The following is a 120,625-nucleotide window of genomic DNA, read 5'->3' as shown; positions in this document are numbered from 1 at the left end:
AGAGGAGCCTGGCGAGTTACAGCCCATGGGGTCACAAAGAGTGGGACACAATTGAGCACACAGGATAGGTCCTAGTGGTTGATTAGGCTGATGAGGGGAGACAGTGACGTGTGTTTGGTAGAGGTCACAGCTCTTAGCATCTAGTTGTGTTCGTTGTGTTGTTATAGAATGGTATGCGGATTCTGATATGTTATGCCAGTGGACACGCTTGTCCTTGTCAGACCTTGGATTTGGTGTGGAAGAAATAACTTACTCTTTGAGAAACAATTAAATTGGCCTCTGGTCTTCCATTTGCCTTTGAAATATAATAGTTAATATTTATATGCAAAGCATTAGTAAACATTTCCTTTTTACTGTTCAGTTGCTCAGTTGTGCTGACTCCTTGCAACCGCATGGACTGCAGCACACCAGGCTTTCCTGTCCTTCACTATCTCCTGGAATTTGCTCAAATTCCTGTCGATTGGGTAGGTGATGCCAACTCACTCTCTGTTGCCCCCTTCTCCTCCTGCCCTTAATCTTTCCCAGTATCAAGGTCTATTCCAGTGAGTCAGCTCTTCACATCAGGTGGCCATAGTATTGGAGCTTCAGCATCAGCTTCCAATGAATATTCAGGGTTGAGTTCCTTTAGGATTGACTAGTTTGATCTCCTTGCTGTCCAGGGAACTCTCAAAAGCATCAGTTCTTCACCGCTCAGTCTTCTTTATGGTCCAGCTCTCACATCGGTACAGGACTGCTGGAAAAACCAAAGCTTTGACTATATTTTGCTTAATTTTTCGACTGTGTATGAGGCAGATCAATTGGCATCCCATTTAGAGATGAGGTAACTGTTTTGCCTAGGTACACACTGAAAAAGTTAAAGAGCCAATATTCAAACCTGTGTGTGTGTAACTCCAAAACCCATGATCTTAACCTCTGAGACAGGAGGTAGATGCCTGCCCCCGCCACCCCCCCTCGCGGCCCCCCACCCCCGCCCCCACCAGCCCCAGGATAAAGCAATTGGAGATTCATTCCATAAGGACCGAAACTCCAAGACAAGCATAGTGGGACAATGAAGGGAGGAGGCTGGGTCCTACCCAGATACATACTTCTTATTTTCACAGTCAAGAGAACTCCCTGACCACTCATGTGCAAAAAAGGTTCCTTGGAAGTCAAAGAGGAATTATGTCAAGGGATGTTTTCTACCCATACGCCTTTTCTGTAAAGTCCATCTTGGCTAAGAGATGCATGAGCACACAGGGAAGGATCCTGAGATACACAAAATATGGATTGTGAATCAGACAAATCAAAATCACTGGCCAAAGGAAACCCAGAAAACCGGGAAGAAATGCCCCTTAAAAGTAATTCAAACTTCCCAAAGGGTGTGACTCAGTGACTCTCTCTCTCTCTCCCTCTCTCCCTCTCTCTCCCTCTCTCCCTCTCTCTCTCTCTCTCTCTCTCTCTCTCTCTCTCTCTCTCTCTCTCTCTCTCTCTCTCTCTCGCCCTGAGTCTCAGTCAGTTCAGTCACTCAGTCACGTCCAACTCTGTGACCCCATGGACTGCAGCATGCCAGGCTTCCCTGTCCCTCACCAACTCCTGGAGCTTGCTCAAACTCATGTCTCGAATCAGTGATGCCTTCCAACCATCTCATCATGCTCTGTCATCCCCTTCTCCTGCCTTCAGTCTTTCCCAGCGTCATCTCCAATATTAACCTACATCAGCTTGTATATCTAAATACAAGAGTATAAAATTGTGCTGGTCCTCCCTAAAGATAGGTTAGGAGAACACAAGTTTGCATGCCCACTGCACAGTGAGGCCAAACAACTCAAAACGTGGGAATCTAGAGCAGAGAAAGGTTAACTGCAGGGACAAGCAAGGAGAACAGGTAGATGGTGCTCAAAACCCCCAAACTCCCTGATGGTCTGGGGGAGTTTTTTATGACAAAATTTGGGGTGAGGGCTGCAGGGTGTGTGACTCCCTTCTGATCTGTTAGTGGTAACAGGGTGGTGTTCTAAGAATTTTATGCCCAGGCTGAAGTTGGGGGTGGGGGGCGGGCAGGGGAGGGACTTAGTTCCTGCCCGAGAATCAAAGATACTGTATGCATAGTCCTTGAGGAGGAACCAGGACCTTACCCAAAAACTGCACTATTGTTTCTAGACTGCTCTTCTCTTGTTTCCACAGTCCCTCCCTTCCCTGATTAGCAAATGTTTGAATCTACCCTTTGGAATTCAGAGGGGGTCAAGGAGACTAAATGAAGCCTAGTTCCTACAAAGGCTTGTGTGCCCAGGATGGCCCCACAGATTCCTGTTTGGTCTCAATATTACTGAAAAATTTTATCCTTTTTGTTAGGGGAAACATTGACTGAAACCACCCACCCTGGCCAGGCACTGTAGTAACCATTTGAGTGAGTATTTAATGACAAGAGGTCCTGATAAGGAACAGGGAACTAACAAGCCTCCACCAACTGGAAGAATTAGGGAAAGGTCAAAAGGAGACACCACGTGTCCTACCACCTCCCAGAATCCTTCTTGCTGGCATCCATCTTGTCTGAATAATGCCTGCACAATCCAGAAAGGACTCTAAGACAGAATTAGTGGCCAAAGACAAACAGGAAATTAATTCCCTCACCATAAAACCTGAGACTTGGCAGAGCAGTTCTTCTGGGTTTGCATCCCCTGCTCCCCACCCCGGCACCCCGTCCCAATAAAGTCTCTTACCTCGTAAGCACATAGGTCTCCTTGGACAATTCATTTCTGAGTGTTAGACAAGATCCCCCTTTCCAGCCCTAGAAGGAGTCCCTCTTCCTGTAACATTTTTGTGTAAAAGAGAATACTACTGGGGCTTCCTAGATGGCTCAGTGGTAAAGAATCCGCCTGTAATGCAGGAGACCCGTGTTCAATACCTGGGTCAGGAAGATCCCCTGGAGAAGAAAATGGCAACCACTCTAGAATTTTTGCCTGGGAAATCCCTTGGACAGAGGAGCCTGGTGGGCAGCAGTCCGAGGGGTTGCAGTAGAGCCAGTCAGTTGACTTAGCAACTAAACAACAAACACAGATAGAAGGTCAAGCTCAAAAGCTAGTAAAAAGTCACTTAACTTGACAGTAAAGTATTAATAACCATCATCACACCTAACATCTATTAAGCATTGAGCATGCAGTAGACACTGAATCTCACAACCCTTTACAAAGAGTTACTTTATTACCTGCCAGTAACAGCAGAGGTGGAAACAGTGTCAGCCTTTACTTTTGGGGCTCCCAAATCATTGCAGATGGTTACTGCAGCTATGAAATTAAAAGACGCTTACTCCTTGGAAGGAAAGTTATGACCAACCTAGATAGCATATTCAAAAGCAGAGACATTACTTTGCCAACAAAGGTCTGTCTGGTCAAGGCTATGGTTTTTCCAGTGGTCACGTATGGATGTGAAAGTTGGACTGTGAAGAAAGCTGAGCGCCGAAGAATTGATGCTTTTGAACTGTGGTGTTGGAGAAGACTCTTGAGAGTCCCTTGGACTGCAAGGAGATTCAACCAGTCCATTCTGAAGGAGATCAGCCCTGGGTGTTCTTTGGAAGGAATGATGCTAAAGCTGAAGCTCCAGTACTTTGGCCACCTCAATGCGAAGTGTTGACTCATTGGAAAAGACTGGTGCTGGGAGGGAATGGGGGCAGGAGGAGAAGGGGACGACAGAGGATGAGATGGCTGAATGGCATCACCGATTCGATGGGCGTGAGTTTGAGTGAACTCCGGGAGTTTGGTGATGGACAGGGAGGCCTGGCGTGCTGCAATTCATGGGGTCTCAAAGAGTCGGACACGACTGGGCGGCTGAACTGAACTGAACTGAACAGCAAAGGAAACTTAGGCACCCAGGTGCGCAGGCACAACGCTTGCTGCCCCCTCCTCTGATTGGCTGGTGGGACCGGCTTCCATGCATCAGCCAATGAGGCTCTGGCTGTGAGCGGCCGTTGGCCCGGTAACCGCCATGCTGAGTGGCGATGGCGGGGGCTGCTGGCCGGGTACGTGGCCGCGCCTTAGGGCGCTTTCGGCTTGCTCTGCCTGTGCGTGATGTGAGTATCTCTGAGCGTAGGTGTGAGAGCCTCTTTCCCGTACTTAGGTGTCTCCTTCTCCCGACCCCCCAACGGGGGCGGGGGGTGGGCGGTGGGGAATAGGAATAATAATAATAGCTGGTATTTAATCAAATGTTCGCCACAGACCAGGCACTGGGCAGAAGGCTCTTAACCTTGTGATGCTGAATCCTCGAACCGTGAGATGGGTGTTTACCATGATTTCAGAGGAGGCAGGATGCAGGCGATTGAATTTAAAATCCCTGGATTCCTCGCTCCGTGCCCTACTTTGGAAACTAGTTTCTTCTTAGCAGGAGTCTCACACTGTGTAGGTGTTGAAGGTGGACATAGGAAAGTCTGGAATCCTGAGGCTTGTTAAGTTTGTTTGTTTTTAAGAAAAATCTATACACACTAAAAGCGTTTATGGGGAAGATAAGCACTAAAATTCAGGAGAGTGTCTCTTGGGATGGCAATGCAGGGGCTTCATTTGAATCATAACTGTTGTCTGTTACAGAATTCCTTTTCCTGTTTGTCTGAAATACAATTTTAAAAGGAAAACATGCACATGAAAAATAACTTTCATAGGATGAACTGTACGCAGTTTCCTCCCAGTCCAGACTTTAGAGCCTCTCAGTAGAAGCAGCCACTGATACCACTTTTGTGTGTGTATTATACATTTTCTATAGTATGTACAAGCATATTTGTGTTTGTTTTGTTTGCACAAGTGAATTCTATTGTATACAGCCCTGCATCTTTGATGATTTATCTTTAAACTCATTAAACTTAAAGGTTAACCACTTTTACTCCTGTGATCAATATAATTTGGCAAAAGAGTCCCAGGGTTGCTTCTCACATAATGAGATGTAGGTCATGGCCTGCCATATGCATATTTAATTTTTTCTTCCAGCACATTCTCATCTGCAGGGTCCAAAAGAATCTTCTCCAAATTAACACTGTAAAAAGTGTTGGAGAAAAAGAATCCTGGCAAGAAGAGGACTGCAGGAACTGCTTTACCCTTTTCGAAACATTTTTACTTACACTTTACAAGTAAAATTCCACGTAGAGCCCACTATTTGAAATTAACTTGTTGTGGTGCATTAGTGGCATAGCGGGAGAAGTAGGGATTCATTTCTCAGGTTTCAGAGAAATTGCCCAGCTTCCTTCTAGTGAAGTAACAAGGAAAGAGATCTTGTTTGATCCCAGTTAAACTGTTAACACTTAATCCTTATTTTATCCTTTTTCCTTATTTTACCTCTTCTTAAAGCCCAATATATACATTTTTATTCCTTTTAAAAAATGCTCCCAATCATAGAATGCTTATGTGAGACAGCTGGGATTCTAGCCCAGACAAAGCTAACTCTAAAAGTCACACCAGAATGGGGTGTTCCCTCGAATGAACTCATTTGCTCATTAAGCTGCTCCACTCGGTCCTTTTTCATCAGCCTCCTACCAATTTCATCGCTGATTCTTGTCATCATTCCAGAAACTTTTCGTTCCACAAACCTACTTGCTCTTTGTCTCTGATATTCTACCTGGAACACATTTCCCCAGCACCCTCATTGAGTATTTTTCAGGGTTCAGTTCAGTTCAGTTCAGCCGCCCAGTCGTGTCTGACTCTTTGCGACCCCATGAATCGCAGCACGCCAGGCCTCCCTGTCCATCACCATCCCCCAGAGTTCACGCAGACTCACGTCCATCGAGTCGGTGATGCCATCCAGCCACCTCATCTTCTGTCGTCCCCTTCTCCTCCTGCCCCCAATCCATCCCAGCATCGGAGTCTTTTCTAATGAGTCAACTCTGCATGAGGTGGCCAAAGTACTGGAGTTTCAGCTTTAGCATCATTCCTTCCAAAGAACACCCAGGGCTGATCTCCTTTAGGATGGACTGGTTGGATCTTCTTGCAGTCCAAGGGACTCTCAAGAGTCTTCTGCAACACCACAGTTCAAAAGCATCAATTCTTCTCAGCTCAGTCCAACTCTCACATCCATACATGACCACTGGAAAAACTATAGCCTTGACCAGATGGACCTTTGTTGGCAAAGTAATGTCTCTGCTTTTGAATATGCTATTTAGGTTGGTCATAATTTTCTTCCAAGGAGTAAGTGTCTTTTAATTTCATGGCTGCAGTCACCATCTGAAGTGATTTTGGTTAGATTCCTGTAAGTGCTGTTGCCACATAAGTCTGTGGGACAAAATTTTAATCAAACGGTGTTTGAGACGGCTGATTCCCAATACTCTAGCTAACACCTGGGTATTAAAAATTTACCAACCCGAAAGGCGAAGGAAAAAGAAAATCTGCTTGCTTTAGATTCATTTTGCTCACTGTCCATGATGGTTTTGTGTATTGGTACATTCAGTGCATATGAAAGAGAAAGTGAAAGAAAGTGAAGTAGCACAGTCGTGTCCAACTCTTTGCAACCCGTGGACTGTTGCCCACCAGGCTCCTCCGTCCATGGGATTCTCCAGGCAAGAATACTGGAGTGGGTTGCCATTTCCTTCTCCAGGGGACCTTCCTGACCCAGGGATCGAACCCAGGTCTCCCACATTGCAGGCAGACGCTTTAACCTCTGCGCCACCAGGGAAGCAAAACTTCCTATAGAGACACAGAACATCAAAGATGTTGAAGAGAGGAAAAGAAGCCAGGTTGAAAGAAGGGGGAGGAGGCAGAAGAGGAGGGAGCAAAAGGGGTGGACTTACAGAAGTCTCCTGCCACCTACAGATACCCAGGCATTATGGGACTTTTCCCTGGGCCTCCAGAGAAGGGAGGACTGGAACTCGGCCCCACCAGAAATCAGAACCAGAATTCGAGTTCTCTTCCAAGAGGAGGTGATCAGTCTCCAATCCTCAGCTCAGGCTGAGGGCCTTTCGACCAGATTCCTGCGTCCAGGACAGGGGGACTAGAAAAACAGGGAAGGATAGGAAGGGTTAAGGAGAGGAAAGAGAGGGAAGGGGAGAGAGGTCAATAAAGTCTCTTGTTCTTTACCGGTCGGGGCACTCTGGCCAGTTGTCCGTGTCAGGAGGAGACCAGGGACAAAACGGTCCCAGTTGCGGCTGCTGGGTCTGGTCCATTGGCAGGCAAGCTGGTCTCTGAGTACCCCGAGTGGTCAGGATATCAGTCTCAGTGAGGAAGAGTCCCCACAAGAGTCGCCATTTATTGCAGGAAGGCAGACCCCTTCCAGGGCCGGAAACTGGGCTCTTGTTTAACACTCGGAAATGAGACACATGTGCTGACAAAGCAGGAGATTTCATTGGGAAAGGGCACCCGGGTGGAGAGCAAGTAGGGTAAGGAAATCCATAATGGTTTTGTGTATTGGTACATTCAATGTATATGAGCATGTTCTATGTCACTGTGCTGGAGGAAAATGTGGTTTTGCTCTTTGGTTGGAGAGCCAGTTGACAGGAGCTTAGGCACTTTAACATACTACCTTAGTCTACAGTTCTGGAAGTTGGATAAGAAACTTAAGAGCAATGAAGAGGTGGAGGTTTGAAGGCGACAAAAACGCCAGCCCAAAGAGGGAGAGGGTTCAGCAGGCCGGCGCGGGCTCTGACGTCACTGGGGCGCGCCGCTTCCGGTCCCCAGCTCCAGAGAGAGTGACTTCCCCCTCCCCGGGGCCGGAGTCTCAGGATTGCTGATCGCGCCGCACAAGCCGCCGCGTTCGCCAGCACCTGCGTCCCAGCCTGTGCCCGTGACCATGGCCACCGACTCATGGGCCCTGGCGGTGGACGAGCAGGAAGCGGCAGCCGAGTCGGTGAGTTGGTTTCAGCCTTGAAAGGGTCAGGGGGCCAGTTCTGGCCGGGGATCAGATCCTGGAAAAAGTCACTCTCTGGGTTGGTCCGAGCCGGGATGGGGTGCTTGTGGGGATGGAGCCTGGACCCTGAGCTGGCTTTGTTTCCCCACCCGCCAGCCTCCCCCAAGTTACGTAAGCACAGGTGAGCGCTCCCATCGGGAAAGAGCCAGCCGCCCGCCGGTCTTCCTGGAGTCAGGATTGCACTTACCGCCCTGAACTGTAATAATCACCTATTTAGGTGTCATTTTCCACTTCCCCATTCTGAGCTGCTTGTGTCCAGGAACCATGGCTTACTCATGTTTGTGTGCTTCCTCAGCTTGCCCATTGATGATGAATGATACACTCTGTGGGCCCGGCAGTCAGTAAATCCTCTCGTGATCCGCTTAACTTTGTTGTGGTCCTGACACACAGTAAGCAAGTTATATGTTAAACAGTACTGTGTAGAATTAATTTTTCCCGCCTAAACACTCGCATCATGATAGTGCTTTGAACCCGCTTTTTTGGTACCTCAGTTCAGTTCAGTCGCTCAGTCGTGTCCGACTCTTTGCGACCCCATGAATCGCAGCACGCCAGGCCTCCCTGTCCATCACCAACTCCCAGAGTTCACACAAACTCATGTCCATCGAGTCGGTGATGCCATCCAGCCATGTCATCCTCTGTCGTCCCCTTCTCCTCCTGCCCCCAATCCCTCCCAGGATCAGAGTCTTTTCCAATGAGTCAACTCTTCGCATGAGGTGGCCAAAGTACTGGAGTTTCAGCTTCAGCATCATTCCCTGCAAAGAAATCCCAGGGCTGATCTCCTTCAGAATGGACTGGTTGGATCTCCTTGCAGTCCAAGGGACTCTCAAGAGTCTTCTCCAACACCACAGTTCAAAAGCATCAATTCTTCGGAGCTCAGCTTTCTTCCCAGTCCAACTCTCACATCCATACATGACCACTGGAAAAACCATAGCCTTGACTAGAGGGAACTTTGTTGGCAAAGTAATATCTCTGCTTTTTAATATGCTATCTAGGTTGTCTGTGAATTTCTGGAGAACAGAAACTTAGTATTTTTTTTTTATAAGTGATAAAGTTTCATATGCACCTAAGGAGTCAGTTTTTTCCTCCCCGAAGAAAACTGCTGTTTCTCTTGACATTGATCTACGATATTGACCTCCTTGTTCCCTGAATTACATGCTTGCTTTGCTACTTCTTCAGTTTTCTGTTTTAGGTGTTTATTGATTTTGACACTTTGGTCCATCCTCCTTTTCCCACCATAGAAGCACACCTTCCTATTCCTCATCTTTCCACTGTGATTTTAGTTAGATCAGTTTTCTGTGTTTATATTAATAACTCAAATATTTTTCCTATACCATTTTTTCCTTGGAATTTATGTTTTTGTTTTGTGCTTATCACCAGTTCAACCTCAGGCTCTTTGCTAATCATCTAAGTTTATCTCAAGATGTCCCCACACACCAAGTATTCTGTTAGTTCTCTTTCTCCAAGGTCTTGTAGCCTGTTTTGAACTGTACGAATTGCCCCAATTTGTTTTAGGGGCTGGAGGGGAACAGGGCAAATTTCTCTTCGCCCTCATTCAGGGGACTTGCCCCTCTTCTCTTGTACTGGATGCTTTCATTTCTTCACCCCCCTCTACATCTTTCTGGATTTGGTGCAGTCATATATCTATCAGCTTTCTGAAGGTATATGGGAAGTCAGTTTTTTAAGATATTGCCTTTCTGAAATTAGCTTATTTTGCCCTACCATTTGAATAATAGTATTGCTGGGTGTAGCATTAATTGTAGGTTGGAAATTATCTTCCTGCCAATTAAAAAATTTTTTTTAAATTTCTGTCTGTGCTGGGTCTTCACTGCTGCTTAGGCTTTTCTCTAGCTGTGACCTGTGGGCTTCTCACCACGGTTTCTCTTATCGCAGAGCATGGGCTCTAGGGTGTGTGGGCTTCAGTATCTGCGGTTTGCGGGTTCAGGAGTCGCAGCTCCTGGGCTCAGGTTCTAGAGCACAAGCTCAGTACTTGTGGTCCCCGGGCTCAGTCGCTCCATGACATGTGGCATCTTCCCAGGTCAGGGATTCAACCTATGTCTCCTGCACTAGCAGAGAGATTCTCTACCGCTGAGCCACTAGAGAATCCCCACCTGCCAAATTTTAAAGACATTGTTCTACTGCCTGTTAGATTTCTGTATTTGTTGTTGAGATGTCGGAGACCATCCTGATTACTGATGTGACCCCTTTTCTCTTTCTAAGCTTGAAGAATCTTCTGTTTGTCTCCATTCATCAGAAATTTCATGATAATGTGTCTTGATATGGGTTTATTTTCATTCATTTTATTAGGCACGGGGTGGGAACTTCATTCTGAAAACTCTTGCCCTTGTGTTATGGGAAGTTTTCTTGAAATTTTTCATTGTTGATTTCTTCTTTGTTTTTATTTTCATTCCCTCATTTCAGACTCTTATTAGCTGAATGTTGAATCTCATTAATTTTAAAAAAAATTTAAGTCAAGTTTATTGTGATATAGTTTAAAGTAAAATTCACCTTGTGCTACAATTCTGTGAATTTTGACAGAGGCATACAGTCCTGTCACTACCACCACAATCAAGATATAGAACGTTCCCACCACTCTAAAAAGTTCCCCCAAATTTTTTTTGCATTCACTTTCTTGTCTCTACCCTTCTCTGGCAGCTGCTAATATGTTTTCTGTCATTTTACTTATACCTTTTCCAAAATATAGTATAAGTGGTATTATACAGTATTGCAAACCTTTTGAAAAATCTGGCTTTCAGTAGTTTGTCCTTTTTTTATTGCTGGGTAGTATTCCATGTATGGGTGTACCACAGCTTGCTTAACCTTCTGTCGATGAACATTTGGGTATTTTCTAGTTTGAGGGTATTTATGAATAAAGCTGTTATATGCATTAGCATATACAGATTTTGGTATGGACTTATGTCTGCATTTCTCTTTGGTAGATATCTAGTAGTGTGATTTGCTGGGTTATATGTTAGGTGTATGTTTAACTTTGTAAGTTATGTACCAAACTGTTTTCCAAAGGGCTATAGCATTTTGTATTACCACCAGCAACATGTGAGAGCTCTAGTTGCCTCCCATTCTCAGCAGCGCAGCATGGCCAGTTTGTTCCTCCATTCTAATAGGTGTATAGTGATATCTTACAAGGCTTTAAGTTACATTTCCCTAATGACTGCAAGGAGATCCAACCAGTCCATCCTAAAGGAAATCACTCCTGAATATTCACTGGAAGGAATGATGTTGAAGCTGAAACTCCAATACTTTGGCGACCTGATGTGAAGAGCTGACTCATTTGAAAAGACCCTGATGTTGGGAAAGATTGAAGGCTGGAGAAGGGGATGACAGATGATGAGATGGTTGGATGGCATCACCGACTCCATGGACATGAGTTTGAGTAAACTCTGGGAGTTGATGATGGACCGGGAAGCTGCAGTCTGTGGGGTCCCAAAGAGTCAGACACGACTGACTGACTGAACTGAACTGAATGACTAATGATGTTGAGCGTCTCTTTATGTGCTTTGCCACTGGTATGACTTCTTGTAGTGGCTTTTCAGATCTTTTGCCAATTTAAAAAAAACTGATTGACAATTTAAAAAAATGATTGTTTTCTTATTATTGAGTTGTGAGAATTCTTCATGTATTCTGGATACAAGTCCTTTATAAAATATGTCATTTGCATAAATATTCTCCCTGACTGAAACTTAACATTTAAATTTTCTTAACAGTACTTTTTGAAGAACAGATATTTTCAATGTTGGCTAGTTCTAATTTGTCAATTTTTTCATGATTAGTTCTTTCTGTGTTCTAAGAAATATACCTTACCCAAGTCCACAAAGTTTTTCACCTGTATTTTCTTCCAGAAGATTTATGGCTTTAAATGTCACATTTATGACTATGATCCATTTTGAGTTGATTTTTTATGTAGTAGGAAGATTGGATCAACATTACCACAGGCAATTTTAGAACATTTTCATCATCCCAAACCCCCTATTTCTCCTCGGCCCAGCCCTTTGTAGCCACTAATCTGTTTTCTGTCTCTTTAGATCTGCCTATTCAGGACGTCGCATGTAAATGGAATCCCATCATACGTGCTCTTCTGTGGCTGGCTTCTTTCACTGAGCACATTTTCAGGGTTCATCCAAGTTGCGGCATATATCAATACTTCCTTGATTTTTGTTGCCAAATGATGATATATAGATATGCCACATTTTATTTATCTATTCATCGGTGTCCACTGATGAGCATTTGAATTATTTCTACTTTTTAGCTATTATGAATAATGTTGGTACGATCATCAGGTACAAGTTTTTGTATGAACATACATTTTCAATCACTTGGGTATGTATCTAGAAGTGGCATTGCTGGATGATATAGTAACTCTGTGTTTAAGTTTTGAAGAACTGCTATACTGTTTTCCAAAGTGACTGCATCATTGTATCATCTTTATTATTTTTTTGAGATTAGTATCACCTATGAGAGGTTCTATTGTGTAGAAGTTAAGACCTAAGACTTTGTAACCAGACAGACTTGGATTCGTATTCTGGGTCCCTCCCTTATTAGCTGTATGACTTCTGGCGAATTACTGAACTTTCTGTGCTCCAGTTCCCACATCTGTTAAATGGGGATAAACAGAGTGTCCACCTCATTAATTTTCGGACATGCCTGAAGTAAGTGCTGTTTAAGTAGTGGCTGTTATTATGGTTGTAGTTTTCTATAATTCAGTTTCTTTGCAGGAATCTTTTAAATTACTGGTTCATGTTGTAGAGACTAGCTGAACCTGGATAAGTTTTATTCTGAAACTGAACAAATGAGTAAAGACACCTGTGTCCTTCTGTTCTGTGGAACTCCCCCTGAGAACCTCCACAGGGATGGCATGATGCGGGTGACTGTGACATGCACAGTGCAAGGTTGTTGTTTACGTGCTAAATCGTGTCCAACTCTGCAACCCCAGCACTGTAGCCCGCCAGGCTCCTTTGTCCATGGGATTTTTCCGGGCAAGAACACTGGAGAGGGTTGCCATTTCCTCCTCCGGGGGATCTTCCTGACCCAGGGACTGAACCAATGTCTCCTGCATTGGCAGGCAGATTCCTTACCACTGAGCCACAAAGGAAGCCCTTGTATTTTAAATATTCCTCTAGCTCCAGTTTTTACTCCTTTAAGAAAGTATTAGATCCTGTTTATGTCCCCTTCCTCGTCCCTATTTGCTCTTCTTGCTTCTTGGGAAATTCCAGTTCAGAGGAGGGCAGAGGGAGCGGCACTCTGGGCCGCGAGGCCTGCAGTTGCCTAACTCACTGCTGTGCGCAGGGCAGTCCTCGTTCAGCAGAGCTCCCTCACCATCAGATCTTCCTTCTGCTGTGGCAAGAGCCCTCTCTTGGGACTGCCCTGCTGGTCCAGTGGTTGGGACTCTGCACTCCAAATGAGCGGGGCACAGGTTCAATTCCTGGTTGGGGAACTAGGATCCCTCATGCTGCAAGGTATGGCTTAAGAAAAGCAAACAATCCTTTCTCAAGTAGCTTTTGAATAAAATACAGTGTATAACTTACAGTTTCCAATTATTTTTACATATCTTTAAAACTAATATATTAATTAAAGGCATTAAAAATGTAGATATTATAAGGTGGGTATTTTGGCTTTTGGTTAATCTTCTTAGATTGCAAAGTGGTGTTGAGTGAAGTTGCAAGAGAAACTGGTTTCTCCTTTTGGTCCAAGCAAAGCAAAGGAAGAAATCTGAAGTAACTGGACTTAATCAGAAGTTTCAGCATTCAGTTCACTGACACTGTAGTGGATGATGTAAACTTCATTGTCCTGGTGCTTTTGCTGTATAGGCTTTGAGATTGCTACAGCCAAGTGAGGGCCAGAGTATCTTTTCAGAATCTGCTGGAACCTCTCCAGAATTCTGATACACTGTAATCAGAACATCTCTTGATTTCATTTACATTGTTGCAATGTATAGAGAAAGTTGATGGCATTTTATTTAACTACTTTATTTACTCTGTTAGCTTCAGTTTTAACAATATACCAACAAAAGAATAGGTTGTCCTTTTATCATTGAATATGACAGTAAAGGATATTTCTAACTTATACATCAACCTGTCACTTATTTTAGGTAGCAGTTGTCACCCTAGGAGTACTAGTAACCCTGCTCTTGTAAATATTGCCAGTAAGTCTGTCTGGTTTTTTTTTAACAGCCTTAAATACTAGGCTTAAACTAGGTTCATCAGCAGGATGTGGAAGACTCCTTCAGTGATGACTAGAATATATTAAGCACCTACTACATATATGGGGCTTCCCAGGTGGCTCAGTGGTAAAGAATTTGCCTGCCAAGCATTCGATCTCTGAGTTGGGAAGATCCCCTGGAGAAGGGACCAGCTACCCACTCCAGTATTCTGGCCTGGACAATTCCATGGACAGTCCCTGGGGTCGCAGAGTCAGACACAACTGAGTGGCTTTCACTTTATATTTCATACACTGTGCTGGTTTCCTCATTATCTATCAGTGTGCTCTGTGTCCTTCAGAATTAATGAAGGATTGTTACTGTTTATAGTGGTTTCCTTATTTGCCAATTTCCCTTCTTGCCAGCCTCTCCAGTGTCTTTTCCCCCTTCCTCTTCCCTCCACCCCAACACCAAAGTAGACAGACACCAGAAAATCCCTTTACAGTTTCCATCAGTAGAAGTGAAGTTCCTCCATTCCCAGCTGACCACTCATTAAATGTTTTTTCATTCCTCTCTCCACTTAAAAAACAGAAATGAACCTCAAGACATAGAAAACCTGTGCAGGTGGTGCTTTAAGAAGCAGCCATTTGATAATGGTGATTTTCATTCTTTTTCCCTTCTCTCCACGATGTCTTCAGTTCAGTTCAGTTCAGTCGCTCAGTCGTGTCCGACTCTTTGTGACCGCATGAATCACAGCACACCAGGCCTCCCTGTCCATCACCAACTCCCAGAGTTCACTCAGATTCACGTCCATCGAGTCAGTGATGCCATCCAGCCATCTCATCCGCCATCTCATCCTCTGTCGTCCCCTTCTCCTCCTGCCTCCAATCCCTCCCAGCATCAGAGTCTTTTCCAATGAGTCAACTCTTCGCATGAGGTGGCCAAAGTACTGGAGTTTCAGCTTTAGCATCATTCCTTCCAAAGAAATCCCAGGGCTGATCTCCTTCAGAATGGACTGGTTGGATCTCCTTGCAGTCCAAGAGACTCTCAAGAGTCTTCTCCAACACCACAGTTCAAAAGCATCAATTCTTCGGCGCTCAGCTTTCTTCACAGTCCAACTTTCACATCCATACGTGACCACTGGAAAAACCATAGCCTTGACTAGACGGACCTTAGTTGGCAAAGTAAAGGCTTTTGAATATACTATCTAGGTTGGTCATAACTTTTCTTCCAAGGAGTAAGCATTTTTTAATTTCATGGCTGCAATCACCATCTGCAGTGATTTGGGAGCCCCAAAAAGTAAAGTCTGACACTGTTTCCACTGTTTTCCCATCTATTTCCCATGAAGTGATGGGACTGGATGCCATGATCTTCGTTTTCTGAATGTTGAGCTTTAAGCCAACTTTTTCACTCTCCTCTTTCACTTTCATCAAGAGGCTTTTAAGTTCCTCTTCACTTTCTGCCATAAGGGTGGTGTCATCTGCATATCTGAGGTTATTGATATTTCTCCCAGCAATCTTTATTCCAGCTTGGGTTTCTTCCAGTCCAGCATTTCTCATGATGTACTCTGCATAGAAGTTAAATAAGCAGGGTGACAATATACAGCCTTGACGTACTCCTTTTCCTATTTGGAACCAGTCTGTTGTTCCATGTCCAGTTTTAACTGTTGCTTCCTGACCTGCATATAGGTTTCTCAAGAGGCAGGTTAGGTGGTCTGGTATTCCCACCTCTTTCAGAATTTTCCACAGTTTCTTGTGATCCACACAAAGGCTTTGGCATAGTCAATAAAGCAGAAATAGATGTTTTTCTGGAAGCTTTTACCATGATCCAGCGGATGTTGGCAATTTGATCTCTGGTTCCTCTGCCTTTTCTAAAACCAGCTTGAACATCAGGGAGTTCACGGTTCACGTGTTGCTGAAGCCTGGCTTGGAGAATTTTGAGCATGACTTTACTAGCATGTGAGATGAGTATAATTGTGTGGTAGTTTGAGCATTCTTTCGCATTGCCTTTCTTTGGGATTAGAATGAAAACTGACCTTTTCCCAGTCCTGTGGCCACTGCTGAGTTTTCCAAATTTGCTAGCATATTGAGTGCAGCACTTTCACAGCATCATCTTTCAGGATTTGAAACAGCTCAACTGGAATTCCGTCACCTCCAGTAGCTTTGTTCGTAATGATGCTTTCTTTTTTTTTTTTTTTAAATGATTTTATTTATGGTTGTGCAGGGTCTTCATGCGACGGGAGCTTTTCTCTAGCTGTGGCAAGCAGGGGCTGCTCTTTAGGGGGGCGTGGGCTTCTCACAGCGGTGGCTCCTCTCGTTGGGGAGCACAGGCTCTGGTGCCCACAGACCTCAGTACTGCAGCTCCCAGGCGCGAGAGCCCCAGCCCAGTGGCTGTGATGCATGGGCTCAGCTGCTCTGCCACGTGCAGTCTTCCCAGACCAGGGGTGGAACCCGCGTCCCCTGCTTTGGCAGGAAAGCCCTCAGGAGAGGCCTGGGAGTCGGGAGTCCTCAGCCACAGTGCTGGCTCTGCCATCAAAAGCTCTGGGGCCTCTAGCGAGTGCCTGCCCCTCCCTCAGTCGTGTCTGACTCTTTGCCTGCCAGGCTCCTCTGTCCATAGGATTTCCCAGGCAAGATTACTGGAGTGAGTAGTGATGCTTTCTAAGGCCCACTTGACTTCACTTTCCAAGATTTCTGGTTCTAGATTAGTGATCACATCATCATGATTATCTGGGTCTTAAGCCCTACTTAATATTTTGACTAGAGCACCTGCTCTGTCCTTGATCCAAAGGTAAACTAAAAATAGAAATACCCCCTGACTTTATCTTCTGTTCTAGTCTTTCCTTTTTTTTTCCTTTTGGCTTTATTGAGGTATAATTGACAAATTTTTATAATAACAGGGGAGATGAGTCCTTCTAGGATATCCCTAACAGTGTCTGATCAAAGTCCTACTAAATCTTTCTTTAAAGCGTCTTTCTTCTGTCCGCTTCCTTTCTATTCCACTTCATCCTGTTCTGTACCTTGATTGCACAGTGTGCCATGGTGCTCTAGGCCGTTCCCAATTTAAATACCAGACTTCCAGCACAAGGCAGCCTGGACAAGAGGCTGCACCGTGGCGTGCTGTGGCCCTGGGGCCTGAACCAGCCTGAAGCATAACTGATCCGTGCCCACGGATGCTTTTCATCACAGACCTCCCACCTCAGTGTTCTGTTTGAAGAATGACTGCATTTTCCAGTACCTCTTTAAAGTTTCTTGTTTGAAAAATGAGAGGGACAACTCACATGGTATTCTGTTGAGAGACTGTGAGTAGGTGTGTAATCAGTGCATTAAGCAAACTCACAAATTATAATTATTTCTAGGGATTGCAGTTAGGAAGTGTGGATTTTGAGCTGTTGTGTAACCATTTTTTTCTACTGCTGTTGCTAACTCGTGTCCAACTCTGAAACCCCATGGACTGTAGCACACCAAGCTTCCCTGTCCTTTACTAACTCCCAGAGTTTGCTGAAATTCATGTCCATTGTATCGGTGATGCTATCCAACCATCTCATCCTCTGTCACCCACTTTTCCTCTTGCCCTCGATCTTTGCCAGCATCAGGGTCTTTTCCAGTGGCTCTCTGCATCAGGTGACCAAAATACAGGCGCTTCAGCTTCAGTACTGCTGTACTTGTGGGATGTTTTGTTTATTCTCAGTCTAACATTTAGTAAACAAAAGGAGCCCAGCAGAATAGGCTAATGAATAATAGGTCACCAGAGTGGTTCATTTCTTCCCAGCTTCACTGGGGGAGGCACTATTGATGCAAAATCTTTTAAGTGATTTTCCTGACACTTCTCCCCCCATATTCTCCATTTAGCTGAGCAACTTGCATCTTAAGGAAGAGAAAATAAAACCAGATGCCAATGGTGAGTAACTAAATGCTATTTTGAAAACAAAAAATGATTTCCTTTAGTATTTATTTTAATATAACAACTGGAAAAAAAAACTATATATATACCAGACAGGAGACAGGCAGATACTGGCAGTTATTTGATTTGAGAATCAACAAACTGGATTGTTTTGTTACGCTTCATATAAATATGAGGATAACTATTGGCTTATAAATTATTAAATATATCACTAACCATGAAAATATACTGCCAATGATTATTTACTTTTTAAAATATTCCTGAATTTGAGATGAGATAGACGAAGTATGAGCACCCTGAGGGCTAACCTGTTGTAATTATTCTGAAATCATATCTACAAAATCTAAGATGTCTATTGAATTTTTGTTCATGTATTTAAAGTTGTAAGGGAGAAATTGTAACGTTTACCTTACTCAGATCTTTTTCTGTATATCTTAATATAACTACAACACTGAATATCTTTCTATTAATCAACGGTTTATACGCATAGACTCTTAATGGCACTGTGGTGTTTATATATTGATGAAACATGATTTGCATAGGTATTCCTCTGTTGAGCATCAAGGTCATGTAATCATCTTTCTGTAACATTTGAGAAATGTTGATGCTGTGAGGGATTCAGTTTTTGAGGTTCAGTGTGAGGACTTGGAATAGGAAAGAACTAAAAAGTAAGCATCAGTTTTCATACCTTTGTTTATGTAGTAACAATAAAATGTTTTTATGTGTGGCTTGGTTTCCTCATTTATTTTTTTGCTCCCCAGGCCTTTACATTTCTAGTGTCTCATAGAATTTGAACTGTCTCAGCTCTTGGGTATGGGATGTGATTTTGAATGACGGCCACTTTGTGTCTGATAAAGGTGCTGTTGTCAAGACCAATGCTAATGCAGAGAAGGCTGATGAAGAAGAGAAAGGTAACCTAGCCTAGAGTTATGTATACGTGGAGTTCTACAGTCTAAGAGAATGGAGTGTTAGGAGGTTTCATTTTTGCGCCGTGACTTGGCTAGAGTTTAATGGACGTCACAGTGCTCGTGTTCTCTCCTAACTCAGTCGGTAAAGAATCTGTCTGTGATGCAGGGGACCCAGGTTCTATTCTTGGGTTGCAAAGATCCCCAGGAGAAGGAAATGGCAACCCACTCCCGTATTCTTGCCCGAGGAATTCCATGGGCGGAGGAGCCTGGCGTGCTACAGTCCATGGGGTCACAAAGTCAGACACGACTTAGCGACTAAACCACCACCACCACAGTGCTAGTAAAAATTCAATATAGTCATTGGTAAAAGGATCCTAGGAGGTTTATACCGACCTGCCAATGGACTTCCCGGGTGGCTCAGATGGTAAAGCGTCTGCCACATTTTAGCGGGAGCCCAGCCCAGGGTTCAGTGCCTGGGTTGGGAAGATCTGGAGAAGGAAATAGCAACCCATTCCAGTATTTATTCTTGCCTGGAGAATCCCATGGATGGAGGAACCTGGTAGGCTACAGTCCATGAGGTCGCGAAGAGTCAGACACAACTGAGCGACTTCACTTTCTTTCTTTCTTTCTTTCTAAAGGGATTCTAATTCTTTACATTTTAGAGAAATTTGACTTTGAACGGATGATAAACTTCAACAGCAGCAGGAAATATTCCCTGAATGATTACCTTGTACAGGTCTTTATAAAAGATATTTTAACCTGCATCTCCATCTTCTAATAAAATTATATTTGATGATATTTTGACAATTTAACATGAATAACAAGATGCAAACAGCTTATCCAATATCAAGATACAGACTTTGTCAATTTGGTTTTTTTTCCCCATTATTGTGATGGGGTTTTTAAACTCATCATTTTAAAATTTATATTGGGTACATATTGGAGAATAAATGTTTGGGTTTTGAGAGGAGGAACTTCAAGAAAGGATAGTTGTTAGGAATAGAGTTCTGGAGAAGAATATGAGGCCCCAACAGATGATATGAGCATCATAAATTTTGCTTTTAATAAACTTTTAATTATATTTATAAATCAGAACTAAACTCTACCTTGAATTAGGAGTCCCAGTACAAATACATGTTATTGCTTAAAATACTAATGGCAGCTGAATTCAGAGGAGATCATGCTAGATTTCATGGACTTCTAAAAACTTTCATGCTTTTTTCCTATAGAGGACAGAGCCGCCCAGTCCTTACTCAACAAGCTGATCAGAAGCAACCTTGTCGATAACACCAACCAAGTGGAAGTCCTGCAGCGGGATCCCAACTCCCCACTCTACTCAGTCAAGTCCTTCGAGGAGCTTCGGCTGTGAGTACCTTCTGACTCTCCCCTTTGTGTTTAACTAGAAATTTTAGGCCTGTTAACATGTATTTTTTCATCACTACAGAACATTTTTAGCTAATACAAGTTTAATAAAATAATTTAGCTGTTTTGGGTTAGTGAGTAAAATTTCCTGGTAATTTGTAAAAGCTTTAGCTACACACATACATCGAGCCCTATTCACAATTTTAGTATTGTTAGCTAGTACTTGGCTTCTGTCTTCAACCAGAGACTGTGATTTTCATTTTAAACTGTTTTTCTAGGAAACCACAGCTTCTCCAAGGAGTCTATGCCATGGGATTCAACCGTCCATCCAAGATACAAGAGAATGCATTGCCTTTAATGCTTGCTGAGCCGTATGTGTCCTGATGCACCTCTATCCCATGTTACTTTTTTTTCACTTTCATTATTAAAAAAATATATATATACATGTTCATTTTAGAAGTTAGAAAACAATGAAAAATGGGAAAGGAAAAAATTTGTTATCTCCCTCCCCCCACACTATTAATATTTGGAGTAGAGACTTCTAGATGTTTTTCTATGTGAACTTGGATTTGTATACTTTTTGCTTAAAGGAACCATATAAAATGGTTAAATACTTTTTTTGATATGATAATTATATGATAATATTTCTATGTTGGTAAATACATGTACATTTATACCATTTATATACACCATGATTTCATTATATGAGTAAGTAAATATATGTGTCAAATGTAGATGACAAAAACTAAACAGGGATTGAGGCGATCAGAACACTACCATTGCTAACATTGTTTTCTGGGGCAGTGCTGCTCACACTTTCAGAGGCAGGTGAAACTCATGGGACTTTATTAAAATGCAGATTCTGGCCTCAGTGGGTCTAGGGTGGGGACTGAGGCTCACCATTTCTAAGACGCTTCCCAGTGCTGCTGGTGCTGCTGGAGTCAGACCATACTTTGAGGAACAGGGTTCTAGAACAAAAGGAACTTTTTATATTTCACATGATTATATAAAATTGCATAAAACCCTAAACCCTGAAAACCCCTTTCCCTATTTGTCTGAAAACAGATATTGTAGGTCTGTATTCTCTCAAAGTTTCTTATGTCCTGTGTCACAATAGTGGTATTTTTTCAAGATGGTTAATGTCTTTTTTTTTAATGACATTTTGAGCATACTTAAAATGAATAAATGGAATATTTATTATATTGTTTCTAATTGCCACTTGTATTTATGGATCTTGATGCTTTCAAAGATGCTCACTGTTAGACTGTCAATGTTAGAAGAGCTCTGAGAATTTTCTAATACTTGTCCTTCATTAACTTATTTATTGAGGACTTGGTTTGTGACACATACTGTACTAGGCACTTAGATACATTCGTGAACTAGGAACTTAGATACTTAGTGAAGAAAGCAGATGAAAATTTTTGCCCACGAGGAGCTTACATTCTAGTTCGGAGTATAGATTTATTTTTATTAAAAATAAATACATAGTATGTTTAAAGGTGATAGATTGTAAATATAATTAATGCCACTGAATTGTATACTTTAAAATGGCAAATTTTATGTTATATATCTTACCACAATTTAAAAAAAATCATTAAAGTCATATACCAAAAAGATTGACTTATATACTTTAAATGGATGAACTGCATGGTACATGAATTACATCTCAATAAAGCTCTCTTTTAAAAAGGCGGTAAGTGCTAAGGAGAAAAATAAATAGAGCATGATAGGAGGGGGATTGGGAAGACCAAGATTGCAGTTTTACCCCCAATGTTTTATTATGGCAGTTTTCAGACATACAACAAAGCTGAAAGGGTTTTATAGTGAACACCTATATATGCACCTCCTAGATTCTTTCACTGACACTTTCCTGTACTTTATCATGTATCGGCCCACCAGTACCTCTTTCTTTTTAAGGCATTTCAAAGTAAGTTGCAACTTTAAATCACGTAGTTAGGGTGGAATCTCATTAAATAGGTGATATCTGAGCAGAGACTTGAAGGAGAAGAGAGAGTTGGCGTGCTGTCACAGGGACAGCTATCCCAGGCAGTGTCTAGCTGCTGCAGAAGCCCGAGGATGAAAGCATGGCTGGTATGTTCTGAGCAGCTCTGGGGCAGCTGCGGTGGTGGAGTGGAGTGAGGGAGCTGTAGCAGATGAGAACGGAGAACTAGCGGGGAGCCCCATCAGGTGGGACGTTATAGGGCATTATAAGAATTTTAACTTTTTCTCTGAATGAAATCTGGAGTGAATGGGAGGGTTTTGAGCAGAAAAGAAGAATCACTCACTGCCATGTCAAGAGTAGATAAAAGATAAGAAGTGGTTCAAATTCCACCATAAAATCCTCTATCTGTGAAGCTAGCATATGTACTCTACTATAGAAGCCAAAGCCGCCTCCTGTCAAGCAAGCTGAGATACTCATTTAATTAAGCTTTATTCTTCATTTTTATTCACTGAAAGAATACATGAGATTTAAACTCCTAAACAGTTTGTTTTCTTGTGCAGCCCACAGAACTTAATTGCCCAGTCACAGTCTGGTACTGGTAAAACAGCTGCCTTTGTGTTGGCCATGCTCAGCCAAGTAGAACCAGCCAACAGACACCCCCAGGTAAGGGCTTGAAGCTGAGTTTTCTAACTCATAACTAGAAGGGAAATGCCATTTGATGAATTAAAAGATGAGCTATGTATTACTTTTTACATCAACCAGAACCCCTTAAGTTGAGCACAAATAACATGGTTGATCTTCCAATATAAAAAATCCTTTTTCCTTTTCAATGACATGCCATTTCTAGGATAGTGCTTACAGGCTATGCTCCTTTAGCTGTAGGGAAAAGCTCCTTAATCTCTATCATCCATTAGGAAGTTCTGAGAACCTTCTGAGTGAGAGAAAAGGAAGGTAATCTCCAGCTGGAATTTCAGATCCCTGCTCACATGTGATTTCTGGTACTCCAGTGGCCAAATAGCTGTTCTCAAGTGTCTACCCAGCCAGAGTTCTGACCCCTGAGAACTGTACTTCCAACTTTGCAGCTTAAACAGTCAAATGGTGTGCACTCTGTATACTCTTCCCTCCAGCCTCAGCTGGAGGGATCATTAAGTCCTAATAGTAACTCCCCATTGCGTCACAGTGAGCGTCTTGAACTCTCTCTCTGCACTCTTTCCCTACCAGTGTCTGTGCCTCTCCCCGACATACGAGCTTGCCCTTCAAACAGGGAAAGTGATTGAGCAGATGGGCAAATTTTACCCGGAACTGAAGCTAGCTTATGCTGTTCGTGGCAATAAGTGTGAGTATGAATATGTGATCCTAGTTAATTAAGGTAATAACTTTTTATTTTGAAAAATCCAAAAACATATGCAGTAGTTGAAATTTACAATAAACACATGTGCCTTCTACCTGGATCCGAAAAGTGAACACTTTGCCATATTCGCTTTACGTGCATTATGTGTATCTTGGACGGAGGGTGCATCACTTGAAGGTAAATTGTAGGGGACTTCCCTGGCGATCCAGTGGCTAAGACTCTGAGCCCCCAAAACAGGAGGCCTAGGTTCAATCCCTGGTCAGGGAACTAGATCCCACAACCCGCATCTAAGTCTGCATGCCACAACTAAAGATCCCACATGCCACAGCTTAAAAAAGGTCCCGTGTGCCACAGCTAAGACCCAGTGCATGCAGCCAAATATTTTTAAAACGAAAGAAAACTGTACACATTGCGACTCTTTATTTCAAAGTAATTTAGTATGCATTTCATAGCAAGAGCATTCTTCACCAGACAGACAATACCCATATCACAACCAACAAAATTACAGATTCTCTGATCACTAGCATCTTTTCCATTTTAATTTCCCCCCTAATTGTTCCAGAAGTGTTTATGGTTTTTGTTGAGCCAAGACTGAGTCAGTATATGTGCATTACATTTGGCTGTGGTGTCTCTTTAGTTTCTTGCACTCTGGAATAGTCCCTTCACATCCCCACCCCCACCCCCGCAACTTTGTTACATCTATTTTGAGCAGACCAGTTGCTTAGAAAATGTTACAAATTCTGACACTCCTATTCACTGTTAGTACTGGAAGTCCTAGCCAGAGCAATTAGACAAAACAAAGGAAATAAAAGATATCCAAATAAGAAAAAAAAATGTTACGAATTCTGGATTTGTTTAATAGCCTAATTTTTAAAATGTCACTATTAAAAATGTTCTAGAATGTTCATGGCAATTAACTCTGGGAGATATTTTTATTATTTTCTTTATCCACTCTACTTTTGCTTGTTTCACAACAAACTAACTTTCAAAAAGTCTACTTGTGGGGAAATGCAGACCCAGGCTAGGCAGAATAATATTGACAAAGAAGAAATACAGGTATGAAATCCTTGAAAGAGGTTGATGATTATAGAGAATGTAAAAGAATACTACTGAAGAGGTTTTCATCTCATGGTTCATACCTTTACCAAATCTTATCAGCACTATTATCTGTTTTTTGTGTGTATGTTCATTAAATACTATAATGCTATCCTGACCTTACCTTAAAATATTAATGCAAACATCAAAACAATTGCTTTAAAATACATCATAGCTTTAAAATTGCTTGGAGGGTGAACCTGGCTTTTCATGGGAAATACCCATGAAACAGAACACATCTTGTCTCCACAGTGGAAAGAGGTCAGAAAATCAGTGAGCACATTGTCATTGGCACCCCGGGGACCGTTCTGGACTGGTGCTCCAAGCTCAAGTTCATCGACCCCAAGAAGATCAAGGTGTTTGTTCTGGACGAGGCTGACGTGATGATAGCCACGCAGGGCCACCAAGATCAGAGCATCCGCATCCAGAGGTAGGGCCTCGGGCCAGGAGGGACTTCTCGGCTCCTGGCCTGCAGTTCCTGCTCCTGCCACCTCACACTCCCCTTCTTGCCCCTGCCAGGCTCTTCACAGCTCTCAGGGGCATTTGTTTGATGGGCCATTTCCATGCCAGCGCTGAGCACGCCCCCCGCCCGGGTTAAGGAGGGAGACTCGGATTCTCAGCCTCCCATCCCTGCCCCATGTCTGCTCCCCCTTCCTCCCCACAGCCGCTCCCCGCTGCCCCTTCCTGGGGACGCAGGTCATCAGGCCTGGGGAGGCTGTGCCCTGGTCCTTCCAGGGAAAGCCTGGGTCAGGGTCATGCTGGACACCTGGGGCTCCCCTTGCAGGATGCTGCCCAGGAACTGCCAGATGCTGCTTTTCTCTGCCACCTTTGAAGACTCTGTCTGGAAATTTGCCCAGAAAGTAGTGCCCGACCCGAACATCATCAAACTGAAGCGAGAGGAGGAGACACTGGACACCATCAAGCAGTATTACGTCCTGTGCAACAGCAGAGACGAGAAGTTCCAGGCCTTGTGTAACATCTACGGGGCCATCACCATTGCTCAAGCCATGATCTTCTGCCATGTGAGTAGCAGCAGCAGCAGGGGGAGGCAGTGTCCTGTGGGGTGGGGGGGCCCCTGGAGGATGTGGCCCCGCCCCTCCCACTCAGACAGCTCCACTTATTGCCGGGGACTGTTAACTGCCTGTGGCTGGAAAGGAAATAAAATCAGTCCCAGGACCTAGTCTCTCAGGTTGTAATGAGTTGTAAGGGGAAGACTGAAGACCTAACCTTCTCTGGTCCCTACTTCTTAGAGACTACTTGGGGGTAAAAAATTCCAAATACCTTCCAATGAAATAATTTTAAAGTATTAAGAATGTAGACCCTTTCAGAATGAAGACCTTTGGCTCAAACCACAATAACACTAAGATTACTGATATACTTTATTCCCTCAAAATCATATTGCTAAAAAATATTCAGAAACTTTAAGCCCATCTTGCTGACTGAACTCAGTAGAGCGTTCATATATGTTAACAGCAAAAAAGCCACTTTTCTGCAGGTGTCTTCTTTTTTTTTTTTTGCAGGGATCTTCATTTAAAACAATTCTTTTCACTCCAGACCCGCAAAACAGCTAGCTGGCTGGCCGCGGAGCTCTCAAAAGAAGGCCACCAGGTGGCTCTGCTGAGCGGTGAAATGGTGGTGGAGCAGAGGGCCGCAGTGATTGAGCGCTTCCGAGAGGGCAAAGAGAAGGTTCTGGTCACCACCAACGTGTGCGCCCGCGGTGAGCAGAGACTGGGTCCTGGCCCGCCAGGCTCGGGGCCGCAGAGGGATCGTGTGTGGGAGGCTGCGGTGGTTTGGGGGAGATGCTGTTTTGTGGGCGAGCCTGTGGGGCTCCCTCAGCGGAGGAGAACGTCCACAGAAGCCGGGAGTCCTGGCTGGTGGCCGAGGACGGCGCCTGCTCTTGAGGCCCCAGTGCGGCGTCAGCTGCTTCTCCAGATCGTCAGATCCAGCGGAGGCTGTGCGACTGATGCCGGAATTTGGCCAGCAGCGGGACGGCCCCGTCCTCTCCCTCTGGGTCCTGCCACCTGCCCGTGTCCCAGCCCCAGAGCTGGCCTGTCGCAGACCCTGCCTTCCGCCTGAGCTTGGTGAGGGTGGGCCTGACCGGGCAGCGGCGATTTCTGTCTCCCGTCCTCACTCCCGTCCAACTCTTCGCTCACGCAGGGATCGACGTGGAGCAGGTGTCTGTCGTCATCAACTTTGACCTCCCGGTGGACAAGGACGGGAACCCGGACAACGAGACCTACCTGCACCGGATCGGGCGCACCGGCCGCTTTGGCAAGCGGGGCCTGGCGGTGAACATGGTGGACAGCAAGCACAGCATGAACATCCTGAACAGGATCCAGGCGCACTTCAGTGAGTCCCGGGAGAGCCCCCTGCCGGGGCCAGGTCGCGGGGGCAGGCGGGGAGGGCGTGTCGCCATGGCCCCGAGAGGCCCTTCCCCAGGACAGGAGGTGCTCCCGGCTCCCGCAGCGCTCGAGCCGGGCCGAGGGGCCGGGGGCCTGGCCGCCGCCAGCCGTGTGCCCGCCCAGTCCCGGGCGCCTCGGGGGCTCAGGGAGGCCTGCGGCGGGGGCGGGCACGTCCCGGGGAGCCCCGGGTCCTCCCCGCCTGCTGCCCCTCCCCTGCCTGCGTCCCCTGTGATCTGTGCGGGGCTCTCGCTGAACCCGCCTCTCTCCCCTCAGATAAGAAAATAGAAAGACTGGACACGGATGACTTGGACGAGATTGAGAAGATAGCCAACTGAGGAGCTCCTGCAGTCGCTGTGCCGCCCCCGCCCGGGACGCGAGTGCTTCCACGGCGCAGCCTGCCCGTCCCCGCGAGGATGACGGCACGAGCAGACAAACTGCCTACCTCATCTGAAATTACGTTTGGACTTGACAAAAATTGTGCAAATGATGGGGGAAGGTAGAAAAAAAAAATTGTTTACAGAACTTTTGAAGATTAGGCGTGAATACACAGAAATTTACCTTTTGGCAATTGTTTTTTGGCCAGTGTTTTCCCCATCATAACCATAATCCAGATGTTGTGGCTGGTCGTTTGCTGAGGAGTCTCAGTGGCAGCCCAGCCTGTTGTCTGCTTAGAAGTGTTGAGGCCAGCCTCTAGCCCTTACAGAAGTCACAGAGTTGAGGTGGAGAGAGACCAGAGGGAGACCAAGTAGGTTAGGCTGTAAGCCAGTCATCATGTTTGGTGTGTGGTGTGAGGCAGCTGAGGAGACGTGTGAGTTGCTGCTTTGAATTTGGGTTGGGACAGCTCATTTGAGTGTTTTAAGCCCCTACTGTCTGATGGCTACAGCAGGAAGGGATTTGCTAAGCATGACCCAAAACGCCAACCTGGCATCTTTGGTGTATACCAGTCTGTTGCAGACCATGGCCTAGTCTCAGCAGCTGCGATCTGTTATAGAATGCACATCTGATAACTGGCGGATCCCTTGCCTGTGCTTGAACAGTCCTTTGGAGAAGCCATCATGAAGAATTAGTGGTAGTCCTCGCTTGCCACACAGCCTGACCTTTCAGCATCTTTTTTTACATCCCTAATATCACCTTGACCTCTTAGCAGCTCTAAGCAAATAATAGGTAATCTGGTTTGGAGAAACAGTGAACACTGTGTTTCAAGTTGCTAATGGCCAGGCTTAAGGCAGGTCCAAAAGTGACCAGCAATAGTCACAAATGCTTTGCCTCTAGATTGCAGAAAGCAAGTTTGTTTGTTTAAATCAGAGCTGGGGAATGGTTTCAGAAAATTCGCCATCTTGATTATAAAGGAATTCTGAGTGTCTGCGTCTGTGGTGCTCAGGACACAAACAGGAGCAACTAAGAGACACAGTGGACTCAGCCATCTCTCTCTCTTAAGGCCTCTGCTCCATCCTCACTTGGTATCTCGTGCATAAGTCTGAGTAAAGAATAGGAATGGAAACCTCCTCATACCCAACCAAAGTTGTTGGTACCCAGAGTGACGAAGCACAGATGACATGAAACTGAGATGCAAGAGCATATGAAACCCCAGCCAAGAGGAGTCCTCTCCAGCTCTTTGACAGAAGGGCCACTTCGTCTAGAATCAGGCCTGTAAGAGGGATTTTCCGAGGTGAGAACTATTTGAATCCCAGGCCTTTCTTATAGGCATTTCTGTGTTTTAGAGCCAGATTTGTCTCCTGGGAAGGGAAGGGGCCAATGCCAGCCCCCAGGTGGTTTCCCTGACTACAGACACTGCAGAGAGAACCACAGACCACCAGTCTTGCCATGTTCCCCTACAGGCACCTGAGTGTGTTGAGTCTTTGTTCTTCTGGCCAACTTTGAGCCACCTTGGGAGTCTTGTAAGAGAAGAAATTTTACACAAAGTCCTGCAGACCAACCCTGAAATAACTTAAAGGCAATAATTAAAGGAGTACAGACTCCTCCTGAGGCTGCAGGCTGAGTACACCCCACGTTCTTGCAACACAGATGACCTATCTACTGAGTAGCCCCAAATCTAAGTAGGAAAAGGAAGGGATGTGCTTCAGACTCTCTAACAGCAGGAATACATGGGTATCTGAGAGAAATCTAAGTCAACAGTTCCTTATCTGGGGGCTTGGACCCCTAAGAACTCACTGGATGGGTTCCATGGAGTTTATGTAGTATTCTGAGTTTACATGTGTTTTCCTGGGGAAAAACTCCCAAAAGAGTATGTGTCTTTTTAAAAGGTAAGATTCACTTTATGGATGGCTCTAGAAGGTCCCCCCAGTGTCACTGCCATCCATACTCATTCCTGCCAGTGCCTGGCTTCAGGGGGGTAATGAGTCACAGCTGTCTCTGTGACCTTGTGCCATTTTGAGACACCAATGATGTAAAAATGTATTGAGCCCTTAATGAGCTTCAGTCCCCAGAGTGTCTTTCGCTGTTTTTATGAAGTTCCTATGTATGAAATGATAAACTGTGCCCTAGAACAGAGAAACTTGCTTGAAAAAGATTCTGGCCCAGTGGAAAATTCTGGATATGTTCATTATCCATAAACAATAGATTTTACTGATTTCTTGGAGTGTTCGTTGACTATATGCATAAAAACTAATGAATTGTTAATGTATTCTTTATTGATGCTTAATGGAACTTAATTATGATGTGTTCATGTTACTAAGACATCATTTCTGAGCACACACAAAAAAGCAGCATGTTTTCGTTGCTGGTACTGGTGAAGATTTATGTATTATTCCATAGACTAGTTACCACCTGATAGTACTATCCTGTTTCACAGTTGACACTGCTCCAACGTGAGCAGCTGGGATGTCCCCACAGGCCAAGAGCCCTACTCGGTTGCCAGGCTCCTTAACTTCATGTTTTTCTTGCTGGTAAACCAGAGGCTGCTGGCTAATCAGAAAGAAGGCCGATACCAGCAATACCTACTTACTGTTGTTATTCCAAAAAGAAATTTGTGGCTCTTAAAATTTAGACACACTAGGCAGAAATAATTTTGGGGAGAAACCCAAAGGGAAGGTTTGGAAAGAACAGATGACATCAGGGTTGAGTCAAACGAATGACTCATGAAGTCAGGCCTGTCACCTTCACCAGGAGGGACTGGCCCATCTTCTTCACCAAAACCCTCAAGCTACTGTAGATTTCAGGGACTCTCTTCAGGTTTCTCTTGTTCTTGAACACAGATAAAAGGTTCTCAGGAACCCCCTGCACTTTATCTGACTTTGCTTTTCCGCTTGAGAATAAATGTTCCTTATTCTGTTGACTGACTCAGGTTGCAGCATCTTCTAAAAATGACACAGTGGAGAGGGAACCTGAAGGGCTGATGCTAGGAGGCTCCAATACCCAGAAGAGCTGTTCTGCCACTAGTATTCAGCAAAGCAAGGGGCTTTTCCTTAGCCTTAATTGTAAAGTGGAGAACAGGAGTAGGTGGAAAAAAAGAATATTATATGAAGCCTGAGAGTGGTGGCTGTCTGGGATGTCAGCTGCTCAGATGAGACACTCAGTCCCTGCTTTATCCATCTCATAGGCTGTGGTGCTTGGGTGGCAGATCTTTTATGTAGCCCTATAGCCAGTTTCTTCCAGAGGAAGGAGGGTCAAAGAGGGGGGACTATTTAAATGGAACTCTCCTGGAAGTACTAGTACACATTTTGTGAGTCTTTACAACTGTTATATCCTCATCCATAGGCTTTCTGTATCGCTGGAATTCTGCAGTTGGAGAAATGCCAAATGGTCTTAAGTTAGCTTAGACCCTGGTCTAGATCACCACTGACATCTGGGTCTACACTGGTCCCGAACAGTGTTCCTGCTTCTACTTGGATTTTCCTCCAGTTCATTTGTCACACAGCAGCCAGGGTAATGTTTGTAACGTTTGAGTCTGATTATCCCACTCTCCTCCTTAAGTCCTCCAACCCTTACTTTCCATTTTCCTTAAGTGCAAACTGGGGAACGTATTGTGTGTGTGTGTGTGTGTGTGTGTGTGTGTGTGTGTGTGTGTGTGTGTGTGTGTGTGTGTGTGTGTGTCCCTAATACTTCATGTACTAGGCATTCCTCATTTGCTTTACGTGGGGAACGTATTGTGTGTGTGTGTGTGTGTGTGTGTGTGTGTGTGTGTCCCTAATACTTGATGTACTAGGCATTCCTCATTTGCTTTACGCGCCCCCCGTACTCGACGCCAATTCCGTCCTCACGGAAATTTCCTTTTGTGCTGGGATACGCCTTGGTGAAGCCAGTGATCCTGTGCATTTCCTTCTCCAATTTCTCATTTTGAGGCCATTACTTCCTCCCCTAGCCAGCCCACTTTGAAGCAAGAACAAAAATTCAAAGGAACTGTTGGCACTTATGGATGAGGCTAAGAATGTTTCACCTCCAGGATTCTAGCTAAGGTGGGCATGTGGAAAGAGCGAGTAACTCAGGCTGCAGGCACTCAGGGAGCAGACTGAAAGATCAGAGGATAATTTCTTCACGCCACCCCAGGGCGTCACCTGCGGCCAACCTGCTGTTCAACAGTGCTGAAAGCCCCTCGCCCTCGACAGCACACGAGAGCTGGGCACCCAGTGTGGGGAGAGGAGCCTGGACGGAGAACCTCTCCCCTCTGCCAGTGACCAGGCGCACCAACTGCTGTAGTTACTCCTCTGCTTGGAACTCTTCTCCCAGTTCCTCCCTCCTTCGGTCTCACTCCTGCTAGTCCTCCTCTTTCAATAGTAAAAACCGCTTCTTCAGCGTGCCTCAGTGCCCTGTCCTGATCTCTAGGGTGTCCCTTACTGACATTACTGTCAGGCAACATTCTACACAAGGACTTGCCTCATGGTCCAGCGGTAAAGAATCTGCCTGGCCATGCAGGGAACACAGGTTCGATCCCTGCTCTGGGAAGATCCCACATGGTGCAGAGCAACTAAACAGATGCACCACAAGTACTGAAGCCTGCGTGCCCTGGGGCCTGTGCTTCACAGGAGAAGCCACTGCAACGAGAAGCCCATGCAGTGCGACTAGGGTGGCCTCGCTGGGGCACAACTAGAGAAAGCCCGCACAGAGCAATGAAGACCCAGAGCAGTTACAGCAACTCGTTAGAAAAGTAAAGTCTTCATAGAGGCCTTCCCTGGCGGTCCAGTGGCTAAGACTCCACTCTCCCAATGCAAGGGGCCCAGGTTTGGTCCCTGGTCAGGGAACTAGATCCCAAACGCCACAATTAAAGAGTTCGCATGCTGCAACCAAAGATCCTGTGTACTGCAACTGAGAGACTTCACATGCTGCAGTGAAGACTGAAGATCTTGTGTGCTGCAACTGAAACCTGTCAATTTTTAAAAAAAACGTCTACACAGGGATGTCTTTGGCGGTCCAGTGGTTAACACTTCCCCCTCCAGGGCAGGAGGTGCACAGCTGATCCCTGGCAGGGGAGCTAAAATACAACATGCCATAAAAAAAAAAAAAAAAACATAAAGCAGGAGCAATATGGTACCAAGTTCAGTAAAGACTTTACTAAAAAAAAAAAAATTCTACATAGATTATTTACTCCTGACAACAGATGTATTAGGATTCCTATTCTACAGATCAGGACATAGGCACAGAGGTTAAGTCACGTGTCCTATAATACACAGGTCAGAAGTAGCAAAACAGGCTACACACCTGGGGAGTCAGGCTCCAGGGCCCACATTCTTAACCACTAGACTGCCCCTGCCTCATATACAAATAAGTACATGTTTGGGACTACTTGTTTAGCATCCATGTTCCCTTGAGATGAAGTTGAGTAAGGGTGGGAGGTGGGTAAAATCAGTCATTGCCGAACTTCTAGCTGTCAGCAGGCATGTTGCTGCTGTTAATGTGTTAATAGTAGAATATATTTTACATATTTTCTTTAAAAAAATTATCCCCACTTTTTCATATAATTTTTTTAAAACTGTTTGATATTTATAAATTAGTCATCAGGCCTTTGTAGGAGAAATACAAAATTGGTCTGGCTCCTGCCACTATTCCTAAATTATTTCCTGAATCTTACAACGTTCCACTTCCCCTTCCCCACCAGTACATACAGGCATCACAAGGAAAAAGGAGCAGTAACTCCAAGAACAGAGCCGCCATCCTGTCGTGCCTGACACAGAGTCAGACCATGGTGCTTTCTCCTAATAAACAATGTAGCCTCTAAGCAGTAACTCCACTAATGGTGAGGATGCTGGTTATTAGACCAGCCACTTGGGAAGACAATATGTGCATAATGTGTGCATGCCCTTAACCACTTGTTTTGATGAGTGGTTAAGAACCAAGAAAATATTCTTAGCCCTCCACTTTTTAAAGTAAATTTACTGCTACCTGTGTTTTTTATATTTTGTTTTCTCATTACACTGTTTTATTTTTAATTGACGTATTCACAGACTGTAATGCACAAATATTAGGTGTATGATTCTACTGAGTTTTGACAATTGTATACACGTTTAACCACCAATTAAGATCAAAACATTATTTAAAAAAACATTTTCATTGTTATCTAATCGGGGTGCAGCTGCTGACAAAATCAGTGCTCACAAATGGTAGATAGAAAAGGAGCCTTTAATCAGAATGCCAGCGATCTGGGGAGATAGTGGATTCAGTGTCCCCAAAAAATTATCTCCGAAGATTCTGCTTGGCAATGAAGCTTTTAAAGGGAAGTAATACCAGTTAAGGCTGTATATTGTCACCCTACTTATTTAACTTATATGCAGAGTACATCATGAGAAAAGCTGGGCTGGAAGAAGCACAAGCTGGAATCAAGATTGCCAGGAGAAATATCAATAACCCCAGATATGCAGATGACACCACCCTTATGGCAGAAAGTGAAGAGGAACGAAAAAGCCTCTTGAAAGTGAAAGTGGGGAGTGAAAAAGTTGGCTTAAAGCTCAACATTCAGAAAACGAAGATCATGGCATCTGGTCCCATCACTTCATGGGAAATAGATGGGGCAACAGTGGAAACAGTGTCAGACTTTATTTTTTTGGGCTCCAAAATCACTGCAGATGATGACTGCAGCCATGAAATTAAAAGATGCTTACTCCTTAGAAGAAAAGTTATGACCAACCTAGATAGCATATTGAAAATCAGAGACATCACTTTGCCAAAAAAGGTCTGTCTAGTCAAGGCTATGGTTTTTCCAGTGGTCATGTATGGATGTGAGAGTTGGACTGGGAAGAAAGCTGAGTGCTGAAGAATTGATGCTTTTGAACTGTGGTATTGGAGAAGACTCCTGAGAGTTCCTTGGACTGCAAGGAGATCCAACCAGTCCATCCTAAAGGAGATCAGCCCTGGGTGTTCTTTGGAAGGAATGATGCTAAAGCTGAAACTCCAGTACTTTGGCCACCTCATTCGAAGAGTTTACTCGTTGGAACTCTGACGCTGGGAGGGATTGGGGGCAGGAGGAAAAGGGGACGACAGAGGATGAGATGGCTGGATGGCATCACTGACTCGATGGACGTGAGTCTGAGTGAACTCCAGGAGTTGGTGATGGACAGGGAGGCCTGGCGTGCTGCGATTCATGGGGTCGCACAGAGTCGGACACGACTGAGCGACTGAACTGAACTGAATACCAGTTAATCACTGAGACACGGGGGGTCAGAGTTGTTGCCATTCCCCACTGTGTGCAGGCTCCTCAACTTTTTAAAAAAATACAAGAATCTTGTGGTTCCAGCTACTCTTATCAGGTAAGGATTCTTTTGCATTTCTTTTCTTTTTTTAAAATTTATTCATCTGGCTGTGCCAAGTCTTAGTTGTGGTATGTGGGATCTAGTTCCCTGACCATGGACACTGCTCTCCCACATTGGAAGAGTGGTTTTAACCACTGGCCCACCAGGGAAGTCTCCTCAACTTCTTTTCTTCTTCTAGCTGTAATCCTGTTCACACACTGATCACACAGTTTGGGAGATTACTGAAGGGGAAGCTAGGGAAGAGATCTGGTCATCAGTTACTTACTTATTCCTCACTTCTACTTCTTTGATCTACAGAAAGAACCAACAAGTTAGGCAAGATATTGTTTGATTACAAGATTTCAAAGGTGTGCTTGGCCTGGAGATGAGTAGAGCCTGGGGGTGCCTGGTTTAAAAGTTAAAGTATAGCTGTACTAAAGTGACAAAAGAGGCCTCCTGCTGCGGCGGGCTTCCTGCAAAGAGCTGCTTACACTGAATCTCATATAAATGGATTATACATTTATGCATCTTGTGTCTGGCCTCTTTCTTTCAACATAATGTCTGTAAGATTCTTCTGTTTCATCATGTATATCAGTAGTCTGTTCCGTTTCATTGCTGAGATGTATTCTATTTAATAAATATACTGAAATTTATTTATCCATCATCCTGTGATGAACATTTGAGTTGTTTTCAGCTTGGGATTATTATGAGTAAATCTCCAATGAACATCTGTGTGCAAGTCTTTATGTTTCATTTCTCTTGGATAGTAACAGGAGTAGAACTGCTGGATCACAGAGTAAGCATAGATTTAACTTCTTGAGAAACTGCAGAACAGTTATGTAAAACCACTGCATCATTTTATATTCTCTTGAGAGGCTGTGAGAGCTCCAGTTGCTCCTGACAGTTTCCTTGCTTGACCAACATTTAGTCAGGCTCCTGAACCTTCTCCTAGGCCCATCTGTGCACTTCTTTGTAAGATTCAGTTTTAGCGAGAACCACTCACCTTTAATATCTCATCACCCTCAATCTCTGGTCAGGTTCTTCATTCTCCACCATCTCCCAGGTGATGTCTGATCACCCTGGCCTGTCTTCAGCAAGAATCCCATTAAATTGGCTTAACAAAAATTCTCCTTATCCCCGATGTTTCCTTTTAGTAATTTTCCATCCACCCCCCTGCTCCTTGACTATAAATTTCCACTTGCCCATGCTATACTTGTAATTGAGCCCAATATTTCTCCTCTGCTGAAAATTCCATTGCAGTCATCCTTATGCTTATGGCAATGGTCCTGAATAAAGTTTGCCTTATCATCATTAACAAGCGTCACTGAATATTTTTTTTCTTTAACACTCCACAACTTTACCAACACATGGTGGGTGTTGGGAGCCACATTAGGCATTACTGACAAAATGGAGGCACAGCCCCAGACCCCTCTCCTCATTCCGCAGGCACGGACCTGGGATGAAAGAGTTAGGCCTTGTAATTCTGACTTGTTTTTTCCTCTTCTCGGCTGAGTTGACTGAAAAGGGATTTCTTTGGAAGGAATGATGCTAAAGCTGAAACTCCAGGACTTTGGCCACCTCATGCGAAGAGTTGACTCACTGGAAAAGACTCTGATGCTGGGAGGGATTGGGGGCAGGAGGAAAAGGGGACGACAGAGGATGAGATGGCTGGATGGCATCACTGACTCGATGGACGTGAGTCTGAGTGAACTCCAGGAGTTGGTGATGGACAGGGAGGCCTGGCGTGCTGCGATTCATGGGGTCGCACAGAGTCGGACACGACTGAGCGACTGAACTATTGTTCTTGAGAGGAGCAAGAGAAGGCACAAAGCCTTCTGCAGCTGTGCTCAGAGAATAATTCATAAAGTTAATCATTGACATTTGTTTAAGGACTTTTACAAAAGAGTGTTCCAGGATGAGCACATAGGCTGAAGCTTGAGGCCATAGGCGGGATTGCTATCTGAAGCCTATTTGTGAGGAAAATGTTTATGGCAAAGGAGTCTACTGAATTTAGGGCTTAGAAATAATTAAAATAGAAGTTAAAGATTTAAGGAATGTTGTAAAGTTAGCATATTTTACTATAGCTTATAGAAGTTAGGAATTTTTAGAGACACTATAGCTAGAAGCCTTTTTAAGAGATAGCTTAGCATACTAACACACATTTTGACATAAATGTTGCAATGATTAGAAATGTGCTCTACAGTAATATATTTTGAAGGCACCACACAGTTTTCTTCTGGGACGTTCCTTTGTGCAAAGCCTTACAGCTCAGAGACGCACACAGTACAGAATGTGTCAAACTTAAAAACGGACTGAGGTTTCTGCAATGTGACGTGAGGCAGAAAAATGAGGGCGTGGAGTTTCACTCCACAGAACTTACGGATTTTAAGGCATGACGAGGCCGCTCCTGAGGCAGTCAGCGGAAAGGGCAGGCGGGCGCAGGACGGGCGGGGCAAAGCCCCGCGCGGCGCGGAGTGGTGACGTAAGGGAACTGACGTCATTCGTGAACAGCCGCTTCCGGCCCGCGTGAGTGTGGGTCTGGCGCCTGCAGCCGGGCCGGGGCTGGTGCTTCTGCGCTAGCCGCTGTGTGTGTTTCCCGAGTCGGCCTTCCTCAGCCGGAACCATGGCCACCGACTCGTGGGCCCTGGCAGTGGACGAGCAGGAAGCGGCTGTCAAGTCGGTCAGTGGCTTCAGCTCCAGGCGGGGCGAGCGTAGTAGGAGGGCCCAAGCTGACACTGCTTGGGGTCCGCGGAGCTGTCTGGGTTGGGCAGACCCGGGGCCTGCGCACCCCGAAGGTTTGCTGCGGGGAGTCTCTTAGCCCTGATTTGCGGCTAAGGCGGAAGAGGCCAGTATGGAGCCTTTTCCTTTGATCCGAGCCAGTTAAAGGCTTTATCCTGTGCTTGCTGTGTATACTGTCTTTCCTACATTGCACCTCCTTCTCAGTGGGGATTTTAAGGAAAGGAACAGTGCTGATTCTGTTTTCTGAGTGATTCTATGTTACTCTTATTTTACCAATTTCTAGATGCCTGCTTAACATTGTTGGCAGTTTGTATCACTTTGAAGAATAACGGATACAGCTTTATATTTAGTGTTTCAATCTGTTGCAAACGTTGCGGGAGGCACTAAAAATTGTTTCATCGGTGTTTAAAGTGACATTTAATTTCATGCATTGGTTCTTTAATTAATGAAGATCCATTCAACGGGAAGGTAATCATAGTGTAAACTGTGACTCTCTGTTCTTACCTCTTTAAGGTATGTTGATTTGGTGGTAATGGACTATTGATTTTAAGAATATAGGGGTTCTTTCTTTGTGTTGCTTTGTGTAGTCTGAAGTCTTATGTAACCTTTTAATGCCTAAATTACAACTCTTTTCCAGTCACTATTTATTGCTTTGGGAAGATTGTCAGTTTCTCAGCAGGTAGTTGAAATGAACTACATCCAGAGAAGTATAGGAAAAAGCTTTATGGTCAAGTTAAGAAGGCTAACTGGTGGGAATTGTTGTGAAAATGATGAGAGTCATGTTAGAAGTGAATTCAGAGAGTGGAAAGACAATGTTTATGAGTAAGAAAGTCAGGGAAATTCCTTGTGAAGAAGTTTATATTTGTGCTGGATATTACAGTAATTAAGAGAGATGAAGGCAAACAGCATTTTAGAACAGAATGTCCCAAAGTGCTGGACTTGTACAGAGAACAGGAGTCAGAATAATTTTTGCTGCAACGTAAGGTTATTGGGTTGTAGTAGGAGCAGTGTTGAAAACAGAGAGTGTATTTTAGACCTTAACAAAGAACTTACAGAGGAGAGGCTTTATTTGAAAGGTTTGGGCAATTTTAAGGATACTGACAAGATTAGATCTAAGGACTAGCAAGAATTACTGGACTACAGAGAACAGAATATATTAGGAGTGGTGTCTAAAGAAAAGATCAGTGTGGAAATTACTCTAGTAGTCCAGAGATAGAGGGTCTGCATTGAATGGTGAAAGTGTAGGTGAAGGGTTGGATTTAAGAGATAATTGTGGAGGTATAAAGATTTAGATGGCTTCCATGGTGGCTTACTGGTAAAGAATCAGCCTCCCAATGCAGGAGGTGGGGGTTTGATCCCTGGGTTGGGAAGATCTCCTGGAGAAGGAAATGGCAACCCACTCCAGTATTCTTGTTGGAAATCCCATGGACAGAGGAGCCTGGCAGGCTGCAGTCCATGGGGGTCACGCTAGAGTTGAACATAACTTAGCAACTAAACAACAACAACAAAAGATTTAGGAAAAAGAAGAGAAGAGAGATAAAGCATAGATTACAGTTTTCAACCTGGATCCCACAAGGTGGTTTTAATAAAGTGCTAATAACAGGTTTAGGGGAGTGGGAGGAACAGCAGATTTGATGTGTAGGGTGATGAGTACAGGTTTGCCAGTTCTGAATTTGAAATAAGGAGACAACTTGGTAAGTACCTATGTTGCGAGTCACCAAGAGGTGTCCAAGTTCAGTGGTTTCCTCAGAGGACTCTTGACTCTGCATGTAACTGTACTCACAGCTGTGATTTATTGCAATGAAAAGCAAAATTAGCAAAAGGAAAAGGCCATGTTGAAAAGTCCAAAGGAAACCAGTCTCAAGCTTGCAACAATCCTCTCCTAGAGGAGTCAGAAGCTCCATTTTATTCCTGCTTAATTCCTCTAGCCACAGTTAGTAACAACACACAAGAAATGTTGTCAAAAAAGCTTCTTAGAGACTAAGTGCTCAGGGTTTTTATTGGGGGCCTGTCACATGGTCATTCTTTGCCTCGCAGGTACCAAAATTCCAGACTCCTGGAAGGAAAGCAGCTGTTACCATAAACCATCATATGTTTTTAGAAACATAGTGAACCCTTCAGCAGTTTTGGGAATGGTGGGAACCTTCTCATCATCCAGGCTCCCAGAAGCCGGCCAGGGTTCAGCTTTCCAAGCTGGGTTTCTGAAGGCTAGCAGTCAGACCTGCTGTGTTAAGTCCTGTGTATACAGTACCCATGAAGCATTTAGAGATTTGGCACTGGAGTTCAGGCAGAATCAGATCAGGGGTGTAAAACTGACAGTTACCACAAATAAATAAAAAAGTATTATAAAGGTTATGGTTTGTACTCTAGAGTTTAAAACTAGTTTTCAGCATCAGGTATTCCCTAAAGACAGTTACTGAGAATTGGTTTCAAATCTTTTTTAACCTACGACCCTATGAATAATACAAATATAGACCTAAACATACTCGTATCTGGTTTTATCTATTCTGTTTCTTGAGTGGCTGGTGTAAATAAATGTTTTAAAACACTGCTTCCTAATGGTTGGGTAAGTGAAAGTGAAGTGAAGTCACTCAGTCGTGTCTGACTCTTTGCGACCCCCATGGACTGCAGCCTACCAGGCTCCTCCGTCCATGGGATTTTCCAGGCAAGAATACTGGAGTGGGGTGCCATCTGGTTGGGTAAGACCCCTTTTATTTTACCATTTAGACTTAAGTGCATTAGCTTGATAAATGTAATTGACCAGTGAACAATTTGGGGGTTATGAGCCCCCAACCCACACTGCAGTTGAAAATCCCCAAATAACATTCCACCTCCATATATGTGGCCCCACATTCAACCAGCCTTGGGTTGAGTAATACTGTAGTTAGTATTTATCCTTGAATAAGTGAACCCTTGAAGCTCAAACCCGATGTTTAACAGTTGTAACTCATGGTATTCTGTTATCAGGTGTCTCTGCTCTTAAGTGTTTCTTTTCATTCCCATTCAGATGAGTAATTTGCAGATTAAGGAAGAAAAAGTCAAACCAGATACCAATGGTGAGTCACAAGGAGCTACAGTCTACGTGTGTGCTTCTGCTTTGCACTCTTGGCTGCAGTGTGGAAAGCAGCTTTCACTTAGCACCTTTGGCAGATGTCAGCAAATACACAAATTCAGCTTTGAGAGCCAGTAAATTCAGTTTTGTCAGGCGAGTGTATTCTCCTCGGTTCTGTCTCGTCTCAACAAAAATTTGAAACGACGGACGTTAGAGCCCTCGGCGTGTCATAGCTCTCGGGTCTTGGACAGACCATGTTACAGCTCTTAGACAGATCAGTGTTACAGCTCTGTGTTACAGCTTTATTTTATTTAGCAAATAGCAGGAAAATCCATCCTCGAGGCGTGAGGGCATGCGGACCCAAAGACGCGAAGAGGAGTGGGGGAAGGCAAGCACCCGGCGGGGGGCGGGGGAGACCCCTGGCCCTTTGGCTCCTCTTTTTATGTCTTTTCCTCCCCAGGGCCTGCCCCGTGTAAGTCGGGCTAGCCAGGAGTGCTGTCTGTTCTTCCTGAGGTCCTCACTCAGGTCCTCGGACCGTCCTTTGTTCTGTGTTCTCGGGCTTTCCCCGTTCTTGTCTTTTCGCCACCGCCATTCTGGACCCCTGTTTCCTGTTCTACCTGCCTAACAGTGTCATGACTGATAAGGATGCATTAGTTTTCCAGATTAAAAAAAAAAAAAACTTACCTAGCTAGCTGCGCTGAGTCTTTGTTGATAGTGCTGCTCAGATCTTCTGTGTCTTGGCTGCTTTTTGTTTGTTTGCTTTGTGGTCTAGTTCTTTCAGTTGTTGAAAGGGAGGTATTGAAAGTTCCAGCTGTAATTGTGGAATGGTCTGCTTCTCCCTTCAATCTTGTCAGTTTTGGCCTCCTGTGTTTTACAGGTCTGTTGCCAGGTACATTCACATTTATGTGTTCCTGATGAATGGATCCTTTAGAAATATTCTTATTTGGGCTTCCCAGGTGGCTCAATGATAAAGAATCCGCCTGCCAATGCAGGAGACCCAGGTTTGATCCCTGATCTGGGAAGAGTCCACATGGCGTGGAGCAGCTAAGCCCGTGTGCCGTAACTACTGAGCCTGGGACTCTAGATCCCAGGAGCCGAGACTGCTGAGCCCACACGCTGCAGCTGTGGAAGCCTGCATTCCCCAGAAGCTGTGCTCTGCACAGGAGAACCCACTGCAGTGAGAGACGCGCGGGCGCCACAGTTAGAGCAGCCCTGGCTTGCTGACACTGGAGCGAAGCCGGCACAGCGGCAGAGACCCAGCACAGGCCCCCCAGATAAATACACACACAAACAAATAAAATTATTTTTTTAATTAAAAAACAAAACAAACTATCCTCCTTTATTTTTGGTGATGATTTTCTTCTTGAAATCTGCATTACCTGAGCTAATCCAGCCCTCATATGCTTACTGGTTGCATCTCTTTCCATCCCCTGACTTTCAACTTATTTGTCTTTTTTTTTTTAAGAATTTGTTTATTTATTTTTTAATCTCAGTTTTATTTATTTATTTTTTTACTTTACAATATTGTATTGGTTTTGCCCTACATTGACATGAATCTGCCACGGGTGTACACGTGTTCCCCATCCTGAACCCCCCTCCCACCTCCCTCCCCATCCCCTGCCTCTGGGTCATCCCAGTGCACCAGCCCTGAGCACCGTGTCTCATGCATCGAGCCTGCACTGGCGATTCGTTTCACATGTGATAATTTACATGTTTCAATGCGATTCTCCCAAATCATCCCGCCCTCGCCCTCTCCCACAGAGTCCAAAAGACTGCTCTATGCATCTGTGTCTCTTTTGCTGTCTCGCATACAGGGTTATCATTACCATCTTTCTAAATTCCATATATATGTGTTAGTATACCATATTGGTGTTTTTCTCTCTGGCTTACTTCACTCTGTATAATCGGCTCCAGTTTCATCCACGTCATTAGAACTGTGTCTTTACATTTAAGTGGCTCTTGTAGGAGTATAATCTATAAAAATTTTGACTCATTACGTTGCATACCTGAATACAATACAATACAATACAATATTTACTAATACAATATTGTAAAATCAACTGTACCTCAATTAAAAACAAAAAATAAAGGGTGCCTCTTATAAACAGCTGACAGTTGGATCTTGCTTTTTTTTTAATCCGTTCTAATAATCACTGTCTTTTTTTTTTTCTCACTGTCATTTAATGGGAGTACTTTATCCATTTACATTTAAGGTAATTATTGATGCGGTTAGCTTTAGGTCAGCAATTTTACTATTTATTTTCTGTTTGTACCTTCATATTTTGTTTCTCTGCCTCTTTTCCTGCTTTTTTTTGGGTTAATTGAATATCTTAGAGTTACATTTTAATTTATTTATAGCCTTTTGAGCTTTATCTCTTTGCATCAGTTTATGAGTTTTATTAACATTTTTCTTCATATATTTTCTGCTAGCTTTATTTCTAGATACAGTATTTTATCTCTTAGTTGCTATTATAAATAGTATCTCTTCAGTAATACCTGCATTTATGAAAGCTACTGTTTTCTATTCATGTATTTTGTAGTCATTTTTAAGTTAACACTCTTAGTCCTGCAAGTTTACAATCACATATTCTACCAAAAGGGATGATTTTACTTCTTTTTAATTTTTAATACCTTTGTTTTCTTTCTTACGTCTCATTGTGTGTGCTAACATAATGGTATATTTTAAATTAGGTTAAGGAAGTCGGAGGTGACATCACTCTGAAGTCAACCAACATTTCTAGAAATTTGAATTTTCTTATGCACTAAACTTAGAATTAAAATCCATTAAACATAAAGAAACCCAACTATTTACATTTTGATCACTTAAATAAGATCTGATTATTTGTATCGTCCCACCTTTTGAATGGATTTGATATTTCCCTTTCTGATTACAATAACTGTTTTCTTGTATAGGTGTTATCAAAACCAATGCCACTCCAGAGAAAACAGATGAAGAAGAGAAAGGTAACTAATCTTTGAAACCCTGTCACCTAGGACTTGCCTCTCTGGAGCCAGAGGCACTGAGAGTTATAAGACTGAGGAGATGAAGGGGACTCAGCCAGGCAGACTGAGAACAGTCCGTGAGATAGAATCAGTAGAGGGTAGTGTCCCAGAGACCGGAAGAAGGAAGTGTTTCAAAGGTAGTCATGTGTAGGTGATAAGTTAACTAAAAATTGGCTACTCAGTTGATTTAGAATGTAGAAGTCATTGATGAGTTTGACAAGGGGCTGTTGAAGTCAAGTGGGGAGATTAAATGAGAAAACCTCTTAAGTGTGCACCCTGGGGAGAATAGGAAGTGGAGACCTAAGTATAGGCAGCCCTGTGAGGGAATCCTCCATAAAGGGGAGCAGAGAATTGGGGCAGTAAGTGGATGGGCATGTAGGATAGAGGAGGAAGATTTATGATGAGAGCTGGCAAAACGTGTACACATGCTGGGGGGAATGATCTCGTAGAGGGAGAAACGGAATGCAGGAGAGAAAGGCCCCTGCTGGGAGAAATGTCCTTGTCCACAAGACGGGATGGGCTCAGGAGCATAACTGTCCATCCATAGTTAACAGCAGCGAAGGCAGAGAGGACACCCACAGACACAGGTGGGTGTATGGGTGGTCACCACAGCGTGTGGAGGTGCTTCTGACTAGGTTTACTTCTCGGGGCGGTGAAAAAGCGGAGAGGTCAGAAACTGAAGAAGGGAGACGAGTGAATGGGTGGTGTATAGAGACATAAAGACTTGCCCAGCGACTCAGCCCACTTGGATCTAGGGATCAGGAGTTAAAGTGAGACTTGTTGGTGTGATTGTGCTTTTCTCCCACCTTTCTGGGCTATCCAGGGGTGGGTGCAGACGTGGGGTTTGCCTGATGAGTTGGTTTTTTCCTACAGAGGACAGAGCCGCCCAGTCCTTACTCAACAAGCTGATCAGAAGCAACCTTGTCGATAACACCAACCAAGTGGAAGTCCTGCAGCGGGATCCCAACTCCCCACTCTACTCAGTCAAGTCCTTCGAGGAGCTGCGGCTGTGAGTATCTGTTCCTTTGAACAACTGATCCTTGCTAGTTCTTCTTTTGTAAGACATAGTATCTCAGAGACCTTTAAAAAAAAATCTTAATATATATTTACTTTCTTTGACAAGTTAATAATTCACATGATTCAAAAGTTTAAAAGTATGAAAAAGTGATGGTCTCCCTCCACCCTTGTCTCTTGGCAACCCAGTTTTCCTCCTTAGGGAATTTAAAATGCCACAGATTTATTCATCATAGCTGAAAGTCTTTTTTCTTTTATGCTCTTAGAACTTTCAATAAAATATTGGCTGACAGGTGATTTCTGGATGTCAGGAACATTTCTTATTAGGTAAGCCCTTTTGTTAGACTATAGGGTTTACAGTGTTAAGAAAAGTTTATCTACTTTTATAAAATCTGTCCAAAGAGCCTGTGCCGGATTCTCTGTAACTATAGTGAAAATCAGCCTTCAGTGTTACAGAATTCTTTCAAAAAGTCCGGAACCCAGGATCAAGCCTTAAGTGTGTACATTTATGCACTGTGCTGAGAATGACTTCTAACGTGTCCTTCCTTGAAACGCAGAGAATTGCGTAACGTCATACCAAGTTTTCCATTCCCTTCAGTAAGTTAGTAAAGAGGCGTTTATGGGTCATTGGTTTATGTACATGACACTGCTGGGTGTTATGAGTAATACAAGGCTTAGCTGCCGTTCTTGCTGCTTGCCAGCACCCAAATCGTAGAGAGAATAGCTGGTGAATGAGAAAGTGGTGGAATGAATGGATTCTTTGTCTTGTTCATTGCCCACATGTACACACTTAAAGTCAGAGAACTAACTAGAAGCCAAATCAAGGTGTTAATGAAGCAATAGCTAAGAGTAAGATTTTTAAAGTGTGGCCTTTTTTTTCTCCCCAGGAAATTATACTTTTCAATGTGTGTTTTCTCTGTCAAGGGCTTTTTTCAGTAAATTTGTTATCTGCTTCTCTTCATAAATTCTGTCAGAGCAGCTCGACGTGCTCTGACAGCTTGCCTTTCCTAGTATCAGTGGTCTTTCATTTAAAGGACTGGAGCTCTCAGGTCAACCAGTGATGAACTGGCCTCTGAAAAGGCAAGTTCTTTTTTGATTTAATTGTTAGTAGCCAAACGAAACAAAGAATAAAACCTAGGCCACCTCTATACTTGGTCTATTTTGTACTGAAAAGATACGCAAAATAAAAGGAAAATAATGAACCACTGAAAGTTCCTGGATCACTTGAGTCCTCTTTCAGTAGTGACTTTGTTTCCTTGGCAACTAAATCAGAACCTGCCAAGCCTCACAGCCTTTTCTTCCAAATGGAAGTGTGTTAATTTTCAAAGTTCTTTGTGTCTGAGAACCACCAGAGGCCAGAAGAACTGCCTTTGAGAGAGCCAGCTGAACACTAAGGAAGGCTTAGAGAACATTCTTGCCTTGATTTGATGTTTCTTTAATAATAATCTGGTGTGATTTTTGTTAAACATCCTGTCAGTTTAGAAGTAGCAGAGAGCTTATTACAGATGTGCTATAAGAACAGCTTTAATTGATATTTGTTGTGTAGCTACTTATATAAGAAGTTGGTGCTTCTCTAGTCTTGATTTTGGAGAAGGCAGTGGCACCCCACTCCAGTCCTCTCGCCTGGCAAATCCCGTGGACAGAGGAGCCTGGTGGGCTGCAATCCATGGGGTCGCTAAGAGTCGGACACGACTGAGCGACTTCCTTTTCACTTTTCACTTTCGTGCATTGGAGAAGGAAATGGCACCCCACTCCAGTGTTCTTGCCTGGAGAATCCCAGGGACTGGGGAGCCTGGTGGGCTGCTGTCTATGGGGTCACACAGAGTCGGATACGACTGAAGTGACTTAGCAGCAGCAGTCTTGATTTTGACTAGACATAGTAAATCTGAGCAGTTGTAAAGTTCAGTATGATAACTTAACTTCCTTTACCTATCTACTAGAAACTGGCTGAATCAATTTTCTTACCTCTCAATTGTCCCAAGTCCTTGTGCAGCTGGCTTTTTTGGAAGGCCCGTGGAACACAACATCACTGTGGCTCAGTGGAGCACCCACACTGAGAAGTGAAAAACCGGAGTCTCATTCCCCAAAGGGATTTCTGTATCTTAGTGGTATAGTAAGAAGTGTTTGCTTTTAGATATCTTTCATAATTCATTTTATACTCTGAATTAATAGGAACCATTCTTACAGAATCCAGGCCAATCAAATTTGTGGGTCTACTGAAAGATGAATTTCTCTTAAGAAAGGAAACTAGCCTGGATTTTATAAATTGCATAATAGTTTCAGATCGAGATTTAGTAGGAAAAGATGTTGGTTTTGTTTTTAGTTAGTATTTTTTAAGGCACAGGAAGATATGTCTGACGGAGATAGAAAGTATCACTCTTTGCTAGATATAGGGAAAAATAAAATCTTAGGTCTTTAAAACAGTTGCGGCAACTAGGAACCATCCTCTCTCTCCCCGGCCTCCTAGGAAACCACAGCTTCTCCAGGGAGTCTATGCCATGGGCTTCAATCGGCCATCCAAGATACAAGAGAATGCGTTACCCATGATGCTTGCTGAGCCGTAAGTATACAGACCCTGGTACGCGTCTCCAGGATGGGATTTCACATCTCCCACCAAGAGTGTAGTGTTCCTGAGCGTAAGATGCGCCGTTGGGAGCAACAAGCTTCTTCAGGGAAACAGCTGGGACCGGTGGTGAGAGAGTCAGGTGCAATTCAACACAGTTTCTGCCTTTTCCACTTAATAAAAACTGCTAGAGAAAGTCAGTGCCATTTTAAACACTTTTTTAAATAATTTTGAAAATTTTGAGGCCTTCAAAAAAGTATCAGGAGCCATACCAGGAACATTTCTGTAACGCATCCTGACGAGAAATAAGGCATCATTAATGTAGTTGACGGATGCAGTCCCTGTGTGACTTTCTCCACTCACAGCCCCCTCCCCGACCCAAGAGCGCGTCACAGAAGTGGGGCGTCGTTTCTCCTTTTACTGCGTACGTATGTTTCCCTAAGGATCTAACGAGTAGTTGGCATATTTTTAAACCTTAGATAAATGGTATCATACTTTACATAGCAACTTTTTTCATTCAGTGAAGTCGCTCAGTCGTGTCCACCTCTTTGCGACCCCATGCTCCTCCGTCCATGGGATTTTCCAGGCAAGAGTACTGGAGTGGGTTGCCGTTTCCTTCTCCAGGGAAATTCCCGACCCAGGGATCGAACCCAGGTCTCCCACATTGTAGACAGATGCTTTCCGTCTGAGCCACCACTTGATCTTAGCCAAAAGGCCGAGAAGCCTTTTATTATTTTTCTTTTCTGATGATGAAAATGCCACCTGTTCCCATGACACTGAATTACATGAAGTGAAATATGAAAGTTTCCTCTGAAGCATCCGATTTAGTATCTTACGTTTTCCATGAAGGTGAGAAAAGGGAGCACACAGAAGGAGCCGAGTCCTGAAGACACGTCAGGCAGTAAGATTTGCCCAGATCTTACTCTGCAGTCTGAATTCCCATTGGCCTCTTGGGGTATAAAACTAGGGAACTCTAGCTGCACTAGAGTCTAGAATGAATATTTTTTAGTGTGAGCCCATCTAAAATAATCATCATTTCCCTTCATATTTAAGCAGGTTTTTTTTAACACCATATAAAAAATTTATCATTGTGCTCAAGGCAGAAAACCTGAATGAGGGAAAAATGCCTTTTCCTACCGCCCAGAAGGAACACTTGGACACTTGATTGTTTCTAACCAATGTTATCCTCATCTCTATTCCTCCTGGGTCCAGCCCGCAGAACCTGATTGCCCAGTCGCAGTCGGGTACTGGTAAAACGGCTGCCTTCGTCCTGGCCATGCTCAGCCGGGTGGAGCCAGCAGAGAGGTACCCACAGGTGAGGGGGTCCTGGGGGCCCTGGAAGGGCGTTGCCATGTCAGGGTGGTGGTTGACAAGGGCATCCCTGGTGGAATCTGAAAGCTTCTGATGCCTCAGACTGTTGCTCAGGCAAAGCCTAATGGCACAACAGGCCCTTCCATGGGTAGAGTTGATTCAAAGCAGCAGCCTTAAATGTGGCTTCTGACAGCATCTGCCAAGCCAGGCCTCGCTGCTGAAGGCTTCCGCCTACAGCTGACACGCAGGCCTGGTTGATGAGGACGGGGCTGCCCACACTGTTCAGGTGGTACTGATACCAGTGTCCCTGCTGCTCTAGAACCTGCTGTCAGCTGCCGCAAGGTTTTTCTAAACTCATCTCCTGTGATCTGCCCGTTAGTGTCTGTGCCTCTCCCCGACGTACGAGCTGGCGCTCCAGACAGGAAAAGTGATTGAACAAATGGGCAAATTTCATCCAGAACTAAAGCTTGCTTATGCTGTTCGAGGCAATAAATGTGAGTATAAAAGGGCAAGACCCAGGTCCTGAGCTCAGGCAGTGGGTGGGGTGTTTGAATTTTGAAGATGAGGTGATGATATTCAACTTTCCGGTTCAGTCTGACCTTGGAGCCCAGTATGGATTTCAGCAAATTTATTTAAATACTTGCCGATTTCTTAATAATTCTCTCCACTCTTAAAATAAGATTTTAAGTTGTTAAAAAAATCCCTGCCTGAGTCATGGGGTTCTTAAAGTGTGGAGTGTTTCCCTGAGGAGGCAAGGTTTGAATTCAGCATCCAGAGTTCTGAAAGCTGCCTACAAGAGAGTAAGCAGGGAGGATGGTAGGTTGGATCAGATCCCTTTCTTCAGTAAACAGCTTTAGTAAGAGTGATCTAAGAGCATGTACAGTTCTTATCAAATCAGAAATCCTTCCACCAATTCTTTTTTCTGCAGAATGTAGAGAATGTGGTTAAAATAGGAGGACAGGTAGGAAATTGGTAATGTGGAAGTTATCAGAATATATATAACTACAAATCAATTAGAAAAAAGTAGTCATTCTAATAGGAAAATGGACGAAAGAGGCCCAGGTGAACAGACTTCTCACTAAAGAAGGAATTCAGATGGCTGGTCAATGGGAAAAGACGAAAAGCTTCATTAGTCATCAGGGAAACATCGGTTGAAACCACTATATGCCTCTCAGATGGTAGAAATGAGGGAGTCTGACAAACCAAGTGTTGGCCGAGATGTAGAGCTGGGACGCTCACGTGCTCCAGCGGGGAGTATGCACAGGCACACTCACTTCAGGAGGCAGTGGGCATCACCTGGACAAGGAGAAGAGGGACGTCCCTTCAATTAGCCATTTATAGTCGCCTCGAGCACCGATTCTTAAACCTTTCGACTCCTACACTCTTAAACATTGTTGAGGACCCTAAGTACTTATTTTGGAAGAATATGAAGAAAATCTAGCCTTTCTTATAATTTCAGATACTGTTTTTAGGATGCCATACCAAAACCCAACAGGGGTAATTATGTAAAAGATAATTGCCGTGTGATATTTGAAATCATATTAATGACCTCTTCATACTGTTATATTAAAATTCCTTGGTCTCCCTTGTACTTTGAATGCATCTTTTTTGTGCAATAGTAATTTTCTAACATTATACCTTGGTCATTTGGAAAATACCAAATGTCTTACTGAGTTACGCTGAGAATGTTGACATATTTCATTATACAGAATTTTAAATCGCATTTAAAATGCATTAATATCACCACCAAACAACTCAGAGGAGTTTACATACAGAGAAACTCTCAAGTTTACAGCAACACTACAAGTTTTCCAAAATTCTAATTTTCTCTTACACTTTAAGTGTTATCATGACAGCAAATAACAGTCGATTGTTTTCACTGAAAAGTCAGGCTCTCCTTGTTCATTTTTAAGAAAGTGTATGTCAGATTCCCTACTTAATTTTCTATAGTTTGTCAGTCAACAAAAATGGCTAGTACAGTTCACACACAAATGATCACACAAGGACTTTTCTCGAGAAAACCATCATGTTTCAGCATGCAGCAACAGCGCTTTAACCAGAAATTATTAGGCTAGGTACTTCTGAATGTGTTTGATGCCTCAAACTGGCAGGTGCAACTGCGTGCGGTGTACCGGAGCCTTGTGACAACATGGATCTTCTCTAGATTGTTTTATAATGGCAGGGGACTTCATGTGTGTGAGGGATTAATATATTACTCTATATTAATTATATGTTAAATATATTAATAACTACTTAATGTACTGTTTTTAAAAAAATTCATTGTAGACTGATCAGCAGTGTGCAGCGAAAATCACAGTGTGTTGAGTTCATTTAAAACTTCCAGTGGAGTTGATGTATTCCTAACCAGAGTCCCCTTCTCAAATTTTAAATTTTGTTTTTAAAATTTAAGTTAAAAACTTTCACATGTTTCAAAATTAAAAGGGTATATGGTAGAAACTTTTCTTTCTCCCATACCCTTCAACCATTTGGTTCTCCTTCCTAGAGCACCCCTGGAGAAGGAAATGGCAACCCACTCCAGTATTCTTGCCTGGGGAATCCCATGGACAGAGGAGCCCAGCAGGCTCCAGTCTATGGGGTCGCAAGTCGGACACGACTGAGTGACTAAGCACGAGCACATATGCATGCAGGGTTGATTCCTGATGGTGGAAGTGCTGATCGAAGGCTACAGGCATTCGTCAATTTTTTTTTAATGTTGTAAATTTCTTTTTTGGGGGATGGGGGTGCAGTGGGCAACAGTTGACACATGGCATGCAGGTTCTTACTTCCCCAACCAGGGTCTTGAATCTCTGTCCCCTGTGGCGGAAGCATGGGGTCTTAACCGCTGGACCACCAGGGAAGTCCCATATATTAGTAATTTTGACAGATGAATAAAGCAGTTTCAACTCCTACCAACTGTAGTTGGAGAGTAACGTGCTGTTGTGGTTTTTTTTCCCTAATAGAATTTGTATTGAGGAAAACCGTCTACCCAGTTAGAATGTCTAACAAGGCAAAAAATCACTGGGCCAGAATCCTAGGACTCAAAACTACCAATTTATAAGGAAATCAGTGAAGCATGAATGAAGGGATGATATAAAAAGAATAAGAGTAATGCTAAAGAAAAAGAGCTGGATGGTGGGAAATTACAGGAGGAAGTAGGTAAAGGAAACTAACATGCATGAAAGATTCACTGTACAATTTATTCCCAACCACAGTGCAGTGAGACAGGTGTCGTCATGGCCGTTTTATAGCAGAGGAACCCAAAAGTTTTAGATAAAAGTGCCCACAGAACACATCTTGTCTCCACAGTGGAAAGAGGTCAGAAAATCAGTGAGCACATTGTCATTGGCACCCCGGGGACCGTTCTGGACTGGTGCTCCAAGCTCAAGTTCATCGACCCCAAGAAGATCAAGGTGTTTGTTCTGGACGAGGCTGACGTGATGATAGCCACTCAGGGCCACCAAGATCAGAGCATCCGCATCCAGAGGTAGGGCCTCGGGCCAGGAGGGACTTCTCGGCTCCTGGCCTGCAGTTCCTGCTCCTGTCACCGCACACTCCCCTTCTTGCCCCTGCCAGGCTCTTCACAGCTCTCAGGGGCATTTGTTTGATGGGCCATTTCCATGCCAGCGCTGAGCACGCCCCCCGCCCGGGTTAAGGAGGGAGACTCGGATTCTCAGCCACCCATCCCTGCCCCATGTCTGCTCCCCCTTCCTCCCCACAGCCGCTCCCCGCTGCCCCTTCCTGGGGACGCAGGTCATCAGGCCTGGGGAGGCTGTGCCCTGGTCCTTCCAGGGAAAGCCTGGGTCAGGGTCATGCTGGACACCTGGGGCTCCCCTTGCAGGATGCTGCCCAGGAACTGCCAGATGCTGCTTTTCTCTGCCACCTTTGAAGACTCTGTCTGGAAATTTGCCCAGAAAGTAGTGCCCGACCCGAACATCATCAAACTGAAGCGTGAGGAGGAAACACTGGACACCATCAAGCAGTATTACGTCCTGTGCAACAGCAGAGACGAGAAGTTCCAGGCCTTGTGTAACATCTACGGGGCCATCACCATTGCTCAAGCCATGATCTTCTGCCATGTGAGTAGCAGCAGCAGCAGCAGCAGCAGCAGGGCTCCAGGGTTGGGGGGCTGGGGAGGAACTCCAGTTAGGGGACCAGGCTCCTTCCCTGTGACTGGAAAAGAAATGGTTTGTGAAGATGGAAGGAACGATTTCTTCATAGTATCCTGAGGTATATCTATAGTCTAAGCATAGAGTCTTCTGAACTTAAATGCCATGTGTAGGTGATACATTAGAAAGCCCAAGTGAATAAAACTGATATTTGTAGGGAAAATAAGAAACTAAACAGGATGAAAGGCTAGAAAATTAAAAGAAAATAAGTAGTTTTCCAGTCTCAAAGTGAAAACACTTAGAAATTGGAAGGATAGACCCCGCTTATAGTGGCTAGTGTAATTTTTCAGGAATGTATAAGATCACCGAAGAAAGCATCAAAATGCTGTTATGGGATATAAGAATAAGACAGCTCTTATTCTATTATTGGGATACTTGTAAGTTTTTTTTTTAATTGTCAAGAGTGGCATCCTTCTCCCAAACTCAGACTGAAACTTTCAAGCCCACAGAAAAGATGAAAACAATATGAAATGAGGACTGTTATGCCCTTCCCCTGTTGTCAGCATTTAGCCACATTTGCCCTATCCATAAGCTTTTGTGTAGGGCTGTCTGTACTTTTTCTTTCTGCCGACTTTAAAGTCACTCGTAGATATCAGGACATTTCCCACCTAAACGCTTCCTGAGAATGAGGCGTGGTCCCGCACGAGCACAGCACCACTCACACCTTTCACGATGCCGTCCCCTGTGAAGTCCGTCCATGTGCCGCCTTCCCCATGTATACTGAAATGGCCTCTTCTGCTTTTAGTAGCTGCTGTGAAGCCTAAGGGCCAGTAGGGATTGCTGCATGTAGTGTTGCGTCTCTTGAGACTCCCTTAATACAGAGCAGTTTCTCCACCTTTCATGACGTGGACATCTTGAAGAGTCCAGCCAAGCTAGTAATTAGTCTTTAGATGTCTCTTGAGTTTTTCCCCCTTGTGGTTATATCAAGGTTAAATATTTTCTAAGACTTATCACCCAGGTGACTTCCTTTATACCACATCATGTTAACAATTTTAGGACATTAAACTGTTAACTGCTAAGGTTCAGTGGTCTTCCAGATCAAAAATATTCTCTTAAGGTACCTTCATTCCTCAAACATTTTCTTGCTTCCAGACCCGCAAAACAGCTAGCTGGCTGGCTGCGGAGCTCTCAAAAGAAGGCCACCAGGTGGCTCTGCTGAGCGGTGAAATGGTGGTGGAGCAGAGGGCCGCAGTGATTGAGCGCTTCCGAGAGGGCAAAGAGAAGGTTCTGGTCACCACCAACGTGTGCGCCCGCGGTGAGCAGAGCCTGGGTCCTGGCCCGCCAGGCTCGGGGCCGCAGAGGGATCGTGTGTGGGAGGCTGCGGTGGTTTGGGGGAGATGCTGTTTTGTGGGCGAGCCTGTGGGGCTCCCTCAGCGGAGGAGAATGTCCACAGAAGCCGGGAGTCCTGGCTGGTGGCCGAGGACGGCGCCTGCTCTTGCGGCCCCAGTGCGGCGTCAGCCGCTTCTCCAGATCGTCGGATCCAGCGGAGGCTGTGCGACTGATGCCGGAATTTGGCCAGCAGCGGGACGGCCCCGTCCTCTCCCTCTGGGTCCTGCCACCTGCCCGTGTCCCAGCCCCAGAGCTGGCCTGTCGCAGACCCTGCCTTCCGCCTGAGCTTGGTGAGGGTGGGCCTGACCGGGCAGCGGCGATTTCTGTCTCCCGTCCTCACTCCCGTCCAACTCTTCGCTCACGCAGGGATCGACGTGGAGCAGGTGTCTGTCGTCATCAACTTTGACCTCCCGGTGGACAAGGACGGGAACCCGGACAACGAGACCTACCTGCACCGGATCGGGCGCACCGGCCGCTTTGGCAAGCGGGGCCTGGCGGTGAACATGGTGGACAGCAAGCACAGCATGAACATCCTGAACAGGATCCAGGCGCACTTCAGTGAGTCCCGGGAGAGCCCCCTGCCGGGGCCAGGTCACGGGGGCAGGCGGGGAGGGCGTGTTGCCATAGCCCCGAGAGGCCCTTCCCCAGGACAGGAGGTGCTCCCCGCTCCGGCAGCGCTCGAGCCGGGCCGAGGGGCCGGGGGCCGTGTGCCCGCCCAGTCCCGGGCGCCTCGGGGGCTCAAGGAGGCCTGCGGTGGGGGCGGGCACGTCCCGGGGAGCCCCGGGTCCTCCCCGCCTGCTGCCCCTCCCCTGCCTGCGTCCCCTGTGATCTGTGCGGGGCTCTCGCTGAACCCGCCTCTCTCCCCTCAGATAAGAAAATAGCAAGACTGGACACGGATGACTTGGACGAGATTGAGAAGATAGCCAACTGAGGAGCTCCTGCAGTCGCTGTGCCGCCCCCGCCCGGGACGCGAGTGCTTCCACGGCGCAGCCTGCCCGTCCCCGCGAGGATGACGGCACGAGCAGACAAACTGCCTACCTCATCTGAAATTACTTTTGGACTTGACAAAAATTGCCCAAATTATTCAGGAAGGTAGAAGAAAAAAAATCTGAATTTTGGAAAATTGAGTCCTTTTCCTCCCATCCCTTTTCGAAGCCACAGTTTCCCCATCTTTGTAATAATGTGGTCACTATTGGTAACCGCCGGCTGCAGGAGCCACGGCCTGTTTTCTGGCCAGGGGTGTTCAGACCGCCGCCAGGCCCTGAAGCAACAGCAGAGGAAACTCCTGGGCCTCCCGGATCCACCAGTGTCCCTGCTGATTGCTTTCCCTCTGTTGTCTGCAGAGGAATCCCACCCTCTCCCGGGGTGAGCGTCGGCTCCCTTTGTACACCTCAGGTTTGGGGGGAACATGAAGTCAGTGAGCTGTCTTCACAGGCACTGGCCTGGCCTAGCTGGGTGACCCAGGGCTGCCTCCGCTTCCCACAGTCGCTCTGCTGCTCAGGCACCGGGTGTCCCAGCCGCCGAGGTGGTTTCTGACACACACCTGGCCGGGTGAGCTCTTAGCGCGGACGTCACGCTATTCCCGGACGTGAGCAGCAGGGTTTGGAGAGGAAGTTACAACCAAGTGAAAGCTCTTATGATGCTGTTCATCCGTAACAGGGGACCTGTTGCTTACTCTGATTCATACGCTGTCTGTATGAATAAGGACAGAATAATCAGCTATACCCATCATCCACTATGTTAAAAAATTTAAAAATAATTATGGAACGCTTTACTAATCATGATTTGTTGTTTTTACTTGTATTTTTCTGCTTATTAGACTAATATATGCTCATTAAAAAGGTGTGGGTGTGTAATTTATAAAGTGCAAGTGTTCTGGTCCCCACCCCTCTCTGTTCACCACTGCTAGCAGCATGATGAATATTCGGTATATTGCCTTCCGTTTGATTATGTCAGCCTACTTCTGTTTTGCAAAACCGTGAACATTTGCTCACGTTGTGCGGCCTGCCTCCTCACTCACCCATGTGTCTCGGACACGTGGCGTGGCTGTGCCTCACTCTCCATCGGCACCATTCCAGGATGTAGCCGCCCCTGCATTTGCTTCCTGGCTCCTAGTGACAAGCACTGGGTTGTCGCCCACGGCAAATGCTGGTGCCACTCCTCTCTGCCCCGCTGAGACCTACTCAGGATGTGTTCCTGGAAGTAGAGTTGTTGGGTCAGAGTGGAAATGCTTAACATGTTAACACATTGCTAATGTAGCCTGCTGAAACGTTCTTATCAATATGTCATTTCATTGACAACAAAAGTACCTACTACCTGCTTGCCAACCCCCCTCCATATTAATTTTTAAAATTGCAAGTCTGAGCAGCAAAAATATATTACATAATTGTTTTTTAATTTTAGCGATATTTGGGTTTATTGGTATTTATACCAGCACCTGATGCTTTTGAACTGTGATATTGGAGAATACTCTTGAGAGTCCCTTGGACTGCAAGGAGATCCAACCAGTCCATCTTAAAGGAGATCAGTCCTGGGTGTTCATTGGAAGGACTGATGTTGAAGTTGAAACTCCAATACTTTGGCCACCTGGTGCAAAGAGCTGACTCATTTGAAAAGACTCTGATGCTGGGAAAGATAGAGGGCAGGAGGAGAAGGGGACGACAGAGGATGAGATGGTTGGATGGCATCACCGACTCGATGGACATGGGTTTAGGTGATCTCTGGGAGTTGGTGATGGGAGGCCTGGTGTCCTGCGGTTCATGGGGTCGCAAAGAGTCGGACACGACTGAGCGACTGGACTGACACCAGCACCTGTTTTGGGGGTGCTGCCCATTCCTGTCTCACCATTTTGTTACTGGCTTGTCTGACCTCTGTGAGTTATAGCCACTTTTCTACTTTAGGGAAGTTACACTGTCTTGAGTGGTAGATGTTTTCCTAGTGTGTCTTTACAAAATCGTTTTTTCTTAATAATACACAAAAGTTTAACTTCGGTAGTCTTAACATTCATTTTTAAGAAATCTGGATTTGGTGTTGTGGCCAGAAAACCTTTCCTCATTTCAGTATTATAAATTACTCACTCATGTTTTTGTACGTCTTAACATGATTTGCCTGCCTGATTTTCTGTGAGCGATTACTATTACCTATGGGTGAGTGGATGGCAGAGCTGTGTGTGCGTGGGTCAGAGTTGAGACCGAGCGACAGGGTCCAAATGGGACCGAACGAAGGAGAAAGAGTCCTGGGAGTGAAGCAGGCAGACAGTGACCGCAGGTTATGAGGGGCGCACGCAAGCCACGGGTGCGGGAGGGGCTCTGAGAAGAGAAGTGGGGTGAGAAGGGCAGCAAGGGTCCAGAAAGGCCGGGGATGAGGCAGGGTAGGGTGGTGAGGAGGAGGTGTGCGGGTGCTCGGAGGGAGACGAGGAGGGGGAGAGGCCTGGTGTGGAGTCAGCACTCCAGTTAGGTGGCATCCACGTGGACCCAGAAACAGCAGTGATGCAGAAAAGAGCCAGAAAACATACCGCCTGCCCCCAAAACAAGGTGAATACTTCTGTGGATCAGCAGCCGGGAGAAATGCAGTGTGCTAAGCAGGGCTGAAGCCAGAGCTAGCTGTGCTCCCACCTGGGGGCAGAGCAGCTGCCGGCCAGCACGTCCCGGGGAGCCGAGGACCCGGGCAGCGCTGCACACGAGATCGGAGCCCAAGGAAGCATCACTGCTCGGATGGTGCTGGACAGGAGCTTCACCTGCCCACCCGCTGGGTGTAGACTTCCATCAAGACGCAGGCCCTGGAGGCAGGGAGGAAGACTTGGACCCTGTCCTGCAATAAGAACACAGGCAACTTCAACAGATTCACACAGTAAGACTATTCTTGGATGTTCCTGATTGGCTGACTCTTGCCCCTTTCCCCCGACTCCTTCCATTGAAAAAAACTAGTTTTTAAAAAATAGACTTGATGTGTTTTAGAATAGTTGTGAGTGTATGGAAAGAAAAGGCAAAGTTACCTTATAGCAAAGGAAGGACTGAACTCAGATCCCTCTGAATGTGGACACTCAGTGTATGTTCTTTTTACTTCAAGCCTTCTCCCTAGAGAGAAGCCGTGTTACCCGAAAGAGCCTGTATTCTTCTCAAACACAAAAACCAGTTGTTGGACGAAAGGTATTGTTTTATATTTTGGGGGAACAGGCTGGCCCTGATACACTCAGTTCACTGAATGCAAGGGGAAGGGGCATCTTTCTGCATTTTTGCATTAGTTATCACACAGACGTAGACTCACTGCAGAAGCTGTGATTTTTTCTGGAAGGGTAGTGAGAAGGAGCATTGATTCCTAACTCACGCTCAGAAAGGAAAAAATCTGATTTTTAAAATTGTTTTAGGGATTCACCCTTCCCCTTCACAAGCCAGGAATGATGTTTTCGTACCGTGCCAAGCATGTCACAGGAAAGAGTTCCTTGCCTGCCGAATGGTAGTGCCCAGTTGTGTGTTCCTGTGATAGATAAATAAAATACCTAATCATGTCCTGACCCTTCCCCTGGCATCCAGCAGAGTGCCAGCCAACTGTATCCACCTACCCCTGGCCAGGCCATAACTCCAAGTGTTTCTCTCCAAGGAGCCCTCTGATTCCAGACAGCATTACTGCTCACCCAAATGTGGCGCCTCTCTTTAGAGTACACATTCTTACTAGATTGAGGCATGGCCGTGGGACTTCTCTGGCATCAGGGAAATGTGAAATTCTTGACAGAAGCATTCAAAGACAGCCTGTGGCTCACCAGATTCTTTTTTTCTGCCCTTGAAACAACAGACCCACCCCCAGATAGTGCCACTGTCTGCCTGGGTCCTGAGTGGTCTGAGGAACAGAGCCCCTGATGGAAACACAGCTTGTGAGAAATAAACTTTGTCGTTTTAAGCCAGTGCCAGTTGGAAAGGTGTTTGCGTTGCAGCACAGCCTAGCTTATCCTTACCATCCCTCCCTGCCTTGGAAAAGCTGGTTCCCTGTCCAGGCACCCTAATGTCAACCCAGATAGCAGGTATGTTCCATCCAGGTACACAAAATTCCCAAGCACCTTCTTAATCCATTATTTTAGAAGAGAGAACAATTCCCAATTATTTAAAAAGCCTCCATCGTGACAGAGAGGGGTTAAAAAAAATTAGAAAAAATCAGCTCTGTGGAGACAGGAAAACAGAGGAAGAAAAGGGTATCTGCTAAGTATGCAATTAAACATCACACTTAGCTAACTTTCCTTTCCATGAGCTTGCTGAAATTATAGCGGAGGAAAAAGGTATAAACTCATATGGATAAATAAAATGGAAGCTGTTACATCAGAAGAGGAAATTTAACAAAATGTTTGGAACACACAAAAATGAATGAAAAAAGTCCAATTTTTAGCAATACGGGGAACTACATAGAGCATGAAAAAAAATCCCAGTCCAAAAATCAGCTACAAAGCTGATGTATTCTGTTTGACTACATCAATGAACAACTACTTTTATTGTTTCATTTTTTACATTTATCTCTCTTTTGGTATTCTGGTGGTTTAGGCTATGGACCTAATTTTATCTTTTTTCCAGATGGTTATCTAGTTATTTCAATAACATTTATTGCAACATCCATCTTTTCTTAAGTGACTTGAGAGGTCATCTCTGTTATAAACTGAATTTCCATACAGACTTGGGTCTAGGCAATCGGACGAATGAAAGAGAACTGAGCATCAGGGTTAGTCAGTCAGTTCAGTTGCTCAGTTGTGTCTGACTCTTTGTAGCCCCATGGACTGCAGTCCACCAGGGTTCCCTGTCCATCACCAACTCCCGGAGCTTGCTAAAACTCATGGCCATTGAGTTGGTGATGCCATCCAACCATCTCATCCTCTGTTGTCCCCTTCTCCTCCCACCTTCAATCTTTCCCAGCAACAGGGCCTTTCCTAAGAAATCAGTTTTTCACATCAGATAGTCAAAGTATTGGAGCTTCAGCTTCAGCAATAGTCCTTCCAATGAATACTCAGGACTGATTTCCTTTAGGATGGACTGGTTAGATCTCCTTGCAGTCCAAGGGACTCTCAAGAGTCTTCTCCAACACTACAGTTCAAAAGCATCAGTTCTTCAGTGCTCAGCTTTCTTTATAGTCCAACTCTCACATCCATACATGACTACTAGAAAAACCATAGCTTTAACTACACGGACCTTTGTTAGCAAAGTAATGTCTGCTTTTTAATAAGCTGTCTAGGTTGGTCATAGCTTTTCTTCCAAGGACCAATGTCTTTTAATTTCATGGCAGCAGTCACCATCTGCAGTGATTTGGGAGCCCCCCCAAATAAAGTCTCTCACTGTTTCCATTGCTGCCCCATCTATTTGCCATGAAGTGATGGGACCGGATGCCATGATCTTCGTTTTCTGAATGTTGAGTTTTAAGCCAACTTTTTCACTCTCCTCTTTCACTTTCATCAAAAAGATCTTTAGTTCTTCTTCACTTTCTGCCATAAGGGTAATGTCATCTTCATGTCTGAGGTTATTGATATTTCTCCCTGCTATCTTGATTCCAGCTTGTGCTTCATCCAGCCTGGCATTTCACATGATGTACTCTGCAGATAAGTTAAATAAGCAATAAGCAAGGTGACAATATACAGCCTTGACATACTCCTTTCCTAATTTGGAACCAGTCTGTTGTTTCATGTCCAGTTCTAACTGTTGCTTCTTGACCTGCATACAGATTTCTCAGGAGGCAAGTAAGTATCAGGGTAGTGGTCGCCTTTAGGGGAAGGATGGGAGTTGGCAAGGAAGATGGAGCAGAAAGGCCTCTGGGATGCTTGCACAACCTGAGAGTGACTACATGAGTGTCCATCTTAAGGAACCTCTATACTGTTTCCCATAGTGGCCGCACAATTGAATTCTCACCAATAGTGCACAAGGGTCTCTTTGTTGCACATCCTCACCAGTGATTGTTATCCCTTGTCTCTTTGACAAGTTGATCTAAACGTACTGTGGTGGTAGCTCATTATGGCTTTGATTTGCAATTCCCTGAGGATTAAGGATGTTGCTCATCTTTTCATGGACCTGTTAGCCATCCATATGTCTTCTTTGGAGAAATGTCTCTTCACATCTGCCCATTTTTTAAATCAGACTGTTTTGTGGTTTTTTTTGCTATTGTGTTATATGAGTTCTTTATATACTTTGGTTTCATGTTTTACATTTCAGTCAAATCTATTTGGAGTTAATTTCTGTGAGGGGTGTGAGATAGGGTCTAGCTTCACTCTTGCAAACAGAACTACCATATGATTCAGCAATTTCACTTCTGGGTACACATCCAAGGGAATATTACCATCTCAAAGAGACCTCTGCACTCCCATATTCACTGCAGCATTATTTACAATAGCAAAGACATGGAAACAACCGAAATGTCCATTGACAGATGAATGGGTAAAGAAAATGTGAATATATATACAACAGACTATTATTCAGCCATTAAAAAAAAAAGGAAATCCTGTCTTTTGTGACAACAGGGCGTTATGCTAGTGAAATAGGTTCGATGGAGAAAGACAAATATCATGTGATCTTACTTTCATGCAGAATCTAAAAACACTGCTCTCATAGAAACAGAGGGCAGATTGGTGCTTGCCAAATAGGAGGGGGGATGGGTAAAGGTGGTCAAAAGGTATAAACTTCCAGTTTAGGATAATTAAGCTCTAGGGATATAACGTACAGCATGGGAGCTATAGCTAACGGCACAACACTATAAATCAACTACACCTCAACAAAACTTACAAAAAAATGTATCAGCAAATTTGGAAAACTCAGCAATGGCCACACAGCTGGAAAAGGTCAGTTTTCCTTCCAATCCCAAAGAAAGGCAATGCCAAAGAATGCTCAAACTACCACACAATTGCACTCATCTCACATGCTAGTAAAGTAATGCTCAAAATTCTCCAAGCCAGGCTTCAGCAATACGTGAACTGTGAACTTCCAGATGTTGAAGCTGGTTTTAGAAAAGGCAGAGGAACCAGAAATCAAATTGCCAACATCTGTTGGATCATGGAAAAAGCAAGAGAGTTCCAGAAAAACATCTATTTCTGCTTTATTGACTGTGCCAAAGCCTTTGACTGTGTGGATCACAAGAAACTGTGGACAATTCTGAAAGAGATGGGAATACCAGAGCACCTGACCTGCCTCTTGAGAAATCTGTATGCAGGTCAGGAAGCAACAGTTAGAACTGGACATGGAACAACAGACTGGTTCCAAATAGGAAAAGGAGTACGTCAAGGCTATATATTGTCACCCTGCTTATTTAACTTCTATGCAGAGTACATCATGAGAAACGCTGGGCTGGAAGAAGCACAAGCTGGAATCAAGATTGCCAGGAGAAATATCAATAACCTCAGATATGCAGATGACACCACCCTTATGGCAGAAAGTGAAGAAGAACTAAAGAGCCTCTTGATGAAAGTGAGAGTGGAAAAGTTGGCTTAAAGCTCAACATTCAGAAAACGAAGATCATGGCATCTGGTCCCATCACTTCATGGGAAATAGATGGGGAAACAGTGGAAGCAGTGTCAGACTTTATTTTGGGGGGCTCCCAAATCACTGCAGATGGTGATTGCAGCCATGAAATTAAAAGACGCTTACTCCTTGGAAGGAAAGTTATGACCAACCTAGATAGCATATTGAAAAGCAGAGACATTACTTTGCCAACAAAGGTCCATCTAGTCAAGGCTATGGTTTTTCCAGTGGTCGTGTATGGATGTGAAAGTTGGACTGTGAGAAAAGCTGAGTGCTGAAGAATTGATGCTTTTGAACTGTGGTGTTGGAGAAAACTCTTGAGAGTCCCTTGGACGGCAAGGAGATCCAACCAGCCCATTCTAAAGGAGATCAGTCCTGGGTATTCTTTGGAAGGAATGATGCTAAAGCTGAAACTCCAATACTTTGGCCACCTCATGCGAAGAGTTGACTCATTGGAAAAGACTCTGATGCTGGGAGGGATTGGGGGGCAGGAGGAGAAGGGGACGACAGAGGATGAGATGGCTGGGTGGCATCACCGACTTGATGGACATGGGTTTGGGTGAACTCCGGGAGTTGGTGATGGACACGGAGGCCTGGCGTGCTGCAATTCATGGGGTCACAGAATCAGACACAACTGAGTGACTGATTAGTGATTGGGGCACCATCTTTAAAGAATTCTGGTGGCTGTCATTTGAGGGTCAGTGAATAATGGGATCCCAGCCTAACAAAGACTAGAAAGCCATGCCTCCTGACCTGAGACAGGGAGGCACGTTTACCACAACAATCCAGTTTGGCAACTAGAGTTCTCACCTCTAAAGATTTGGAACAATAGTTAATTGACCATTAAGTTCCCCAGAAATGAAACAGATGCTGGGGAGCCTACGAAAGTATTGCTTGATGTGTATAGGAGAGAAAATTCTAAGAGTGCTGGGAAAAAACCTGAGTCGCAGTGATGGGAATTTTCAGCTTTTTACTCAGTTCCCAGACCTAATCAGGCCACACACCTGGAGCTCTTTTCAAGCAGATCTCAGGGTCATTTGTGTAGCTGTTGCTTTTCCAGAAGAACCTACTTCTGGAGTGACAGTGCACTGGGAGAAGGGAAATACCCAGCCTTCCAGGAGTCACCATATGCTAGCTTTGAGACCAGAATGCCAAAGCAGTCCGCTTTATTATGAGAGTTGGAGCTTATTATGGCTGAAGACAGATGGAGCTCTGGTTCAAGTCCATTTAATGGTGGGTCCAATGAGACCACAGATTCATCTTTAGGTAATTTCCTTAGTTCCAAAAGGAAAGAGAGGTATTTACTACCTGGCAAAATCACTGTATTGGCAACCAGACCCATGGGGGCAGGGCCTAAGAGATGTCCCTGGAACTATCTCCAACATGGTAAGTCAAACTCAATACCACATTCCAGTAGGGTTTTCCGACTCTGGTGCTGCCATCCAACTTGAGTTATGGAAGGACTGGTGCCTTCTTCCTCATCCCATTCACTCGCCATCTGGATTATGGAGAATGGCAGTGGTTTATTGCAATAGTGCTAACTTGCGATTCCTGATATGGTATCTTTGCTGAATCAAAGCAATGGAGTCCACGGGCAACATTAAACAATAAAAGGACATAATTTGTGAGGCTCAGTCCTGGAGGCAACATGTACACCATCTGGAGCGCTGCTCCCACCAAGGCCAGTGACCCATAGACAGCGGCTTTGAGTGGGGCCCAGACAAGAAACAGTTCTTGGCAGTCCTGGCTATGCACATGTCATCTGGACACTGGGCCTTATGACTTGGGTACGTGCTCCTGGGGAGTGTCTGTGGCAGAGAACTGTCATATGGAGCCTCTGGGAACCCTAAATAGAACTACAGCCCGGAGACCTACAGTTTCGGAACAAACCCTCCAGCGCTTCCAAAAAGTGGTGCCCTCCTCCACCAAAAAGTATCTTCCGTTTGAAAAGTCACTCAGCTCGCTCTGGGCACTGGCAGAAACTGGACAGCAGGACACCAAGCTGAGTGCAGACTCTGAAGAGAGCCCGTGTGAGCTATCTCATCTACCAGACGGCAGAGCTGGGCATTCCGACGCATGACGGGAGTTACAGTCAAGTAGATCCAGACAGCCTAAGGAAACGGCACAGTTACCTCGGACGCCTGTGGCACCAGCTCCAACCATTTTGCCAACTCCCTGCCAACCCACACCTATGGCACCATGGGAAGTTGCACAGAACCCAGAAACAGAGCAGGGAAAGCCCCATCCTGGTGCCTGTGGGGTCTGCATGCTGCCCTGGGCCCACACAGCGGACGGTGGTGAAGGCCGCACTCCCAGAGGGCACAGCTGGTGGCTGGGAGGCTGTATAAGGGATGGGTGCCTGGGAGTCGTCCCTTCTCCACTTCACCACCCCCTCCCAGCAATGCCCCCAACAGTCTTCACCATTACTTGGTCACAGCTTCCCAGTGACAAATACACCTTCTTACCACCATCAAACACATTTCAAAATGAACAAGTGAATATACAGCTTTTTATTTTTAATTCAGAAAGAGAAAGGGAAGAAAATAAAAAACATTTGCTTAAATAACTATTGTAGAAAAGAAGATCTGGGCTGGGTGCTGGGACCTACCTCTTCCAGAACGGGGATTTATTAATGTTCTAAACAAAACAAAACCCAAACAAAAGGAACAACAATAAAAGAAATAAATTATTCTGCTCAATACTGTTTGGCATAATTGCATTTTTTCATCTCTTAAACACTCAAGAGCCTCTTTAGGAAGCACTGAGATGAGACTGGCAAGAACAGCTGGTCTTGACTTTCTAAAACGATGGGGAGGAGGTGGTGAAAGAGGTGTTCCACTAAAGGCCTCACTGGCCCACCCCCATTCTTCACTCCTACTTTTGGAATCGGGAAGGGACAGACTCACGCCAAGTTCTCAGTATATTAACTTTTAGCGGGGCCCACTGCCCCCCCACTAAGCCTCTGACATACTCCTCTGCTGGCTCCTGTTCCCTCAGCCAGCTGCAGGAACTATACCAAAGACCAGGAGGCTGCCAAGTGGTATCAACTCACTAAGAAAGGGTGATTTTTATGTTTGTTTGTTTACTGTTTTTTAAGTCACCGGGAAGGGGGATCCTTTTAGTGGTTTGGAAGCTTCACAGAAGCCCTTTTCCCCTCCTACACTCCCCCAACCTTCAAGCGTGAGAATACCCTCAGCAGCTTCCTCTAGGATTAAGCTGGGTTCAGTCATGCAAGTAGCTTCCAGCTGTAACCTGTGGTTGTTAGCGTTGCAGCCCTTCTAGAGCTGGAAATGGAAAGAGGGTCAGAGGGAAAAGGCGCAAGGTGAGCACAGGGAAGGGGATATGTGGGCAGAGGAGGAGGCATGCAAGGGGCAAGTCCACTCCTCCCCAGCTATTTGCATGGCCAGCTCAGTATCTGAAAAGCATCTTTGTTGGTCAGCCACCCATTACAATTTCAGGTTAGCTAAATCTTAAGCCTAAAGCAAATTCCAACCCGGAGCAAGAGGTTTCCTCCTCTTTTGGGGGGGTGACGGGTGAAGGACCAGACAGCTGGTCTCTTCTCCAGCCTTCTGTCCTACGTGCAGCTCCCTCTCCCTAGAAGCAGCCAAAGGGGGTAGGGCGGGGAGCTGCACCGCCCTAATCACAGGGCAATCCCCCCAGAGCAACAAGTGGCCTGACGAGGAGACCCAGGGCCTAGGGAGAGACACTGAAGAGACTGTGAGCAAATAATAGGGGCCGAGGGCACACGGAGTGAGAAGCACCTGACATCTGATACGACGGGGTTTCCTGTCTCCTGTCCTATTTCTTAACCTGTGTTTCAGAGTTGAGCCCCAGGCGAACTTCGCCCACATAGGAAGGGGTGCACACAATCCTAGTTTCCTGGTGAAACGCTAAATGCCACGATCAGAAAGGCCATCCCACAAGGTGGCCAAGGGTGGGAGGGGAGGAGGCAGGGGAGGACCCACGTGCCCTCCGGATTCTCACCGCATTTCTTTGGTGGGTTTGCACTAACCCACCTACGCCTGACCGATCAAAGAAATGTGGATCTAGTTCTCTAGGCGGTCCGGAAGGGCTCTAACTTTCCCCCTGGGGAAAAGAGCGCTCCTCGCCCACCCGAAAGGCGGCCCGCTCGCCCTCCCGCCCGCCCCGCCGTCACGGAGCACTCCTGGGAAGGAGAGAGCGAGCCACCGCTGTCCCTCGCCTTTCCCACCGTTTCCTTCTCGGCGCCCCCAGCGAGGTTAGGCCGGAAAGCGACTGAGACGCCTCCTGCCGAACCTGCGGAAAGCATACTTCTCAAAGCCGGAACGAACTCCTACTCCTTAGAAAGCGTGAAATAAAATCCTACCCAAAAGCATAGAGGAATGGGAAATTAATCGGCCGCCAGCGCGCCCCTGAAGGCCATCGATTGGCTGAGAAGGGGGAAGCCCGACGCCGGAAGTCTTCCTTGAGTTGCATGATTGGCTGGAGACCCCGCCCGCCGGCGGCGCTGATTGGTGCTGGGCCGGGGGAGTCTCCTCGCTGGCCGAGGACGCCGGCGCTCGCTGGGCTGCAACGTGATTGGTCCAGGCCGCGGCGGCGGCGCTCCGATTGCCTGCTGACGCCCGGGAGGGCGCCGCGCCACGCTTAGGTCGCCGCCCCCGGGCTGACCCCGAGTCCCGGCGGGGCCGCAGAGTCGCAGCGCGTCCGGGCTCAGTTCCCTCTGTAGACCTCGATCTTGCTGGCCTTAGCCAGCATGTCGATGATGTGCGCCTCGAAGTCGGCGTCGTGCACGCCCGTCTTCCGGAACTCGCCCGCGTACCGGTTATTCTCCCAGTAGTGGTGCCAGTTCCCCCGGCTGTCGGCCCCGAAGCCGTACACGTTCACCTGCGGGGGAGGGCGGCGCGGGTCACTCCACGGCAGGGACCCGGGAGCAGAGGCCGCGGCAGAGGCTTGGGTCGTGGGAGGGGACGAGAAGGGGGCCGCGGCGCCCCTACCGAGCAGGAGGTGGCTTATCCGCTACGGCGCGCTGCACGCGCCTGGCACACCCGGGACACCCAACCCTGCCGCTGAGGACACTTCCAGAGGGAGAGAGCTGCTCCCCTCCGGTTCTCCTTCCAGCCACCTTCTGATGACATCAAGAACGCCTGAGTATGGGGCCAGCCTGTCACAGATCACCAACCCTTGCTAACATTTTTTTCCCCCTTAATGGTGTGTTTTATTGAAAGCTGGTCAGGTACGCAATATCATACACTGAATAGTTTACTGGCAAAAGGGTGTTCTGGGCATGAGCACTGCTATCCATGGCAGAGTAGCAGACAGAGCCCAGAGATGGGCTCCTTGAATGACTAATCTCCAATTTTGACACAGAATAGGCCTGGGGCCCACGGCTGTGGGAGACCCCGTTCTGCTGAAACAACTGCAACACTGTTCCACTTCATTTATGGTTATTCTTTCTTTATGGCAAGTAATATCAATTATGGTATTCAATTTCCTTTTTAAATAAATTTAACCTTTCAGTGAACTGATACCAGATATGGTAAAATCATGAACACAGTAAGTTTGGGAAATGCAGATCTATACCCTGCAGCCTAGAAATAGGGGGAATGGAAGCCACTTAGTTCCTTCCTACAAAAACACATTCCTCGATGCCCTGCTAAGCCCCGACAAAGGCTGGTTCCCTCTGTCCCTTGGGTCCTACTATGTTATCCCCAGACCAGGCTACCCACCTCATCACACACATGCAGGGCAAAGAAGAGTACCAGCATCCCAGTGGAAGGGTACCGCCCGTGATGCTCTGTCCACCTGTCATGGATGTACTTGAAGAAGGCTGGGTTGTAGATCTGGACCTAGGAGGAGAAAATGTAATGAGCACACGAGGGCTTCTGGGGCCTGAAATCTCAGGCCAAGCTCTGACCAGTTCCTCCACACGTGCCAATAGCCAGAGGTCCTGCAGCCTGTGTGGGGGACGGGGGGAGGAGAGTCAGGTATACCAGCAGATGGGAACTGACGGTTCTGCAAGGGTACTGGGGGATACCTGAACCACAGGACCAGCACAGCATGACTCAGGTCTGCACTATTTCCATTGAAGTGGGGAGGTGGAAGCTTACCTTCTCTTTGTCCACTCGAAGGAAGGACTTCACTGGGGCATAGGTGCTGCAAGCAGAAAGAAAAATAACGCTGAGCTGGCTCCATGCACCCAGAGATGCCTTTCCTCCCGCTGAGGCCCAAGTAATGATGGCCTCATGACAGGCTGCCCTGCTTCCAGACTGCTCTCCCACTGCACATCACTGAAGCTCCTTGTCCAGAAACCTTCAATGGCTCCCTATGTTCTCCAAGATAAAGTAAGGATGGTTTAGACAAGCACCAGGGCGTTCCATAACCCAGCCCCAACTTTTCCTCCCATGACTCTCTGCTGTGAGTCTCCACTTGGGTTAGCCCATCTCTGCACGCCCAGCATGTCTGTGCTCAGAACCTCTGCCCACGGCAGCCCTGCCGCTACTGTCCTCACATTAGGCACACATCCCTGCTTCCCTATTAGTCATGGTGCCTGCAACCTATGCTCCCATTTCTGAGTATCCATGGAACTTAAACTCTACAGCACTTATTTTAGCCCTTTGGACTCCCAAACAAAAGTCAGAAAACTGCAACTGCTGTGTTTAAAAAAATATACGGTGAAAATAGGCAAAGGTGGAAGTAATCCAGCTGTCCAATGGACAGATGAATAGGTAAATATGATATATCCACACACCAGAATACTATGCAGCCTTTAAAGGGGATAAAACCCTGACACAGGCTATAACACAGATGAGCCCTGAAAACATGATGCTACTGAAATAAGCCTAGGCAAAAGGACAAACACTGTATGATTCCACGTGTATGAAGTACCTAGAACAGTCAAATCATAGAGACAGAAAGAACAGTGGTTATCAGGGGCTGGAGGGAGGAAGGAATGGGGAGTTGCCATTTAATGGGCAGAGTTTTCATCTGAGATGATGAAAAAGTTCTGGAGATGGGCTGTGGTGAGATTTGTACAGCCATGTGAATGCACTTAATGCTCTTGAACTGCGTGGTTAAAATAGTATTTTATGTTACACATACACATTTTTACACACACGTGCACACACAAAAACCACAGTGAGACGGAGTAGATTAGTGGTTGCCTAGGGCTAGGGGTGGAGGGAGTGGGGGTGACGAGTAAGGGGTACAGGGGTATCTTTAGATTATCTTCATCTTTGGAATATGCATGTGTTCTAAAATTACTTGTGATGGTTACATAACCCTAAACCCTGTGCATATACTAAAAGCCACTGAACTGCACTTTAAATGTGTGAACCGTATGGCATGTGAATCATATCTCAGTAAAGCTGTTAAAGCAGAGCTGACAGGAGCCACCTCCTGCAAAGGGGGCCTGGAAAGGTATCCTTCACCTCTCGAACACCAGTAGGCTGGCTGCCACCATGCAGGAAGTGGCCCCAAACCAGCTGTGGACTCAGCTAACCACCATTTGGCGCCATCCCTACTGCTGCTTCTGTCCTCACCAGCCTCTCTTGGCCAAAAGAGTCAATGAAAGGAATTCTAACATCTGGCCCCTAGACAGTTCCTCCCAAGGTGGGGCAGGCCCCGTGTCCCACTTGCAGCCGGCAGTGGCTCACAATCGGATCTGCCCGGTGGACAGGGCGCTGGCGATCCACAGGAGGTCCAGGGCCTTGAAGGGCACCAGCACGAAGCTGACGTTGGCGGGCAGGTTCTTGGCACTCTCGGGGTACATGAAATGGTGCGTGGTTCGGCTGCCGACATCCTGCTCAAAGCCCACGGTTGGTGCCTGATTCATCCTGCGGGGACAGGAGGGTGGTGAGAGAAGACATCGACACGGAAACTGGTACAACAATTCTAGAAGACAGTTCGGTGCTGCCTGTCACACCAGTAAACAAGTGTGCACTTACCCAGCAGTTCCATTTCCAAAAGTCTATCCTATAAAAATGGTTGTGTAAGTGTGCAAAAATGTGTGCAAGGATATTCACTGCAGTCTTATTTATAATAGTAAAAAGAAGAACCAATCAAACAGAGAACCAGTTAATATCAATACATTTTGGCACATTCATGGAACAGAACAGCATGTAGTCATCAGAATGAATGAATCAGATTTTTCATGTGCTGGTAAGAAACAAGTTTTCAAGAGCTATTCAGTTTGGAAAAAAAAAGTGGTGTGAGGAATCTCACTTCTTTCAACACATGCCTTTCGAATACCTGTGCAGTCAGAGGAAAATCACAATGCAGAAAAGGAAAACTGATGGAGAAGGCAATGGCAACCCACTCCAGTATTCTTGCCTGGGAAACCTCATGGACAGAGGAGCCTGGCAGGCTCCAGTTCACAGCATTGCAAAGAGTTGGATACAACTTCGCAACTGAACAACAACAACACACAATTAGGCAGATTGTGATTTGGGGAAATAGTTCTTGATGGAAACGTGGCATAAATTGGAGAGTGAGGTGACGTAGTGATATGGAATATAGAGCTTTGTAAGAAATTAAAATTTGTGTACAGAATAATGATTTCAAATATTCAAACAATAAAGTCTGGCTAAAGGAAAACTGAAAATTCAATAGTGTGATTCCATTTTTTGTAAAAGAGAAAAAAAAAAGGGAAGGATGGAAAGGGAGAGAGAAGGGAGAAAGGAAGTGAGGGAAAGAAGGGATGAGGGAGGGAAAAAGCTGACTTCTGTATATGAATAGAAAAAAACGGAGGAGTATTAAAATTTTAGGAATGTTTACTCTTGGAGAATGGGATAATCCACTTTTTAACGTGTACACTTCTGTTTTTTCCCCCAATAATGAGCACATATCATTTTTACAATTTTTAAAATAAAAAGACAGCCTTTCACAGCGTACAGCTCACTAGGCTGTACTGTGCTCTTTTCTAGAAGACAGTGAAGCAGGGTAAGAAGCTGGAGCTCCCTCAGCCCCCAGGCAGACGGCTCAGTTCCGCCAGCGCCCTGTCGCGCACTTTCCGTTCCTGTCCACCCTTCCACTCCAAGCCCAAGGGGGAAACCCGGGGCTCTGGCAGTGCCCACCTCAGCCGTCCCGGATACACGTGCAGTGAGGGGCTGTCTCTCCTCTGCAGTCTTAAAAGAACACGGAACCCCAGCATAGTCTCTTCCACCCAGCCTTCTCCTGCCCACCACGGTGTGACACACCGAGGCGGCTTCCAATTCCTCTCGAGCGGTGCAAAACATAGGACCAATAAAGTCGCAGCTTCCTTTTGTTGTGAGCATCTTAGAAACAAGCGATCCAGCTTTAAACGCAAACCTGTTGGTCTTTTCTGCTGTGAGAACAGTCTTGTGTGGATCACACTGCAGAATCACACCACCCAAGCGGGTGGCTGTAACCTGGGCCTCCACTGGGGACACAGGGATACGGGAGAGAGGCAGCAGAGTCTCCACTTGCTCTCCCAGCTCTTTAGCCAGTTCAAACATTTCCTGTCCGTAAAGGGGCCAGCAACCCCCAGGTCCTGGGCCTTGGGTCACAGGGGCTCCCCCGCCACCTCTATGGATGGCACAGTGTGGTGAGGGTGTGTCCAAGACGCCCCCTCTGCCAATCCCTTGCTGTGCCTTCTGCCTCCCTGGTTCCCTTCCCTTGAGGGACTGGAGAAACTTACGTTTGGGAAACTGAGAGTGGCTTGATTGGGAACTAGAAAGTAAGTCCTTATTCTTAGCCACGTTAGTCCCTGTCTGCGTCAAGGAGAAGCCTGGATTCTCTCCTGCAGGACCAGCTGTGCTCTAGCCCTAGAACAAAGATTAAGACCCTGTCCCCTCCCCCCAAACCCAGTTCTTCAAGTTAACTGCCCCTCTGATGTGCTGGCCTTTAGGGTTGAGAGGGCCCGTCTCCTAGAGCAGCTGAGAAGCCTTTCCTCATCCACTGTGGGCTGCAGCTCCACACGCGCCACTGGTCCTCATGTCAGCACAGCCCGTCTGGCTCTGGCTCTGCCACGGGAGCCCCAGGGCCCGTGAGGAACAGAGCAGGAGCAGAGCAGTTGCAGAGGACGCCTTCATCGGGATGGTGTTTCTCAGCTGCCTGGGGTATGGAAGTGGGGAGCAGACTTGGGCTGCTGGCACTTAGGCTGGCTGGGGTCTGGGCTGGGCAGGAGCTGGGGTCAAGGTTCACGCTTGTGAGGACCCAAGAAACATACCTCCTCTCATTGAAGATGGAGAGGCCCAAGCTGGCCCTGCAGATCAAAGGGCTGCAGCTGCCCCAGATGGGCCCTGAAGACCGCCCGTCTGCCTTTTCCAGGACTCAGCAGCCACAGCTGTCATGACACCCCTCCTGTCGCCCAGGATCGCTGCCTCCCAGCCTCAGGTCAGCCCTCCTGGAGAGTCTCCACCTCCCTCGGTTGCTCCCCATTTGCTGGGCAGGCAGCCGCTTCCAGAAGTCTGGAGATGAATGGAATAAGGGATCTAAAAAGATGTTTCAGAGCCTCCAAGGAAAGGGAAGGAAGCGGCATGCCTCTGGAGATAGCTGATTCATTCTGGAGAAGCCAGGTCCTGGAAAGGGACCAGGGCAGGATGAGAGGATGAGCTGGATTTCCGTGACTCCAGGGAGAAGCTTCTAGAGTTCTCTCTGTCTTCTGCCACTAGAGCACCCGGAGCAGGATGCACATATGGGCATGCTCAGGCTTCAGAGTGTGGGCGTTCAGTCCTTTCACTCTTTCACGTATTCACAGTGAGCCGACCATCTGCACGCGGCTGTTCGAGAAGCTGCGGATCCATCTGCTGGCCAGCTGAGGGGGACCAGCTCAGCTCCATCTAGTCAGGGGGGCTCTGGAGTCAGAGGGGAGGAGGCAGCAAGGGGAGGGCGTGGGGGCTGGGGGCTGGGCAGAGCCATCAGCTCACTTTAACTCAGCTCAGCCCTCCTGGTGGGGCTTTCATCCATCCTGTTTCCAGGAAGGGAGGCCTCCCCACTGGTTCCAAACCAAGACTTGCCTATAAGCAGTCACTCTCCATTGCCATCTGGCTGCTTCCACAAATCGGCTGAAAGCCACTCCTTCCACAAAGAGATGGGCATTTAACTAGTTTGGTGTGGGTGCCAGGCATATTTTTTAAAGCTTCCATGTAACACTAATAATGTGCAATCAGGGTTGACAAATACCTACAGAAAAACTCAAATCTTTATCTGCAATTTCATATAAGTAAGTTATTGATACTTACATATTTATCATAATATCTAACCATTTTACTCAACTGTGTTATTAATTCTACAAGCTTGTTGGCTTATTCATATCACCTATAAGTAATTTCTTTAATCCTGCGCACAATTGCCATTTTTGCTGTTCATTCCTTGCTTTACTCCCTTCCTAACTCTGAGAGTTATGGTAAAGAATGCTGCAGAAAATATCCTTCTTTTCCACTTGATTTTAATAAGAGTATCTTCAGACCTGTCACTATTGAGGGTTTTTTGGTCATTGATATGGAATATATGTTAAGAACCCCGGAGAAGGAAATGGCAACCCACTCCAGTACTCTTGCCTGGAAAATCCCATGGGTGGAGGAGCCTGGTAGGCTGCAGTCCATGGAGTCGCAAAGAGTGGGACACGACTGGGTGACCTGACATCATGACACCCACAAAGAAATCGTGGTGTCAGTCCGTAACACCTGTCTCCTAGCCTGGTTCCTGTGAGGGAACGTCTGTGAGTCTCTCTCTGCCTGACCAGGACCAGGTATCGCCCAGGTCTGTTGCAGCAGCCACCTGTTTCTGCCCACTGTGCTCCATTCCCTGGAGCTTCCCAGCCATCCCGAGTGGCATGGTAAAGCCCTGCAGGAGGTGGAGAGGCCCTGCAGGCAGCACCTACAGGCGCAAGAGAGCCCTTCCCGGGCTTCCCAAGGGTCCCACGGCTGCTCTGAGGCGCTGGCCGGCCACCTGTCCCCCATCTCAGCCACCGTCTAAGGGGGAGAGGTCCCCTCCGGCTCCCAGCCTGCCTCTCTTGCTATCTGGGTGTCAGCAGCTGGAAGATGGGGAGGATCTCAGGTGGCTCCGGGGGCCTGGATTTGAATTAGCAGCCCCCTCTCCCCTCCACTCTTAGCATCTGTCCCCGCCCTTAGCATTCCCCCTCTCCCCTCCACTCTTAGCATTCCCCCTCTCTCCCCACTCTTAGCATCCCCCCCTCTCCCCCATCTCTTAACACTCCCTTCTCTCCCCTACTCTTAGCATCCCCCCTTTTTCTCTCCCCCCTCTTAGCATCCCCCCTTTTCTCTCCCCACTCTTAGCATCCGCCTTTTTCTCTCCCCACTCTTAGCATCCGCCTTTTTCTCTCCCCCGTTAGTATCCCCCCTCTCTTCCCCATCTTAGCATCCCCTTTCCTCTCTCCCCCCACTCTTAACATCCCCCCTCCCCACTCTTAGAACCCCCCTCTTCCCCACCCTTAGCATCCCCCTCTCCCCCCCACTCTTAGCATCCCCCTTTATTCCCCCCCCCCCACTGTTAGCATCCCCTCTCTCTCTCCCCCTACTCTTAGCATCCCCCCTCTCTTCCACCCCCACCGCTCTTGGCATCCCTGTCTCCCCCTCTCTCTCCCACTTCTAGCATTCCCCTCTCTCCCCAGCCCCCAACGCTCTTAACATGAGCAAGGTTTTGCAAGGTCTGTGGAAAGCCTCAGAGACATATTGCTGCCTTGGTGTTGCTATGGAGACAGCAACAGTTTCTAAGACAAAGTCCTTCCTTCCGCCTCCTGTGAAACCTGGTGTTTCTCAATGCTCATCCTAAGAGATGCTTAATGAAAACTGGCATTTTCAGTATCTTTATTCTCAGGGTTCTCCCTCCACCCAGGAGTGAGAGGGCAGGATCCCCCACGTGGCATTTCCTTCCCCCCACGTCTCGGGGGGAAGGCGGAGAACACAGAAGTTCAGGGGCAGCACAGTAGCCTGTATCCGGGTCACAAGCCCGCCTCTAGGCCCTGCTCTCCTGCCCAGGCTCCCTGCTCTGTGTCTTTGTCTGGAATGCATGCCCGCCCACCCCTTCTCTTCTCCTCGAGGCTGAGCTCAGACGTCTGTGGAGGGAATGAGCCCTTGCACAGTCTAAATGCAAAAAGGCAAAGCGTCAGGGATGAGGGCCCAGAGCAGGCACCAACAGCTCCTTTTTCTGCCCAGGACACCCCTCTTCTGTCAGTCTGCCAGAGGGATCACCCACAGTCGTTTGGGGCCTACACTCCTGGCCCAGCAGCTAAGGGGACCAGACGGGTGAAAGGACCTCTGGTGGCAGTTTTCACAAGACCTGAGCCAGGAGTCTGATTTTAGCTCTCTCCAGAGGTATTCAGAGTTGGAAGCTGAGTACAGGCCTTAAGCAAAGTTTAGAATGGGAATTGTGTCTTTTCATCCACAGAGGACAAGATGGTTGGATGGCATCACCAACGCAATGGGCCTGAGTTTGAACAAGCTCCAGGAGATGGTGGAAGAGGGGGAAACCTGGCGTGCTGCAGTCCGTGGGGTCACAAGGAATCGAACATGACTGAGAGACTGAACAACAATTAATTCGCCTCAGAAACAAAAGTAAGAAACGTGAGCTTGTCATGGAAGATTCTGGGAATCAGGGTCCTCCAGGACCCCCAGCAGCTGGCAATTCCTCCCACAGCTGGGCAAGGCCAAGGAGGCCAGTGCCCCCTCCTGGAGGCTTGTCCCGTATCCAGCCGTGGGGTCCCTGGGACTCACCTCATGATGAAGTTGTGCCCGTCCACGTCTGGCCCATAGCCAGAGCCCCGCAGGTTGCCAGAGTTGCCCACCACGGCGCAGCGCCGGCACTGGCGGGGGTCCCGGAACCGGTAGGGATTCTCGCCTGGCACTATCTGGAACAGCTTCTCCAGCACCTCGTTGGTGTTGTGTGACTTGAACTGCGGCTGCAGCATCTGTGGAGGAGAGGGAGAAAACAGAAAGAGGGGCGCAGGGAGGGTGGAGTGAGCAGGAGGCAACTCCTGCTTGCTCCCCTCAGCCTCCAGGGTCCAAGCTGCGCAGGTCTCCTACTATCGTGGGGCGGGAATCCTCCCTGAGCAGTGAGGACCCTCCTGTCATTCAACAACACAGCGGTGTCCAGACCAGTGCCCTGCTCTCAGGAGCAGCTCTGCAATATTGGCCGGACTCAAGGGTCAAGGCGCTATTCAGCCTGTTCTTCAGGGGTCTGCAGGCCTGTGCCACAAAGTAGAGAGGCCCCTGCTCTGCGGTCCTCTCCAGGCAGCTGCTCTAGAGTCGTTCTGAATGCAGTTAATGAGGAAAGTCTCAGGGGAGCTTCAGGGACTCATTCACAGTCAGCCTGCAGGGGGCGCCCCTGGGACTCAGCCCGAAGCTCCAGGCGCGATCCAGGAGAGACCTGGAGTCCTCAGCCCTGGGGAAAAGGCTCTTAAGAGAGCACAGATATTCCTCCAGAATCAGAAGAGCTGGAAAGAAACTGGTCCCTCGCCCCTCTCGCCACCAGTGATTTTGAAGACTGTAAAATGAGGCCAGGGCAGCACTTAAACGCCACGGTGCCAGACAGGTAACACACAGCAGGGAAGAGGCAGGCGGGGCCTATAGCAAACAGGAACCGCCATCAAAAAGGGGTGACTTCAGCCAATTGTTGCCTTGTGGGACTGTGAGAGGGACCAGATTTTCTAGTTTTTCAAGAAAAGCTGAAAATACAGATCTCATGTGAAATAATCTGATTCCTAAACGATGGCAATTAAGGCAAACAGTTTTAGAACACTGAGCTGGACTCAGCCCCCGGGCCACCATCTCTAAGGGCTGTAACATGCTCTGTGGTCTGAGCCATAACGCTGCACGTTTGCGGCTGTGTAGGAGCTGATCGGGGGAAGAGAAAGCAGGAAGGGGATGGTGGGCCTGCTTCCCTGAGCACAGGAAGGGCCCCCAAGCACAAGAACAGGGACTCAGTGTGGAGAGGAAGCTTAGCTCTGAAATAAGAGTTTCTAAGTTCACAGCAGAAGGGGGGGTGACTGTGGGGAGCAGCAGAGAAGTGGCTTCTAGGGCTTAGACAGCTCTGAGTTTCATCCCTGTGGGCAGGGGGACCTGGTCAGCCTCTCCATTGCTGCCCAAGGACTGTTATGGCCCATCATGGCCACCTCTGAGATCAGTGCCCTTGGGCAAGCCCTGCACACTCTCTGAACCTGGATTTCCCCATAAAATAAAGGATGTGACTATGAGGAACAGGCAGGACCCTTCGAGGGCTCCAGGTTGCCACGGGAAGGGCCTGTGTGGCTCTTGGTAGATCCTGTCCTGTAGACTGCCCCTCCTCGGGGGCTCTGATAGGCTGGGCCAGGAGCAGGATCTGTGAGTGGCTCTGATAGGCCTGACTGCACGAGCTCATTCTCACAGTTGCCCTGAATGTGAGAAAGAGGGAGAGTTATCACCCTCCCCATTTGCCAGCTGGGGAGACCAGGGAGCACGCAGTGGCTCCCCAGTCCCTCAACAGGGAGCGCTGGCAGCCTGCGGGGCCCTGGGTAAGGACTGGCACGGAGCCACTGCTGACATGTGTGGCGACCAGATGGCCCTGGCGGAGCCTGCGGAGCAACGTGCCAGAGACGACGGGAGGAGGGGAGGGAGCCAAAGCAGCAAAGAGGTGGCAGGGTCCAGAAGAGTGGCTTCCTCTCCTCCCTTACGTCAGCCCCCAAAGGACCCGACGCCGCTTCCTTATCCTAACCCTGAAGAAAACCTTTTCTAGCAAGTGGAAAGAACCGACTGAATGGAATGGTGTTCCTAATTATCTGGGGCAAACATTTCCAAATGAGGACGCGGCCAGCGCGGCAACAAGCACTGGAGCTGAGCTGCCACCTGCTTTCTGAAGGGCAGGCCCTGCTGCTGCCACGGGCCTCAGGCCTCAGCATCTTCTCCCCGGGGGCCTGCCCCCTGTTTATTTCACCTCCTTGACCCAGCAGGCATGTCTGGTCTCTGTCTGGCCTCTACAGGCACGAGGAAATGTGAGCTCTCTCCCCTTGCCAGCCAAAGCTCGCTCTACCCTTTACACTCTGTGCTGGTCCAGTGAAGGGTACAAAGGGTGCCAGGAGACAGACGGCCCAAATCCCTGAGGGGGCTCTCAGGGGGTCTCCTAAACAGAGGGGACAGACCCCAGAGAGGGGCAGCAAAGGCCAGGGCTTTCTCACCATCCACCACCTCTGGACGTCGGGGGGCAGGTCCATGTTCTCCCGAGTCCAGACGGGGGATATGTTGCTGTTGAAGTGGCTGTCGAACCACTCGGAGGCACCGGTGTCGCCCATGCAGCGGCGACAGGCACAGCTCTTGCCGGCCAGCCCCTCCTTGCTGAGGCGCTGCAGGCCAGCGTAGCCCGGCACCAGCTTCACCCGGGGAGCCCCGTCCAGGGCGCCCGAGTCCAGGTAGGGCAGGGTGGCCGTGCTGTGGTGGGAGCAGGTGAAGAGCAGCGACATGACGAACGCCAGCAGGAAGGCCATGGAGAGGAACCACACCCGCAGCGAGCACTTCATGGTGTGCGCCCCGGGGAGCTGGGCTCTCAGGCCGGCGGCAGGCGGGCCTCACCACGGCCACTGCTTCCCCAGCCCGCCAACAGGCCAGCTACAGCGCAGCCCACGTGCTTTGGCACCACGTGCAAAGGGCATGCGGGCGGGTGCCGAGCAGGGACGGAGGCAGGGGCCCGCACATGCGCCCTCGGTGCCAGAAGAGTCTGGCGGCGGCAGTGGCTCCTGTCCCGGCCGCCAGCCCCGCTCACGGCTTCATCAGCTCCGTCTGCCACTAGCTGGGCCACAGAGGCTCTGCTGCTTCCGGAGCCCCGGCAAAGGGGAGGTCAGTCCATCCCAGCCCTCTAGTCCCTTGGGGTTGCTGGCTGCCAACTCTGGGGGTCCCCCTCTTTGGCGGCTTGAAACGATCCAGTCTGCAGCATTCGGGGTCCTTGTGGTTCATGAGCAGATGCCGAGGCGGCCCCTCGTCCCCTGCAGCAGGGAAGCCCTTGAACCCCAGTCACAGCAGAAAGCACGTGGGCTTCCAGCAGCCGGAACGTCATGAAGTCTTCCCCTCTCTGGGCCCAATGCCTCTGCCGGGGGAGAGAAAGGAACTGAGCCCAATCTGGAGAGAAGAGGCTCAGGAATCTCTGTGGGCGCCGGTAAACTCTTCAGGGACAAGGTCCTCCTGCCGTTCGGTTCTGCCTTCCTACTTCCCCCGAGGCGCCAGTCCCTTCTCCTGATAGTCCTAGTTGTGTAGGGGTGGCTGAGCTCCAGCTCCTGCTGTGTGGTCTTTGGGGCTGGTGATCACCCGTTTCTCAGAAGAGTGCTGCTTTGAGTGCCACCTGGGGCAACCAAGTGGGCACGTGTCGAGCTCCAGGCCGGGGCCAAGGCCTCCGTCTTGGTGCTGCTGGCCCAGGCTTGGAGGCTGCCCTGCCCATCCCCGCTCCCGAGGCCTCGGTCCTGCCCTGAGCGAGCAGTAATCCCCTGGCAGGTTCCCCTCACTTGTCAGGCACCAGGCTGCCGCAGCATGACTCTGAAATCAGAGAGGAAAAATAACATGCAGACAGATCCCACATGCACACAAGCTCTCCCCCGGCCCCACCCCTGAGGCTCAGAGGGGACAGAGCAGGTGGAAGGAGACGCCCCCTCAACCAAAGGGCGAACAAAGGAGGGCTCCTCCCTCCCCCTGCAGACAGACTAGAGCTGCCCGCCATCCTCACTATGAGCCAGAGGTGGCTCAGACAGTAAAGACTGCCCGCGATGCAGGAGAGCGGGGTTTGATCCCTGGGTCGGGAAGAGCCCCTGGAGAAGGAAATAGCAACCCACTCCCCTATTTTTGCCTGGAGAATCCAATGGACAGAAGAGGCGGGCAGGCTACAGTCCATAGGATCGTAAAAAAGTCAGACACGACTCAGCAACTAACACTTTGACACTTCAACAAGGATGGAAAGTGATCTCCCTAGAGCCACAAAATGAGCACCTGCAAAAGCCAGGTTTAGGAAGCTCCTATTCTAGACATTATATCCAAAAGCAGAGACACTACTTTGCCAACAAAGGTCCCTCTAGTCAAGGCTATGGTTTTTCCAGTGGTCATGTACGGATGTGAGAGTTGGACTGTGAAGAAAGCTGAGCACCAAAGAATTGATGCTTTTGAACTGTGGTGTTGGAGAAAACTCTTGAGAGTCCCTTGGACTGCAAGGAGATCCAACCAGTCCATTCTAAAGGAGATCAGTCCTGGGTGTTCACTGGAAGGACTGATGCTAAAGCTTAAACTCCAATATTTTGGCCACCTCATGCAAAGAGTTGACTCATTGGAAAAGACTCTGATGCTGGGAGGGATTGGAGGCAGGAGAAGGGGATGACAGAGGATGAAATGGCTGGATGGCATCACCGACTCAATGGACATGAGTTTGGGTGAACTCCTGGAGTTGGTGATGGACAGGGAGGCCTGGCGTGCTGCAGTTCATGGGGTCGCAAAGAGTCAGACACAACTGAGTGACTGAACTGAACTGATTCTAGCTATAGGGGGTTAATTTCAGGTGAAACTTAAGAGAATATGGCCCAGAGGAAAGAGCACAGGGGACTGCGGATATGACCCCCCTGCCCTGGGTGCTCTGGAACCCTGAGAAGAGATACAGCACCCTCCACAGTGGGGTACAGCCGGCCTGGGCCCTGGGATTGGCCCTCCTCTCTCCCCAGTGTGGGCTACAGATGAGGCGGCCGAGTTAGCCGGGTGAATCGTTAACACTCCTTCCAGCTCTGGTGTTAGAAAGAGAAGCTGACCGTGACAGGACGCTGGGGTCACTGCTCAGCCCTCTGGACAGCTGCCTTCATCTGCAGGTTATGGAATAAACGCCAGGGCCCCTGGGGGTACTGACAGCCTGAGGCCCCTGGCGAGCACAGTGAGAAAAGGCTGCAGGGTGGTGTGTGGATCTCCCCGAAGGAAAGGAGCCCGAATCCACGCCACGTGCTCAGGAGCCAGGGCGAGAGTGAGGATGAGGCTGGGAGTGGAGCCCCAGGCCTGACTCCATGCCATGGGGAGCACTTAATCCCCGTGGTCGGACTGTCTCCACCAGCTCCTCTCCAAATCCTGCCCGCCCTGGTTCTGACCTGGCCCCCGCCCTGGTTCTGACCTGGCCCCAGGCACAGCGCTCACTGGGAGCTCCACCCCAGACAGCCCTCCCAGGTCCTTTGCTGCACAGAAGGCCTCTCGGGCTGCACATTCAAGAACCTCTGCCACCCCCTCCATTCATGGCAGCTCAAATTTCTGGGGCAACGCCAAACCACAAAGCCATCAGGGAGCGGAACTAGCATGTTCCAACGAAGAGGCACTATTCTAGATGGGAAAACAATGCTCGCACACGTGAAGGAACTTGCCTAAGGTCATAGCCTCCTGAGCGGAACTGAGATTTAAGTTCAGTTCTACGTGGTTCCAAAGCCTGAGACTGGCCAGGGTGTAGAAAGAAGCCCACAAGTTCCTTCAACGGCCCAGAGGCTCAGGGGTAAGAGACAAGGAGACACGGAAGCTGGCTTCCCAGGGTCCAGGGTGAAGCTTCGCCCACAGGCCTTAGTGGGGCTCCCAGCTCTAAGCCCCAGGCCCAGCCACACTGGTCCAGCGCGCTCCTGCCCGAGGGTCTCCCGAGCCCTCTCCAGGCACAGCAGCTGGATGCGCAGTCTGTCAGTATCAACAGAAGACTCCTGTTTTCTCCTGAGGGCCTCCGTGTGCTCACACCCAACATCTAAGGAAAAGAACTTGGGTTTGCAGGGTCCCGCTCCCAGCACCCTGTGAGTGAGAGCCGGCCACAAGGCAACCAGCCTGGGAGGTGGTGACTTTCCAGACCGAGCAAGGGGTGGGGTGAGGGGTCAGGCTGGGAGACCTGGTTTCCGGAAGGTGGCCCACTGTGGCCGCTGCAGGTAGCCTCCAGCCAAAGCCTGCACAGGAGGCTCCAAAGAAACAGGCTGGGGCCACAGTGAGTCCCTGGAGTCCTAATAAAGCGGGCATCTGAGGTAACTGGCTGCTTGTCAGGGAGAGGAGAGGCCCCGGTTTTGTCACTGTGTTTAGGAAGAGCAGAGAAGCCGAGTCACCAGCAAGAGCCCTTGCTGTGCGAATCCTAAGGCTGGGCTGTGTGCGGGAGCATGTGCTGAGGGCAACTGGGGGCACAGGGCAGGACTGTTGCTAAAGCAGGAAGAAACTTGGAGTTCATCGACATGCACTCCAAGTCCAGAAGTTGCCTGGTTAAGCCCTTTTATGCACCCCCGTGACCTCCGGTTGCCACTGCCTAATTCTGATTTCTCCCCTTTCACAGCTGCTCTGGTCTTTCACGTTAAGCCCATGCCAACCCCAGTGTCAAAAAGTCAGGGGAAGGGCACACACTTGGGCACCATTCCCTGCCTCTGGGGCCCCCAGAAGGAAGAAGGCCAGTCTCCCAGGGCTGCCTGGATGGTGCTGGCTTGCCAGGGAGGGCTCGGGGACCAGTGTGGGACAGTCCGTACGCGTCCTGTCCTCATGGAGCTTCCAGTCCAAAGACAAAGGCACAGGGGTGACAAACTCCAGGATGGGAATTGCAGGTGCCGTGAGAGGGGGCAGAGGACAAAAGGGAGAAGCAGCCCGGCCATTAGGAGCACGGCGAGAGGGGCTTCCCTGCTGGCCCGGTGGCCGACTCCATGCGCCCAGCGCAGGAGGCCCAGCTTCAATCCCTGCTCAGAGAACTAAGATCCCACGTGCAGCAAGAAGCCTGAAGATCCTGTGTGCCACGCCACAACTCAGACCTGGCGCTCAGGCGTGTCCGACTCTTTGCCACCCCATGGACTGCAGCCCGCCAGGCCCATCTCCATGGGACTCTCCAGGCAAGAATACTGGAGTGGCTTGCCATGCCGTCCTCCAGGGGATCTTTCCAACCCAGGGATCGAATCTAGGTCTCCCGCATTGCAGGTGGATTCTTTACCGTCTGAGCCACCAGGGAAGTCCAAGACCCAGCACAGCCAAATAAATAAATATATATTAAATACACGAACACTGCAAGAAGAAATGGGGGAGAGTGTTGGAGAGGAAAGTACGAGGGGCCCAGTTACAATGGGCTTTGAAAGGATTAGGATTTATTATTAATCTAATGGGCAGCTTTAAGGGAGGGATGTGTCATGACCTGATTTATATTTTAAAACGGGCCCTTGGAGCAAATTTTTAAAAACCAACAGTACCAAGAGCTGACAGAGGATGCAGAGTGTCAAGAACACTCAGTCACCACTGGTGAGAAAATGAATTGGTACAATGCTTGGAAGGCTAATCTGGCATTACTTAAAAAACGTAGACATGAATAGTATTTTTTTTTGAAGAAAAATTTAAGAACATCCTTCTCACAGAAAATATGGCATGGGAACACAATGAGAGAGAAGAAAGTTCCCCCATTTGTCCTGGGCTAATTTATTTTGTGATGTCCCATGTGAGAAGACATTCGGAGCAACTGTAGTTTTCCTCTGGTTTGGGTGGAAATGAAGTTTCTCACCCAAAGACTGGATATTTGGAATCAATGAATTATAAAACTGGTGAGTCCCGCTGCTTGTCCTGTGAAGTTGATTTAGAAGTTTAAGCTCATGGGCCTCCCTGGCGGTCCAGTAGCTAAGACTTTGCCTTCTACTGCAGGCGGTGTGCGGATCCCTGCTTGGGGAGCTGAGATCCCATACGCTTCAAAGTCAAAAAAACCGAAACACAAAACAGACAAAATATTGTCATAAATTCAATAAAGACTTAAAAAATGGTCCACATCAAGAAATAAATAAATAAAGCTTAAGGTGAACCCTGACAACTGTTTCGTTTTCCCCTAAAATCCTGCCCCTACTTGGGGCAGTCTGTCTCTTCCAGTGAGGTTTAATTCACAAACAATAAGATGCAGACGCCTTTCAATGTGGAGCTTGATGCCTGCGTGTGCGTGTGTGTAAGTGCCCAGAATAAGACACGGAGTGTTTCTACAAACACCCATCCCCCTCCCCGCCCAGGGAGCTCTCCCGTGCCCTTCCTGGTCATCATCCGCCGCTCTCCCTTTCTGCCGAGTCCTGCCTAAGTGCCCAGAATAAGACACGGAGCGTTTCCACACACAGCCTTCCCCCCTCCCCGCCCAGGGAGCTCTCCCGTGCCCTTCCTGGTCATCATCCGCCGCTCTCCTTTTCTGCCGAGTCCTGCCTTCATACACTAGGTTGACTTGATTCTTGAACTTCATATAAACACTCCTGCCTGGCTGGCTTCTTTTGCTCAACACAGTGTTTTAGAGATTCATCCAGGTTGTATGTATCAGTAGTTTATTCTTATCCATGTTTGGACAGTGAGTTGTTTGCAATTTTTGGTTGCTATGAGTAAAACTGCCCTGACCTTTCTGTGTAAGTCATTTTGTGGACACATACTCTCACTTCTCTGGGGTAAATACCTGGGAGTGGAATTACAGGGTCATAGGGTACATACACCAGTATGTTTAACTTTACCAGAAATGATCAAATAGTTTTCCAGAGTGGCTGTAGCATAAGTTGCCACCAGTAATGAACGACAGTATCATTTGTTTCATGGCCTGAGTATCTTCTATCTTTTAAATTTTAGTTATCCTTTTGGGTATGTAGTAAACTCTGGTATTTCTACAACCAGATACACGTGAACATATGTACCAAGAGACATACATGAATGCTTAAGGCAGCACTGGCTAATAACTGGAAACTGCCCACAAACCAAATGCCCATCAGAATAGGATGGATAAACTGTGGTCCATCCATATGGTAAACATGAGTGAAATCCAGTTTCAGAAATAAACAGGGAAGAATATGACCAAAAGACTATTCTGCTGAGCAAAATGAATAAGTCAGGGATACTTATAGTGTGAATTCGTGAAAAGTTCAAATGTATGCAACACTAAGCAGTAAATTGTTTAAGCCTCTTGACAAAGATGATAAAACAACAGATAAAATCAGGGAAAGACTGTAAAATTCAGGGAGTTTCCCTGGAGAGGAAGAAGACAGGTAAGATAAGAAGGGCCTAAAAAGAAGAAAGAAGAAGGGCCTATTGGGACTTTAGAAGTACTGGGAAATGTATTACTCTTTAATCCAAGTAGGAAGAACAGACTATTTTAAATTTTTATTCTTTAAGGAATGTATACGATACATGCTATTCTGAATGTGTGATGCGTTTCGTTATAAAAGCTAATTTATTTTTTGTAGGTTAAAACATTTTTCACTAAGGGACTACTCTGGTTGCTGCAGAGGACTAGCAGGGGACCAGAGAGGAGCTATTCCAACATCCCAGGCAATGGAGGTGCTGAGTGGTTGGATGTATTCTGAAGCATTGAACTAATGGGATAGATGGAGGGTGGTGGGGGTGCCATTCATTCATACAGAAAAGTCAGGAAAGAAATGGATTTGGGTGAGAGAAAAGGGAAAAAACCAACAAGAGTTCTGTTTGCTGCTGCTGCTAAGCCGCTTCAGTTGTGCCCAACTCTGTGCAACCCCATAGACAGCAGCTCACCAGGCCCCCCTGTCCCTGGGATTCTCCAGGCAAGAACACTGGAGTGGGTTGCCATTTCCTTCTCTGATGCGTGAAAGTGAAAAGTGAAAGGGAAGTCGCTCAGTCGTGTCTGACTCTTCGAGACCCCATGGACTGCAGCCCACCAGGCTCCTCTGTCCGTGGGATTTTCCAGGCAAGAGTACTGGAGTGGGTTGCCATTGCCTTCTCCGAGAGTTGTGTTTACAACAGGTTAAATCCGAGATGCTCTTTAAATATCCGTGTGGAAATGGCAACAGGCAGCAGGACGCAGATGTCTGAAGCTCATGGATGAATGAGGCCAGAGCTGAAGTGATACAGCAAGAGTCATCAGGGCACAGTTCATTTTTAAAACTACAGGAGCAGAAGGCATCGTCGAGGGAAGGCCTGACACAGGTAAGAGAAAGCTGTTGGCAGTGACCTTCGCAACGGCTGACCCAGAGCATGGAGGGGTGAGCGCCTGACTAGGTGAGAGACGGCCAACACGCAGGGGAAGAGGTGCAGCATCTTTCGCTATCAGGGAAATACGTCTCGAAACCGCAGTCGGGTCTTCCCTGGCGGCTCAGCAGTGAAGGCTCCGGCTGCCATCGCAGGAGGCATGGGTTCGATCCCCGGGCCAGGAAGATTCGCCATGCCATGGAGCAGCTAAACCAGGTACCAGAACTGTGAAGCTTGTGCTTTGGAGCCTAGAACTGCAACTACTGAACCCGTGTGCCCCAACTACTGAAGCCTGGGAACCTAGAGCCCGCGCTCCGCAACAAGAGAAGCCTCGAAATGAGACGCCTGTGCACTGCAACTAGAGAGCAGACCCCGCTCCTTGCAATTAGAGAACAGCCCATGCAACAACAAAGACCCAGCACAGCCAATAAATAAAAGTTTAAAAAAATTTTTTAAGTAGAATAGTTTAAAAAAATCCCACCAGATACCACCCACTAGGGCGGCTATAATCAAAAAAGGCAGATAATAACAAGTATTAGTGAAGATATGGAGAAACTGTAACTTTCATACATTGCTGGCGAGAATGTGAAATGGTGCAGCCAGTTTGGAAAACAGTCTGGCAGTCAAAAGGTTGAACTCAGAGTTACCATATGACTCAGCAATTCCAATCTTAGGTCTATAATTCAAGAGAAATGAAAATATATAGCCACATAAAAACACATATACAAATGATTATGGAAAGAACTCAAGGCTCCATCAACTGATGAATAAACTGTCCAATATCCGTACAATGGAATCTTAGCCATACAAAGCACTGATACAGGCTACATGCAGGAACCTTGAAAAGACGGTGCTAAGTGAAAGCAGCCCAACACAGAAGCCCACCTATGATGCGATTCCATTTACGGGAAACGTCCAGAATAAAGTCGATCAGTGATTGCCCAGGGTCAGGGGTTAGAGGAGGTGCAGAGTGACTGCGAACGGGATGATGAAATGTTCTACAATGGTTTGTGGCCTAAGCTTGCACAACCATGTGACTAGACTAAAACCAACTCACTTGTACACTTGAAATGGGTGAACTTGATGTGAGTTACATCTCAATAAAGATTGTTACCAAAAACTGGGCATGGGGTAAAGCGGAATGCGAGATACAGAATGCTTGTATACTGATGGGGATGGTTCAGTAGGGGGAGAAGCTAATGCTGCAGGAAAAAGAGGTTAACGGAGAAGCAAAGTCCTGAGCAGCAGGAAAGGGGCAGCCAGTCCCACATGGACAGGGCTTACCAGCCTAGCAGGAGGCGAAGCGGGCCCGGGCTCAGGCACGGGGAGTGACGCACCTTTACAGCTGGGGTCGGAGATTTACAGAGATAGATGAGAAGCAATCCTCTGAGAGAGGAGAGGAACGGGGATTTGGTGGGAGGCAAGGCAATGCTAGGGTCATCCAAGAGGGCTGTGGTCGCAAAGTTAGCAAATCTGGTGATACAGTTTAATGATAAATGCCCCCTGAAAGGCTCAAGATGCTGAGGCTGAACAGAGGAACTGGTGACCAGAAACCAGGTCAGGGGCAACCTTGAGGAACGGTTGGTCTCCCCTAGAGCCTTCTACCCAGCAGGGGAGGCAAGCCTGAACAACTGCACCAATACAAAGAACCAAGGGAAGCCAAGGGAGGCCCTGGCCAGCTTGCAGGTGGAAGAAAGGAAAAGCAGGCATACGGAACTGAGCAGCAAAGCCAGCCCCAAAGGAGAACAGTGGGAACCGGGTTTTGGAGGCGAGTGCGGTTTTAGAGCCAGTCTCTGGTCCGTTCCCAGGAGACGAGCCATCGAATTAACCTAATGAAGCACAGGATAGCACAGCCTCAAACCAGCGCAGCTGAACACAATCTTCTTGGCAGGCAGAGAAAAGAAACGTCAAAATAAGGAGCAGAGGCTGGGGGGAGGGAGGCTGCTTGAAGCTGGAGGGGGTGGAGAGAAGGAAAGAAAATCCCAGCCCAACACTCTGATAAAGCTCGCTCTTTCCACCCAGACACACGGCCTAAGGATGTGTCCCAGAGCCTCAAAGGAAAGACATCAAGCCACATATTAGTACTCACATGTGTGATGCTTTCTGAACATTCACAGGCACAGCCTCTCATTCGGTATTCATAGAAGTCCCAAGACAGCCGAACGAGGTCAGCCAGGCGGCGAGGGACGGAGCTTTAACGCCATCCCAGGGCTGACGGCTCCAAGGCCAGAGCTCCCTCCACAGGCTCTCACTGCCTTCCTCACAGAGAGGCTTTTCCCACTTACTGGGGTACAATCATCAAAGCGCTCCCTGTGTCCCAGAACCTGGCCACCGAGCAATCCAGCACACTGCCTGCCTCCTGGGTGTGGCAACAGCAGATGCCCAGGGGTGGGGGTGGGGGATCAGTCAAGATGCGGAGGGAGGGACCCGACAGCCCACCTTCACACGGAACTGGAGCCCACGTCCTTGATCTGAGAACTGCTGGCTTGACCTCTGCATGCCGGACTGCCTGAACTCATCCATTGCAACACACTGGCACCAGCCTCTGGCACACACCCCTCAGTTATCCTAGTGACTCAGGCCCCCTCGCTCCCCAGTTACAACCCCTCCGGCAGCGTCTGCTTCAGGAGCCCGTCTTACTGCAGGACACCTCACTCTGACTGGATGTCCAGTCTGAGATCTCAGCTCCAGGACTGCTGATGCTGTCCAGAGTTGGCAGCCAGGAAACCAGAAAGCAAGAGCTAACACAGCTCTTCCAGCCTGGCTAACTTTCCAATAAGCTCGGGAGAAATAAACCATCAGTCTTCATTGCTAGAGGATCGACGGTGCACCCTAAGAAACAGGCTCCAAGGGAGGGATGCTGAGCCCTGGGGTCTCGGCACTGCACCCCACCTGCCCTTAAATAAGTCCCTCCGTGGTGTGTTGGTCCTGTGGCAGGACAGGGTCCAGGGTTTTGTTATACGGATATACAGTAGGCAGGAAGCGGTCTGGAAAAACAATAGTATCTCGATAGCAAGGCAAAGCTGGACAGAAACAATTGAGGAGAGGCCAGAATATAGCACAAGGAATAAACAAGGTATTTAAAGAACAGAACCACTTGTACGGCCAAGGCCAGGGTGGTTCCTGTGAAGCCCCTGTGCCCACTGACCAGTCTCTCCAGGCTTCAGACGACTCCTATTTGCATTTTGTCTGGTAGTTGTTTAACACACCAGTATAACCCTTTACCGTGAAGCATCTGGGCTCGTGTTACTGTTTTCTCTTTACTAGTTTTCCTTCAGTTCTTCTTCCTTTTCCTGCCTGTTGGATTGACACATTATCCCTACTCCCACCACTTCTTTCCCTCTTGGGTTGGAAATTATATCCCTCTTCCTTCCTCTTTTAGTGGCTATCTTAAATTGCTGGCATAATACACTTTCCAAACGAGGTCTAAGGTTTTCAGTAGTACTGTTCCATTTAACAAGGCAGAAACCTGATGTGATTTAAGAATGGTATTCCGTTTCTTACTCTACCTTGCTAATGTGATCAACAATTTTAGTTTTCCTTCTTTAAAATTAAAAAAACAAACTAGACACAGAATCCCTGTTTGTGTGTTTTGCCATCTGTGGCCGACACTGTTGGTTGCCTACCAGCAGCCACTCCCACTTCTTTCCTGCCAATAGAGTCCTGATTTGGCTCAGGCGGCAAAGAACCCAGTCCCAGAAGACGAGGCAAGCCTGGACAGGCAACCACAGTAAGCCTGTTCCCTTTTACCAGGAACTGGTGTAGGGATGAACCAGCTCAGGCCAATCAGACATAAGGAGGTATCTGCTGGGGCCTTCTTGGAAAGATTCTTCCCAAAAAGGAGGCACATTAGAAAGCTTCCTTTTTCTTAGCATCCCCCTGCTTGGGAAGTTATAGGGTGACAATATGCTACCCGGAGCTGTAGCAGCCATCTCTCAGCCACGAGGAGAAAGATCTTAAACCCCTAAGATGGCAGAGTAGAACAATGGAATGACCCAGGGTTTTTCTTATCAGTATTAGACCACTGCCCCAACCCTGGAACTCCCTAACTCCACACTTCTCATCATAAGCTTATTCAGTATTTTCTGGAGTCACTGTGGGTGACTGAATTATCTAAACATACATTGCATAGTTAAATTTATCAACATACTATGTCAATTTCTGCACTCACTGTTAGTGCTAGCGATCTTCTCCTTCCTCGAGTTTTCTTCTTACCAAAGTATACCTTTGGTAGTTCTTCTAGGCACGATCTACAACTGATAAAACTGTCTTAGCTGCGGAGGGAGGTGGGAGGGAGGTTCAAAAGGGAGGGGATATATGTACACCTATGGCTGATTCATGTCGAGGTTTGACAGAAAACGACAAAATTCTGTAAAGCAATTATCCTTCAATTAAAAAATAAATTCTTAAAAACTGTCTCAGCAGGTCCAGAAATATCTTTATTTCACCTCGCTCTTGAACGAGAGCTGAGTATAGAATTTGAGCTTCCTAAGACAGTCTCCTGCCACCTCTGGCATTTACTGTTGATGAAATGTTGTCTGTATGTCTAATCGTCATCTCTTTGAATTCATTTCTCTGGTAGTCCCCCCACCTCGTGGCTTTCAATATCTTCCCTGTGTTCTTTTGGCTGCACCACGTGGCTTGGAGGGTCTTAAGTTGCCCAAGCAGGGAGTGAACCTGTGTCACCCACAGTGGACGTGCAGATCCTAACACAGGACTGCCAGTGAGTTCCCATGTTTCCCTTTTACTCTTTTTTTGGGGAAGGGTAATAAGTTACTCCCTTTATTCTTATCTGCAGTTTCACTGTATTATATCTAGGTATTTATTCTGTTTGGTTGGAGAAGGAAATGGCAACCCACTCCAGTGTTCTTGCCTGGAGAGTCCCGTGGACAGGGGAGCCTGGTGGGCTGCTGTCCATGGGGTTGCACAGAGTCAGACACGACTGAAGCGAGTTAGCATGCCTGCATGCCTTGGAGAAGGAAATGGCAACCCACTCCAGTGTTCTTGCCTGGAGAGTCCTGTGGACAGGGGAGCCTGGTGGGCTGCCGTCTATGTGGTCGCACAGAGTCGGACACGACTGAAGCAACTTAGGAGCAGCAGCATTCTGTTTGGTATTCGTGCAGTTACTTCAGTTTTGGAATTCTCAGTCATGATCCCTTCAAATGTTTTTCTGCCATTTCCTTGATTCGTATCTGGAATTCCTACTAGACTTGTACTAAAGCCTGTCACTCTGTTCTCCATGTCTATCCTGCATTCCAAATTAATTCCTCAGCATGAGTGTCCAATTCATGATTTCTATGTGTCCAGGCTATAGTTATCCATCGTCTCAAGTTCTAATTACACTATTTTTCAATGCTAGAATTTTTAAAATTTTCACATTCACCTATTGTTTTATGACTCCCCTTTCTTTTCTTTAATGAGTTTCTTGTTGCCCTAATCTCTTTGATGATCCTTAACCTATTTCTATTGAAGATATTTTCTGATTACTGTTATTTTCATTTCTAGGGTAAATTTTTCTTTGTTTCTGTTCTTTTTTCATATTAGTTTTCCTCACTTTTCTTTTAGAGGCTGACCCAAACATGGCCACCATCTTTGTGATGTTTTAAAGTTTTTATTTATTTAATTATTTTGGCTGCACCGCATGCAGGATCTTAATCCCTGAACAGGGACTGAAACTGTCTCCTACAGTGGAAGCGTAGACTCCTAACCACTGGACCACCACGGAATTCCCTCCTCACATGTTCCTGAGTATACAAGCTCATCCCTCCACCATCTAGGGGTTTTCACCTTTGCCTCCCCAGGTCCTTTGGATCTCCTCGTCTAGAATTACATCTTGCAGCACTAGCTTAGCTTGGATCTGGCTGACCCTGGGTGTGCCTAGGTAAGCATCTTCATGATAAGCCACAGCCCCAGGGAATGGGCGGCACCACCAGTCTCCCAGCCCCCGGGTTCCAGCAGTGCGCCCAGCTCTAATTCCATGCTTTGTGTTGAGCACTTCAGAGCTGTGACCCCAGATTTCCAGTCGCTTCTGCCTACATCCAGACTCAGAGACCAGCAGGGCTGCAGCTTCTGCCCTGCTCTCCCCTGTGTGTTCTCACTCCACTTCTCATTACAGGGATGTTTATCATTTTATGTGGGAGGGAGGGGGAGTACATGGCTATGTTTTCAGCATTTTGTCTTTTTTACGTATCACTGCTGTGTGTTTAGAGTATACATTTACAGTGCCATCTTGACTGGATGAGCTGGATTAAATTGTTCGTACCAAGGAACTAGGACTCCCTGCCGATACCAGTCTCCCAAGAAGGCATATCAAACCATCTCCAATGGGATTCACAGAACTCCAGCCAGGACACTGAGGGAAGTTGACTGAGACAGCCTGGGGTAAGTTGACCAAAAGTTCCAGTTAAAACTGCTCTCCCATCCCCGCCCCATCTTCTTTCCAGTCCACCGTGGGCTGGCTGCAGGGGTGGGCAGACACGCAGTCCCATGCCTTCAGCCCCTCTTCCACACCACTTCAGCATCTCCCAGTCTTTTACCTGGCCAGGGAAACTTGCATACTGGCCACATGGATACTCTTGATGAAAGGCCCATCTGACTCCCTTCAAGACCCCAACCCCCTGCAGCAGGCCCAGCCTTTAGTCTCAATTACATCAGGACAGCGGTGAATTAGGGAGCCAAATTCTAGTCCAGGCTATCATCAGGCAGCTAGACACTTTTTCTTTCCAGGTCAAGGTTCTTGAACAATCAGAGGAAGGCTCTCCCACACCCCCCTCTCCTTCCTCTGTGATTATTTCCTGTTTGTTTCCTGCTACCATCGCTCTGACTTCCAAGCCACTGTGACCTACCTTCTTCACTCAGACCCTTCAACTGCTTGTTTTTTTCCAGCAGCTAATGGATTCTGAAGGTCTGCCCTCAGCTCTTTTCCTCCTTTGCCTCTCTATGCGCCCCTTCCAAATAGGAGCCTGCCCTCCTACCCTAGACTCCAGACCTACGTTCTCAATCGCCTCTTTAGCCATGTGGCATTTCAGACTTAAACACATCACCTTCCTGCATTCAAAAGCATATGACATGGAGACACAGCACTCTCATTCACACGGCCAAGGTCAGGCTCACAGAGCATCCAGAGACTCCCTAAACCAGGCCACCGTCCCAAGCCTCCTCTCTCATCATGCCCATTCCTCTAGGGTTATGAGCTAATTTGGACCATAGGCCAAATCTAGCCCACATTTATTAAGATCCTACACAAAACCTAAAAAGACACAGACATGTTATTTAATTCATTACTTAGCATTGGCCTTTGAATGGCAGGCATCAAAAAATATTTGTCCATAGAGGGGAGAGATAATTTCGAAGTTTGGGATTAATATATACACACTACTGTGTATAAAACGGAGAATCAACAAGGATCTACCATATAGCACAGGGATCTCTACTCAATATTCTATAATAATCTGTACAGGAAAAGAGTTCCTGAAAAAGAAGGGATATATGTATAACAAAAACACTCTGCCCTATACCTGAAACTAACACAACATTTTAAATCAACTAGACTCCAATATAAAATAAACATTTTAAAAAATTTCTTCAACTGAATATCATCTCTCTATACGACCCCAGGGTTGTAAGAAGCAGAAGAAATAGGGTAATAAAAAACGTTTTGAAACCACTTTCATAAATCATTGTGTAAATGTGCAAAGGGAAATGATAGTCAGCCCCCACTCTTTCAGCTGTGACATTCTAGAAATGAAAGCTTTCTCTGACTTCTCTTGCAGACCCCCAGGAAACATGAGACCTCAGGTACAAACCAGATTCCACAAGTCAGAGGCAAGGAGAAGGTGAGTGTATAAAAGCTAAGGGAGCTGCCTGGGTGGTAGGAACGGTGGAGGCAGCCCGCTCCTCAGTTTCTGCCAGCAGAGACACCAGGGCTGCTAGGACGCGCCTCTCTCTGGTCCGCCCTCAAGCACCACAGGCTGCTGGCTAAGTTCTCTCAAGCTGGGACTTGTCAGATCTCACGACTGCCCACCCCAGCTCACAGTCCTTCCCAGTCAAGCCTTCCAAAATGAAAAAAAAAAAAAAAGCACCTAAAAAACTTGGCTTCAGATTCTGGTTTTGCCACCTGTCAGCTATGAACCATTTAACCTTTCTGATCTGTGCCCTTTTCTGTAACATGGCGATACCGCGTATCTTGCAGGGTTTCTGTGAGGATGAGAGCCAGAAAACCTCCAGCTCAGTGCCTGCGCTCCCAGGCTGGGCAGGTGGGGGGCCACGGTTCGGCCGGCCCCAGGCCCAGCGTGGCCCTGGGGAGGCATCGCGGGTCCCTCAGGGCCCTCAGCCCCACCCCAGCCCCCGCCTCCCAGGCCAGGTCTTGCTCCAGAGCTCCCTTCTGTGCCGAAGCAAAGGCACTGCCTGCCCAACCTCCGACCCCCACAGTGGCAGCTTCTGGCGGGGGCGGGGTGGGCAGCAGAGGCCTGAGGTCTCAGAGCCAGTCTGCCCCGCGGACCTTCGCCCCCAGGCCGCGCAGTAAGGAGCGCTGTGTCCATCCTGCGGCAGAGCCTGTGGGTCATGGAGCCTGACTTCATCACGCGTTCAGAACACAAGCCTGCCCTGAGCTGGTCCCTTTTTTTTCCAGCCGTGCTGTGTGGAATGTGGGATCTTAGTTTCCCCAACCAGGGATCAAATTCGTACCCACTGCATTGGAAGCTTGGGGTCTTAACCACTAGACCGCCAGGGAAGTCTCTCAGCTGGTTCTGAACAGCTCACTGAGGTCCGTCCCAAACTTGGCCACCTCTGTGACTCTCTAGACACACGCTGGCAGCAAGATTCTACAAAAGACAAAGTTAATAAGAGGGTTTCTTCACAGGGCTGAAAGCCTCTGACATTAAGAGGGGCAGGAGGTGGACTTCCTGGACAGCTCAGCGTCAAGACAGAGCTGCCAGCGCAGGAGGCATGGGCTTCATCCCTGGCTGGGGAAGACCCTGAATGCTGTGTGGCAGTCTCCCCACCAGAGAGAGAGGGGCAGGAGGCAGGCGGGGGCCCGGAAGGTAAGGGAGGGGAGAGAGGGGCAGGAGACGGGAGGAGACCCTGAAGGTAAGGGAGGAGAGAGAGGGGCAGGAGGAGACCCTGAAGGTAAGGGAGGGGAGAGAGGGGCAGGAGACGGGAGGAGACCCTGAAGGTAAGGGAGGGGAGAGAGGGGCAGGAGACGGGAGGAGACCCTGAAGGTAAGGGAGGAGAGAGAGGGGCAGGAGACGGGAGGAGACCCTGAAGGTAAGGGAGGGGAGAGAGGGGCAGGAGACGGGAGGAGACCCTGAAGGTAAGGGAGGGGAGAGAGGGGCAGGAGACGGGAGACCCTGAAGGTAAGGGAGGGGAGAGAGGGGCAGGAAGCGGGAGACCCTGAAGGTAAGGGAGGGGAGAGAGGGGCAGGAGGAGACCCTGAAGGTAAGGGAGGGGAGAGAGGGGCAGGAGACGGGAGGAGACCCTGAAGGTAAGGGAGGGGGGAGAGGGGCAGGAGACGGGAGGAGACCCTGAAGGTAAGGGAGGGGAGAGAGGGGCAGGAGACGGGAGACCCTGAAGGTAAGGGAGGAGAGAGAGGGGCAGGAGACGGGAGGAGACCCTGAAGGTAAGGGAGGGGAGAGAGGGGCAGGGGGCAAGCGGGGGCCCAGAAGGTAAGGGAGGGGAGAGGTCTCTGAGGAGTTCAGGAGGCAGAGGGAGTGGGGTGAGTAAATGGATAAACGGTGGCCTGGGCCAAGTCAGAGGAGTCTGGAGAACCTGTGGTCTAGACCTTATTGCTCAACTCTGCCTCCCAAGGGCAATTAAACGTGACCGCACCGCCTACAGGGCCAGCGGACAAGGGCGCTTCGAGTCTGCTCTGATTGCCTTTAAAGATAATGTTCAAAGCACCAGGTGGCTCGGCTATTCATCACAGTTTACGATTCAGGCCTCAATCATACCACAGATGTAATGAAGAGCCGCAGAGAAGCTGCCGGGCCCTCCTTTTCCTTCTGCACCTTGTCTGGGTGTCCAGGGGACATTTCAGATCTCAAGAGCAAAGCAGAGGATGTATTCGTTCAACAGGCATCTCTTGCACTTGGAGCGGCAGGCGGCACAGAGAGCCCAGCCCTCGCTCTCCTGAGCAGCCGCGCCACTGACCCTGTAGCAGAGCTCCTTCTCTGGCCTCGCAGCTCCTGCTCCTTCAAGGAGCAGAGCAATGGGAATCCCGTTCTGAGGAGGCTCCACCTCCACCCAGGGCTCCCTGCTTTTGCCGGCCAGGCTCCCCCTAGGAGAGCTGCCCTTCCAAGGGTACGCCAAGGGCAGCCAACCCTAGAGACCAGCTGCTGGCCGCTAAAGAGGATGCAGCTAGGGGCGGCCTACCCTAGAGGACCTAGGGGGCATAACTGGAGCAATGCCCACAGGTGTGGTGGGCGGAGCCAAGGGCTTCCAGAAGGAAGGGGTGAGCCAGATCCTCAGCTCCCAGACCCTGGGGAGAAGGACAATGCTTCTCATCCAGCTCATGCTCATGAAAGACAGCACTCTGCTCTTCTCAGGAACATGGGTTAATCCAATCCTTCTCAACGCCGGTTCCCCCAAACACACACACCCTCTGCCCTGGGGTGGGCGGGCAGGTGTAGGTTTGATAGACAGTTTAGGAGAGAGGCTCATGGCATTCCATTGCCCCTGCCAGAACTGAGTGAACAGGAAGAGGAGCAGACAGTTTCCCTAGGTAACCAACCTCCATCTCCTGTGTGTGTGCACCCACAGGGCAGGGGTCCAGCCAGGGAACGCCTGGCCCGCTACACCTGGGCAGCTTCCTGGAGCACTCCCGGCAAGAGTGTGCAGACTGAGAAGGAGGCTCCAGAGGCTGGGTGCAAAGGGCAAACATTCTCTCCCTGATTTCCAACCAGCCCTCTGAGATGGCACCCCAGGAATCCTGCATCTGATCACTGCCGCCCTCACCACTGGGGAAGGGACAGGACTGGTGCTTTTGTTTCCCCGACCACCCTGGTCTGCCCCCTCCCCAGCCTGCACCGGGAACAGTGCTCCGGACAGGGCTCTCCGCCCGGCACTGGAAGCCTGGGGAGGCTGGCCACCCGAAGACACTGATGGAGAAGGCCTGAACTAGGGTCTACCCAAGTCCTGCCAGTGCACACCCAGTGAAGGGAGAAGCTGTGTTTCTAGAAGCTTCCAGGCCACCATCTCCATGACTCCCAATTCCAGCCAGGCCTTGGCCCATGCTCAAGAGTTGAAGGATTCAACTTAAAATTCTAGCGTCTACCCCTGTATCCTTTGTGGGGTGGTGGGGGAGGAGAGAATGCTGGAAAAGAGGTCCTAACCTAAAGGACCAGCACCGTGACCCTGCAGGAGGAGCCCAGGAGGCAGGGCAACTGATGCTTTGCAGGCAAGGCAGGCCGCAGGACTGGGGTCTGTGTCATCACGGCACACGCACGATTCAGCAAGACTGCAGCCCCTCAGCAGCCAGAGGGCAGACGCCAGCTCCTCCTTGGGTCACACTGGCACAGACCTGGCCCACAGCTCTGATCCGTGGGACCAGCTCCAGCCCCCAGGAACGCTCACAGAGCTCCTGGGATGTGACGGTCCAGAAAAAATGCTTCCGGGAAAATAGCAGCCCCAGCTCCGGGGTTCTCCAGCCCTTCAGCCCAGGGGGCAGGTAAGGAACGTACTCTCTGCTCGGGCCAGTATCATACTTGAAGGTGTGAATGACAACAGGGCTGTGTCCTCTGCCCCAGGACTGTGCCAACCTCCTCCCCTTGGTCGGGAATACCCTTGGGATACCCTGGTTGGAATCTTTCAATCCTCACAGCCCAGCCAAGCCACCCAGGTGGGAAGTCTGCCGAGCCGCTGGAACCAGGCAACATCATGAAGGGGACGGCCAGGGCTGCAGGACAGAGGCCTACTTTGTTGGCTACAAATTTCTCTGAACGGCTCCAGCTTTGGCAGGGGAGGGCCAGTGGGCTGTAGACAACCTCCCATATTCTATCCATCCTGCCCCCACATTTCCTTATCAGGTGGCGGTTTCTTTTGATTTTTTTGTGGCTTCATCTCAACACCGGGCATGAAATGGGACCACGTCGCATACCAGTGGGCAGCAGTGTGGGGTGCGGAGGCCCGTCTGGGCACCACTCACATTCCAGGCAGGAGGCAGGCCAGCAACGCTGATCTCCTTTATCAAGACTAGATGACTTCCAAGTGTTCTCTGTTGTTTTTTAAACCAGAACAATCTTTCGCCCAACTCACCCGGAAACTTTCACCAACCAGGCCAACTTATCAGTTTCTGTTCTTACTGCCCAGTGGGAAGAAGGAGCCAGGTGGTGAGACATGTGTAACTCTTGCCAAGACCAGATGCTGGAGGAGCCACCAGCCCTCTGCAGCGGCTCATGGGCTAAGCTGGGGCCTAAGCGCTGTGTCAAGAGAATGCCTTCCTGTTACAAGGCTTATTTAGGATAAATGAGGCGGCACTGTTACAGGTACAGCCCTGTCTGTGCCAATTCCCTGGGGGACCTTGGGAAGGCGCCACATTCCCTCACAGTCAACCCTAAAGGAAATCAACCCTGAATATTCACTGGAAAGGACTGATGCTGAAGTTAAAGCTCCAATGCTTTGGCCAGCTGATGCGAAGAGCCGACTCACTGGAAAAGACTCTGGTGCTGGGAAAGACTGAAGGCAAAAGGAGAAGGCAGAAGGTGAAACGGTTAGGTAGCATCACCACTCAATGGACAGGATTTTGAGCAAACTCTGGGAGACAGTGAAGGACAGGGGAGACTGGGATGCTCTAGTCTCTAGGGTTGCAAAGAGTCAAACACAACGTAGCAACTGAATAACAACGAGAACAGATGACCCACCTGGTCTGGGGAGGACTCAAGGCAGGACAAGCACCAGGGCTCCTCAGACAGGGAGACAGGTCAGCGCTAGACCAGAGAGTCTGGAAGAAAGGCATGCAGCGGTGCGCTCCATGCTAGGGGAGCTTATCTCCAGTGGGGGAGTACCCCGAGAACCCAGGCAACAAACCAGGAGCCTGTCCCTTGTGAGCCAGACTGCTTTTATTCTTCATGCACCTTATCTTCAGCTTTCTTTTATTCTCCTTTTATATTTATTAATGTCTTTGGAAAGGTCAGCCTGTGACAGCTATGTTAATGAAAACCCAAAGGAGATGTCTGCACCCACGCCTGGACCAGGAGATTAAAGGGAGTGATGTGTCTCTCTCCCCCGGGACTGGAGGTGCAGAGGAGCCCGGGGTGGGCCCCTCGCTCAGCCTGCGTCCTCCGGAGTCACCTTTCTAGCAGAAGGGAGAGCAGTGCGATCCAGTCAGAGGCCCTGAACTCGCACCCTGCCCAGGGCCACAGAGGCGCTCCCAGCGCCAACACCCCCGGACGCACGCCTGCCCTGTGCCTGGACTAACCCTGTGCTCACTAACAGTCAGCTCCAGGGGGCAGAGAGCAGGTGGCTGGTAAACTTTTGAGACCAGCGCACACCTGCTTCCGTTCCTCCCTGGCTCCAGCTAAGCCACCGTCCTTGTCACTGAGGAGCTGATAATACGCTGTGAGTGACTCAGGCAGGACCCCTGCGGGGAAAGAGCCCCAAGGTTGCTAGGCAGGTAATCCGCTTTACCACTTCAGCCAAGTGGCAATGTCAGCTGCCTGAGGACTACAAAGGCAGCCGTCCCCTCGCCCTGCCTCAGCCTCTTGCCCTGGGGTGAGGGGAGCCTGGCTGGGGAGCAAGGAGCCCTCTGTAGTCCCATCTGCAGAGTGGCTGACCCACCCGGACTTGGCCTGAGTTATACACTCCCTGCTAAGACAATAACTGTCATGACATCCTGATGTTGCTGGTCAGGATGTCCAGTAATCATGGACATCATGACATTGCTGGTGTCAACTCTGGGGAACATGGAGAGGAGGAATAGGGAGACCAGGGTCCACCATGAGAGTCCCAAGGGAGGGATACCTCTTGACTGGCTTAATTACCTGCCCGGGGGTTACGAGGGGCTGGTCAACACGATGGTGCCTGTCTGGAGCTTGGGTTGTAGGGGTGACAGGGGTTGTGAAGAGGGAGGGCCCAGGGCTTCCTCCCAAGCCTCTTGCCTGGTGAGACGAGGCAGCCCCACTTCAACACGTTTGTGAGTTTAGTCCAGTGGACTCTGGACTTCAGTTCCAGGACTGGCTCTATCTGAAAGTTGGCGAGTCTGAGCAATCACACCTTTCTGGTACTCAGGTCCTCCATCTGTAAAACAGGCGACGATGCCTGCTGCCCTGCTTACCTCACAATCACTGTCAAGACGCAGTGAGTGATGACTGTAAGCTGCGAGGTACTACCCACCCGAGGTACCGCTGGGTTCCAGCATCAGAGAGGGGAGGAGGCAGGGATGAGTGCAGACACCGTGGCTCTGCCTGCGGGAGCAGGAGGCCTGGCCCAGGCTGGCCTATCTCTGAGAACAGGACCCCAGGCAGAAACAGGTGGGCCAGAGCGCCTGTGGGAGCCAGGCACTTGGGGCAGATGGAGCGCTCTGGCCAGGCTGGGTCGGCAGACAGCCCAGGAGAGTAGCCATTCTGCTAGGTTTGTGGTGGGCTCACCCTGTGGGATTTTGTCTGCTTTGTTTTTGACCGTAGCACACGGCTTGCAGGATCTCAGTTCCCCATCAGGGATTGCACTGGGCCCCCAGCACTGAAAGGGTGGCATCCTAACCACTGGAGCGCCAGGGAATCCCCACAGAGCTCCTTTCACAACATGCCACTCTTGGCTCTGCCAGGCTGAGTCAAACCTCTGTAGCCCCACAAATTGGAAGTGGCGGGCAAACTGAGGCCAAAATTGTCTCTGTTCCTGAAACCGGCACCGCTGTCCTGAGCATCGTCTTCTAAGGGGGAAGACAGGGTGGGCACGACCCTGTCCAGCGGGAAGTACCCCACTCACCCCAGGAAGCGCAGCGGCCCTGGAGCTACGCCCTCACCAGGGTCTCAGCAGGAAGCGTACAGGAGGGTGGGCACTTCAGAAGCCAAGATGACAGGGCGGGCGGGAGAGGGTGGGGGCAGCTCCGGGGCACGGGCAGGCCTAGTCGGGCCAAGGGAGCTGGCTGAACACGCAGAGTGAACGACCCCTGCAGCCCAGACAGAGGCCTGCGTAACACCATCCACCACACGGATGTCCCTGGGCCACCACGAGGAAGGGACTACTTGCCATGAGCCGCCTGTGTCTGCTCTTTATCTTGCAGTCCAGGGGATGCAGGGCCTCCGTGGATGGGCAGCCAGGGCACGGGGGTTATGGCGGGGAGCTCCTCCCATAAAGACGCCATTCCTGTTGGAAAAAGCCTCCATCTGCAAGTCAGACAGACAGCCTGGGTTCCTGGACTCTGCTTCTACCTAGTGGTTTGAGATCTTAGGCAAATTTCTCAACTCCCACTTCCCAATCTATAAATGGAGTGACTGTGGCTCTGAAGTCCCATTCTACATTCCAGCGTTCAGTTTTTAACAAGGTGAGTGAATAAATGGCAACAAATCCTTGTCAGTTTGCCTGCGGTGTGAGTCTGACACGCACACTTAGCTCTGCTCATCGCCTCGATACATGATGCCCTTAGAATGGACGACAACCCCACCTTCCTTTGGAGAATCATCTCTCCACAAACTTCCATCTCTGTGCCCAATCAGAGCACCAAACGCAGCCAGCCAGCTTCCCTGGTGGCTCTGATGGAGAATCTGCCTGCAGCGTGGGAGACCTGGGTTCAGTCCCTGGGTCGGGAAGATCCCCTGGAGGAGGGCATGGCAACCCACTCCAGTATTCTTGCCTGGAGAATCCCACGGACAGATGGGCCCGGCGGGCTACAATCCATGGGGTTGCAAAGAGTCGGACACAACTCAGGGACTAAGCACAGCACAGTTCTTGATCCAGGGCTGGGTGAGGGCCCCAATTCCAAGTGAACCCAGGAGTCCCGCGGCAGTCCTGGGATGGGACGCTGAGAAGGCGGAGGCCTGCACTGCTGGCAGGCACCTCCTACCACGTGGGGGGCGAGGAAGGTGTCAAGACGGAGAAGGGCAGGGTGAGGCGGCTGTTGTTTGAGCTCTTCCCTTCCCTGCATGTGGCCAGCCATTCCCTCAGGTATGAGTCAACCGGCTCCCTTTTATCAAAGCACCTTTAGAGCTGGCTTTCGGCTGCTGTGATTGAAGAAGTCCAACTGATACAATCTTGCACACGTGTACAACTATTTTCCACTTCATTTAAAAGAACTTTTAAAAATCACTACACGGAGAAGGCAATGGCAACCCACTCTAGTACTCTTGCCTGGGAAATCTGATGGACAGAGCAGGCTGGTGGGCTGCAGTCCATGGGGTCGCGAAGAGTCGGACACGACTGAGCAACTGCACTTTTACTTTTCACTTTCATGCACTGGAGAAGGAAATGGCAACCCACTCCAGTGTTCTTGCCTGGAGAATCCCATGGACAGAGGAGCCTGGTGGGCTGCCGTCTATGGGGTCGTACAGAGTCGGACATGACTGAGTGACTTTGCTTTCACTTTTCACTTTCATGCACTGGAGAAGGAAATGGCAACCCACTCCAGTGTTCTTGCCTGGAGAATCCCATGGACAGAGGAGCCTGGTGGGCTGCAGTCCATGGGGTCGCTAAGAGTCAGACATGACTGAGTGACTTTGCTTTCACTTTTCACTTTCATGCATTGGAGAAGGAAATGGCAACCCACTCCAGTGTTCTTGCCTGGAGAATCCCAGGGATGGGAGCCTGGTGGGCTGCCGTCTATGGGGTCGTACAGAGTTGGACAGGACTGACGTGACTTAGCAGCAGCAGCATATAACTTTAATTATCTAAATCTCACAACACAAATGTTATCACACATATTTTTACTTAATTCTCATGATTATTTGAGGAATTTTTATTAATTGCTTTATTTTTTAGATGAAAATATGGAAACATAGAAGTCGTTTAGTAGTAGGGTTGTCTCAAATGTCAGTTTCTGGTGCTTTTCTTACTCTACCATGTATAACCATATCTGTATTTTACTTAAGAATTATCTCATAAGTGAAAGATGCCTTATGTTAAGGACTTTTTAATATAACTACATATTCTTAGATATTTTTCAAGACTTGTCTGTTTCATATTGGATTCCTGAACAACTAACTTGAATGCTATATTTTCAGAAAAAAGAGTTGCTGTGCTTTTTCTTAAGTAATATCATTGTCAAAGGTTTACTTAAATACTCATTACATTTCTGTTTCAAATGACAAATATCCATGCCTAGTATCTCAATAAAAAGGAAAGTTATAAAATGATTAAAAACAAGAGCATTTTATATATCGTGTTGTGTGTGTATTACTTTGAATTGCTTTCAAAAAGTAATAAATTATACATCTAAAGCTTTATGTACTACATTTATTACATAAATAAACTTCAAAATATTTTAAGAAAAAAACAAAACATAAAAATCACTACAGTATCGAGGGCAGGGTTTCAGGCCCAGCTCAGGGGCCCTCAGGCATAGAGTGATTCTGGGCTTCCCAGCGGTGGCTCTGAGAACTCCCTGGCCAGGAGCCACACCGTTCTCCGGCCAGGGGCACTGCCCAGATGCACAGACGGTGGGAGAGCCACGGATGTATGAAGTCTTTCTGGGTGGCCTGGGGTCAGGACTGCTCACAGCCAGAGTCCCCCAACCACGAGCAAGACTCTGGAGGGGAGGGTGCTGCCCGCTGGGCCCTGAACCGGCTGAAGTGGTCAGGGCAAGAGAAGACCACCCTGGACATGGACTGCAATGGGGAGTCGGGACCGTAGGCTCCATTCTTTGTCTGGCAATGGATTTAGGGGAAGAAACCCTTTCCAAATCTGTTTCTCAACCTGTTAAAGAGTCATGTCTGACTTTTCTAAATGCGGCCAGACACTGCCCTGAATTCTACCCATCTATCCCACTCATTTCTAGCAGCCACCCCTCTGATGAGATACCTTACATGTACCCAACAGTACCTCAAACTCACCCTACTCACAATGCCAAACTCACCCACCCTCTAAGCCCCCCAAACCTGAACTTCTCTCTGTATTCCCAGTGTCAGCAAAGGGACAACATCCATCCGACCCTGAAACCTGGGAGTCATTTATGCCCCTTACTTCCTTTAACCTCCTTCAGCCAACCTATTACAAAGTCCATCGGAGGTTTCCCACCCAAATCTCTCCCTTTTCTACTTTTCTCCACGTCTGCCACTCTTTCTCTATCCAAGAACTGCCATCTTCCACCTACAGTAGCCCCTGAACTGCTAAAGCTCCAGATCTACTCAAGAGACCTCCCTCCCACCAATTCATTCTCCACAGACAGGCCAAATGATCTTCCCAAATGCAAGTTCCATCAGATCCCCATTTCTATTCCTCTCAGAGAAAGAACCAGACCTCCCAAAGCTCTGGGGTAAAGGTGGGGCTCCCTCAAGACCCCACGGCCTAGCTGGTAGAGCCAGGGGTAACCCTGAGGCCAACATCAATCAGGCAGGTCTAGGAGCGGCTGCTCAGTCCAGAGCCCTGGCCGCCTCCCGGGTTCTCCCACCCCCAGGCTGACTCGGAACTGGCTCAGCCTTCTAGGACTGACCCCTCCCCCAGAGCAGGCTTCATCTGACCCCAGATGGGAACGGGAGCTGGAGGCCAGGCAGGGGAAGCCCAGCTGGGCTGCAGCCAGGGGTGGTATGTGTCAGGAAGGGAAGAGAGCAGGGCCACAATAGCCTGTCAGTATCTGGGGCCAGCGGAAAGGAGGCAGCTGGCGGGAGGATAAACCTCGAGCAGTCTATCTCTTCCCTCTTATCGGACTGACCCTTGGCAGCCTTGCAGCCAGTGGAGAACAAACAGTCATTAACAACCCTGCCCACACTTGCGCACAACACGGTACGACCAGCCCAGCCTGGAGAGCCAGGGCCTCCCTTCCTGCCACGGCAGTCTCAGGGGTCGTGTCGGCCAGCCCCCGCATCCTGCCCCTCCTTCCTGGGCAATGAAACTCGGCCCACCCTGGCCTCCCCCGGCCTGTGATCCCCTGGCCTTTTGGGTCAGGCCTCCGCGTCACGCTATGCGTGGCTTCGCCTCACCGCCGTCCCCCACTCTCCTAAAAACCTCTGCTCCACCCCCCCTTTCCAGGTGAGTTCTCAACCCTCAGTAGGCCCACCCAGAGTCTGTGCTACTGACCCAGCACCTCCAGTCTTCAGCCTGTGATCCAACCCCCAAGCTGGCTTTGGGGGGAAATTCTCACTAAAGGAGAGCCCAAGGCAGAAGGAGGTGAGGGGATTGGGAGCAGAAACAGAAAGCCTCTACACAGTCATTCCAAAGCCTAACCAGTGGCCAGTATAGGGAGAGATGGATGTGAGGAGAGACCGGAGGGGTTTTTCTCTGCCTGAACCCAGCAGAGAGGCAGAGCGACGCTCGGGAAGGGGGATGAGAACAATGGGAGGCAGGGGGCAGCTCCCTCGGCTGCAGGAGCCCAAGTGCTCCAGAGAGAGGCCAGAGCAGGCTGGCTGCTGTTCAGTACGTCCAACTGGTCAGCAGAAAGGCTGGACCAATTCTCAGCAACTCCTGGACCCCGTGGTGGTATCCTGGGGCCCGAGCACTATCTCCCCTCTCAGGATATGGCGTTCCTCTGTTCGGCCTACTGGACGATTTGACAGCAAATCCATGAACAGATCTTTAAATTCTGTATTTACAGATGAGGGGCCTCTGGGGCCCAGAGAGGGGCAGCAACTTGCCCTAGGTCACACAGCACCCATTTCCCAGCATCTTCCTAAGGAAGTACCAACACTGGCTTCCCTGCACTGAAGAGCTTGCATGGGGTATCCCGCTGCTGTTTAGTTTCTAAGCTGAGTCCGACTCTGCGACTCCATGGACTACATACAGCCCACCAGGCTCCTCTGTCCATGACATTTCCCACCCAAGAACACCAGAGTGGGCTGCCATTTCCTTCCCCAGGGAATCTTCCTGATTCAGAGATCAAACCGGCAACTTCTGCATTGGCAGGCAGATTCTTCACCGCTGAGCCACCTGGGAAGCCCGCAACAGGGGTCCCCATGACTCTCCTAACCCCTTTCAAGCTTTCCTGTCTCCCCCTACCTGTGACACTTGGGGTTTCCTCCTGAGCCATGCTAGAGGACCCAGGAACCGGCCAGAAGCTACACAGGTGTGGCCCGGGTAGATACCAAGCCCTCTGGGACAGGACAGAACAGAGAGAAGGCCAACTGCTGGAAAGCCCCTTGCAGCTGCCTGGGCCTCAGACGACTCCCGAGAAAGCCCAAGAGAGACAGGCCGGGCCCCCGGCCCCTCCTCTGCCTTGCGGCACAGCCTCGGTCCCCCTGGCTGCTGCCTGCTCGCTTGCTTGGGCAGAGGACACAGCTCAGGGGCCAGAGACTTTCATTTCCTCCCGACTCTGGTTCCACCAGCATCAAACGACAAGTATTTTGTTTTCAACTGAACTTGAGGTTGGGGGGAATTCTACTCAAAGGTCAGGGAGAGTCCCTTGCAAACCCAAAGGGATCCTCCCCGCAAAGAAGGAAGGAGGTAGTAACTGCGTGGTAACAGATTGTTAACTAATTTGCAGTCGTTTCGCAGAGTATACAAGTGTGGAATCGTTATGTTGTACACCTGAAGCTAATATAACGTTGTATGTCAGTTATACGTCAACAAAAAAAGGAGGAAGGAGGGAGAGGGAGTGGAGGAGCAGGGTGGGGCTGCGGGGTGACACGGGCAGGGAGGGGGGAGCCCCACGCCAGCCCTCAATTCCCTCCCTTGTTCCTCTTCCTATACCATCCACCTCTCAACTTCCCCTTTCACTACCCCCTCCAAATTCCTCTAAACCACACAGAAAACTTGTTGACTTTTTCCTCATCAGAGCAGTCCCCTCTAGACCAATTAGCGATTTGCGCGTTTGTTGCTGATTTTCTCCCTCAGAAGGCTACAGACCTGCCAGGCGCGGGGAGCGCTGCCAGCCCTCTGTGCCGGGACTCCACAGCTGGAGGGCTCAGGAGCAAGGGCAGGACTGCTCTCTGGGGTCCCTGGGTCATGCCCCGACCCCTCAGGGTCTCCTCTGTCCCCCAAGCCCCCTCTCGGGAGCAGGATGGGCCTCGCGCCTCAACTGCACACAGGCAGAGCTGCTTTCTGCGTCCCCCTCCTGTTCCCCACCCTGAGCCTAGGGAGGAAGAGAAGGGGAGACAAGGAAAAAGGATGCACACGGGCAAGCATGATCAAACCAGGAGAGACGCCCTCCAGACAGGAGCCGCCTGGGCTACCCGCTCCCGACCTCTGCAGCCGGGGGGCGGGGGCGGGGATGTCAGTCAACCCCCTTCCCTCTCTGAGCGTCCTCATTTGCAGTCACATCCTCCTTAAGGAAGAAGCCATTTGAGGATGTTTTTCAACATCTGATAGCAGAACTGTTGTTTTGTTTTAATATGATTATTTCACAATACAAATTGAGCACTGACAGCAAAATAAGTCTCTAGAGTTGTCTCTAGATTTCTCTTGTTCCTAGTTCACCTTATTGTACATGAGTAGCAGGCACTGCGTTCATATCACGCGTGGCAAAATACTACATCTACTATGGCTGACTCATGTTGAGGTTTGACAGAAAACAGCAAAATTCTGTAAAGTAATTATATAAATTCAATAAAAAATAAACAACTTTTTAAAAAAAGCACACTCATTTGAATGCTAACAGCTATAACTGAGGGGGACATCCTCTTCACCCCAGGAAGATGATCCTCTCTGAAAACCTGCAGGGATAAGTGCCCTTCAGCATCACTTCTGCCCCACGTCACAGAGAACCCTGCTCCCTTCCTCACTTTATGTATTTATTGAATTTTTTGGCTGAGTGGCATGTGGGAATCTTAGTTCCTCAACCAGGGATCGAACCTGAGCCCCCTGCAGTGGAAGCATGGAATCTTAACCACTGAACCACCGGGGAAGTCCTCCCATTCCTGCAGCAGGAAACCTCTCCAGTCCTGAGCTAGAAAGCTGGGGTGCCCCAAAGCCCAGCCTATGCCCTGGAGCCTTAGGAGTTGTCAGCAATGGCAACGTGAAAGTGTGACTGACAATACGCTGTAATTACAATCATGATTTATAAATAAGCACCAAGAGGTGCCCCAGAATGGCTGCTTAAGGACACACACAGGCTTCCCTGGTGAGCCCAGCATAACAGAAGGAAATGCCTGTTTTCCTCAGATAGCAGGCAAAGTTCACATCCTCTCCGTGCAAAATGTCATTTGCAGGTATCTGCCCTAATAGTTAGTGAGAACTTGTAGCTCAAGAAAAGAGGGGAAAATCTAAAACCCAGGTGTCCAGAGAGCTGGGCCAGCTCCTTTAGTTGGTAAGGGCTCAGTTATTGGGACAACACGGTGGGGGAAAAGTTGGGGCACAGAAACTGAGAGCGAGGAATGGGGAAGAAGGCGAAGGCCACCCTTGGCGGAAATGGAGAGACAAGAAGAGATGCAGGCACGCTGAGCATGGACCACAAAGCCCCAGTTGCTTTCAGAATGAACTGGGCCCCTGAGGCTGTGGGGCCCCACCCGCTCAGGGCTGAGGCCCCAAACCTCAGGCAGGCAGCCTGGAGTCCAGAGTCACAAGCTAACCAGGCTTCCTGGCACGCTGTCAGCACCCTGCACACAGCTCCTCCAAAGCAAGGATGCTTCATCTCCTGCAAACTCCTCCTCCTCCTGACTGCCCCACGTCAGCTAAAGGACCTGACCTCATCACCCAGGCAAGGAAGTGTCTGCTGCTGCGAAGCCGCTTCAGTCATGTCTGACTCTGTGCGACCCCATAGACGGCAGCCCACCAGGCTCCTCCATCCATGGGATTTTCCAGGCAAGAGTATTGGAGTGGGGTGCCACTGCCTTCTCAAGGAAGTTGTCTAACCCCAGTCAACTGACTGTCTGTTCCAGAAGATATCTACCTTCACAGTTCTCTAGAATCAGTCCCTTCTTTCCATTTTTACTGCCAGCTTCCAGTCTTCACTACTTCTTACCTGGACCCTAACTAGTTCTCCATTTCCTCCCTCCCTTCTTTCCTCGTCCCCTTATGACCCAGCCATACCCTGCTACCTGCCTGCCCTCTGCCTGCTCAGAAACTTGTCGCAACCAAGCCCTCTCTCTGCCGTCTGCCGAGTCAAGTCCTCACTGAACACTGTGCTGGGATTGATCTCTTGCAATCTCTACTGCCTCTTCTCCTGGGGACTCCAATTTCTGGATACGGTTAGGGGGGACTGCCTACTGTACCAGCCCTTCCCCGGCCAAGGGAGGAGGCATGGCCCAGTCTGGACCAACCAGATATCTCCTCCCTGGGACACGACTCCCAACCTATGGTGACAAAATCCCAGAGTACAGCTGGAACAGTTATCCTGGACCCAGTGGTACCCTGACGAGGCTGGCCTTTGGCTCCTGACATACCTACTCCAAGACCCTGGAGAGGGCCTTCCCTGGTGGTCCAGTGCTTAGGAATCTGCCTGCCAATGCAGGGTACACGGGTTCGATCTCTGGTCTGGGAAGATGCCACCTGCCACGGAGCAACCAAGCCCATGCACCACAACTACTGAAGCCCGCATGCCCTAGAGCCTGTTCTCCACAAGAGCAGCCCCTGCAGCGAGAGGAGCCTGCGCACAGCAGTGGAGAGCCAGCACAACCAAACATAAAATAAATAAGCAATTTCTTAAAGACCTATTTAGAAGAAAAGAAAGACGAATAACTGCTTTTAAAAAAAGACCCTGCAGGGGACTCGGGTCTCAGTCATTCCTCAGATTCTAGGAGTTACCACAGCCTTCCAATGAAGTCCTTTCCTACCAAAGTCAGCAAGGTGTTGCTTGTAACCAAACTGCTTTTTAAAATATCTCTCCTATGCTCCAACCAAAAGGGAAAATGCCCTGAAAGCGCCGTTATGGTCCCTCCTTCCCGTGCTGGCCAGTACGCTCCCCGGCCTGCAGGCACTGCTGGAACTCTGCCTTCCCCTTCAGGGCCCAACCCAGAGTCCCCTTCAGAGCCCTCTTTGGGGAATCCTCCTCTAAACCTACAAGCCCCCCGCTGCCCCTTCTGCCTCCCACCGCGGACATCGGAGTGCCTGTCTTACCCCGCTCCCGGTGGACAGAGACTTGGTCATCCTCTCCTTCACAACAGCTGGCAGAGTTCCAGACTCAATAAATTCACCAGGCTTTGTGGGCAGACAACTCAAAGGCCAATTACATGTTTCCTGGGCAACACAGGCAGTGAGGGACAAAAAGCACGGGGTCAGAAAGACCCCGTCTGGCTTCCATATCCTCCACTTACCAGCTGAGTTTATGGGCAAGTCTCATAAGTTCTGTAAGCCTCAGTTCATCTGTGAAAAAGTGACAATAATGCTAACCCTGCAACACTGCTGTGAGAATGCGACGGGCCTACATGCAAGAACATCCAGCCAGGTGCCTGGCTAGAAGTAACCACTCAGGAACAGCAGCCGTCACTCCAGCTATTCACAGCTTCTGGGTTAGCAGATGCTCTTTTGGCAGGTTGAAATCATGAGCCCTGGGCCTGCTGTGTGACCCACAGAGCATCTCCGTTTCTTGGTAACCCCACCTGGGTCTACCTCTGCCTTATAAACCTCCTGAAAAACAGTACATGAGAAAACGCGTGGCAAAGTTAAAGCACAATGTAAGGGGTTCCTCCTGTCTGTCTCAATTTCAGAGGTCCAGGCATCCTGTCCAGTGTGCAGCCACGGCCAGCACCCAACCTGCTCAGTCTGAGGGACAGGGCAGACGAGCACCTGGTTCGGGGTCTGCTTCCCCATGTCCTTCCCCAAAGCCCTGGTGCCTAAACGTCCTGCTTTGGAGCCGGGGGGGGGGGGGGGGGGGGTTGTGCGGTCCTTCCTTCAAACGGCCACAGCACAGTGTCTGCTATGTGGTTACAGGTGGACTGGGGGCTCAGGCCCTCAAGTCACCCCAACCATTAATCTAGCCAACACTGGAAAGCATGGGAAGGGCAGGAAAAGACCAGCCCAGGGAAGCTGCCAGAACAGTCCTGCGTGGGGAAACCAGGTGGGGGGCAGCCTCTCTGAAGACTTTACATGGGCCTGGATTAATTGCCCAGGCAACTCTCCTGGCCCCAAACCAGTGGTTCTCAAGTGCTATGGTCAGGAAGCCATACAGAAATAAAATCTCAGGCCACACCCAGACTGCCTGAATCAGAAATGTCTGGGAGTGGGGCCCAGCAAACTGCGCCTTACACAGCTCTTCAGGGGGATTACTGAACACCTATTCTGTGCCAAGGACCGAGCCGCAGGGTGATATTTCAGAAACGAGGACACATCTGAAGGACTTTCACAGTCTAACGGGGCGGGGGGGATGGGCGGGGGGAAGAGGTCAAAATCAAGTACACAATACACAAGGCAGGATGGGGTACAGAATGAGGTAAAGGAATCAGCTCCTCCTCCCCTCGCCAGCTCCTCTCTTTCCAAGTTGGGAAGCGGGAACTCCAATTCTAGGAAACCCACCCCACCTCAGGCTGCTCTTTGAGACTCCACGTAACTGCAGGTAGTTTTCCAAAGAAGAGTGATCCTCGCCCGAGGCATCTTTCAGGTCCAGAGGTTTGGCTTGTGGGGAAATGGACCATGAGGCCACACCCAGTGGTTCTTACCAGCTGAGAAGTTGACCCCATGTGGGGTCTGGGCTGGGAAAGTTCCTAGAGGGCTGTGAGCATGCCACACAGCACATCCTGGCACTGCACTCCCACACAGGGTCACTCCCACAGGCCCTTGGTAAGCTCACAGAGTGAGCACAGATGCAGACATAAACATGCACACAGACAGCTGGCCCCCTGGCCTCCCTACCTCCATTCTCAAGTTACAGGGTTAAAGATGTCCTATTCACAACCAAGGGGGAGGATGAGAGAGGGGGTGCTGAAGCAGGGAACCATCTGGTTCAGATCAAGATTGCTCATTCAGGACCCCAACGGAACTCCCAGAGCCTGCCTTCGTGATGGCTCATAGATTTCCCTCCCTCCCCCAACTTCCCACTGAGAAGCTGAAAACTGGGCTAGGAAGGGACAGACTCATAGGTAAATCTCCCGAAGGAAGATAAGAAAACAAAACTAAATAAAACAAAACAAAAAAGAACCGATACAGGCAAGTTTCCACCACCTCTCTGAGCCCTGGCTCCCTCTTTCCTTCAAAGCCTGAACACCACGGCTAAACTTGAGCTCACCACCTACAGTCACTACGCCCTCCTCCACAAAGAGCTCGGGGGCACCTAGCAGCATCCTTCCCTTTGCCGGCAACCATCTCCAAAGTTAGCAGCGCAAGGAAGATGAGGGGTAGGGGTGTGGTCTCCCAGACGTCTCTTATGCCGCCATCTCCACCAATGTAGGAGGTTCCCTCCATCTCGGAGGGATGGTGGAGTCCACCACGCATAATGAGAGGAAGAAATGACCAACCAGCTTCCAGACAACTGTCCCAGAGACAAGATGGGAGTGTGCATCACTGGCTAGGACTGACTGACTGAGGGACTCCAGAGTGCCCTGAGCCCTCTCGCAGCTGTAGCTGAAAGAGGCTGCCACTCCCTTCCCACCACCAGCACCTCTCCCCTTTCCCCCAACACCACCTTAGACTCCGTTCTTCAGTGTTTTACTGTAGCTGAAAGCAAGAGGCAAGATGGGAGATGGATGCAGTCGGCAAGAAATAGAAATCAAAAGGCTAACTTGAGTAAATGAGTGATGGGTGGGGGACTCTACAGGCAAAGGAGGCCAGAAGTTAAATACAGGAAGGAGGAGGGGGGAACAGAAGTGGGAAAACGCCAACAGGGAGACTAAAGTGAGCTCAGCACAGAGCTGCGGCAGGCAACTGGGAAGTTTGGTCCAGTCACAGAGGAATGACTGGAGGGAAGAAATGACTCTTTCATGTCAAGGCAAGGGCTCAGACCAGCACCACAGGGCTGGGGCATGGACTTGGCCAAGTTCCTGGTTTGTGCCAAGCCTCGGTTTCTCCGAAGTGGGAAGGAGGTCAGGCTGTTGGTCTCATCAGAGAGAACTGGGCCACTGTGGATGGCTCGGGGGCAGTGCCAGGTAGGGGAAAGAGGAGAGAGCTGCTGATGGTGCAAAGACAGCCTGTGGCCAGGAGGAGCGGGGCGAGGGTCTCCAAGGAGTGCACAGGCCAGGAGCGCGCGCGGGGCTGGGGCTGCGAACTAGGCAGTGGACTGAAGTCGGGACTGGGGCACGGAGCACTTCCCGGGGCTGGGGACTGCCTCCGCGGGGTGAAAGAGCCGCGCGTGGGAACGGCTGGAGGTGCAGGAGCAGAAGGCGGGCAACCGGGAGGGAGGCCAGGGCAAGAGGACCACCGCCCCCACGGGGGATCCCAGGGCCCCGACCCAGGGGAAGTTGCCGGGGTGGACCGGGAGGGTCTGGGCCGCTGGTCGAGCCAGCTGCCCGCGCGGAGGGGGTTCGTAGCAGCGAGGGGCCCGGGGCGCCTTATATCCCGCCCGCCCGCCCGCGCACCTCAGTCAGCTCCGGGCGCCGCGCGGGCCATGCTCGCCGCTCCCGCCGCCGCCGCCGGTGCAGAGAAAGCCGCCGCCTCCGTCGGCGTCCGGACCCGTTAGCTCAGCGGCTCCCCAGTCCGCCCGCAGCGGGCCAGTCCCGCCCTTACCCGCCCCGAGCGAGCCGCCGCCGCCGCCGCCTCAGCCCGGCCCCTCCCCCCACCCGGCCTGACTGGAAAGGAAGGGTGGGGGCGGGGGGCTAGGGCCCCCTCCCCACTCACATCCTCCGGCCCTGCCCCGCCCCCTCCCCCGCTCCCTTAGTCATCCTGGGAAATGGAGTCCAGCGCGCGCCGCGCCGCCAGGAGAGCCCAGCGCGCGGAACTACTACTCCCAGAAGACAGCGCGCCAGCTCGCGCGCTTGTGGGCTTTGTAGTCCCGCGGGGACTCGGGGCGTCTACAGCGCGGGAGGGGAGGGGGATGGGAGGTTTCCACTCCCGTGAGGCCGGGGTACCGACGGCGGAGACAGGGTGTGGGGTCTGCGACGCGCTGTGCTGGGGCTGAATACCTGGACTTCGAGGGGGGCGCCCAGCAGCGGAGGATGCCTCACACGGCTGTGGTCCGCTGCAGCCGCGCAGGGCTGCAGGCGAAGCCTCTGGCTCGAGAGCCTCACCCTGGGGACGGTTACCATTCGCGCGGAAAGAGCCTTGACCTGAGGCTAGCTTGGCTTCCTGCCCGGGCTCCGCAAGCCCGAGCTGCGGTGAGGCCGGAGCTGCGGTGAGGCCGCTGCGCCCAGGCGGGAGAAAAATCACCCCACGTGGTCGTGGGGTTTTCCCTGCCTGGAAAAAGGAGGCCGAGTGTCTCTCGGTTTCCTGGAGCGCTCACCCCCCGTGGGGACCTTCTATTGATAATTCCAGTCCCACCCACTCTCTTTCTAGCTGACCCCCTTAGCTCCCTACTGTTTAGGACAAAGTACACACATAGGGCAAAGTGTTAACCATTTGAAATATTTTTCTGTGTCTTCTCTTAGCACGTGCTTTCCCCAGTTTCCAGATCTACCTCAAATTGTTGAAATTCCCAGTTGCCCTCCAAGCTTTATCGCCGCTGGCAGAGGGAGGCCTGTAAGTCGCTGATTCTTTGACAGGCGGCTATCAGATTCTCCTGGAGAGTTTGTTTAAACACAGCTTACCCATACCCCTCCCGTGGGAGGAGCCTGCTGTGGGATAATATGAGCCTCAGAGGAGCCAGGCCATAGAAAGTGGGGTTTCAGGCTAGTTTAGCACAAAAACATTCTTTTTATTTTAAATGAATCAATCAGTTGATGCAGTAAAAGGAAAATGCTACATGAACCTGAGGGCTTCTCTGAGAGCTCAGCTGGTAAAGAATCTGCTTGCAATGCATGAGACCCTGGTTTGATTCCTGGGTGGGGAAGATCTGGAGAAGGGCTACCCACTCCAGTATTCTTGGACTTCCATGTGGCTCAGCTGGTAAAGAATCCACCAGCAATGTGGGAGACCTGGATTTGATCCCTGGGTTGGGAAGATCCCCTGGAGAAGGGAAAGGCTACCCACTCCAGTATTCTGGCCTGGAGAATTTCATGGACTGTCTAGGCCATGGGGTCGCAAAGAGTCAGACATGACTGAATGACTTTCACTTTCCACATGAGCCTGAAAGATGTCCCAGTCCTTAGCCTTTAGCATTCTCTTCAAAGCTGGTAAGGTTTTCTGTTCCAAAGGGGAGCTTGTAGGGTATACCTGGTACTACTCCCCAAACTACGGATGCAAGCCAGGGGTTGAGATCTCAAACCTCTAGGATAGGGTCAGCTCCGTAGAATCCTCTGCTTCCAGGTGTTCCATGACCTATAACAGGCTGGAGGATTGAGAGGTCAGAAGGTGGATTCTTGACTTGTCAGGTATCTGAAAGTGACTCTCACACCACACCTACCTGGGTAGACCCTTAACCACCTGCTATCCTGATGTTCTGGGAGCTATAGAACTCCAAGAGGAAACTTGGTGACCCCCCTCCGGCACGGTTTCAGCTGTGGGATGATCAAGTTCTCCGCTCCACCAAACTCTAACCAGGCTCCTGTAGGCCCGCTTCTCCAATATGTCTCAACCTTGGCCTATAAAAACTATACTCTTGGTTAGGACTCGACTGGTCCACTGCAGTTCAGTCCCTAGTCAGGGAACTAAGATCACATCCCACATGCCACACAGTGCAGCCACAAAACCACCCCCCAAAACCAAAAAACTGTACTCTCAACACAGATGACTTTATCCACCCTCCTCCCTGGTGGTTCAGACAGTAAAGAATCTGCCTGCAGTGCAGGAGACCAGGGTTCAATCCGTGAGTTGGGAAAGATCTCCTGGAGAAGGGAATGGCTACCCACTCCAGTCTCCTTGCCTGGAGAATTCCATGGACAGAGGAGCCTTGCAGGCCACAGTCCATGGGGTCACAAAGAGTTGGACATGACTGAGGACTGAGCCACTAACACACACAACCTCCCCCCACATTAAAAGACTTAAACACAGTAGCATAGTCTCTAATATCTCAAGGCCGCATCCCTGGGACGGCTCTACCCCCACCAAGTGCCTGCCTGATAAAGCTCAAAAATTTACTGTTTATTCTAGCCAATACCAGTTATAAGTACCCCCCACCCCTTCTTAGAGTGTTTACTAAAAAGGCTTACAGTTGTGACTTCTTCCTTTCCCTTTAAGGTGTGAATCAAATGTATATGTATTATGTGTCTTTCTCAAGGACCTGAAAGCCATTCCTTTGAAATACAACCACTGGAAAGAATAGGGCCTCTGTGGGAGAGTAGAATCCTAACTTCAGTACTTGCCAGCTCACAGATACAGCTGACCTAGTCAGCATTTACACTGACCAACCCTTTGTACTTTTTCACTTCTCTGCTCACCTCCCTTCATACTTCATTCTCCCTTTAAAGTGTCCAGTCGCCTCTGTGTAAATCCAAGTTGCAGTGTATATCAATAACATATTGGTTAAAACCTGTCCTTACCACTTTAGTGCCTGCTTTGTTTATTTTTGTGTCAATTATTAAGATCTTTTGTTTGTTAACTATTAAGATGTTTTTGTTTATCTTTGACAAAATGGATATGAGCGGTGAGCCCTGGGGCCCCAGGCTCCAGCCTTCCTCCCATCCACCAAAGGCCAAAGGGTAAGTTATTGCTAGGTCCTTGGGCATGTAGCCCAGAGGACACCAGAGGCATTGGACCCTGACTAATGCTGACCTCTCTGGGGAATGCTTGAATGCGTTTCTGTTTTTAATTTTTTTGATTTGTGTCCCTGTCACAGGCTATAGTCTGTGCGTGCTCCGTCATGTCTGACTCTTTGTGACCCCATGGACCGTACATAGCCCGCCAGGCTACTCTGTCCATGAGATTCTCCAGGCAAGAGTACTGGACTGGGTTGCCATTTCCTATTGCAGGGGCTCTTCCCAACCCAGGGATCGAACCTGCCTCTCTTGCATCTCCTGCACTGGCAGGCGGATTCTTAACTGCTGTGCCACCTGGGAAGCCTGTCACAGACGGCAGGGGGTCCAGTAATCCACATACAACTCCATGCCCTGCCCCTAAGACCAGCTGCCAGGCCCTTCCTGTAAGGACTTTGCCTCTGCACCTCAGTCACATGCAATGGCGACTTTCCCTCACAGGCAGAAAGCAATGAGTCTTTTTGTGTTGACACCCATCACCCAGGTGTCTGTTAGCAGATTACTCGGAAGATGTCATTTCATGGGCAGCGCAGAGACCCTCTCTATCCCACAACTCCAACAGGAGCTCCCATCATCACCCACCTATCTCCCAGTTAGATGTCAGATTGGTTTTTACCCATTTCCTCCTGCTAGTTGTGTTTTCCTGTCCCCTCCACCCGTCCAAATTCTGCCTGACTGTTTGAAGTCTACCTTGAGGTTCTCCTTCCTCCTCAAGGTTCTCCCCAGCGGCCTCAGCCGCACAGCCACCTGCGAACGTCACCTCTCGCGTCGTACTGGAATTCGCGCCATTGACTTAAAAGCTGACCTTTGCTGGTGACCATCCACAGCAAGGGAAGTAGTGGACCAGGAAGTGAAGGGGACAGAGGAGCCATGTGGCTTTGGAGGCAAACTGCAACTAAGCAGCAAGATGCAAAGAGGAGGTGGCTCCCTCCCTCCCCTGCTTTCTGGTTGACCCAGAAAGGTCAGCTCCCACACCTAATGGTCTATGTGACCCCGAGCAAACTACACAGTTCTGTGATCTGTAAAATGGCGATAATTATAACAGAATGGCCATAATAACAGACCCTTCTTGTAACACTGTTATAAAGAGTAAATGAAAAAAAAAAAATGATGTTGGATAGAAAGACTGTCAAAAAGAAATCAAGTCAATCTGTATATTTAATGTGATCACAGTACAAATACCAGCAGCATTTGTTTTGTTTTTTTTGGAGAGGGAGGAAGAGGAGCAGGTCAGTTTATTTTAAAAATTCATTTGGAGGGCTTCCCTGATAGTCCACTGGGTAAGAATCTGCCTTACAATGCAGGGGACATTGATTAGATCCCTAGTCAGGGAAGATTCCACATGTTGCTGAACTAAGCACAAGCTCTACACCGATTAAGCCAGCACTCTACAGCCTGCAAGCCTCAGCTACTGAAGCCCACGTGCCTAGAGCCGTGTTCTGCCACAAGAAAAGCCACTGCAATGAGAAGCCCGAGCACTGCAATAAAGACCCACCACAGCCAATAAATAACTCTTTTTAAAAAATTCATTTGAAAAAATAATAAGCAAGATTAGTGCCAACAATAAAAAAAATCAATCCATGGTCAAATCTAAGAAAGAAATGGAAAAATCTATTTGAGCCAACCTGAGGACTGTTCTGCCCATCAGAAGTCAAAGCACAATTATATAAGTTCTTGAGACAAAAGGTTATTCATCAAATGACATATTGACAGTTTACAGACCCCAGATGTGCACGTACAAAGCAACTGATGTGTCATCATGACCACTTACAAGATTAAGGAAGGTTATCTCCTAAGGAGGTCTGGTTTATGCAAGTACACAATACACTCTAAAGGGGAGAGAGGAGGCCCAAATGGGCAAAGAGACATGAATTTTATTTAATCACGAGTGAGGAAATTTTTGAAAAACTAGTAGCATGAAGTAGTGAATGTCCTCTCGGATTTCAAACATATTATAAACATACCTTTAGAATAGCGTAATAGATCAATAACCTAGACCTGCAAGTCTACAAATAAACTCAGATACAGAAATATGGTAAAGACCTATGGTAAAGATACATTTCAAATAAGTGAGAGGAAAGATGAATTATTCTGCAAATGGTGTATGGACAGTTGGAGAAGCATCTGCTCAAATATTAACTTAACTCTGGATCTAGTAAAAAAAAAATCACCAATGGCTACCAATATGAAAAATGAAGACAGATAATGGACCCCTGATGGAAGTAAAATATTCAGAAAGTAGTGGTGAAAAAATAAATCACCCCAAATCTGACAACTACCAATGTAAAGAAAGTACAAATATTTGAGAGGAATCTTTTATCTGAAACTATCGCATAATAAAAAAAACATTTTATTATGTGATATTTCTCCTAGAAATCTTGATTCCAGCTTTTGCTTCATCCAGCCCAGTGTTTCTCATGATGTACTCTGCATATAAGTTAAATATGCAGAGTGACAATATACAGCCTTGAGTACTCCTTTTCCTATTTGGAACCAGTCTGTTGTTCCATGTCCAGTTCTAACTGTTGCTTCCTGACCTGCATACAGATTTCTCAAGAGGCAGGTCAGATGGTCTGGCATTCCCATCTCTTTAAGAATTGTCCAGTTTGATGTGATCCACACAGTCAAAGGCTTTGGCATAGTCAATAAAGCAGAAATAGCTGTTTATCTGGAACTCTCTTGCTTTATCGATGATCCAACAGATGTTGGCAATTTGACCTCTGGTTCCTCTCCATTTTCTAAATCTAGTTTGAACATCTGGAAGCTCACAGTTCATGTACTGTTGAAGCCTGGCCTGGAGAATTTTGAGCATTACTTAAGTGTGAGATGAGTGCAATTGTGTGGTGGTTTGAGCATTCCTTGGCATTGTCTTTCTTTGGGATTCGAATGAAGACTGACTTTCCCAGTCCTGACTTTCCCAAATTTGCTGGCATATTGAGTGCAGCACTTTCACAGCATCATCTTTCAGGATTTGAAATAGCTAGACTGGAATTCCATCACCTCCACTAGCTTTGTTTGTAGTGATGCTTCCTAAGGCCCACTTGATTTCACATTCCAGGATGTCTAGTTCTAGGTGAGTGATCACACCATCATGATTATCTGGGACATGAAGATCTTTTTTATATACTTCTTCTGTGTATGGTATATTGTCACCCTGTTTATTTAACTTATATACAGAGTACATCATGAGAAATGCTGGGCTGGAAAAGAAGCACAAGCTGGAATCAAGATTGCCAGGAGAAATATCAATAACCTCAGATATGCAGATGACACCACCCTTGTGGCAGAAAGTGAAGAGGAACTAAAAAGCCTCTTGATGAAAGTGAAAGAGGAGAGTGAAAAAGTTGGCTTAAAGCTCAACATTCAGAAAATGAAGATCATGGCATCTGGTCCCATCACTTCATGGGAAATAGATGGGGAAACAGTGGAAACAGTGTCAAACTTTATTTTTTTGGGCTCCAAAATCACTGCAGATAGTGATTGCAGCCATGAAATTAAAAGATGCTTACTTCTTGGAAGAAAAGTTATGACCAACCTAGATAGCATATTGAAAAGCAGAGACATTGCCAACAAAGGTCCGTCTAGTCAAGGCTATGGTTTTTCTAGTAGTCATGTATGGATGTGAAAGTTGGACTGTGAGGAAAGCTGAGTGCTGACGAATTGATGCTTTGAACTGTGGTGCTGGAGAAGACTCTTGAGAGTCCCTTGGACTGCAAGGAGATCCAACCAGTCCATTCTAAAGATCAGTCCTGGGTGTTCTTTGGAAGGACGGATGCTAAAGCTGAAACTCCAATACTTTGGCCA

At 48.4% G+C, this 120,625-nt stretch overlaps 3 protein-coding genes across 8 annotated transcripts; 2 read left to right on the top strand and 1 right to left on the bottom strand.

Moving 5' to 3' along the window:
• Positions 1–3,967: 3,967 nt before the first annotated feature.
• LOC138096436 (ATP-dependent RNA helicase DDX19B) lies at positions 3,968–29,489 on the top strand. 3 transcript variants are annotated; one of them, XM_068992635.1, is made up of 12 exons: positions 3,968–4,039; positions 17,842–17,890; positions 18,751–18,804; positions 20,031–20,166; positions 20,442–20,534; positions 22,666–22,768; positions 23,327–23,441; positions 24,804–24,981; positions 25,336–25,573; positions 26,106–26,268; positions 26,709–26,900; positions 27,227–29,489. In XM_068992635.1, exons 1-12 carry the CDS (start codon positions 3,968–3,970, stop codon positions 27,286–27,288), a joined length of 1,455 nt encoding a protein of 484 aa, XP_068848736.1. In that variant the 3' UTR covers positions 27,289–29,489. The 3 variants fall into 3 exon arrangements, with proteins under 3 accessions (XP_068848736.1, XP_068848735.1, XP_068848737.1); XM_068992634.1 differs by lacking the exon at positions 3,968–4,039 and adding an exon at positions 7,633–7,785; XM_068992636.1 differs by lacking the exons at positions 3,968–4,039; positions 20,442–20,534 and adding an exon at positions 7,633–7,785.
• Positions 29,490–37,177: 7,688 nt separating this feature from the next.
• Positions 37,178–55,626, top strand: DDX19A (DEAD-box helicase 19A). 3 transcript variants are annotated; one of them, XM_068992727.1, is made up of 12 exons: positions 37,178–37,312; positions 40,379–40,427; positions 43,337–43,387; positions 44,300–44,435; positions 46,908–47,000; positions 48,216–48,318; positions 48,694–48,808; positions 51,621–51,798; positions 52,153–52,390; positions 53,573–53,735; positions 54,176–54,367; positions 54,679–55,626. In XM_068992727.1, exons 1-12 carry the CDS (start codon positions 37,256–37,258, stop codon positions 54,738–54,740), a joined length of 1,437 nt encoding a protein of 478 aa, XP_068848828.1. In that variant the 5' UTR covers positions 37,178–37,255; the 3' UTR covers positions 54,741–55,626. The 3 variants fall into 3 exon arrangements, with proteins under 3 accessions (XP_068848828.1, XP_068848829.1, XP_068848830.1); XM_068992728.1 differs by lacking the exon at positions 46,908–47,000; XM_068992729.1 differs by lacking the exons at positions 37,178–37,312; positions 40,379–40,427; positions 43,337–43,387; positions 44,300–44,435 and adding an exon at positions 44,745–44,767 and having other exon boundaries at positions 54,679–55,625.
• Positions 55,627–64,838: 9,212 nt separating this feature from the next.
• On the bottom strand, positions 64,839–113,741 carry ST3GAL2 (ST3 beta-galactoside alpha-2,3-sialyltransferase 2). 2 transcript variants are annotated; one of them, XM_068991825.1, is made up of 7 exons: positions 113,615–113,741; positions 78,395–79,739; positions 75,960–76,153; positions 69,918–70,097; positions 68,373–68,418; positions 67,992–68,111; positions 64,839–67,149 (listed from the first exon to the last, which is right to left on the bottom strand). In XM_068991825.1, the coding sequence occupies exons 2-7, from the start codon at positions 78,731–78,733 to the stop codon at positions 66,976–66,978; spliced, it is 1,053 nt and encodes a 350-aa protein (XP_068847926.1). In that variant the 5' UTR covers positions 78,734–79,739; positions 113,615–113,741; the 3' UTR covers positions 64,839–66,975. The 2 variants fall into 2 exon arrangements, with proteins under 2 accessions (XP_068847926.1, XP_068847927.1); XM_068991826.1 differs by having other exon boundaries at positions 78,395–79,296.
• Positions 113,742–120,625: the final 6,884 nt, after the last annotated feature.

This window comes from Capricornis sumatraensis, chromosome 20 (assembly GCF_032405125.1).
Source record: "Capricornis sumatraensis isolate serow.1 chromosome 20, serow.2, whole genome shotgun sequence".
NCBI lineage: Eukaryota > Metazoa > Chordata > Mammalia > Artiodactyla > Bovidae > Capricornis > Capricornis sumatraensis.
This window is presented reverse-complemented; position numbering and strand designations above follow the sequence as displayed.

Bases quoted from the DNA above. Each gene is read 5' to 3' on its own strand.
- LOC138096436 (XM_068992635.1), top strand. From the start codon at position 3,968: ATGGCGGGGGCTGCTGGCCGGGTACGTGGCCGCGCCTTAGGGCGCTTT. The intron at 18,805-20,030 runs GTAACCTAGCCT...TTTTTCCTATAG, and splicing joins GGCTGATGAAGAAGAGAAAG to AGGACAGAGCCGCCCAGTCC. The intron at 22,769-23,326 runs GTAAGGGCTTGA...TTTCCCTACCAG, and splicing joins CAGCCAACAGACACCCCCAG to TGTCTGTGCCTCTCCCCGAC.
- DDX19A (XM_068992727.1), top strand. From the start codon at position 37,256: ATGGCCACCGACTCGTGGGCCCTGGCAGTGGACGAGCAGGAAGCGGCT. The intron at 40,428-43,336 runs GTGAGTCACAAG...TTTCTTGTATAG, and splicing joins AGTCAAACCAGATACCAATG to GTGTTATCAAAACCAATGCC. The intron at 52,391-53,572 runs GTGAGTAGCAGC...TCTTGCTTCCAG, and splicing joins AAGCCATGATCTTCTGCCAT to ACCCGCAAAACAGCTAGCTG.
- ST3GAL2 (XM_068991825.1), bottom strand. From the start codon at position 78,733: ATGAAGTGCTCGCTGCGGGTGTGGTTCCTCTCCATGGCCTTCCTGCTG. The intron at 76,154-78,394 runs GTGAGAAAGCCC...TCTCCTCCACAG, and splicing joins ACGTCCAGAGGTGGTGGATG to ATGCTGCAGCCGCAGTTCAA. The intron at 70,098-75,959 runs GTGAGTCCCAGG...CTGTCCCCGCAG, and splicing joins GGGCACAACTTCATCATGAG to GATGAATCAGGCACCAACCG.